This window comes from Microtus pennsylvanicus, chromosome 1 (genome assembly GCF_037038515.1).
Source record: "Microtus pennsylvanicus isolate mMicPen1 chromosome 1, mMicPen1.hap1, whole genome shotgun sequence".
NCBI classification, from domain to species: domain Eukaryota; kingdom Metazoa; phylum Chordata; class Mammalia; order Rodentia; family Cricetidae; genus Microtus; species Microtus pennsylvanicus.
Genome location: NC_134579.1, coordinates 151358781 through 151480676, shown reverse-complemented (window position 1 = coordinate 151480676; position 121896 = coordinate 151358781). Strand labels below are relative to the sequence as shown.

The window sequence follows — 121896 nt, the reverse complement described above, 5'->3', positions numbered from 1 at the left end:
GTCTCCCACTGGAACTAGTTAGCCCCTTCTTGTGCTGTACATAATAACCATAAGTAGTGAGTGCACTCTGTCGTTACTGCGGTGAGAGAGTGGACCAGTTGTAGACATGGAAACACAAGAGGATAATGGTGAGGAAATATGAACAAAGTACAATGGTATATATGTGAAAATGTCATAATAAAGCAGATTATTTTATATGCTAACTAAACACTTAGTAATAAAAAATAAAATGGACAAAAATCTTGATTTTATTTGTCTTCAAGAAGATATAAAATTCCTAGCAAGTATACAGAATGGTGTTTGGTAGCACTAACCATCTTATAAATACTAACCAAAGTCACCATGAGATATCACCTCACACGTATTAGGATGTCTATCACCAAAGAGAAGAGGTGACAAATGGTTGACAAGGGTATGAAAAATAGGAAATCTTTGTACACTGTTGAAAGGAATTTAGATTGGTGCAGCCTTTGGGGAAAGCAGTATAGGGGTTCTGAAATAAATTTGAAAAGACCTATCCACTGTGTTACACAAATCACCTCTTCTATGTGCACAAGTAAAATAATATCACCACCTCATAAAGATTCTTGAACTCCCATGCTTGCTTCAGTATTATTCACTGTGCCAAGTGATGGCAAGAGTTCTCTTTACTCTTTCCTTCTCCCTGGTGCCTGTAGGTCTCCTTAAGTAAACCTGAGTGCTTTTACCCACCTGGAAACCAAAAATTTCATTGAAAATGCTCTAGTGGGTGAATGCTTCCTCCTCACCTCCTCTATTAGTTACTTTTCTGGTGGCTGTGATAAAATGGAGTTGAAGGAGAGAGGGTGTCCTAGTTACTTTGCCTGTCTTGGTGATAAAAACACATTGACAAAAAGCAACCTGGGGGCGAGTCCAAGGTTACATTTTGGTGAAGAAGTCATGTCAGCAGGAACCTGAGGTACCTAACATATTACATCTACAATCAAAACGAAGAAAGTGATAAATACTTGTGTTCAAATTACTATTTCCTTTTTTTATATAGTCCAGAATCCCAACCCAGAAAATGCAGTGGGCAGGTTATCCACCCTCAGTTAACCTAATCAAAATAATCACTCACATGCATGTGAAGAGGTCTGTCTCCCAGGAAGCTCTATCTCCTCAAACTGACAATTGAGAGCAATCATTACCAAAGATTTATTTTGACTTAGTTTGACGGTGTAATCCATCATGGATGTGAGGATACAGTGAATGAAAGTCCCTCTAGGTATAGTGGCAGGAGCATGACACAGCTGGTAATTCTGCATCCATAGTCAGGGAGCAGAGAGAGATCAGTCAGTGAGTGGTGATGTTGCACTTAGGTTCTCCTTTCTATTCAATCTAAGACCTGGCCCTTAAAGCAGTATCGCCTATATTCTGAATATGTCTTTCCACTTCAGGTAAACATCTCTGGAACAGTTCTAAAAGACACACTTACAGGTATGTCTCCCAGGTGATTCTAAAACCCATCAACTTGACAGCCAAGATTAAGGATCTCACTGTTGAGGTGTTCTGCGACACTAAACACCAGGGGTCCAGACTGTACAGCTTGCCTCTTTCATTAGATGATGGAAACCATGTCTTACTAAGTGAACAGGTACATCAGTGAGTGAGCAAATCACAAGGAATCCGAAGTTTGCTGAGCACTGTTTACGAGCTCCAGAGTTCCTTCACAATTAAGCTTCTCCATGCTTGAGTTCGTTGGTACTCTGTGCTAATGGCTTGAGTTGAAAAACATGAGCAGCATCATTCATGGAGCCACCCTCTGCTAAAGAAACACCTGCACACCTAGGTCTGACTCTCCTGTTGGGATAACATGAGGCTGGCATACACACAGGTCTGTGTAGATGTGTCCTGAGTGGTACTGGAGGGAAGTGGATCCATGTTCTCTCTCAAGACCTCTTGGCATAGATGGGCGTAAGTCACCTCCTGTGTGTCTTCTGCTGCAGGCGCCTGCCATTGTGAGACACAAACTATGAAGAGAATCCCCAGGTGAGATTCTGGAGAAGGAGAGCAGGGCAGTGGGGAGGGCTCACCTGTGTGTCCACCTTCCTACAGTCCTCAGGCGGAATGCCCTCCAAGTCACCATCTGGAAGGAAAGGTGAGAAGGTGTGCCTGTGTCGCAAGAGCCCTTAAACAATACCATTTTGTGTTTTATATTTCACAGATGACCAACAGAACCCAGGGGTAAGACAGCAACATCACACAGCGAGGGGCCCTCCCACCTCTTCTGCTCTTCTCTGGAGGCCTCCTAAGCCCACAAGCCTCCTAAGACCACACGCAACCATTTTCACAACAAGGCTCCTTACATTTATGTTTTTCCTCCATGTCCATGGCTGGGCTGGCCCTGAGTGAAAAGAAATGGAAACATTAAAGTGTGCCTGAGAAATTACACATAAATAGAACTCTTAGGAGCTGGAGGTGTAGCTCAATGATAGAGTGCTTGTCGAGTATGTAGTGGTAGTGGCTTCAATCCCCAGTACTCAGACAAAAACCTTATGGAGATGCAGGGATGTATTTACTGGGAGAGTCCAAATTTACCCACCTCTTATATTTCACCTGCCTCCTGGTCTCACCATTAGTGGCCCCTACAGAAAGACAAAGATCAATCTTAGAATCCACCATGCCCCATACACCCCCTCCCAGATCAACCCACACACACACTGACTCCTGGAACATACTGTGTTTGGCACAAAGCCAGTAGAGGCAGATGAAGAGGAGGAAGAGGAGGAAACAGGCAGCAGCAACTGAGGCCCAAACCACAATATGGCTGGGTGGACCTGGAATTATAAAACAGTAGTGGTCTGTTATTAAACATCAGCTACATTAATTCACTCATTCAATCAATCAAACATTTATTGAGTGAAATAGGCATTTAGGAAACCTACACAAAAAATAATTAAAGCAATCAATCCATGTGTTCTTGATCACAGGTGGTGTCTCTTTTGAGTCTTTTAAACATAGTAAGACCTTATGTAGCCAGGATGACTTCAAACTTGAGACCTTCCTGCCTTCAGCTCCCAAAAGCTGGGATTATAGGCATGTATCTACATACCCAACTGATGAGACAAATTAAATACAATACCAAACAAAATTCATTTGGGGAGATGGTCCATAAAGGATAAGAAACACCCAGCCCTCTGAAGCTAAGAGAACCCTTCCCAGATAGTCTATGAAGAATATACACTAATCCTGACCTGAGTGAACCACATAAAGAAGGGACAATCAGGAGGTGGCAGGGGAGGGTGTTTTCTAATAAAAATTGGAGATCGAAAGTGACATGCAAGAGTCAGAAACTGAAAAGCATTGCAAGCTACAAAGATGAGCGCAAATGAAATAGCACCTACAATGTGATTGGCGTACGATGTGCCTTGTTTTAAAGGAACAGAGCCTCTTAACAAATGCTGGAAAGCTCCAAGTCAACACAGCAGAGACTTGTGCATCTGTGTGCACTACTGCACTGGTCACAGCAGCCAGGACATTGAACCAGACCAGCTTAGATGTCCATCCACAGATGAACGGATAAAGATAATGTAGTGCATAGCCAGAGTGGAACTTTATGCAACTGGAGAGAAAATGAAATCATGGCACACATAAGAAAATGGATAAAACTGGAAACCATTATATTACAACAAGTAAGCCAAACTCAGGGAGATAATAACACAGGATTTCACTCTTATATGAAACTTCCATTTAAAATGTGTGTGTGAGAGTGAGTGTGTGTGTGTTGAAATTAAGAAGGGGACCGTGAGAAAAGGAGAACTCGAGAGAGACAGGAAATTGAAAGTGTAATGAAATTATGAAATAAGAAAGCAGCAGTGGAGACTGTCTTGGGGGAGGAAAAGCAGCAGTAATAATAACGCATATGGCCTTAAAAAGAGATCTGAGTGCAGGGATTAAAGGTGTGTATGCACCATCACTTGTCCTGATATTTTAATTTAAAGTTAATTGAGCCAGTCAGTGGTGGTGCATGCCTTTAATGCCAGCACTTCAGAGGCAAAGGCAGGCAGATCACTGTGAGTTCGAGGCCAGGCTGGTCTGTAGAGTGAGCTCCAGGACAGCCATAGTTACACAGAGAATCCTGTCTTGAAAAACCAAAACAAATATCATTTGGTAAAAAAGAAAAGAAGAGGAAGAAAAAGAAGGAGAAGAAGAAGAAGAAGAAGAAGAAGAAGAAGAAGAAGAAGAAGAAGAAGAAGAAGAAGAAGAAGAAGAAGAAGAAGAAGAAGAAGAAGAAGAAGAAGAAGAAGACAAAAGGCTAGTGAGATGGCTCAGTGGATAAACACACTTGCTTTCTAAGCATGAGGATCTCAGTTCAAATCTCCAACCCCCACATAAACACAAGCACACGTAGAAACATAGTTATACATGCTTGTAACTCAATGCTGGGGAGTAGAAACAGCAAAATCTCGAGAGCTGAGTGGTCCAGACAAGCACTGGGCAGAGCTCTGGGAGTCATGCTACAGAAAGGGAGGAAGAATTCTATAAGCCAAGTGGGGGTGGGGTATCATGATCATGGGGAAGGAACTCACACAGACAGCCTACATGGGGCCAACCTAGGCCCTCTGCATGTGTGTGACAGTTATGTACCTTGGTTTCTTTGTTAAGGTTCCCAGCATTGAGATCAGGACCTGTCCTGGTGCTTAGTTGGCTTTTGAGAATCTGTTCCCCATGCTGGATTACCGCCCCCAGCCTTGATACAGGGGGTCAGGGAGAGGAGCTTGGTCCTGCCTCAACTTGATATGCCATACTTTGTTCAAGCCCATGGGAGGCCTGTCCTTTTCTAAATGGAGATGCAGGAGGAGTGGATAGGGAGAGGGTTAAATGGAGGCAGGGGCTGTGGGGACAGGAAGAGAGTAAGGAGGGGAAACTGTAGTCAGTAAGTAAAATAAATGATAAAAAAGATAATTAAAAAGAAAGAGTTCAGCAGTCAGCCAGCCTGACCAAAAGAGCAAGGAACAAGTCTGGTGATGGATCCTATCTCAAAGAAATGACGTAGAGGGTAGAAGAAGACAGCTGACACCTTGCTCTGGCTTCCGTGTGTATGTACACACAGCCTCATGTACGTGCACCACACACTGCTCACAAGTAAAAGAGAGAGAGAAACGCAAAAGTAGGCACCAACTACAGTGAAGAAAAGAAGTAGTTGGCAGCAAAGAAGGGACAATAGAGAGGGGTAACAATGAGACAAAGCTTAGTGGTACGTGTGTAAAGATGCTTGAGTAAAATCTATTACTTTGTGTGTCCTAATTGAAAACTCATTTTAGGAGAAGAAGAAGAAGAAGAAGAAGAAGAAGAAGAAGAAGAAGAAGAAGAAGAAGAAGAAGAAGAAGAAGAAGAAGAAGAAGAAGAAGAAGAAGAAGAAGAAGAAGAAGAAGAAGAAGAAGAAGAAGAACTCGTGTTGGTGATATTAATTAGGATCTACCCGGGAGACGAGGTTCTGAGCTTGTCCGTGAGGGGTAGCCTGGATTCAGCTAGTCTCTGGCCAGGCCTGTGAAAGTCCATACTGGTTAGACTAACTGAGGAGGGAGCAGCCACCCTAAAAGTGAGAAGCACCATTCCCAGGGCTTTGGTCACTGCATTTTAAAAGGAGAAAGGTAGCTGAGCTGAAGCAGTCATCACTCTCTGCTCCCTGCTTCCTAAATATTGATGCAATGTGACCAACCGCCTCAAGTTCCTTCCACCACGCCTTCCCCACCATGATGAATGTACTTCAAGCAGCTCAAATTGCCCAATAAGTCAACCGTGACTTGCCGAAGTTGTTTTTCTCGCATGTTTCATTGCAACAATGAAAAGGGGTAACTAGACCAACAGTGTATACACAGACTGGGAATTTACTCCATAGAAAGATGAACTAACTGATACAATGTGCCAGAACATGGATGAAAATGGGGTCCTCATGGTGAGCAAAATATTTCAGATTCAAGTAATATATGTTTTATTGCCTATGTGGAATGTAGATAGATAGATAGATAGATAGATAGATAGATAGATAGATAGATAGATAGATAGATAGATAATAGATAGATAGATAGATAATAGATAGATAGATAGATAGATAGATAGATAGATAGATAGATAGATAGATAGACAGACAGATAGATGTGTGTATGTATGTGTATACATCTATACAGTATACATATTTATGGCATAAAAGTAGAAAAGAGACTAGGTGAGAACAGAAGACTAGGGGGAATAACACAGACAAAAGAGAAATAGAGGTGAATATGGTCACAGTGTAGGAAATACCTGAAGAAAATATCACTGTGAGCCGATCACTTTGTGCAATGGATAGAAACGTATTCAAAAATGTTTAATGTGAATTTTCTGTGGAATGAATAGATAAAATATTGGGTAGAAAGAAGACAATAAGGTGACTGGGTGAAAGGTGACTTTGGTGTGACAAAGAAGACATAAAAAGAAGGAACAGGATTTGAAGAATGTTTTCAGGACACAAAAGATGGTTTAATGATGAGCCATGTGAGAAAGGACAGCAAAAGAAGATCCCTGAAGAATTACTCTTCAAAGAAAGAAATGGACTCTCTGCCCCATAAGGACAGATGTCGGGGGGTGAATGGATGCTTTCCAATTCGTGGCTCTGTTGAGATGTATACTAAATGTCTACAAAAGATAAATCTCAAATATCCCATTGGATATATAATTCTGAAGATCATAGATGATTTCTTGGCTGCAGCAGTAAAATTAAACTTCATCAGCAAATACTGCACAAAGTAGATGTCTAAGAATGTGCAGACCCCATCAAGACCACTGTACACCACCTGCTCACACAGAAACTCTTCATGCATCATTCCCTTATCTATTCTACATGGAATTTCTTCCTCCTGCCTCAACATGTCCATTTTTCCATCTTTAATTCATTCTCACTGGATATTTTCTACCCCAAGATTCAATCTCAAGTATGCTCCCAAATTGAACTTCCATGGCCCTGCCCACTTTATTCCCCATACCTGAAACATGTTCAATCTCTTAAAACCTGAAGACATCTCAAATGACTAGGAGTTCTAAGATATAAAGAAATAAGTCCCCTTTGTCAAGAAATGTGAGTTTTCTTCTGTTAATGTTTTCTACATTCTGCTAGACTTTGTTGACTCCCCATGAGAGCCCTTACCTGTTGGAAGGATTAGATGGGGTGGGATGGGAGGAAAATAAGAAGGAGTAGGAGGAGGGGTGGGAGGGAGAACTGTGGTTGGAATATAAAGTGAATTTTTTTAAATTAATTTTCAAAAAAGAAAAGCAAAATTAACATTTAAAAAATGTTTCCTCCATTCTCCACTGGACTGATGACTGTTCAGAGGTGGTACCATGATGACCAAAGAGTGGTGGGACAGTAAGTGTAGTATGTGTTCCTTATAGTGGGGGGCACTTGTTTGTTCCCAGCTGCCCAGACCATGAAATAGCCACACAGAAACTATATTATTTGCAATACTATTTGGCCAATAGCTTAAGCATTTTTCTGGCTTGCTCTTATATCTTAAATTAACCCATTTCTATTAATTTGTATATTGCCACAAGGTCATGGTCTACTGATAAAGTTTCAGTGGGCTCCAGCGCAGGTGTTTGACCCCGGTGGAGGCTACATGGCTTTTTGCAACTCCACCTTCCTTTATCTCAGCATTCAGTTTAGTTTCCTCCTCCCCACACCTAGCTCTACTCTACTCTGCCCTGTCACAGGCCAAGGCAGCTTCTTTATTCATTAACCAATAAAAGCAATACATATACAGAAGAATATCCCATACCAGTTCTTCATCAAAGTAACTTCCTTATGCAAGAAATGAAAACCAAAAAAAAATACATTACATATACCATAGCAAATACAACAAACCAAAATGCAGAGTTGTGGAGTTCAGTCACAATGGATACATTACAAAACAACTCATGCATAGTGAAAGAGGGGGAGGAAAGATTGTAGGAACCAATGGACGAGGGAGTTTGTTGTGAGATTGGGTCTCCTACTAATTCCAGAAGCAATATACATAAAGTTTCACCAACATAGCAACCTAAACAAGAGCTGGACAAGGACAACAAGATAGACATGCCATAGCTGATGGAGAAAGCCCATGAGGCCTCACTCTACATAAATGACTATAAGGAACTAGGGATTCTGAGAGTAAGGGAATAGTCGTCCCCAAGGAAGAGAACATGAATTGGTTATTCAATACAAATGCTCAGCTTTGCAAACATACATGTAATCACATTATACAGACTAAGCAGGTTATGCCAAAAATATATTCATGCATATACACTGATGTGTATATGATTAATATAAAAATAATCCACAGATTTGAAAGAGAACAAGGAGGGGTACATGGGAGGGTTTAAGGTAGAAGTAAAGGAGGGGAGAAAATGATGTATTATAACCAAAAAGGCAAAAGTAAAAACAAGATGAACTCTTGAAATCTAAAAAAACTGTCATTAATGGAGAAACTAGCAGATACTCTTTCAATTTTTCTGTCACCATCGGCTAGTGATGTACTTGTCACACATATAACTCAGAAAGGAACATTCTGAAAGATTATTCTCATTATGGATAGGTGAAGACGTCTATTCCCCAGACGAATATGTCCCCAAAATAATATAATCAACACATAATGCTCAGAGCCCATAACACAAATAGAGCAATTTCAGTCAGAAGAGCAGGGCAGTGTGCAGCATGTGGCACACAGGAGACATAAAGTGGAATTGATACATCCCACAAGGCATCCCTTGAGACCTCCAGTCTAAGAACAGAGATAAGAAACAAAAACCAGACATACTTACGTGGAATTGAAAACTCAAGCGGATCACTAGGCAGTGACAACAAGTAGGAACTGCGTTTGTGAGAGCCAAAGCATATGTAGGTCCTCCTGTGCCCTGGCCTCACAGGGGAGATGAGAAATGTGTTGTGGTTCTGACGTGAGCAGTTCTGGGGAAAGGAGGCATTTCCACCTCTGCAGAGGATGAAGACGTCAAAGGAAGAATGCGTGTGACAGAGGAGAGTCACATTTCTTTCTGAGATTTCCTGAGGTCCTGTATCAGCAGTAAGGAATGGCTTCTCATTGTAAATGCCTGGAAGTAAAAAGATTCTATTAGCTGGTCTTTGTAACATGGGCCTTTAATCCTAGCACTCAGGAGGCAGAAGCAGGTAGATCTTTTTAACTTTAAAAACAACCTGCTTGTCCCCAGCTAAGGCTCCTAGCAATAGTGAAAAGGGTACCTGCACTGGCCATATACTGTAATCAGATTGGTGACTACCCTAATTGTCATCAGAGAGCCTTCACCTAGTAACTGATGGAAGCAGATGCAGAGATCCACAGCCTAGCACTGTTCCCAGCTCTGGAAGTCCCTTGAAGAAATAGGGGAAGTATTGTATGATCCAGGGGGTCAGAGTCATGATGGGGGAGCCCACAGAGACAGCTGACCTGAGTTCATGTGAGACCATGGACCCTGGACCAAGAGTTAGGGAGCCTGCATGGGAGCAGCCTAGGCACTCTGCATGTTGTGTAGTTGCGTGGTTTGGTCTGTTTGTAAGGCTCCTAGCAGTGAGATCAGGAACTGTCCCTGGCACTTAGCTGACTTTTGGGAACCTGTTCCCATGCTGGATTACTTTACCCAGGCTTGATATAGGGGAGGAGCTCAGTCCTACCTCATTTTGATGTGCCAGACTTTGTTCAAGCCCATGGGAGGTCTGCCCCTTTCTGAATGGAGACAGGGGAAAGGTGGATGGCAATAGGGGTAGACGGGAGTTGGCCCATGGAACAGCCCAGGCACCCTCCAATTCCCTGGGCTTTTCTGGGCATTCAGCAGGGTGTGTTCCAGGCTGCTGGCTTTCTTTACCACATTTCACCCTACCCCCAAGCACTCCTTTTCATCTGCAAGGTCCTTGGATCCCCCAACTCAACCTGCCATAGGGCTGAGGGGTCCAGGAAGCCAGCAGGAAGCCACTGGGGCTTCTTCATATCCTCCCATCCTGCCTCCAAAGCCTGCCTTTTTGTCTGGAAGGTCCTTGGAACCCAGCAAAAGTCCCTGCATCAATGCTGAGAAGATCCATAGAGGAAGAGATGAGCAGGTGCCAATACAAGAATTCCTTCGATCAATAAAATACTGGCAAACCGAATCCAAGAACACATTAGAAAAATTATCCATTATGATCAAGTAGGCTTCATCCCAGAGATGCAGGGATGGTTCAACATACGCAAATCTATCAATGTAATCCACCATATAAATAAACTGAAAGAAAAAACCATATGATCATTTCATTAGATGCTGAAAAAGCATTTGACAAAATTCAACACCCCTTTATGATAAAAGTCTTGGAGAGATTAGGGATACAAGGGTCATACCTAAATATAATAAAAGCTATTTACAGCAAGCCGTCAGCTAACATTAAATTAAATGGAGAAAAACTCAAAGCCATCCCAATAAAATCAGGAACACGACAAGGCTGTCCACTCTCTCCATACCTCTTCAATATAGTGCTTGAAGTTCTAGCAATAGCAATAAGACAACATAAAGGGATCAAGGGGATTCGTATCGGAAAAGAAGAAATTAAGCTCTCGTTATTTGCAGATGATATGATAGTATACATAAGCGACCCCAAAAACTCTACCGAAGAACTCCTACAGCTGATAAACACCTTTAGTAATGTGGCAGGATACAAGATCAACTCCAAAAAATCAGTGACCTTCCTATACGCTAAGGATAAGGAAACAGAGAGGGAAATTAGAGAAGCATCACCTTTCACGATAGCCACAAATAGCATAAAATATCTTGGGGTAACTCTGACCAAGGATGTGAAAGATCTATTTGACAAGAACTTTAAGTCTTTGAAGAAAGAAATTGAAGAGAACACCAGAAAATGGAAAGATCTTCCTTGCTCCTGGATTGGGAGGATCAACATAGTAAAAATGGCAATTCTACCAAAAGCAATCTATAGATTCAATGCAATCCCCAGAAAATCCCATCAAAATTCTTCACAGATCTGGAAAAGACAATAATCAACTTTATATGGAAAAACAAAAAACCCAGGATAGCCAAAACAATCTTATACAACAAAGGAACATCTGGAGGCATTACCATCCCTGACTTCAAACTCTACTACAGAGCTACAGTATTGAAAACAGCTTGGTATTGGCATAAAAACATAGAAGTCGACCAATGGAATCGAATAGAAGACCCTGACATTAACCCACAAACCTATGAACACCTGATTTTCGATAAAGGAGCTAAAAGTATACAATGGAAAAAAGAGAGCATCTTCAACAAATTGTGCTGGCAAAACTGGATGTCAACCTGTAGAAGAATGAAAACAGATCCATATCTATCACCATGCACAAAACTCAAGTCCAAATGGATTAAAGACCTCAATATAGGTCTGAACACACTGAACCTGATAGAAGAGAAAGTGGGAAGTACTCTAGAACACATGGGCACAGGAGACCACTTCTTACGTATAACCCCAGCAGCACAGACATTAAGGACCTCATTGAATAAATGGGACCTCCTGAGACTGAGAAGTTTCTGTAAAGCAAAGGACACTGTCGCTAAGACACAAAGGCAACCCACTAACTGGGAGAAGATCTTCACCAACCCCACAACTGACAAAGGTCTGATCTCCAAAATATATAAAGAACTCAAGAAACTAGACCGTAAAAGGCTAATCAACCCAATTATAAAATGGGGCATTGAGCTGAACAGAGAATTCTCAACAGAAGAAGTTCAAATGGCCAAAAGACACTTAAGGTCATGCTCAACTTCCTTAGCGATCAGGGAAATGCAAATCAAGACAACTTTAAGATACCATCTTACACCTGTCAGAATGGCTAAAATAAAAAACACCAATGATAGCCTTTGTTGGAGAGGTTGTGGAGAAAGGGGTACACTCATCCATTGCTGGTGGGAATGCAAACTTGTGCAACCACTTTGGAAAGCAGTATGGTGGTTTCTCAGGAAATTCGGGATCAACTTACCCCTGGACCCAGCAATACCACTCTTGGGAATATACCCAAGAGAGGCCTTATCATACAACAAAAGTATATGCTCTACAATGTTCATAGCAGCATTGTTTGTGATAGCCAGAACCTGGAAACAACCTAGATGCCCTTCAATGGAAGAATGGATGAAGAAAGTATGGAATTTATACATATTAGAGTACTGCTCAGCAATAAAAAATAAGGACTTCTTGAATTTTGCATGCAAATGGATGGAAATAGAAAACACTATCCTGAGTGAGGTAAGCCAGACCCAAAAAGAGGAACATGGGATGTACTCACTCATATTTGGTTTCTAGCCATAAATAAAGGACATTGGGCTTATAATGCATGTTCCTAGAGAAGCTAAGTAAGAAGGTGAACCCAAAGACAAACACATAGGCATCCTCATGAATATTAACCTTCATCAGGCGATGAAAGGAGACAGAGACAGAGGAGCACGGGACAGAAATCTCAAGGTCCAAATCAGGAGCAGAAGGAGACGGAGCACGAGCAAGGAACTCAGGACCGCGAGGGGTGCACCCACTCACTGAGACAATGGGGATGTTCTATCGGGAACTCACCAAGGCCAGCTGGCCTGGGTCTGAAAAAACATGGGACAAATCCGGACTAGCTGAACATAGAGGACAATGAGGAATACTGAGAACTCAAGAACAATCGCAGTGGGTTTTTGATCCTACTGCACGTACTGGCTTTGGGGGAGCCTAGGCAGTCTGGATGCTCACCTTAGGAGACCTGGATAGAGGTGGGCGGTCCTTGGGCTTCCCACAGGTCAGGGAACCCTTATTGCTCTTAGAGCAGATGAGGGAGGGTGACTTGATTGGGGGAGGGGGAGGGAAATGGGAGGCGGTTTCGGGCAGGAGGCAGAAATCCTTAATAAATAAATAAATAAAAAAAATCAAAAAAAAAAAAAAACAAAAGTATATGCTCTACAATGTTCATAGCAGCATTGTTTGTGATAGCCAGAACCTGGAAACAACCTAGATGCCCTTCAATGGAAGAATGGATGAAGAAAGTATGGAATTTATACATATTAGAGTACTGCTCAGCAATAAAAAATAAGGACTTCTTGAATTTTGCATGCAAATGGATGGAAATAGAAAACACTATCCTGAGTGAGGTAAGCCAGACCCAAAAAGAGGAACATGGGATGTACTCACTCATATTTGGTTTCTAGCCATAAACCAAGGACATTGAGCTTATAATTAGTGATCCTAGAGAAGCTAAATAAGGAGAACCCAAAGAAAAACATATAGGCATCCTCCTGAATATTAACCTTCAGCAAGCAATGAAAGGAGACAGAGACAGAGACCCACATTGGAGCACAGGACTGAAATCTCAAGGTCCAAATCAGGAGCAGAAGGAGAGAGAGCACGAGCATGGAACTCAGGACCGCGAGGGGTGCACCCACACACTGAGACAATGGGGATGTTCTATTGGGAACTCACCAAGGCCAGCTGGCCTGGGTCTGGAAAATCCTGGGATAAAACCGGACTCTCTGAACATAGCAGACAATGAGGACTACTGGAACTCAAGAACAATGGCAATGGGTTTCTGATCCTACTGCACGCACTGGCTTTGTGGGAGCCTAGGCAGTTTGGATGCTCAACTTACTAGACCTGGAAGGAGGTGGGGGTTCCTTGGACTTCCCACAGGACAGGGAACCCTGATTGCTTTTCGGGCTGGGGGGGACTTAATTGGGGGAGGGGGAGGGAAATGGGAGGTGGTGGCGGGGAAGAGACAGAAATCTTTAATAAATAAATAAATTAAAAAAAAAAAAGAATTCCTTAGAAATCCTGAAAAGCAACATGATAACACCAGAATCCAGCGAACACACAACAAGAAGATTTGAACATCCTAACGCAAAAGTAGAAGAAATCTACTTTAAATGTAACTTTATGAAAATGATGGAGACCTTTAAACAGGAAGTGAAAAACTCCCTTAAAGAAATAGAAGAAAAGGCAAACAAAAAGCTAGAAAAAAACTAATAAATCCCTCAAAGATACCCCCCAAAAAAAACAGGTGAAGGAAACAGTTCAAGACTTGAAGAGCAAAATGGAGGTAATAAAGAAAATACAAACCAAGGATTGGCTGGATATGGAAAATTTGAGTAAACAAACAGGTACTATGAGACAAGTATAACCAACAGAATACAAGGGATAGAAGAGAGAATCTCAGGCGCTGAGGATACAATAAAGGAAATAGACTCATTGATCAAAGAAAACAGCAAATCCAACAAATTCTTAACACAAAACATCCAGGAAATATGGGACACCATGAAAAGACCAAACCTAACAATAGTAAGAGTAGAAGAAAGAGAAGAAAGCCAGCACAAAGGCACAGAAAATATATTAAACAAAATTATAGAAGAAAACTTTCCCAACTTAAAGAAGAATATTTATATGAAGGTTCAAGAAGCTTACAGAATGCCCAATATACTGGATCAAAAAAAATCCCCTCGCCAGTAATACTCAAAACACAAAACATACAGAATAAAGAAAGAATGTTAAGAGCTGCAAAGGAAAAAGGACAAGTAACATATAAGGTAAACCTATCGGAATTAAACCTGACTTATCAATGGAAACCATGAAAGCCAGAAGGTCTTGGATAGATGTGCTGCAGACACTAAAAGACCATGGATGCAAGCCCAGACTACTATACCCAGCAAAGCTTGCATTCACCATTGATGGAGAAAATAAGATATTCCAGGACAAAAACAGATTTAAACAAGACATAGCCTTTCAGAATGTACTAGAAGAAAAACCACAACCAAAGGAAGTCAAAAATACCCATAATAACACAGACATCTGACAACCCTCCACCAACACAACTCAAAGAAGGGAAACACACAAACACTACCACCAAAAAAATAACCGAAGTTAACAACCACTGGTCATTAATACCGCTTAATGTCAATGGACTCAATTCACCTATAAAAAGGCACAGTTTAAGAGAATGGATACGAAAACAGGATCCAACATTCTGCTGTTTAGAAGAAACACACCTCAACCTCAAAGACAGACACTACCTCAGAGTAAAGGGATGGGAAAAGGTTTTCCAAGCAAAGGGACCTAAGAAACAGGCAGGTGTGACTATCCAAAAACTTAACAAAATTGATTTCAATTAAAATCAATCTGAAGAGATGGAGAAGACATTTTATACTTATAACAGGAACAGTTCATCGGGACTGATGAAGTCTCAATCCTGAATATCTATGCCCCTAATGTAAAAGCACCCAAATATGTAAAAGAAACATTACTAGAACTAAAATCACACATCAAGCCCCACACATTAATAGTAGAATATTTCAACACTCTTCTCTCACCAATGGATAGATCAAACAGACAGAAACTTAACAGAGAAATAAGAGAACTAACAGATGTAATGAATCAAATGGACTTAACAGACATCTATAGAACATTCCACCCAAACAGGAAAGAATATACCTTCTACTCAGCATCTCATGGAACCTTTTTGAAAATTGATCACATACTCAGCAACAAAGCAAGCATCCACAGATACAAAAAAAAATTGGAGTAACCACCTGTGTCTTATTGGATTACCAAGGAGTAAAATTAGAATTTGACAACAATTCCAACCCCAGAAAGCCCACAAACTCATGGAAACTAAACAGTCAACTACCAATCCAGCACGGGATCAAGGAAGAAATTAAAGTCTTCCTTGAATTCAGCGAAAATGAAGACACAACATACCCAAACATTTGGGACACTATGAAATCAGTGCTAAGAGGAAAGTTCATAGCACTAAGAAAATGGAAAAAGCTCACATTAGAGACTTAACAGCATACCTAAAAGCTCTAGAAAAAAAGCAGACTCACCCAGGAGGAGTAGAAGACTGGAAATAATCAAACTGAGGGCTGAAATCAACAAAATAGAAACACAGAAAACAACACAAAGAATCAATGAAACAAAGAGCTGGTTCTTTGAGCTAATTAACAAGATTGACAAACCCTTATCCAAACTAATCAAAAGGCAGAGAGAGAACACTCAAATTAACAAGATCAGAAATGAAAAGGGGGACATAACCACAGACACAGAGGATATTCAGAGAATCATTAGATCTTACTACAAAAGCCTGTAGGCCACAAAAATAGAAAATGTGAAAGAAATGGACATTTTTTAGATAAATACCAGATACCAAAATTAAATCAAGACCAGGTGAACAATTTAAATACACCTATAAGTTGCGAGAAAATAGAAGCTGTCATCAGAAACCTCCCAATGAAAAAGAGCCCAGGACCAGATGGTTTTAATGCAGAATTCACCAGAACTTTCAAGAAGAGCTGATACCTATACTCCTTAATGTGTTCCACATAATACAAACAGAAGAATCATTGCCAACCTCTTTTTATGAAGCTACAGTTAGTCTGATACCAAAACCACATCAAGACTCAACCAAGAAAGAGAATTACAGACCAATCTCACTCATGAACATCGATGCAAAAATTCTCAATAAAATATTGGCAAACCAAATCCAAGAACACATCAAAAAAATCATCCATTATGATCAAGTAAGCTTTATCCCAGAGACGCAGGGCTGGTTCAACTTTTGAAAATCTATCAATGTAATCCATCAGATAAATAAACTGAAAGAAAAAAACCTATCTGATCATTTCATTAGATGCAGAAAAGGCATTTGACAAAATTCAACAAACCTTTATGATAAAGGTCTTGGAGATATTAGGGATACAACGATCATATCTAAATATAATAAAAGCAATATACAACCATCCGAGAGCCAATATCAAATTCAATGGAGAGAATCTCAAAGCCATTCCACTAAAATCAGGAACAAGACAAGGCTGTCTACTCTCTTCATATCTCTTCAAAATAGTACTTGAAGCTCTAGCAATAGCAATAAGACAACATAAGGAGATCAAGGGAATTCGAATTGGAAAGGAAGAAGTCAAATTTTTGTTATTTGCAGATTATATGATAGTGTACCTTAAGTGACCCCAAAAACTCTACCAGAGAACAACTACAGCTGATAGATACCTTCAGTTATGTGGCAGGATACAAGATTAACTCAAAAAAATCAGTAGCTCTTCTATACACAAAGGATAAAGAAGCAGAGAAGGAAATCAGAGAAACATCTCCTTTCACGATAGCCACATGTAGCATAAGTATCTTGAGGTATCACTAACCAAGGAAGTGAAAGATATATTTGAAAAAAACTTTAAGGCTTCAAAAAAAGAAATTGAAGAGAATACCAAAAAATGGAAGGATCTCTCATGCTCTTGGATTGAAAGGATCAACACAGTGAAAATGGCAATACTACCAAAGGCAATCTATAGATTCAATCCAATCCCCATCTAAATGCCAACAAAATTCTTCACAAACCTTGAGAAAACAATAATCAACTTTATTTTTTTAATTTATTTATTGATTAAAGATTTCTGTGTCTTCCCCACCACCACCTCCCACTTCCCTCCCCATCCCCCAATTAAGTCCCCCCCCAGACCAAAAAGCAATCAGGGTTCCCTGTCCTGTGGGAAGTCCAAGGAACCCCCACCTCCTTCCAGGTCTAGTAAGTTGAGCATCCAAACTGCCTAGGCTCCCACAAAGCCAGTGCGTGCAGTAGGATCAGAAACCCATTGCCATTGTTCTTGAGTTCCAGTAGTCCTCATTGTCTGCTATGTTCAGAGAGTCCGGTTTTATCCCAGGATTTTCCAGACCCAGGCCAGCTGGTCTTGGTGAGTTCCCAATAGAACATCCCCATTGTCTCAGTGTGTGGGTGCACCCCTCGCAGTCCTGAGTTCCTTGCTCGTGCTCTCTCTCCTTCTGCTCCTGATTTGGACCTTGAGATTTCAGTCCTGTGCTCCAATGTGGGTCTCTGTCTCTGTCTCCTTTCATCGCTTGTTGAAGGTTAATATTCAGGAGGATGCCTATATGTTTTTCTTTGGGTTCTCCTTATTTAGCTTCTCTAGGATCACTAATTATAAGCTCAATGTCCTTGGTTTATGGCTAGAAACCAAATATGAGTGAGTACATCCCATGTTCCTCTTTTTGGGTCTGGCTTACCTCACTCAGGATAGTGTTTTGTATTTCCATCCATTTGTATGCAAAATTCATGAAGTCCTTGTTTTTTATTGCTGAGTAGTACTCTAATATGTATAAATTCCATACTTTCTTCATCCATTCTTCCATTGAAGGGCATCTAGGTTGTTTCCAGGTTCTGGCTATCACAAACAATGCTGCTATGAACATTGTAGAGCATATAGAGCGAATAGAGCATATAGAGTGAATAGAGCATGTAGAGCATATAGAGCGAATAACGAAAGTTTAACTTCTACCTTTCCAATTCGAATCCCCTTGATCCCATTATGCTGTCTTATTGCTATTGCTAGAACTTCCAGCACTATATTGAAGAGGTATTGTGAAAGTGGGCAGCCTTGTCGTGTTCCTGAGTTAAGCGGGATGGCTTTGAGTTTCTCTCCGTTTAATTTGATGTTAGCTGACGGCTTGCTGTAAATAGCTTTTATTATATTTAGGCATGACCTTTGTATCCCTAATCTCTCCAAGACTTTTATCATAAAGGGGTGTTGAATTTTGTCAAATGCTTTTTCAGCATCTAATGAAATGATCATATGGTTTTTTTCTTTCAGTTTATTTATATGGTGGATTACATTGATAGATTTGCGTATGTTGAACCATCCCTGCATCTCTGGGATGAAGCCTACTTGATCATAATGGATAATTTTTCTAATGTGTTCTTGGATTCGGTTTGCCAGTATTTTATTGAAAATTTTTGCGTCGATATTCATGAGTGATATAGGCCTGTAATTTTCCTTCTTGGTTGGGTCTTTGTGTGGTTTTGGTATGAGGGTAACTGTAGCTTCATAAAAGGAATTTGGCAATGACTCTTCTGTTTCTATATTGTGAAATACATTAAGGAGTATAGCTATTAGCTCTTCTTGGAAGTTCTGGTAGAATTCTGCATTGAAACCATCTGGTCCTGGGCTTTTTTGGAAGGTAGATTTTTGATAACGGTTTCTAGCTCTTCGCGACTAACAGGTCTATTTAGATCGTTCACCTGGCTTTGGTTTAGCTTTGGTATGTGGCACTTATCTAAAAAAATGTCCATTTCTTTTGCATTTTCTAGTTTTGTGGCATACAGGCTTTTGTAGTAAGATCTAATGATTCTCTGAATTTCCTTTGTGTCTGTGGTTATGTCCCCCTTTTCATTTCTGATCTTATTTATTTGCGTGTTCTCTCTCTGTCATTTAATTAGTTTGGATAGGGGTTTGTCGATCTTGTTGATTTTCTCCAAGAACCAACTTTTTGTTTCATTGATTCTTTGGACTGTTTTCTGCGTTTCTATTTTGTTGATTACCGCCCTCAGTTTGATTATTTCCAGTCTTCTACTCCTCCTGGGCGCGTCTGCTTCTTTTTTTTCTAAAGCTTTCAGGTGTGCTGTTAAGTCTCCGATGTATGCTTTCTCTGTTTTCTTTAAATGGGCACATAGTGCTATGAACTTTACTCTTAGCACTGGTTTCATAGTGTCCCATAGGTATGGGTATGTTGTCCTTTTATTTTCATTAAATTCAAGGAAGACTTTAATTTCTTTCTTGATTTCTTCCTTGACCCAGGTGTGGTTCAGTAGTTGACTGTTCAGTTTCCATGAGTTTGTTGGCTTTCTGGAGGTAGGACTGTTGTTGAATTCTAACTTTAATCCGTGGTGATCTGATAAGACACAGGTGGACACTGATATTTTTTTGTATCTGTGGAGGTTTCCTTTGTTTCCGAGTATGTGGTCAATTTTCGAGAAGGTTCCATGGGCTGCAGAGAAGAAGGTATATTCTTTCCTATTTGGGTGGAATGTTCTATAGATGTCTGTTAAGTCCATTTGCTTCATTACCTCCAGTAGTTCTCTTACTTCTCTATTAGGTTTCTGTCTGATTGACCTGTCCCTTGGAGAGAGAGGTGTATTGAGGTCTCCTACTACTAGTGTGTGTGGTTTGATGTCTGCCTTGAGTTTTAGTAATATTTCTTTTACATACGTGGTTGCTTTTATATTAGGGGCGTAAATATTCAGGATTGAGATGTCATCCTGACAAACTGTTCCTGTTATGAGTATAAAGTGTCCATCTCGATCTCTTCTGATTGATTTTAGTTTGAAATCAGTTTTGTTAGAAATTGTGGATTTACATGAAGTAGAGTTGTCAGCATGGATGATTACAAAATCAAAATGTCAATCAAAAACTGAAAAACATTGAAGATGCTCTGTGTCCTGTAATATCAAATATTCAGCTAAGATTTGTTTGTCTAAAAAATAAACAGGCATATCCATTTTTATTAATAATTGAATTTGTTTTCTTTCATCAATAATAAAATTATACATACAATAAAAAAAAGAAATTAATATGGCCACCCCTGCTTTTTTCTTAGGACCATTTGCTTGAAAGGCCTTTTCCCAACCCTTTACTCTGAGTAGATGCCTATCTTTGTGGTTGAGATGTGTTTCTTGCAAACAGCAGAATGTTGGATCCTGTTTTCGTATCCAATCTCTTAGCCTGTGCCTTTTTATAGGTGAATTGAGACCATTAATATTAAGTGACATTAATGACCGGTGGTTGTTTACGCCGGATATTCTTATTGTTTTTGGAAGTAGAATTTGTGTGTCTCCCTTCTTTGAGTTGTGCTAGTGAAGGGTCGCTAGATGCCTGAGTTATTGTAGACAGTGTTGGCAATGTTGGATTCCTTGGGTTGCGGTTTTCCTTCTATTACTTTCTGTAGGGCTGGATTCGTGGCTACGTATTGTTTAAATTTGTTCTTATCCTGGAATGTCTTGATTTCTCCATTTATAGTGAACGAAAGCTTGGCTGGGTATAGTAGTCTGGGCTTGCATCCATGGTCTCTTAGCTTCTGCAGTACTTCTATCCAGGACCTTCTGGCTTTCATTGTTTCCATAGAGAAATCAGGTGTAAGTCTGATCGGTTTACCTTTATAAGTTACTTGCCCTTTTTCCTTTGCAGCTCTTAGTATTCTTTCTTTAACCTGTATATTTTGTGTTTTGATTATTATATGGCGAGGGGATGTTTTCCTTTGATCCAGTCTGTTTGGTGTTCTGTATGCTTCTTGAATATTCAAAGGAATATCTTTCTTTATGTTAGGAAAGTTTTCTTCCATAATTTTGTTCAAAATATTTTCTGGGCCTTTGAGCTGTGACTCTTCTCCTTCTTCTATTCCTATTATTCTTAGATTTGGTCTTTTTATTGTGTCCCATAATTCCTGAATGTTTTGTGATGAGAATTTGTTGGCTTTAATAATCAACTTTATATGGAGGAACAAAAAATCCAGGATAACCAAAACAATCCTACACAGTAAAGGAACTTCCGGAGGCATTACCGTCCCTGACATTAAACTCTATTACAGAGCCACAATAATGAAAACAGCTTGGTATTGGCATAAAAATAGAGATGTTGACAAGTGGAATAGAATTGAAGACCCGGATATTAATCCAAAAACCTATGAACTCCTGATTCTTGACAAAGGAGCTAAAATTATACAACGGAAGAAAGAAAGCATCTTTAACAAATGACTCTGGCATAACTGGATGTCAACCTGTAGAAGAATGAAAATAGATCCATATCTAACACCATGCACAAGACGCAAGTCCAAATGGATTAAAGACCTCAATATAAATCCTACCACACTGAACCTAATAGAAGAGAAAGAGGGAAATATTCTTCAATGCATGGGCACAGGAGACCACTTCCTACGTATAACCCCAGTAGCACAGACAATAAGAGCAACAATAAATAAATGGGGCCTCCTGAAACTGTGGAGCTTCTGTAAGCAAAGAACACTGTCATTAAGACAAAAAGGCAACCTACTGAATGGGAGAAGATCTTCACCAACCCTGCATCAAACAAAGGTCTGATCTCCAAAATATATAAAGAACTCAAGAAACTAAACATTAAACTTCTGAATAACCCAATTAAGAAATGGAGAATAGAAACAGAGAGATCATAAATTGAAGATTATGCTTGGTTACACAGTAAGTTCAAGGACAGTCTGAAATATGTGAGAACTTGTCTCAAAAAAAACTTAAAATCAAGTTTTCAGGAAAATCAAGTTGTCAAGAAAAATGGAAATTAAAAAGGAAAGGAGGAGAGGAGAGAAGAGGAGAGGGAAGAGATCACTATAATGGAACAGAGATGCAGAGTGAGCCTGGGATGGGGCATATGTGGTTAGTTAGGTTGGATCAGAGACTGAGCCTGAAGGACCATGTCCTTGGGCAGTTACTCACCTGTCACCACCAGCTCCAGACTGTCACTACTTCGTGACCATTCATATCCGCTAAGGTAGTCACAGTAGTAAGGCCCAGCATTACTCTGTGTTATATTCTTCAGACTGAATTCAAGAACCTCCTGGGCTCCCTGTGGGGTACCATCATAAAACACAGTATTGGGTTCAAGACAGGAGAGACGCACAATGGTCACTCCTGGAGGGATCCTGCAGAAGATGGTCACATCACTACCTTTGGAAACCACAGCTCCTGGAACTGCCCAGATGGAAGGCTGGGGTGGTGGCCCTGGAGAGACACAGGAAAAACTGGTAATAATCCGATATCAAGAGAGCCACATTCTCAAGGACTACAGAGTAACTCCCACAACAATTGTAATCAATAAAATGCCCCACAGACAAGCCCACGGGCATTGGTGGGGACAATTCCTCAGTTGATGTCCCTTCTTGCCAGAGGACTCTAGCTTGTTTCCTGTTGAAAGAAAACTAAACAGGGAGAAGTGTCATCATTTTCAGAATTGTGCTCTGGCCTAGTTCCAAAGGACTAATCATCTTTACTGTTCCCAAACAATGCCAGAATAACTCTCATAACTTAACGCTATCAGTGGCTTCTCTACTTGTGTCCTATCAGCCCAGGAATGAAGCCTGTGGGCTGACATTCTTATCACCAAATCGTCCCATTTCTCTGGGATATTCAACAGGAAATCCATTCAAATCAATGACCCATGTCTGACTTAGTCTCTTGTGTCCATGAAAAACCCAAACACTATTCCCACCTCCAAAATTACACAAAGCCTCAGAGCCTCTGAAAATAAATGAATCCCATCTATGCAACACACACACTAGACAGTATTTTATTCAACTCTGTCTCATGGATGACAAGCCTTAACAAGGGCAGACTCTGTAAGAGAACAAGGCAAAGCCAAGGAGGGAAGAGACAGGAGGAAAAGGGAAAACAAATTCAAAATCAAATATCTATATCCTCAGGAGGACACATGTGTGCAGTTGCCCCCTCGTCTGTGCCATTTATTCAATATCCTTCTGAGACACATATCATGCAGGCTTTGCTGGAGCACAGTCGAGAATCCCCACCCCAGAGATGGCTACAGTAGTAAGTACGGATCATTAAGTAAGTGTGCCAGTGAATGCCAGTGAAAAATTCCTTCTCAGGATCTGCAAAAATGCTTCAAGCTCCTCTCATGCTACTCCCAGCCAACTTAGTTCCCCAGGGTTAAAACAGAGAACAGACTCACCATACTGTGCCCAGGTCCTCTGCAACATTAAAAACACTGAAAATAGAGCAAAAGACTGATGAGGGAAATCTGTCCTGTTATAAACTGACCCAGATCCCAGAGTTCCAATCAAAAGACCAGGTCCCAATGGGCAAGCTGAAGTCAAGGGAGACTCCTCAAGCCACCAGACCAGGTCTTCATAGAGGAAGAGTTCTATGAGAGGAGCCCAGGTTATAAAACTGGAACTCTGTATTCACTACCATGATAGCTAAAAATGATGACCCCTGGCACACTTACCAAGTCCAGGAAGAGCAGCTCCAAGGACCATGGCAGTGTCTCATGCCCGATCTCCACAGAAACAGCACGCAGAACTGGTGATAGAGTCTGCACAGTGGAACACAGCTACGGGATAGAACAAACTGTAGCCCGGAATGCTGTCAGAATGAGGACACCCAGTACAAAACAGAAAGTGGATATGCTCTTTCTCAAGACTTGATGCTGACTCAACTCAACACCAAAGCTCAGGGCTAAGCAACAGTTCCTCTATATACTTCCTGTACCTTTTTTTAAATCTTTGGAGCATTTTTATTTTTTGTTGTTTTTTTCAGCTTTTTATTTATTTTATTACTTTAAAAAAATACCAATCCAAATTCCCACTCCCTCCCCACACCATTTCCCCCTCCCATTCCAATCCTAAATGAGAACAAGGCACCCTGCTCTGTGACAAGTCTAAGACCTTCCCTACTACATCTAGATTGAACCAGGCATACATCCAAAGAGAATGGGATCCCAAAAAAGCCAGTACATGCAGAAGAGACAAATCCCAGTGCCACTATCAGTGGCCCTTCAGTCTGCACAAACAGACAACCACATTCAGAGTGACTAGTTTGTCCCATGCTCATTCACTCCCAGTCCAGTTGGAGTTTGTGAACTCCCATTAGCTCAGGCAAACTGTCTCAGTAGGTAAACCCCTCATGGCCATGACCTCATTGCTCATACTCTCACTCCTTCCACTCTTCAACTGGACCTTGGGAGCTCAGACTAGTGCTCTGATGTGTGCCAATGTCTCTGTTTCCATCTGTTGTTGGACGAAAGTTCTATAGTGATATTTAAGATAATCATCAGTCTGACTAGAGCATAAGGCCAGTTCAGGCTGCCTCTTTTCTATTGCTTAGGGTTTTAGCTGGGGTCATCCTTGTAGATTCCTGAGCATTTTACTAGGGTCAGGTTTCGTGCTAACCCCATAATGGCTCCCTCAATCAAGACATCCTTTTCCTTGCTCTCCTATCCGTCCTTCCTGAATCTCGACTATCCCATTCCCTCATGTTCTCCTCAACCCTCCCCTTCTTTCCTTCCTTCTACCTCCCCCCATCCCTAAGCTCCCAATTTTGTCATGCAATCTTGTCGGTTTCCAATTCCAAGGAGCGTTTATATATGATTTTCTTTGGGTTCAACTTATTACTTAGCTTCACTAGGATCATGAATTACGGGCTAAATATCCTTTGTTTATGGCTAGTATCCACTTATGAGTAAGTACATACTATATTCATTTTTGAGATCTGGGTTACCTCACTCAGGATAAGATTTTCTATTTTCATCCATTTGCATGCAAAATTCAAGATGTACTTTTTTTATCACTGAGTAGTACTCTAATGTGTAAATGTGCCACACTTTCTTTATCCATTCTTCAGTTGAGGAGCATCTAGCTTATTTCCAGGTTCTAGCTATTACAAATAATGCTGCTATGAACATATCAAACAAATGCTTTTGTAGTATGATTAAGCAATACCAAGAGTGGTATTGCTGGATCCTGAGGTAGGTTAAGTCCCAATTTTCTGAGAAATCACCATACTGATTTCCAAAGTGGTTGTACAAATTTGCATTCCCACCAGCAATGGATGATTGCTCCCCTTACTCCACATCCTGTTCAGCATAGGCTATCATTGGTGTTTTTGATCTTAGACATTCTAACAGGTGAAAATAGGTATCTCAGAGTTGTTTTGAATTGCATTTCCCTGATAGGTAAAGAAGTTGAACACGTCCTTAAGTATCTCTTGGCCATTTGAAGTTCTTCTGTCGAGAATTCTCTGTTTAGTTCAATACACCATTTTTAATTGGGTTATTTAGAATTTTAATGTCTAATTTCTTGAGTTTTTTATATATGTTGGAGATCAGTTCTTTGTCTGATGAGGGGTTGGTGAAGATCTTTTCCCATTCAGTAGGCTGCGTTTTTGTCTTATTGAATGTGTCCTTTGCTTTACAGAAGCTTCTCGGTTTCATTGGGTCCCATTTATTTACTGTTGTTTTTAGTGTCTGTGTTATCAGGGTTATATTTAGGAAGTAGTCTCCTGTGCCCATGCATTGAAGGCTACTTCCAACTTTCTCTTCTATCAGGTTCAGTGTGGTTGGATTTATATTGAGGTCTTTAATCCATTTGGACTTGAGTTTTGTGCATGGTTATAGATATGGATCTATTTTCATTCTTGTGCATGTTGACATCCAGTTATGCCAGCACCATTTGTTGAAGATGCTTTCTTCTTTTTCCATTGTATAATTTTAGCTTTTTGTCAAAAATCAGTTTATAGGTATATGGATTAATATCCAGGTCTTCAATTCTATTCCATTGGTCAATATCTTGTTTTTATGCCAATACCAAGCGGTTTTCATGTAGCTCTGTAATAGAGTTTGAAGTCAGGGATGGTAATGCCTCTTGAAGTTACTTTATTGTATAGGATTTTTTTTGGCTATCCTGGGATTTTTGTTTTTCCATATAAAGTTGATTATTGTTCTTTCAAGGTCTGTGAAGAATTTTGTTGGGGATTGCATTGAATCTATAGATTGCTTTTGGTAGAATTGCCATTTTTACCATGTTGATCCTACCTATTCAAGAGAATGGGAGATCTTTCCATATTCTGGTGTCTTCTTCAATTTCTTTCTTCAAAAACTTAAAGTTCTTTTCAAATAGGTCTTTTACTTACATGGTCAGTGTTACCCCAAAATATTTTGTTATTTGTGGTGATTGTGAAAGACGATGTTTCTCTGATTTCCCTCTCAGCCCTTTTATCTTTTGTGTATAGGAGGGTGACTAATTTTTTTGAGTTGATCTTTTATTCTGCCACATCACTGAAAGTATTTATCACTGTAGGAGTTCTCTGGTAGAATTTTTGGGGTCGCTTATATACACTATCATATCATTGCAAATAATGAAATTTTGACTTCTTTCCTATTTGAATCCCCTTGATCTCCTTATGCTGTCTTATTGCTATTGCTAGACTTCAAGAACTATGTTGAAGAGATATGAAGAGAGTGGACAGCCTTGTCTTGTTCTTGATTTTAGTGGAATCTCTTTGAGTTTCTCTCCATTTGATTTGATGTTAGCTGTTGGCTTGCTGCATATTGCTCTTATTATATTTAGATATGATCTTTGTATCCCTAATCTCTCCAAGACCTTTTTTGTGAAGGGGTGTTGGATTTCGACAAATGCCTTTTCAGTATGTAATGAAATGATCATATGGTTTTTTCGTTCAGTTTATTTATATGTTGGATTACATTGATAGATTTTCATATGTTGTACCAGCTCTACATCTCTGGGATGAAGCCTACGTGATCATGATGGATCATTTTTTTGATGTCTTCTTGGATTTTATTTGCCAGTATTTTATTGAGGATTTTTGCATACATGTTCATGAGTGGGATTGATTTGTATTTCTCTTTCTTGGTTGAGTCTCATGTAGTTTTGGTATCAGGGTAACTATAGCCTCATAAACAAAGTTTGGCAATGACCCTTCTGTTTCTATTATGTGGAACACTTTGATGAGTATAGGTATTAGCGCTTCTTAAAAGTTCTGGTAGAATTCTGCAATAAAACCATGCGGCCCTGGCTTATTTTTGTTGGGAGGCTTTTGATGACAACTATATTATGTTGATTTCAGCCCTCAATTTGATTATTTCCTGTCTTCTACTCCTCCTGGGTTAGTCTGCTTCTTTTTTTCTAGAGCTTTCAGATGTGCTGTTAAGTTGCTAATGTGAGCTTTCTCTGTTTTCTTTGTGTGGGCACTTAGTGCTATTAACTTTTCTCACATTAGCAACTTTAAGCAAAATAGAAACACAGAAAACAATAAAAAGAGTCAATGAAACAAAGAGCTGGTTCTTTGAGAAAATCAACAAGATTGACAAACCCTTTTCCAAACTAACCAAAAAGCAGAGAGAGACATAACAACAGACACTGAGGAAATTCAGAGAATCATTAGGTCTTACTACGAAAGCCTGTACTCTTGTTGATTTTTTTAATTTAAGTTTATTTTCTTTTATTAGCTACACATTTTCCTCTAAACCCCTCCTTGCCTCTCTCCTCCCCTTCAACCCTCTCCCAAGGTCCCCATGCTCCAAATTTACTCAGGAGATCTTGTCTGTTTCTACTTCCCATGTACATTATATGCATGTAGATTATATCCTCTTAGGGTCTTCATTGTTGTCTAGGTTCTCTGGGATTGTAATTTGTAGGCTGGTTTCCATTTTTATGTTTAAAAACACTTATGAGTGTGTAAATGTGATAATTGTCTTTCTGGGTCTGGGTTACCTCACTCAATATGATGTTTTCTAGCTCCATCCATTTGCCTTCAAATTTCAATATGTCATTATCTTTTCTGCTGTGTAGTACTCCATTGTGTAAATGTATCACATTTTCTTTATCCATTCTTTGGTCAATGGGCATTTAAATTGTTTCCAAGTTCTGGCTGTAACAAACAATGCTGCTATGAGCATAGTTGAGCCCATGTCCTTATGACATGATTGAACATCATTTGTGGGAGGTTCTTCTGTCTATGTGTTGCTTTGGAGCCTGTCCTGGAACTAGCACTTATAGACTAGGCTGGCCTTGAACTCGCAGAGATCCACCTGCCTCTGCCTCCTGAGTGCTGGGATTAAAAAAGGGTAAAGTCTTTAAAGACAGAGTACAGACAGTCAGAGATTAAAAGGAGTAAAGAAAAATAAACCACAAAAGATGGAAAATTCATAGAGAGTCTGGATTATGTATATTATTGTGCTTTCTTTTAATTTTTTGTCTGTGTAGGAGCTAAATACAGACAGACATTTTATTGTGTGGGCTGCTAAGCTAAACCAGCATGTATATTATAAAGGTATCACAACTTCCAAATTTGGGTCTAAGGATATGATGCTGTAGAAAAGCAGTTCTTCTCTTGTTTCCACAGAGGATGAGAACCTGTGGATTGCTTCCATACTGGTGTGGTTTGATAGTGCATGACCCCCTAAAAGGTCACCATGAACACCCTCAAAAAATTATTTTGCCCAACTGCTGACTGAGATGAACCTAACACACAGGATAAACCATGAGAGACCTGATTAACAGTGCCCACAAACAGCAGGAAGCAGTTTGGAGAAATTATGCAAATATTCCCAAATATTAATTTTAAATGTTTCTTTATATATAAAGGGGGTATGATATAGATATGAATAATTTGCTTTGGTATAGATCTTGGTTTACTGATATAAATTTAAGGTAAATTTTATTATATGGTCTATGTATATTTCTGCCCTTGATTAAGGTGTTGTGATTGTGTAGTTCATTTTTAAAATGTACTGTATAATTAAGAAATATATGTTAATAGATAATCATCTATAATAGTCAAGCTTCTAATCATATTAGTTAGATTTACTAGATGTATAGAGATATATTTCAGTTAGACAGGTATTCTTCAAATCTTTCAGAGACCTTCAGAATATGGCATTTAAATATTTTAAAAACTTAGGACTTTTCATGACAATGAGACACATCTGCTCCTGGCTGCACCAAGCTACTTCAAGAGGAAGATGGGCATGGAAGAGGCTCCATATGGAGTTTGCTATCCATTTGGGAAAGAAACTGCTCTTTCCTGGACTGCTTAAATGGACATGCAGTACCCACAGAAAAACGACTGCTGAACTTGCTTAAAGGTGAGCTGGTCCTTCAGGGTTCCTGCTTCATGAAAAAGACTACCACACATTCTGCAGGACACAGAAGAAAATGACTGACAAACTGCCAATATAGGCAGAACTGTCTTTGAAAATTTCCTGCTTCAAGGAAAAGTCTGCTGGATACTATGGATCAGTCGGCTGAAAATGGATGCCCCAATGGTACAGAAAAATTTTGGGTGACTGTCCAGGCAGTGAGATGTCTATGTCAATTCTAGAGTTTTGAAAGTTGTTTAAAATGTATTTCCTGTTTATTTAGGTAATATCATAACCTTCTGGAGTCTTTGTTGGAGTTGAAGAATTTATAGTTATAGCTATAGTTTTCCTAGTTATGATAAAAGATAAAATAAATATAAATATTGTAACTGTAATTTATTTTTCTATATTTTTATTTTGCTTTTATTTTTAATTTCTTTCAAAATTTCTACCTCCTCTCCTCCTCCCATTTCCCTCCCACTTCCCCCACTCACCCTCCCTCTCCCCCTCCAGTCCTAAGAGAAGGCAGGGTACCCTGCCCTGTCAGAAGTCCAAGGCCGTCCCCCCTTCATCCAGGCCTAGGAAGGTGTGCATCCAAACAGACTAGGCTGCCAAAAAGCCAGTACATGCAGGAGAATCAAATCGCAGTGCCATTATCTTTGGCTTCCCAGTCATCCCCCATTGTCAGCTGCATCCTGAGAGTCCAGTAAATCACATGATCATTCAGTCCCAGTCAGGCTGGCTTTGGTGAGTTCCTATTAGATCAGTCACACCATCTCAGTGGGTGAACAAACCCCTTGCAACCCTGACATCTTTGCTCATCTTCTCCCTCCTTCTGCTCTTTATATGGACCTTAGAATCTCAGTCCAGTGCTCCAATGTGGGTCTCTGTATCTATCTCCATCCATCACTGAATGAAAGTTCTATGGTGATATTCAAGATATTCATCACTGTGGCTATGGGACAGGCCAGTTCAGGCACCCTCTCCTCTACTACACAAGAACATCCTCTTGGACATCTGGGAACCCCTCTAGAGCCAAGTCTCTTGCCAACCCTAAAATGGCTCCCTTAGTTAAGATATCTTCTTCCCTGCTCCCATATCTACCCTTCCTCCATCTCAACCATCCTAGTCCCCCAAGTTCTCCCCAATCCTCCCCTTTTCCCTTCTCTCTCCCCATCTCCCCATACTCCCACCCAACCCCCACCCACCTGCTCCCAACTTTTGCCTGGTTATCTTGTCTACTTCCAATATCCAGGCAGATAAATATATGTTTTTCTTTGGGTTCACCTTATTACTTAGCTTTTCTGGGATCGCAAACTGTAGGCTCAATGTCCTTTATTTATGGCTAGAATCCACTATGAGTGAGTATATACCATATTCATCTTTTGGGGTCTGGGTTACCTCACTCAGGATAGTGTTTTCTATTTAAATCCATTTGCATGCAAAATTTATGATGTCACTGTTTTTTACTGCTGAGTAGTACTCTAATGTGTATATGTGCTGCAATTTCTTTATCCATTCTTCCATTGAGGGGCACCTAGATTGTTTCCAGGTTCTTGCTATTACAAATAATGCTGCTATGAACATAGTTGAACAAGTGCTTTTGTAATATGATTGGGCATCTCATGGGCATATTGCATGAGTGAAATTGCTGGATCCTGAGGTAGATTGACTCCTAGTTTACTGAAAAACTGCCAATGACAACCCATCCTGGAGAAGATGTGAGGTAAGTGAAAGACTCATCCATTGCTGGTGGGAATGCAAACTTGTGCAACCACTTTTGAAATCAGTGTGGCAGTTTCTCAGAAAATTTGGAGTCAACCTACCTCAAGATCTAGCAATACCACCCTTGGGATTGAGATGCTCAATCATACTACAAAAACATTTGTTCAACTATGTTCATAGCAGCATTATTTGTAAATAGCCACAACCTGGAAACAACCTAGATGCCCCTCAATGAGAGAATGGACATCTTGAATTTTGCATGCAAATGGATGAAAATAAAAAACACTATCCTGAGTGAGATAACCCAAACCCAAAAAAAATGAATATGGTATGTACTCACTCATAAATGGATACTGGCCATAAACAAAGGATATTGAGCCTATAGTTTCTGATCCTAGAAAAGCTAAGTAATAAGGTGAATCAAAAGAAAAAATATATCTAGACTCACCTTGAAACTGGAAATAGACAAGATCACATAAAAAAATTGGGAGAATGTGGTGGGGGTAGAAAGAATGGGAGAAGGGGAGGGTTGAGGAGAACATGAGGGAATGTGATACTTAAAATGGAGGAAGGAAAGATATGAGAGCAAGGAAAGAGATATCATGATTGAGGAAGAAGATATTATGGGGTTAGCAAGAAGTCTAGCTCTAAGAAAATACTCAGGAATCCACAAGGATGACCCCAGATAAGACCCTAAGCAATAGAGGATAGGGTGCCTGAACTGGCCTTGCCCTGTAGTCAGACTGATGATTATCTTAAATATTACTATTGAACCTTCATCCAACAACAGATGGGAACAGAGAAAGAGTCCCACATCATAGCACTGGACTGAGCTCCCAAGGTCCAGTTGAAGAGTAGAAGGAATGAGAATATGAGCAAAGAGGTCAAGACTATGAAGGGTTCATCCACTGAAACAGTTTACCTGAGCTAATAGGAGCTCACCAACTCCAGCTGGACTGGGAAGGAATAAGTATAAGACAAAACTAGTCGCTCTGAATATGGCTGACAGTTGTGTGCCTGGGGTAGACTGAGGGGCCACTGGCAGTACCGGGCTCTATCTCTAATACATTTACTGGCTTCTTGGGAATCTATTCTCTTTTAATGTATACCTTGCTCAGCATAGATGTAGTAAGGGGGGCCTTGGACTGTCCACTAAGCAATGTGCCTTACCCTCTCTTAGGATTAGAGGGGGTTGGGGTGGGAAGGAGTGGGAATTTTTATTGGTTTTTAAAAAAAATAATAATAATAAAGAACTCAAGAAATAAGATACCAAAAATCTAAATAACCTAATTAACAAATGAAATACAGAACTAAACAGAGAATTCTCAACAGAAGAATTTCAAATGGGCAAAAGATACTTAAGGACGTGTTCAACTTCCTTAGCTATCAGGGAAATGCAAATCAAAACAACTCTGAGATACCTATTTTCACCTGACAGAATGTCTAAGATCAAAAACACCAATGATAGCCTACGCTGGAGAGGATGTGGAGTGAGGGGAACACTCATCCATTGCTGGTGGGAATGCAAACTTGTACAACCACTTTGGAAATCAGTGTGGTAATTTCTCAGAAAATTGGGAGTCAACCTACCTCAAGATCCAGTAATACCACTCTTTGGTACATACCCAAGAGATGCCCAATCATACTACAAAACCATTTGTTCAACTATGTTCATAGCAACGTTATTTGTAAATAGCCATAACCTGGAAACAACCTAAATGACCCTCAACTGAAGAATGGATAAAGAAAGTATGGAACATTTACACATTAGAGTACTAGCCAGATGTAAAAGAACAATGACATCTTGAATTTTGTATGCAAATTAATGGAATTAGAAAATACTGTCCTGAGTGACCCAAAAGATAAATATGGTATGTACTAACTCATAAGTGGACACTACCTATAAACAAGAAATACTGAGCCTATAGTTCTTGATCCTAGAGAAGCAAAGTAATAAGGTGAACCCTAAGAAACACATATATAGATCCACCTGGAAAGTCAAAACAGACAAGATCACCTGACAAGATTGGGAGTATTGGGGTCAGAAAAGAATAGAGGGTGAAAGGGGAAGAGAACAGGAGAAGGGGAGGGGTGAAGAGAACTTGAGGGAACAGAAAGGAAAGAAATGAGAGCGATGAGAGTAAGGAAAGCGATATCTTGATTGAGGGAGCTATTATCTGGTTAGCAAGAAACTTGGCTCTAGAGAAATTCCCAGAAATCTACAGGATGACCCCGCCTAAGACCCTAAGCTATAGAGGAGAGGGTGCCTGGACTGGCCTTGCCCTGTAGTCAGACTGATGATTATCTTAAATATCACTATTGAACCTTCATCCAACAACTGACAGGAACAGAGGCAGAGACCCAAAACAGAGCACTGGACTGAGCTGCCCAAGTCCAGTTAAAAGTGGGAGGAAAGAGAATATGAGCAAAGAGGTCAAGACCATGATGGGTTCACCCACTGATACGGTCTACCTGAGCTAATGGGAGCTCACAAACTCTAGCCAGACTGAGAAGTAACAAGCATAGGACCAAACTAGTCCTTCTGATTGTGGTTGATAGTTGCATGGCTGGGGAAGACTGAGGGGGCAATGGCAGTGATACCAGGACTTATCCCTACTGCATGTACTGGCTTTTAGGGAACCTGTTGTTTTTGAGTGGATACCTTGCTCAGCCTAGATATAGTAGGTAGGGCCTTGAACCTTCCCCAGAGCAATGCGCCTTACCCTCTCCAAGCATTGGATGGGGGTGGGGTAGGAGGTTATGTGGAGGGAATGGGAGGACAGAGGGAGTGGGAACTTGGATTGATATGTATGATAAAAAAAGATAGTTTTATTTTGGCATTTATGGCATGGATATGCCCATGTCAACAATGCAATTCACTCACATTCCAAAGTAGCATACCCACTGGATAACGGAGAATGAAGAGGATGATAATTATATGCAGAGAAATGAGAAATGAGGGATGAGCACACAAAGATGTCCCACAGGAGACCAAAGCAAGATATGGGAATCTGCTGCTTGGAAGATCTCTCTTACAAACACCACACAAAGAATTATGAAATTCCAGTCATATCACAGGTATTGTACCACATCTCCAGACACTGAATATTTAGCAGAGAAATTACAACTCCTTTTAGACTCTTTATTGTCAGCATTTTGATGTGATAAGGGATTCCCCTCTGTATACTGTGAATATAATTGGTTAATAAAGGAACTGCTCTGTGCCTATAGCAGAGCTATAGGGGAACAGAGGTAGGTGGGGAAAACTAAACAGAATGCTGGGAGAAAGAAGGGTTGAGTCTGAAAGATGCCATGTAGACCAACTGGAGATTGATGCCAGAACTTTAGCTGGTAAGCCACAGCCACATGGCCATACACTGATTAATAGAAATGGGTTCAATTAATATATAAGAGTTAGACAATAAGAAGCTAGAGCTAATGGGCCATGCAGTGATTTAATTAATACAGTTTCTGTGTGATTATTTTGGTACTAAGCGGCTGGGAACCAAAAAGCAGCTCCCTCCTCCCAACATTGCTGAGGTGTAGGAAGGGGTAGCTGGGCTCTCAGGTTAGGACTCTCTGAAGGCATCATGGGCTCTCTCTGCTGTTGCAAGCATCCAGCAGTAGAACCCCGAGACCTAACAGGATGACAATAGCCAGGATGAGCCGAATATGATTCTCTAATCTGCAATCTGATGTAGAATCTTCTGTGGAGAAAACAGAATTTAAAGTGTTATTTCAACAATATCAATTTATTTGTGGTTGTTTTTTCTCTAATAACCACTACATTTGGTCTTAGAATGAAATACATCCCTGCATAAATTATAGAAAGACCACTTCTGCCAACTACACAGAACTGTATGGAAGCTAAGTGTTTTGGTTGGACGAAGCAGGGGCAAATTAGATTACAAAATTTAGCCACTGCACTTTCTACAATGTCAGACTCAAAAAATTATCATATCTCTTCATGACAAGGAACAAAAGGAATTAGATGTTGAAGCTATACCAAAATCATCACAGACTATCTAGATTTGAATCAGTGCTATGATAATGTCAATCTGGCATTTCTAGTTCTAGTATATTCACTAGAACTAGAACCTGTGTTGCAACTTAAGCCATTAACTACTTAGGATCCAGTTTGTATTTGCAAAATGAAAGTTCATACTTGTGCTGATGTGTCTCTTAGCTTCAATTTCACAATGTAAATAGCAATAATCTAGTTGGTTTGATCAATACTAGATGTCTCTCTGTACTTCATGCTTGGACAATGTAGTCTGATTACTCTGGCTTCCTAAACTTTCCTATCTCCATCCTGTCTCTACACACCCTTATTTCCTCCATTTGTCCCTTTTCTATTGTGTTTGACCTTCTTTAGTTTTGATCCAATGTGTTTAACCAGAGCCATCTGTATGATCATGAGTGCACAACTCTCCATGGATGTCTAGTAGGCTTCCGGATGGTTACACAGCCATGCCAGTGATGCCTCAATTTCCAGAAGCTATCAGTGTGATGAGTTCATCAGGAGTGTGTCAACAACTCTTTAGTCTTTCTCTTTAGCTGATGAGCTCAATATGAGGCAGCCTCAGTGGCAAGTGCAGTTTCAAGGAGTTCGTAATGGATTGGGTATCTCATGTCCACAAGGGGCAGTATATACCCCCTTCTTACCATCTTTCAGCTTACTTTCTTTTCCTGACAGCCTTATCACACATGACAAGAACATAAGAGCATGGGTTAAATACAAGTCAAATTTCAGGATATGCTTAAATAAAAGCAGCACTTTGCACAATGAATATACACTAATAAATGTTTTATGTGCAGACTATGGACAACTACATGAAACAGAGAGCAAGACAGGTGGTATTTCAGAGGGAAGAGCACATCAGCTCACTGTCCAGAGTCAGAGATCAACAGTGAAAGCATATACAAGTAACATTATACAGAGTTAGTGCTTAAGTTTAGGCATATATATAAACAAAATAAAAATTGGTGAAGATATGGGCCATGAATTTGAAAAAGGGCAGATGTCGGAGGGTTTGGAGGGAAGAAAGGTAAGAAAGAATGTTGCAATTGTGTTATAATCCAGAAAAAGAATAAGTTTTGCCTGAACTTGTTGTGTGATAAATGGACATGAGAGGCAAGAAGAAAGTGGAGAGATAACTAGTGACCATGACAGTTGGAGAAAGGTGATGTTGGCAGGATGGGGGGAAAGGGAAGTGGTCTGAGGGGTGTTTTAAGAAAAGAAAATATGGGATGTGGTGAAGAACCATGTGGAAGCAATGCAAAAGAGAACCAATAAATAATGTATGTAAGAGGACACATGAAATCTCCTGCAATCAGAACCTGAGGTCAAGAGGATGATTGGATATTGGCCAACTAGGAGCTCTGTTGAGATGATACCAGACGTCTAAGCTGAATGATGTCAAATACTCCATTAGTTACACAACCCAGGCTCATGAAGGTGCTTTTGACTATACAAGTAAAATTAATGGCCCTCAGAAAATAATTTATTTGGGCAGATGTCTAATTATGTATATTGCTGTTTCTTTTTGATGCTGTAATAAAGTGCTTGATTTATCTTAGACTTGTAGGTCACACTCTGTCATTGAGGGAGACTGCTCAGAAACACAAGCAGGAACCTGAAGCTGAAACCATGTATGGATACTGTTTGCTGCCTCCCTAACACTGGGGTCTTCCTCAGCTAGTGTTAACAGAGGTATTGGCAGTCATATAGGAGACTGCTAAACTCATTCAATGACACAAACAAAAAAATGAATGACAGCCAGGAACAGTAATGCCTACACCTTTAATCCTAGCACTTAGGAAGCAGAGGCACATGCATCTCTGTAACTTTTAGGCCAGTCTAGTCTACTTACAAAGTTCAAGAAGAGCCAATACAACACAGTGAGGTCATGTCTCTAAAAAAAATGTTGGATAACAGAGAAAGACAGAAGATCAAGCCTCAGAGAAAAAGAAATTAACAGGCTTACACATTCTGGATAAGAGAAGTCTAATGCTGGAAGTCCCTTAAATGGACACTGACTTGAGTATTTTATAGAGCCCCTGCTTCCTCTCTTTGCCCTTCTATCCTGTTTGCCTACCCACATATGCATTCCCACCTTCTCTTTAGAGAATAAGAAGCAACCATGTCAGGGAGCCTCCCCTCATTTCCTTTTCTACCATTGTCCCTCTAACATACATGGACATTCTGTCACCTCCTAATAAATGGACTGAGGTGTTTGTTCCCAACTTCCCAAACCCAAAATAATCATGCAGAAACTATAGCATTTAAATCAGTGCTTGGCCTATTAACTCTAGCTTCTTATCAGCTAGCACTTACATCTTAGTTTAACCCATTTCTTTTAATCTGTATTTCACCACGTGGCTGTGGTTTACTGGCAAGGTTCCATCTGGCGTCTGTCTCTGGTGGGGCTACGTGGCTTCTTCTTACTCTGCCTTCTTTGTCCCAGCATTCACTTTAGTTCTCCCCGCTCTGCTCTACACTATCACAGGCCAAGGCAGATTCTTTATTCATTAACCAATAAAAGCAACACATATACAGAAGGACTTCCCACACCACTTAGGGCATTAGGCTGGGCTCTCACACATCAGCTAATTGTTTTTTTAAAAAAACTACCACACAAATATACCTACAAGCCAATCTAATCTAGACCATTCCTTACTCGGGTATTTCCTCTCAGATGACTCAAGACTATGTCAATTTGCACCAGCTAACTAGTGCAAACAGCAGCCACTCCTCCCCCTGATGACTGTTTACACACAATCTCACCACACACTTTCCCTTTCTTGGCTCTCTGGGACATTCATATTCAGTGTTCTGTTGCTGTATTTAGCTGCCTGACTTAGTGCAAGTAAAGTTATGTACTTGAGTAAAGGAAGCATGCTATCAGTTTTAGTTTGGCTTAAATATTTTATCCTTGGAAATTCCATATGTATATTTTTTTCAATCTGTTTTTGTTCTTTTCATATTTCATTTCTCATTCTCATCCCATGCCCAGCTGCACCAAACACCTTCTTTATCCAACAAATCCAATTCCATCTTTCATGTGTTATTTCTTTTTTCTGCCTCCTTGTGTCCACACTTTCATACTTTACCCATAGTTCTTTGGAAATATCTCTGTGCCCCTAGTCTCCATACTTACAAGATGTCAACTCCACTGAAACTCTGAAACATCCAAATAACTGGATGAGCTAAGGATACAGAACTGAATCTTATCTGTCATGGAGGCTGGATCTACCCTCTTCCTACATAACCTTACAAAGTCCTGATTCAAATTCCCTTTGTTCTCTTCCACAAATGTCTTTATACCTTCTTCTCTAGGGTGATGGCTATTCATGTGCAGCACTGTGCTCACAAAGTATGATATAAGACAAAGATTAAAGTCTTCCTGCATAAAGAAACTAGCATAAAACCTTTCAAATTCTCTATCACTATTAACTAGAAAGGGGTATATGTGTTTCTCTGTGTGCAAGTGTGTACACTACATTAGGGTACATGGCCAATAACTGTGAGGAATACAGTGTGGGAGGGAGAACTGTGGTTGGAATGTAAAATGATTTTTTAAATTAATTTTAAAAAGGAAAAGCAAAACTAACACACAAAAATTGTTTCCTACATTCTCCACTGGACTGATGACTGTTCAAAGGTGGCACCATGATATCCAAATGGTGGTGGGACAGTAAGTGTAGTACTCGTTCATTGTAGTAGGAGAATGCTTGTTTCTTCCCAGCTGCCCAGACCATGAAATAATCACACAGAAACTATATTATTTGCAATATAGTTTGGCCAATAGTTTAAGCGAATTTCTGGCTTACTCTTATATCTTAAATTAACCCATTTCTATTAATCTGTGTATCGCCACGAAGTCGGTGCCAACTGACAAAGTTTCAGTGTGCTCCAGCACAGAAGTTTGTCCCTGACAGAGGCTACATGGCTTTTTGTGACTCCACCATCTTTTCTCCCAGCATTCAGTTTAGTTCCCTCCTCCCCACACCTAGCTCTACTCTACTCTGCACTATCACAGGCCAAGGCAGCTTCTTTATTCATTAACCAATAAAAATGACACATATACAGAAGGACTTCCCATACCAGTTCCTCATCAAGGAAACTTCCTTATGTAAAAGATAAGACTATTAAAAAGTTACATTACATATAATATTACAAATACAACAAACCAAGATGCAGAGTTGTGGAGCTCAGTCACAGTGGCTACATCTACAAAACAACTAGTGAATTGTGAAAGAGGGGGAAGAAAGATTATAGGAGCCAATGGATCAGGGAGTTTGTTGTGAGATTGTGTCTCCTACTAATATCAAAAGCAATACCCATAAAGTTTCCCCAGCATGGCAACCTAAACATGAGCTGGACAAGGACAACAAGGTAGACATGCCATAGTGGATGGGAGAAAGCCCATGAGGCCTCAGTCTACATAAATGACTATAAAGAACCTGGAATTTTGAGAGTGGAGAAACGGACTCCCCAGGGAAGAGAACACGAATTGGTTATTCAATATCAAATGCTCATCTCTATAAACATACATATAATAACATTACACAGACTAAGCGGACTATGCAAAAATATATTCATGTATATGCATATACACTGATGTATATATAATTAGTGTAAAAATAAGCCATGGATTTGAAAGAGAACAAGGAAGGGTCCATGGGAAAGTTTAGGGAGAAGGAAGGGAGGGGAGAAAATGAAGTATTATAATCAAAAAAAATTATCAAAAAATTATCAAAAAAAATAATCAAAAAAAATTCATGATCTCTTGAGATCTAAAAAAAACTACCATCAGGCCAGGCGGTGGTGGCGCACGCTTTTAATCCCAACACTCGGGAGGCAGAGGCAGGTGAATCTCTGTGAGTTTGAGGCCAGCCTGGTCTAGAAGAGCTAGTTCCAGGACAGGAACCAAAAGCTACGGAGAAACCCTGTCTCAAAAATCAAAAAAAAAAAAAGAAAGAAAGAAAAAACTACCATCAATCTCATGGAGAAACTAGCAGATACTCTTTCAATTTTTCTGTCACCATCAGCTAGTGATGTACTTGTCACACATATAACTCAGAAAGGAACATTCTGAAAGATGATTCTCATTATGAACAGATGAGGACATCTATTTCCAAGACGAATATGTCCCCAAACAATATAATCAACACATAATGCTCAGAGCCCATAACACAAATAGAGCAATTTCAGTCAGAAGAGCAGTGCAGTGTGCAGCATGTGGCACACAGGGGACATAAAGTGGAATTGATACATTCCACAAGGAATCCCTTGAGACCTCCTGTCTAAGAACAGAGATAAGAAACAAAAACCAGACATACTTACGTGGAATTGAAAACTCAACTGGATCACTAGGCAGTGACCACAAGTAGGAAGTTTTTTTGTGAGAGCCAAAGCATCTGTAAGTCCTCTTGTTCCCAGGGCTCACAGGGGAGATGAGGAATGTGCTGTGGTCCTGACGTGAGCAGCTCTGGGGATAGGAAACATTTCCACCTCTGCAGAGGATGAAGATGTCAAAGGAAGAATGCGTGTGACAGAGGAGAGTCACATTTCTTTCTGAGATTTCCTGAGGTCCTGAATCAGCAATAAGGAATGGCTTCTCATTGTAAACACCTGGAAATGGAAAAATGATATTAGCTGGTCTTTGTGACATGGTCGTTTAATCCTAGCACTTAGGAGGCAGAAGCAGGTAGATCTTTCTGAGTTTAAAAACAACTTGCTTGTCTCCAGCTAAGGCTCCTAGTAATAGTGGAAAGGGTGCCTGAATGGGCCATCTACTGTAATCAGATTGGTGACTACCCTAATTGTCATCAGAGAGCCTTCACTCAGTAACAGATGGAGGCACAAGCAGAGATCCACAGCCAAGCTCTGAACTGAGCCCTGGGAGTCTTCCTGAAGAAAGGGAGGAGTGATTGTGTGAGCCATGGGGTCAGGGTCCTGATGGGGGAACCTATAGAGACAGTTGAACTGAGCTCATGGGAGCTCATGGACTCTGGAGCCTGAGTAGGACTGACCTAGGCCCTCTGCATGTGTGTACTTTGATCTATTGCAAGACTCTTAGCAGTGAGATCAGGACCTGTTCCTAGCACTTAGCTGGCTTTTGGAACCTGTTCCATGCTGGATTACCTAGTCCAGCCTTAATGCAGAGGGAGGAGCTTTGTCCTACCTCAACTTGATGTGCCATGCATACTTTGTTCAAGAACATGGGAGGCCTGTCCCTTTCTGAATAGAGATGGGGAAGTGGATGGAGGGGTGCATAAAGGGGAGCCTGTGGAAGGAAAAGGATGAGAGGAAGGAGGGAAAACTGTGGTTGGTATTTAAAAGAAACAAAAAAATGTTAAATAATAAAAAAATTAAAAAAAGAATGAGGGACCAGGCTCAATAAATAAATAAATAAAGACAATCTGCTCAATATTGAGGTTTCAAGAAGAGCCAGAATTACACGATGAGACCCTATGTCAAAAAATTTACAAAAAGACTCTTGTCCTAGTTATGGCTTATATTGCTGCTATGAAACAACATGACCAAAAGTTAGTTGGGGAGGGAAAGTTTTATTTGGCCTACACTCCAGCATTGCTGTTCTTCATTGAAAGAAGTGATGAGAGGAACTGAAACAGGGCAGGAGGCTAGGGACAGGAGTTGATACAGAGGTCATGAAGGGGTGTTTCTTACTGACTTGTTTCCATGTCTTGCTCAGCCTGCTTTCTTACAAAAGTCAGGGCTACCAGCCCAGTGATGGCACAACCCATCATGGGCTGGGCCCTCCCCTGTTGATCACTACTTGAGAAAATGCCTTAGAACTTGTTCTTATGGAGGCGTTACCTCAGTGAGTCTCCTTCCTCTCTGATGACTTAGCTTCTGTAAAGTTGATACAAAACTAGCCAGTACAATGCTGTTGTTTTAAACATGATGAAATATAAGCCTACAATTCAGAGTCTGACCAGAGGGAAGAAAAGATGAAGACAAAAGGGAACTCATCCAATGTTAATCAACAAGGATCACAAAATGTGTTTGTATTATTTTCCATAAACCAGGACCATAGAGAGGCTCTATGTATGTACAAAAGGCTGCTATCAGTTCCCATGAACTCCATCCTTTAGGGGCTATAGTTACCATTCTGAAGGAAGCCTAGAACATGGTCAGCACAGAGGGAGGGTCACAAACCAAAACAGAGGGTCTAGGGTCGAATCTTGATTGGTTGAGTTCTTGCCTAATATATACACTGTGCCCGGTGTTCTGTGACCATCACCACATGAATGGTGTCATTGTCAATGTCTCTAATGACAGTACTAAGAGAGTAGCAGCAAAGGGACCAGAAGATCAAAATGATGTTTGGACTCACAGCAAGTTTAAGGCCAGTCTGAGATATGTAAGAATCTGTTTCAAAAAATATTATTAGGAAAAATGGAAATTGAAAAGGAAAGGATGGAAAGAGGAGAGGAGAAAAGAGAGGAGAGGAGTAGCAAAGAGAAGAGAAGGAAGGGAGGGGAAGGGAAGGGAAGGGAAGGGAAGGGAAGGGAAGGGAAGGGAAGGGAAGGGAAGGGAAGGGAAGGGAAGGGAAGGGAAGGGAAGGGAAGAAAGAGATCATTATATGGAGCAGAGATTCAGGGCAGTGCTCATGATGGGGCATACGTGGTTCAGTGAGGTAGGCTTCCTGGACTAAGTCTGAAGAAGTGTCCTTGGGCAGTTACTCACCTGTTATCACCAGTTCCAGATTGTTACTATTTCGTGACCATTGACTTCCATTAAAGTATGCACAGAAGTAAACCCCAGCATTACTCTGTGTTATATTCTTCAGACTGAATTCAAACACCTCCTGGGCTCCCTGTGGGGTACCATCATACCACACAGTACTGGGTGCAAGACGGGCTAGACGCACAGTGGTCACTCCTGGAAGGGTCCTGCAGAAGATGGTCACATCACTGCCTGTGGAAACCACAGCTCCTGGAACGACCCAGATGGAAGGCTGGGGTGGTGGCCCTGGAGAGACACAGGAACAAGCACCAGTCAACTGATGTCAGGAGGTCCAGCTTTCCAAGGAGCTATAGAGTGGCTCCCACAACAACAACTACTAATCAAGAAAATGCCCCACAGACATGCTTACACACCAGTATAGTGGAAGCAGTTCCTCAGTTGATGTTCCTTCTTTCCAGATGACTCTAGCTTACATCATGTTGAAAGAAAACTAACCAGCACACCTCCAAAGTGAAGTCTCATTATTTTCAGAAATGAGCATCTGGTATATTTCAAAAGGCCTAATTATCTTTTCTGTTCCCAAACAATGGAAGAGTAAATCTTATACCTTAGTGCTATCAGGGGCTTCTCTCCTTGTCTCCTACAAGCTCAGTAATGAACCCTGTGGGTTGTCATTCTAATCACCAAACCTTCCCACTTTCCAATGTAAAATCCCATTAAATCACTGACCTATGTCTTACTTTGTCTCTTGCCTCCACAGAAAACCCAACCTCTACACCGAACTCCAATATCACATGAAGCCTGGGAGCCTCTGAAAATAAATGAATCCTTGGATCCATGTTTACCACCCCAATTCTCAGAAGCAGTTGACTCACAAACCCCATTCAAGTGCTCCATAATAGGACCTTCTGAAAGAGGCAGAGCTATCTGTGCCACCAGCATGAACCAGGAAGCTCTTTCTTAAAGGAACAGTGCAGCTTTTCCTGCTAATGTTGAGTCAGGAAGCCTTCTCTTAAAGGTGCCACACCTCTGCTCACCACCAACAAACAGCCTATCTAAAAACATACAGCTGCCAAGAAGCCCCAAATGACTCCCACTTTTGTGTCTAGAAGCCCTTTTTTATTATTCAAACTTTCTTAGGCTCTGTGTGGATATTCTTGCCAAACGTTTGGGTGCCATTTGTAAACTGAGACTGCATTTTCATTTTCTGGCTGCCCAGAAACTATATTAATTACAATATTGTTTGACCAATGGTTTGGGCATATTACTAGCTAGTGCTTACATCTTAAATTAACCCATTTATATTGACCTATATATTACCATGAGGCTGTGGCTTACTGGTAAGATACCAGCATTTTCTCCTTCTGTAGCTACATAGTATCTGCCTGATTCCATCTTCTTTCCTCCTCTATCTCTGCTTGGATTTTCCAAATTTCTATATTCTGCCCTGCTGTATTGGGAAATAACCAGGCTAGCTAGAAGATAAAACAATTATATTTTCATTCATTATAAGGGGGAAACTCACAAAAACAGAATGAGAAGTCCAAGCTAAGCTGTACCACAAGGGAACCACACAGAGAGCACACTTGGGCCTGTACCATTTTTTCTCATGGTCTTAGCAAGCCACACCCTAAGTTGGTCCCAAATCTTAAAGATAATTGGTTAACCAAGCTTTCCCAACACCATGCCATAGGCCAAAGCAGCTTCTCATTAACCAATGGCAATAAAACATATTCACAGTATACAGAGGGGAATCCCACATCAGAATTCCATCTGTGCTATACACACATTAGACAGCATTCACTTCAACTCTGTCTTGTGGATGAGGCATCGTCCCAAGGGCAAAACTCAGTATGAGAGTCAGACACGGCCCCAGAGAGAGGAGGAAAAAGAAAAAATTCAAAATCAAATGTCTGCAGCTACAGGAGGAAACGTGTGTGCAGGTGTCCCCTTCTCTGTGCCATTTGTTCCAATATCCTTCCAAGACACATATCTTGCAGGCTTTACTGGAGCACAGTTGAGAATCCCCACCCCAAAGATGGCTCCAATAGTAAGGACTGATCATTAAGTAACTGTGCCTGTGACTTATCAGAGGCCTTGAGTGCCAGCCTCAGTACCCCCTCGGGGCTCAGAATTGATGTCTATGGCAGACAAGAATCTGAGGGTAAAAAATTAACTCAACTACATTACCTCCACATGTTCTTTATTTGTCATACAAGGGGAGAAAGTAAAGTGAAAGGGCATGGAGAAGAAGGAAGAGGAAACAGAGATAGAGGAGGAGGAGGAGGAGGAGGAGGAGGAGGAGGAGGAGGAGGAGGAGGAGGAGGAGGAGGAGGAGGAGGAGGAGATAGAGGAGGAGGAGGAGATAGAGGAGAAGGAGGAGGAGAAGCAGAGCAAGAGGAAGAAGTAGTGAAGAAAAAAGAAGAAAGAGAAGAATAAAAGCTGTTCTCTACTAGGTTTCTAGTTTTTATAGACATAGTTGAAAAATTCCATAGGCAAGGACAATGAAAATATGCATATCAAAATCATTTTTTTAAAAAAGGCATGTAGAACCAGACAAAGCAGTACTCCAAAACAGGTGACACCACCCAGGAAAAAGCCAGCACTCAAGGGGAAGTACCTGACATCCCAAACCATTAGATAAAGTTACTAAACAACCATGAATCCCGGCTTCACCCGTTCTCCTAATCTCTTTTGTGATAACTAGCTTTGGAGACACCCAAATTTGTTGGTTAGCAAAGGTGGGGCATGCCGCCTTCTTGCTCAGTGCCTGTCTTCTATGGAAATTTCTACATGGTCTATTAGCAGGTAACTTCGTGGGATTCACTCTATATAAATTTGACTGCTAGAACAAAGAGTGAATGCCATCCCTCCAAGGCCTCCTGGTGTGGGGGAATGGCATGCAGAGATTACACTGCTGATGTGTTCTAGGAATGAATCCCATTTCGAAGGGAAGAATCATGGGTTTACAAGGTTTGCACAGATATGCCAGCAACTTTTCCAAAAGACAAGTGTTCCCACAGCTCTGCAAAACGGGTTATTCCATGTGGACGTGTATATATACTCTTTCTGTGGATCTGCCTATTGGTCTGTCAGCTGTGCATTCACTGTAGAGTCTTGTGGGATCCAACAATGGCTGCCAATGAAAATTCCTTCTCAGGATCTGCAAAAGATGCTTCAAGATCCTCCCACGCTACTCTGAGCCAAACTCAGTTTCCCATGGCTAAAATAGAGAACAGACTCACCATGCTGTGCCCAGATCTTCTGAACCATTAAAAACACTGCAAATAGAACAAAAGACTTGATAAGACAAGTTTATCCTGGTATACAATGATCCCAACCCCAGAGCTCAGCTCAAAACTCCAAGGCCAGATGGACAGGTTGAGGCCAGGGAAGACTCCTCTGCAGTCACCAGGCCAAGTCTTCATAGAGAAAGTTCTATGAGAGGAGCCAAGGTTATAAATCTGGGATTCTGTACCCATTACCACTTTGGCTAAAAAGAATGATCCTTGTCACACTTACCAAGTCCAAGAAGAGCAGCTCCAAGGGCCATGGCAGTGTCTCATGCCAGATCTTCACAGAAACAGAATACAGAACTAGTGACATAGTTCACACTGTGGGACATACCCATGGAACAGGGCAGGCTAAAGGCCAGAATGATGACATCCAATGCAAAAGAGGAAGAGGATGTTCTTGCACAAGACCTGTCCCTGGCACCCTTCTACCCACAGCTCTAGGCTGGGAAACTGTTCCCCTATGCACTTACTATTCTGGCTTTAAATTTATTAAGATAGAATTTAAAGGGCTAGGGGCAATGCTGTTCTCTGGTATCCCCATATGTGATGTAGGAGACTTATGGCCAATGCTTCAGAAAACGGTGAGATGCAGCCAGAAATCAATGAGCACAAATTCATAATCTACAGAACAGTTAGACTCTTCTTGATGGGACACTAAATCTGACAATCTAGATGGGAGGGGATGCCAGTGAAGATGCTGGGGACCAATGCTTCTGTAGTATGTGGATGCTCTCAGTAAATTCCCCTAATTATCAAACTGCATAACCAAAAACCTACAAATGACCGACAATACAAAAAATCATTTAAAAGCAGGTTATAGAATAAACAGAGTTCTCAGAAGAAGAAATCCAAGTGGCTAACATCATTGGTTGCTTCCTTATTCTTTTGCTCTTTGGGGGCTCACCACCCAGCTTCCAAATACATCACAAGGAGGTTTATTCTTTTTTTGAATGAATACCCAGTCTTATCTTGACTTGTTTCTATCCAGCTTTTCTCTTTTATTATTTCATTTAAATAACTTTTTATTTATTTTATATACCAACTAGTTTCCCCTCCCGCCCTTCTTCCCAGTGTCTCCCACTTCCTATCTACCTCCTCCCCTTCCAAGCCTCCCCTGTCTTCATTCAGAAAGAGACAGGGCTCCCATGGGCTTGAACAAAGCATGGAATGTCAAGTTGAGGCAGGACCAAGATCCTCCCCTTATGTCACGGTGGGGCCAGACAATCCAGCACGGAAAAAGGGTCCCCAAAAGCCAGCTAAGTGCTAGGAAGAAGTTCTGGTCTCACTCCTAAGAATTTTACAAACAGACCAAACTACACAAGTGTCACACACATGCAGAGAGCTTACATCAGTCCCATGCAAGCTTCCTAACTGTTGATCCAGAGTCCATGAGCTCCCATGAGCTCAGGTCCAGTGTCTCTGTGGGTTCCCCTGTCATGACACCGCTGGTTCATACAATCACTCCTCTCTTTCTTCGGCAAGATTCCCTGAGCTCAATCCAATGCTTGACTGTAGATCTCTGCATCTGCTTCCATCAGTTACTGGATAGAGTATCTCTGATGACAGTATAGGGTGTTTACCAATCTAATTACAGGAAATGGCCTGTTAAGGCACCCTCGGCGCTATTTAGCTAGCTTTTTTTAACTTACATTATCCTGTCTGTCTTTTGCCTCTGGGCTTTTACCTTTCTCTATTTAGGTATACCTTGTCTTTCCTTCTTCCATGTATAGCTGGATGTCTGGCCCCTTCTTTCTTACTCTTCAATTTTCTTTTCTCTCTTATTCTCCTTCTATTTATTCTCTGTCGCCAGCCCCATGTATCCTTTCCCCTGCCTTGCTATTGGCTATTTAGCTTTTTATTAGCCCCATCAATTGTTTTAGACAAGCAAAGTAAGACAATTTCAGTGAGTTAAACAAATGCAGCATAAAAAAATGCAAAACATCTTGCATCATTAAACAAATGTTTATAGCATAAACAAAAGTAAAGCAACTTAAAATAATATTCTACTGTAGGATAAAAATATGTTCAACTTTAGGTATCACAGAAATTAAAGTTAAAATTACTTTGGAATTTCATCTGACTCTAGTCATAATGACTGATTGAGAAAACAAAACAATTCCCTGGAAACACATTGGGAATAACAGAACAAGGTAACAGCCACCAACTCTAGCAGACAGTGCCAAGTTAACCCACAGGCCATACCTGCCAGAAAATCAGGTAGGCTTCCAGTGTATATTCAATTCTCTCTCTATTCCCCATTTCCAGTCTCATCCCCAGCATTACAACAAAACACACTTGGCAGCCCCCTTCACATCTCTCATGGATCCCACAGATCTTGCCCCTTTTAACAATCCTCCTATCACTCATTGCTTTGTCCCAGACCCCAACTTAAAAGGTGCTACCTCCTACTAACCCAAATGCATCTCCTACAAGTGCAACAAGTAGTCTGGAGACAGACCCACACCACTCCCACTACCGCTGAGATCCTACCCCCACCCAAGTTTTACCCAAGCCCAGTCTCCCTTTTCTCTCTGACCTATGGGATCACAAAGACTTTGTCCATCATCTTTCCTTTCCCAACTTATTCCACTATTGCAGCCTTCAAGTATTCCCTGTGAAGATACCAGCTAAGCAGACTAGGAAAAGAGGCAACACATACCCATCACATTCTCAAAAAAATACAGAAGTATAATAGAAACCAAGAAACAATACACACACCCAATAAAGACAAACCCAGAAAATAACACATAGATCAAGAAGCATCCCAAACCCAGATGCCCACAGACCAGTGTAAAAACAACAGCCAGGGCAATATATCCCCCAGTAGATTCCATCGATCAGTAGGCCCTGAATATTCCAACAAGGCTGAAGCACAAGAAAAGATCTTTATGAAAACAACTTTATGAAGAAGATAGAAGTCTATAAAGAGGAAATGAAAAATCCATTAAAAGTGAGGAAGACACAAATATATAATGTATAGAGGTAACCAGGGTCATGGGTTCAAGCCCCAAATTGGGTGCCAGTCACGCTAGTTAGCCATAGAAGCTGGTGGTGCATACTTTTCATCCAAGCACAAAGAGGAATATAAGGTAGGATGAGATAGGAACTCACTCTCTTTCAGTCTGAAAATTTCATAGAAATAAGAACTCTCTAGTGTCTTGAGAGATTTTGTTGTCTAATCTTCAGGTTGAGCTCCAATATCTGTCTCTGGGTTTTAATCAATAGTGTGACAAGACACCAAAAAATATAGCTTCTCAGCACCTCATTGGACATTCTCAAAATATTAAGTACATATTCAGGCACAACACAAATTTCTTTTTTTTTACTTTTAAGCTGCTGAATTTTATTTTTTTATTTTTTATTTATTTATTAAAGATTTCTGACTCCTCCCCGCCACCGCCTCCCATTTTCCTCCCGCTCCCCCAATCAAGTCCCCTTCCCTCGTCAGCCCAAAGAACAATCAGTGTTCCCTGCCCTGTGGGAAGTCCAAGGACCACCCACCTCCATCCAGGTCTAGTAAGGTGAGCATCCAAACTGCCTAGGCTCCCACAAAGCCAGTACGTGCAGTAGGATCAAAATCCCATTGCCATTGTTCTTAAGTTCTCAGTAGTCCTCATTGTCCACTATGTTCTGCGAGTCCGGTTTTATCCCATGATATTTCAGACCCAGGCCAGCTGGTCTTGGTGAGTTCCCAATTGAACATCCCCATTGTATCAGTGTGTGGGTGCACCCCTCGCGGTCCTGAGTTCCTTGCTCGTGCTCTCTCTCCTTCTGCTCCTGATTTGGACCTTGAGATTTCAGTCCAGTGCTCCAATGTGAGTCTCAGTCTCTGTCTCTTTTCATTGCCTGATGAAGGTTATTATTCAGAATGATGCCTATACGTTTTTCTTTGGGTTCTCCTTCTTATTTAGCTTCTCTAGGATCATGAATTATAGGCTTAATGTCCTTTATTTATGGCTAGAAACCAAATATGGGTGAGTACATCCATGTCCCTCTTTTGGGGTCTGGCTTACCTCACTCAGGATAGTGTTTTCTATTTCCGTCCATTTGCATGCAAAATTCAAGATGTCATTGATTTTTACTGCTGAGTAGTACGCTAATATGTGTATATATTCCATACTTTCTTCATCCATTCTTCCATTGAAGGACATCTAGCTTGTTTCCAGATTCTGGCTATTACAAACAATGCTGCTATGAACATAGTTGAACAAATGCTTTTGTTGTATGATAGGGCATCTCTTGGCTATATTCCCAAGAGTGGTATTGCTGGGTCCAGGAGTTGGTTGATCCCTAATTTCCTGAGAAAACACCACACTGCTTTCCAAAGTGGTTGAACAAGTTTGCATTTCCACCAGCAATGGATGAGTGTACCCCTTTCTCCACAACCTCTCCAGCAAAGGCTATCATTGGCGTTTTTTATTTTACCATTCTGACAGGTGTAAGATGGTATCTTAAAGTTGTCTTGATTTGCATTTCCCTGATCGCTAAGGAAGTTGAGCATGACCTTAAGTGTCTTTTGGCCATTTGAAGTTCTTCTGTTGAGAATTCTCTGTTCAGTTCAGTGCCCCATTTTTTTAATTGGGTTGATTAGCCTTTTACAGTCTAGTTTCTTGAGTTCTTTATATATTTTGGAGATCAGAAATTTATCAGTTGTGGGGTTGGTGAAGATCTTCTCCCAGTCAGTGGGTTGCCTTTTTGTCTTAGTGACAGTGTCCTTTGCTTTACAGAAGCTTATCAGTCTTAGGAGTTCCCATTTATTCAATGATGCCTTTAATGTCTGTGCTGCTGGGGATATACATAGGAAGTGGTCTCCTTGCCCATGTGTTGTAGAGTACTTCCCACTTTCTCTTCTATCAGGTTCAGTGTGGTCAGACCTATATTGAGGTCTTTAACCCATTTGGACTTGAGTTTTGTGCACGGTGATAGATATGGATCTATTTTCATTCTTCTACAGGTTGACATCCAGTTTTGCCAGCATAACTTGTTGAAGATGCTCTCTTTTTCTAATTGTATACTTTTAGCTCCTTTATCGAAAATGAGGTGTTCATAGGATTGTGGGTTAAAGTCAGGGTCTTCTATTTGATTCCATTGGTCAACTTCTCTGTTTTTATGCCAATACCAAGCTGTTTTCAATACTGTAGCTCTGTAATAGAGTTTGAAGTCAGGAATGGTAATGCCTCCAGATGATCCTTTATTGTATAGGATTGTTTTGGCTATTGTTTTGGGTTTTTTGTTTTTCCATATAAAGTTGATTATTGTCTTCTCCAGATCTGTGAAGAATTTTGATGGGATTTTGATGGGGATTGCATTGAATCTATAGATTGCTTTTGGTAGAATTGCCATTTTTACTATGTTGATCCTCCCAATCCAAGAGCAAGGGAGATCCTTCCATTTTCTGGTGTCCTCTTCAATTTCTTTCTTCAAAGACTTAAAGTTCTTGTCAAATAGATCTTTCACGTCCTTGGTCAGAGTTACCCCAAGATATTGTATGCTATTTGTGGCTATCGTGAAAGGTGATGCTTCTCTGATTTCCCTCTCTGCTTCCTTATCCTTATTGTATAGGAAGGCAACTGATTTTTTTCGAGTTGATCTTGTATCCTGCCACATTACTAAAGGTGTTTATCAGATTTAGGAGTTCTTTGGTAGAGTTTTTGGGGTCACTTATGTATAATATCATATCATCTGCAAATAACGAAAGCTAAACTTTTTCCTTTCCAATACAAATTCCCTTGATCCCCTTATGTTGTCTTATTGCTATTGCTAGAACTTCAAGCACTATATTGAATAGGTATGGAGAGAATGGACATCCTTGTCATTTTCCTGATTTTAGTGGGATGGCTTTGAGTTTTTCTCCATTTAATTTAAAGTTAGCTGTTGGCTTACTGTAAATAGCTTTTATTATATTTAGGTATGACCCTTGTATCCTTAATCTCTCCAAGACCTTTATCATAAAAAGGTGTTGAATTTTGTCGAGGGCTTTTTCAGCATCTAATGAAATGATCATATGGTTTTTTTCTTTCAGTTTATTTATATGCTGGATTACATTGATAGATTTGCATATGTTGAACCAGCCCTGCATCTCAGGAATGAAGCCTACTTGATCATAGTGGATAATTTTTCTAATGTGTGCTTGGATTCAGTTTGCCAGTATTTTATTGAAAATTTATGCATCGATATTCATTAGTGAGATAGGAATGTAATTATCTTTTTTGGTTGGGTCTTTGTGGTTTTGGTGTCAGGGTAACTGTAGCTTCATAAAAGGAATTTGGCAATGACTATTCTGTTTCTATCTTGTGAAATACATTAAGGAGTATAGGTATTAGCTCTTCTTGGAAGTTTTGGTAGAATTCTGCATTGAAACCATCTGGTCCTGGGCTCTTTTGGAAGGGAGATTTGTAATGACAGTTTTCAATTCTTTGCGACTAACAGGTCTATTTAATCGTTCACCTGGTCTTGGTTTGGCTTTGATATATGGTACTTATCTAAAAAAATGTCCATTTCTTTTGCATTTTCCAGTTTTGTGGCATACAGGCTTTTGTAGTAAGATCTAATGATTCTCTGAATTTTCTCTGTGTCTGTTGTCATGTCCCCCTTTTCATTTCTGATCTTATTTATTTGCCTGTTCTCTCCCTGTCGTTTAATTAGTTTGGATAGGGGTTTGTTGATCTTGTTGATTTTCTCCAAGAACCAACTTTTTGTCTCATTGATTCTTTGTACTGTTTTCTGTGTTTCTATTTTGTTGATTTCAGCTTTCAGTTTGATTATTTCCAGTCTTCTACTCCTCCTGGGCGCGACTGCTTCCTTTTTTTTTCTAGAGCTTTCAGGTGTGCTGTTAAGTCCCCAATGTATGCATTCTCCGTTTTCTCTAAAGTGGGTACTTAGTGCTATGAACTTTCCTCTTAGCACTGCTTTCATCGTGTCCCATAGGTTTCAGTATGTTGTGTCTTTATTTTCATTGAATTCAAGGAAGACTTTAATTTCTTTCTTAATTTCTTCCTTGACCCAGGTGTGGTTCAGTAGTTGACTGTTCAGTTTCCATGAGTTTGTCGGCTTTCTGGGGGTAGCATTTTTGCTGCCTTCTACCTTTAATCCGTGGTGATCTGATAAGACACTGGTTTTTTTTGTATCTGTGGAGGTTTCCTTTGTTTCCGAGTATGTGGTCAATTTTCTAGAAAGTTCCATGAGCTGCAGAGAAGAAGGTATATTCTTTCCTATTTGGTGGAGTGTTCTATAGATGTCTATTAAGTCCATTTGCTTCATTACCTCCAATAATTCTCTTAATTCTCTATAAGGTTTCTGTCTGATTGACCTGTCCATTGGAGAGAGAGGTGTGTTGAAGTCTCCTACTACTAGTGTGTGTGGTTTGATGTCTGCCTTGAGTTCTAGTAATATTTCTTTTACATAAGTGGGTGCTTTTATATTAGGGGCATAGATATTCAGGATTGAGACGTCATCCTGATGAATTGTTCCTGTTATGAGTATAAAGTGTCCATCTCGATCTCTTCCAATTGATTTTAGTTTGATGTCAGTTTTGTTTGAAATTAGTATGGCCACACCTGCTTTTTTCTTAGGACCATTTGCTTGAAAAACCTTTTCCCAACCCTTTACTCTTACTAGAAGCCTGTCTTTGTGGTTGAGATGTGTTTCATACAAACAGCAGAATATTGGATCCTGTTTTTGTATCTAATCTCTTAGCCTGTGCCTTTTTATAGGTGAATTGAGCCCATTAATATTAAGTGATATTAATGACCAGTGGTTGTTTACTCCGGTTATTCTTATTGTTTTTGGTAGTAGAGTCTGTGTGTCTCCCTTCTTTGAGTTGTGCTGGTGAAGGGTCGCTAGATGCCTGAGTTATTGTGGGCATTGTTGGACTCCTTGGGTTGTTATTTTCCTTCTATTACTTTCTGTAGGGCTGGATTTGTGGCTACATATTGTTTAAATTTGTTCTTATCCTGGAATGTCTTGTTTTCTCAATTGATGGTGAACAATAGCTTGGCTGGGTATAGTAGTTTGGGTTTGCATCCATGTTCTCTCAGTTTCTGCAGTACCTATATCCAGGACCTTCTGGCTTTCTTGGTCTCCATAGAGAAGTCAGGTGTAAGTCTGATCGGTTTACCTTTATAAGTTACTTGCCCTTTTTCCTTTGCAGCTCTTCATATTCTTTCTTTAACCTGTTTATTTTGTGTTTTGATTATTATATGGTGAGGGGATTTTTTTTGATCCAGTCTATTTGATGTTCTGTATGCTTCTTCAATATTCAAAGGAATATCTTTCTTTATGTTGGGAAAGTTTTCTTCCATAATTTTGTTAAAAAATATTATCTGGGCCTTTGAGCTGTGACTCTTCTCCTTCTTCTATTCCTATTATTCTTAGGTTTGGTCTTTTTATTGTGTCCCATATTTCTTGAATGTTTTGTGGTGAGAATTTGTTGGCTTTGCTGTTTTCTTTGATCAGTGCGTTTATTTTCTCTATGGTGTCCTCAGAATCTGAGATTCTTTCTTCTATCTCTTGTATTCTATTGATTATGCTTGTTTCTGTAGACTCTGCTCGTTGACCTAGATTTTCCATATCCAGCTGGTCCTCAGTTTGTGCTTTCTTCTTTGCTTCCATTTCAGTTTTTAATTTTTGAACTTTTCCCATTACCTGTTTGATCATTTTTTCTTGGTTTCCCAGGATATCATGTACGTATTTACTCATTTCTTCAAACTTTTTGTTAGACTTCTCATCCATTCCTATAAGGGCGTTTTTTTACATGTTGTTGAAAGGACTCTATTGCTTTCATAAAGTCAATTTTTTCCACTTCTTCTGTGTTAGGGTGTTCAAATCATTCTGTTGTAAGATCAATGGGTTCTGGTGTTTTCATGTTGTTTTTCAGATTGTTGGGAGAATTCTTGCCTTGGCACCTGCCCATCTCCTCCGAACAATGCTATCTAATGGATCTTTTAAAACAGGATCAGGTTTCCCTGTTGGCCAGGGTCTTTGCTTACAAAATGCCCTTGCTCCGTTTCCTGGCTTTTGCCACAGGCCAAGATCCCTCTCACCACTCAGAAGGGTCTTCAGGAACAGGACCAGGCTCCCCGTTTGCCAGGGACCTCACCAATGAAAGGCCTATCTCTCTGTAGGCCAGCCACCAAAACAGAGAAACTCCTGCTACCCTCTGCCCTGAGCTCCCAAACCAGTGCCCAAACAGGCTAAACTGGGTGATCTCGTGGCCCGGCAGAAGGGAGGGAGAGTGAAGGAGGCCCCTGGGCGCAAGCTGGGATGGGCCAGAGAGAGAGAGGTCACAGCAGAGGAGGAGCAGCCCCAGCAGAGGGGACCAGCCCTTGCAGTCTAAACGAGGGGGGGTGTCAAGGGGTTGGAGAATGTCCTCGCTCTGTTTCTTGTGTCCTGCCGCTGGCCAAGAATACTCTCACCACTCAGGAGGATCTTCAGGAACAGGACCAGACTCCCTGTTCGCCAGTGGACCTCGCCAATAAAAGGCCTACCACACTCCAGGCCAGGCCCCCAAAAACCTACTTGATTTAATTGTAGTGGAGCGACCTGCTCTATATGTGGCGTGCCGGTCTCCGCCGCTTGCATCTGCCCACAAATTTCAACAGTTAAGAAAAAATAGAAATAAGCCCCTACATCCTATCAGACCACCAGAAATTAAAGCTGACAAACTCATGGAAACTGGAAAACCATCTATTGAAGGAAAAATGGCTCAAGACAGAAATAAATAAAGTCTTTCTAGAATTCAATTAAAATGAATACACATCAAACCCAAACTTATGATAAAATTAAAGCAATGCAATATCCTTCCAAGAAACATGAGGTTTTTGGACTACAGGAATGTTAATCTGAATATTCCATTGCTTCAATAAGTCATGACCCCATAAACATGTTGTATAGAAAAGCCACAATTTTTGAGCTGTAGGGATTTTAAGCTTAATAATAAGAGAGACCTAGAGAGGTGATATGCCCTGTGGCTCAGCCACTATGCCACAAGCTGCAGAGGCGAGCAAAAGGCTGGAATTGAAAACAGCTGCCTTGTGGATCTGACCAATCTTGTTGGCAGTAGTGTTGGCAGGGACAGTTTGAGGAAACTCCTTCCATTTGCCTGTTGCACTGACAGTAGTAAAAAAGCTCCCATAAAAAATGGAGCTGGCAGAACATCAGCAAAGTGAGGGTAGAGGCTGAAGAAGTAGGCCATTAAGGCCTGGGGTTTTTATATGGCCTCTAAAATGCATCCATCTCAGGGGGAATTGACATGGATGGCTTGCTACCCATAGCTGTAACCGTGAAAAAAAAACAGCAACACCACAAGGCCTATAATGGGACGTCTTCCCCTATAGGTGGGGTGTAAAGCAGCACAAACACCACAGGACCCATAGGAAAGCATCCTCTGCCCCCAGGTGGGGTACAACATCCTGACTGGATTTGGTCAGGGTGACTCAGAAGGCAGAGAGGACAGAAGCCCCTCCAAATAGCCATACACAGCGGGGGAGGGGAGGAGAAGGAGAGAAAAGAAAAAGAAAAAAAAAGAAAGAAAAATCTGAGGGATCCTGGGCCCCCAGTAGAATATACTTCACAGTGTATTCAGTACTAGCGGCTTGAGGACTGGCCCTGGGTCAGTCTGGTCACGATTTTAGCTAAGGAGAGCAATTCAGAGATGAATGTCAGCAAAGGGCTCAACCATTCATAGTTGGGGGCTGCCTCCCCGTTTCTAGAAACACCAGAATATTGCTGGAAGCTCACTGGTCAATTCCTCGGGTTTGAAGACATTGTTAAGTTGACCAGAATGGGGGAAACTCACCAACTAAAGCTGGTGGTGTGCATAGAAATCACACTGTAGAAATCATGCTCAGGCATATGGAACACGTGGCTGTTGTGGAAAAAATACCCAGTTCTAGATCCCAACTCCAGGAGTGGGGAAAGGGGTGGGAGAGCCATCTGAGTCCTGGAACCAATGTACTGAGTTAAATAAAATGCTATGGATTCCCCAAGTGGCTGCAGCAGCAGAAACGCTGCAGGACCCCAACCGGCGGCACTTTGCATTAGGTCCTGAGAGCAGCCAGTCCCAGACAGGGATGGTGCACAAGACCATGCCACAAGTCTTCTAAGGATGTCCTGGGCAGGGAACCACAAGGCAGGTGAGAGACAGACAGATAGGCACACCATGCAGGGTGAGGTTGTATATTTATTTAGGAGGTTGTGGAAGGGAAGGGGAGAAGATAGAAGAGCAGAGAGAGAGACAGAGAAGGGAGAGAATGGACAGACAGAAATTGCCTCTTCACGAGGGAGATGGAAAAGGAAGGGACTCAGGCCTCAGCAGATGGGGGAGGGAGTAGGCATGGCTTGTCTCTTAAAGAGACAGAACAGATCATTACATAACCCATGCTCAGAAAGACAAGCATGGTATGTACTCACTTATAAGTGGATAATGCTGGGCAGTGGTGGTGCACGCCTTTAATCCCAGTACTTGGGAGGCAAAGGCAGGCTTATCTCTGAGTCTGAGGCCTGCCTGGTCTAAAAAGTTAGTTCCAGAACAGGGAGGGCTACACAAAGAAATCCTGTCTCAAAAATAATGAATATTAGGTGTAAAGTAAAAGATAAGTTGGCTACAATCTACAGCCCAGGGAACCTAGGGAAAAAAGGAGGGGCAAATGGATTTTCCTGGGAAGGGGAAATAGACAGATCTTCTGGGTAAATTGGGGGGATGAGGAATGAGAGCAGTGGGTATGGGGAAGATGGGAACATGAGGGATTGGGGTGATCTAGTTGGGGGTGAGACGGAGGGGGAAAGTAATGAAAAAGATGTCATGATGTGGGAGGGGCATTTCAGGGTTAGGGAGAATGATGCCAGGGGAATTCCCAGGAATCCACAAGGATAACCCCAACTAATATGCCTAGCAATAATGGAGAGGGTGCCTGAACTGGGCATCTCCTCTGGTTAGACTGGTGACTACCCTAATTGTCATCAGAAAGCTTTTATCGAATATCTGATGGAATCAGATGCAGAGATCCATTGCCAAGAATTGGGCACAGCTCCTAGTGTTTTGTTGAAAAGAGGGAGAAGGATTGTACCAACTAGTGGTCTCAAGATCATGACAGAGTAACCCACACAGATGGCTGATCTGAGCTCATGGGAGTACAGGAACTCTAGACCAACAGCTAGGAAGCCAGCATGGGACCAACCTATGCCCTCTGTATATGTGTGACAGTTGTGTAGATTAGTCTATTCGTGAGGCTCCTACCTGTGGGACCAGGACATATCCCTGGAGCTTCAGCTGGTTTTTAGGATTCTATTCCCCATGCTGAGCTGCCTTTCCCAGTTTGATGCAGGGGGAAGAGCTTGATCCTCCCTCAAATCAATGTGCCATGCTTTGCTGACACCAAAGGGAGGCCTGCCTCTTTATGAATAGAGACTGAAGCAGAGTGTATGGGGGTGTAGTGGGAGGTGGAGAGGACTAGAGGAGAGTGATATGAGATTCCCCTCTGTGTGCCATGAATACCATTGCTTAATAAAGAAACCGCCTTGGCTTGTGAAAGGGTTGAGTACAGTCAGGTGGGGAAAACTAAACTCAATGCTGGGAGAAAGAAGGCAGAGCGAGTGAGACACCAGGTAGCCGAAAGAGGAGAAAGATGCGAGGTGCCAGTTTGAATTCTGGCAGTAGGCCACAAGCCTTGTGGTAAAATATAAAATCATGAAAATGAGTTAATTCTAAAGGTAAGAGCTAGCTAACAGTACATTTAAATAATTGGCCAATCAGTGATTTAAATAATATAGTTTCTATGTGATTATTTAGACTCTGGGCAGTTGGGAACAAACAAGCAATCTCCATACAATAAGGAGAGAGCAAGGGGAGACTTTGGTTGGGATGTAAAATAAATTAATAAAATTAGTTAATAATTGTTTTGAAGAGTCTGCAGTTTTAGACATTTTCAACCTTCAAAGCCTGCACAAAATTCTCCAAAGGCATAGGAACTCCCTAGCACACAGTGAGGAGCACTGACAATGAAGGGAAAGATGCTGGGGAGAGGTAATCACAGTATTGAGTCGTAGCAGTGAAAAGCAGCTGTGAGGCCATGTGCACAAAAGCAGCAGTAATGGCCATGTGCACAAAAGCAGCTGTGATGGCCATGTGCACAAACGCAGCAGTGATGGCCATGTGCACAAAAGCAGCAGTGATGGCCATGTGCACAAAAGCAGCTGTGATAGCCATGTGCACAAAAGCAGCAGTGATGGCCATGTGCACAAAAGCAGCTGTGATGGCCATGTGCACAAAAGCAGCAGTGATAGCTATGTGCACAAAAGCAGCAGTGATAGCTATGTGCACAAAAGCAGCAGTGATGGCCAGAGCACAAAAGCAACAGTTATGGCCATGTGCACAGAAGCAGCAGTGATGGCCATGTGCACAAAAGCAGCTGTGATGGCCATGTGCACAAAAGCAGCTGTGATGGCCAGGTGCACAAAAGCAGCTGTGATAGTCATGTGCACAGAAGAAGCTGTGATTGCCATGTGCACAAAAGCAGCTGTAATGGCCATGTGTATAAATGCCAAGTCAAGGGAATGAAGCATGCAGGTTTGAATAAGGATGGTCCCCATAGGCTCATAGGTTTGAAAGCTTGGTCACCAGGGAGGGACACTATCTGAAAGGATAAAGAACTATAGGGTAAGCTTTGAGATTTCAAAAGCCTATGCCAAGTCAAGAATCTCCCTCTCTGCACATGGATGAGGATGTAGTTCTCAGCTACTGCTCCAATGTCTCCCTGTGTACCACCATACTTCTATGCCATGAAGACAACGGACTAAACCTCTGAGACTCTAATTAAGCCCCAATTAAATATTTCCCTTCAAAAGAGTTCCTTTGGTCATGGGGTATCGTCACAGCAATAGAATAGTGACTAAGACAGATGTCTATACACATTGGGATTTTACTCAGCTGTAAAGAAAATTGCAATTTGTACGTATGCAGGCGGAGGTGGAAATCATTATACTGAGTGAATTAATTCAGACCTAAGAAGACAGATGTTGCATGTTCTCACTTATATGTGTATCTCAATGTGGTGTATTTACATGTGTTGCTGTGTTTAATTTGACGTCCCTGCTGAAGTATCCAGAAAAGTCTTTCAGGGCCTTCAGTAGGGTGAAGAAAGACAATCCTAAGTGAGGCAGCATAGCACAACACAGATGATGGTGAAGGGAAATATAAAAAAATGGGGAGGAGGAGTTAATCAGTAAGAGGATTGGGAACATAGGGCAGAAGGAGAGTACAGAATGCTTAGCTTTAAAAAAGATGTTTGAGCGAGGCAGTGGTGGCACATGCTTTTAATCCCAGCAGATCTCTGTGAGATCAAAGCCAACCTGATCTCCAGGATCTAGCTCCAGAAAAGGCCCCAGAGCTACAGAGAAACCCTGTCTTTAAAAAAAAGGATGTTTGAAAAAGCCATATGGAAATCCATAAATTGATAAGTTTCCTAAATATTTCATGTATATATAGATATATTTATCCATATAAAAATATGTGGATATATATATATCCATATAAAACTATGTAACTGGGGTTAGTCTCCTCTAGTAGGAATTATATGCAATCAAAAGTCATTGTATGATTCTCAAAGATCTTAGGAGAGGAAGAAAAAGAAATGATGACAGAGTGTAAAAACTAAGACATCAGTGTGGGTAGAAAGAAAAAGAGATAGAGGAGCGAGAAAGTACAGGAAAGCACTAGAAAAGTGATGAGTATAAAGTCTAATGCCACAAATGTAATAAAATATCTCAATTAATACAATTGCTGCTCAAAAGATAAATCTAAGAAAGAAGTGCTGTTCTTGACACGAAAACTCACACTGAAGGATGGATGCTGCTCACAGGGTCAGAGGTGAAGGAGCATAGTGAGAGAACAAGACAGGGTGGGGAACTCCTAGCATGAGCTGGGGTAGAGATGCAACATAAGCTGCTGGGTTTGATAATCTGGCTTGAGGGGAAAGACATCAAAAAACAAGTAAGGCTGGGGTCATGTGGACAGTAAGTACTCTCTCTTATGGAGATGTACAAGCAAATTGGGAACTCATTGAGCTGCTGATGTTATATATGTCAGGAATGGGGAGATAGGTTAGCTCCCGTCATAGGGCTTCTCCATAGGAGAACGTCTAAGGCTTCAGTCAGCATGGATGCAAAAGCTGCCAATGGCACTTACTACACTCACTATCAACATCTACATAAGGACCAGGGGAAGGATTTGGCATTCCCAAGTGTCTAGGGGCGGGGGGTTGGAATCCATGACATGGATATGCTCATGTCAACAGTGCAATTCACTCACATTCCAAAGTAGCATGTCCACAGGATAGCAGGGAACAAAGAAGAAGAAGTCAATCATATGAAGAGAAATAAGAAATGAGGGATGGGCACTACACAGATATGCTCCACAGGAAACAGAAGAGAGAAACAGGCATCTGACACTTGGGCCAGCTCTCCTACAAAAACCACACAAAGAATTCTGAAATCCCAGTCACATCACAAGATTTGTGCCACATCTCCAGACATTGAATACACAGCAGAGAGATCACAACTCCTCTTAGACTCTTTATTGCCAGCATTTTGATGAGGTGTAGGAAGGCGTAGCTAGGCTTTCAGGTTAGGACTCTCTGAAGACCTCATGGGCTCTCTCTGCTGCTCCAAGCATCCAGCAATAGAGACCCAAGACCTAACAGGATGATGATAGCCAGGATGAGCCGGATGTAATTCTCTAATCTGTAATTTGACTCTGTGGAGAAAAAAAATATTTAAAAATTTTATGTGGCCCCAGTCCTGGGGCGCCCGGGCGGGCTGCAGTCCCTTTGTTTCTGTGGCCTGCCTGCACCAAGGAGGGTAGGCGCTTTGTTTGCGAGCTGCCCAACCAGCACGGAGGCCTGATTTCTCAGCCCCAGAAGAACCAGCGTTGGGGTGAGTTTCTGGCCCGCGGCGCCAGCCAGGGACGGGGATCTCGGGGGTCCCTTGGCCTTCTGTCTTTCTTGGGCTCTCTGCAGGACCTTTATTCCCTGGTTACTGCCTCTCTCTTCCTGGCCCACCCAGCTTCCGTCCAGAGCCCTCCCCACTTGGGCCCCCCTCCCCCCCCCCGCCCTCTTTTGGCGCGTGGCATTGGGAGCTGGGTCCCAGTCCTCGGGGCGCCCGGGCGGGCTGCACTTCCTTTGTTTCTATGGCCTGCCTGCACCAAGGAGAGTAGGCGCTTTGTTTGCGAGCTGCCCAACCAGCACGGAGGCCTGATCTCTCGGCCCCAGGAGAACCAGCGTTGGGGTGAGTTTCTGGCCCGCGGCGCCAGCCAGGGACGGGGATCTCGGGGGTCCCTTGGCCTCCTGTCTTTCTTGGGCTCTCTGCAGGACCTCTATTCCCTGGTTACTGCCTCTTTCTTCCTGGCCCACCCAGCTTCCGTCCAGAGCCCTCCCCACTTGGGCCCCACCGCCCTCTCTCAGCGCGTGGCATTGGGCGCTGGGTCCCAGTCCTCGGGGCGTCCAGGCGGGCTGCAGTTCCTTTGTTTCTGTGGCCTGCCTGCACCCAGCAGGGTAGGCGCTTTGTTTGCAAGCTGCCCAACCAGCACGGAGGCCTAATCTCTCGGCCCCAGGAGAACCAGCATTGGGGAGAACCAGCGTTGGGACGAGCCAGGGTTGGGCACGGAGACCTGATCCCTTGGTGCCAGGAGAGCCAACATTGGGGAGGCCGCGTTGGGTAGGCAAGGAGACCTGACCTGGTAAAAGAAGACCCATAAGGGAGTATTTGGAAGAAGAGATGGGCAGACGCCAAGGCAAGAATTCGCCCAACAAACTGAAAAGCAACATGAAGCCACCAGAATCCAGCGACCTCACAACGGAAGGACATGAACACCTTAATCAAGAAGGAGAAAAGATTGACTTCATGAAAGTGATTGACGCCCTTAAACAGCATGTAAAAAAACGCCCTTATAGAAATGGATGAGAAATATAACAGAAACTTTGAAGAATTGAATAAATCAGTGAATGATACCCTAGAAAATCAAGGAAAAGCAATCAAACAGATAATGGAAACAGTTCAAGACTTGACAACTGAAATAGAGGCAAAGAAGAAAACACAAACAGAGGGCCGGCTGGACATGGAAGATCTAGGTAAACGAATAGAGACTACAGAAACAAGCATAACCAGCAGAATACAAGAGATAGAAGAAAGACTCTCAGATTCTGAAGATACCATAGAGAAAATAAACACTATGATCAAAGAAAACAGCAAGTCCAACAAACTCTCATCACAAAACATTCAGGAAATATGGGACACAATAAAAAGACCAAACCTAAGAATAATAGGAGTAGAAGAAGGAGAAGAAGTGCAGCTCAATGGTCCAGAAAATATATTTAATAAAATTATAGAAGAAAACTTTCCCAACATAAAGAAAGATATACCTATGAAGGTGCAAGAAGCATACAGAACACCGAATAGGCTGGATCAAAACAAAACATCCCCTCGCCATATAATTATCAAAACACAAAGCAGTCAGAATAAGGAAAAAATATTAAGAGCGGCAAAGGAAAAAGGCCAAATTACTTACAAAGGTAAACCTATCAGACTTACACCTGACTTTTCCATGGAAACCATGAAAGCCAGAAGGTCCTGGATAGATGTACTGCAGAAACTGAGAGACCATGGATGCAAGCCCAGATTACTATACCCAGCCAAGCTTTCGTTCACTATAAATGGAGAAAATAAAATTTTCCAGGATAAAAACAAATTCAAACAATATGCAGCCACAAATCCAGCCTTACAGAAAGTAATAGAAGGAAAATCACTAACCAAGGAATCCAATAATGACCACAATAACTCAGACATCTAGAGACCCTTCATCAACACAAACCAAAGAAGGGATACACACAAACTCTACGACTAAAAAAAAATGACCGGAGTTAACAACCACTGGTCATTAATATCACTTAATCTCAATGGTCTCAACTCACCTATAAAAAGGCACAGGCTAAGAGATTGGATAAGAAAACAGGATCCAACATTCTGCTGTTTACAAGAAACACACCTCAACCACAAAGACAGGCACCTACTCAGAGTAAAGGGTTGGGAAAAGGCCTATCAAGCAAATGGACCTAAGAAACAAGCAGGTGTGGCCATACTAAGCTCTAACAAAGTTGACTTCAAACTTAAATCAATCAGAAGAGATGGAGAGGGGCATTTTATATTCATAACAGGAACAGTTCATCAGGATGAAGTCTCAATCCTGAACATCTATGCCCCTAATATAAAAGCACCCACGTACATAAAAGAAACATTGCTAAAATTCAAGGCAGCCATCAAACCGCACACACTAATAGTAGGAACTTCAACACTCCTCTCTCACCAATGGACAGGTCAATCAGACAGAAACCTAACAGAGAAATAAGACAATTAATGGAGGTAATGAAACAAATGGACTTAACAGACATCTATAGAACATTCCACCCAAATAGGAAAGAATACACCTTCTTCTCTGCAGCTCATGGAACCTTCTCGAAAATCGACCACATAGTCGGTAACAAAGCAAACATCCACAGTTACAAAAAAGTATTACTAACCACCTGTGTCTTATCAGATCACCATGGATTAAAGTTAGAATTCAACAACAAGGCTACCCCCGGAAAGCCCACAAAGTCATGGAAACTGAACAGCCAACTACTGAACCATACCTGGATTAAGGAAGAAATAAAGAAAGAAATTAAAGTCTTCCTAGAATTCAATGAAAATAAAGAAACAACATACTCAAACTTATGGGACACTATGAAATCAGTCCTAAGAGGAAAGTTCATAGCACTAAGTGCCCACTTAAAGAAAACAGAGAAAGCTCATATTGGAGACTTAACAGCCCACCTGAAAGCTCTTGAAAAAAAAGAAGCAGACTCACCTAGGAGGAGTAGGAGACTGGAAATAATCAAACTGAGGGCTGAAATCAATAAAATAGAAACACAGAGAACAATCCAAAGAATCAATGAAACAAAAAGCTGGTTCCTGGAAAAAATCAACAAGATTGACAAACCCCTATCCAAACTAATCAAACGGCAGAGAGAGAATTTGGAAATTAATAAGATCAGAAATGAAAAGGGGGACATAACCACAGACACAGAGGAAATTCAGAGAATCATTAGATCTTACTACAAAAGCCTATATGCCACAAAACTGGAAAATGTAAAGGAAATGGATACTTTCTTAGATAAATATCATTTACCAAAGTTAAATCAGGACCAGGTGAACAATCTAAAAAGACCTGTTAGTCGCGAAGAATTAGAAGAGGTTATCAAAAACCTCCCTACCAAAAAAAGCCCAGGACCAGATGGTTTCAATGCGGAATTCTACCAGAACTTCCAAGAAGACCTAATACCTATACTCCTTAATGTATTTCACAATATAGAAACAGAAGGGTCATTACCAAATTCCTTTTATGAAGCTACAGTTACTCTGATACCAAAACCACACAAAGACTCAACCAGGAAAGAGAATTACAGGCTGATCTCATTCATGAATATCGACGCAAAAATCCTCAACAAAATACTGGCAAACCGAATCCAAGAACACATCCGAAAAATTATCCATTATGATCAAGTAGGCTTCATTCCTGAGATGCAGGGCTGGTTCAACATACGAAAATCTATCAATGTAATCCAGCATATAAATAAACTGAAAGAAAAAAACCATATGATCATTTCATTAGATGCTGAAAAAGCATTCGACAAAATTCAACATCCATTTATGTTAAAAGTCTTGGAGAGATTAGGGATACAAGGGTCATACCTAAATATAATAAAAACTATATACAGCAAGCCTACAGCTAACATCAAATTAAACGGAGAGAAACTCAAAGCCATCCCGCTTAACTCAGGAACACGACAAGGCTGCCCACTTTCGCCATACCTCTTCAATATAGTGCTGGAAGTTCTAGCAATAGCAATAAGACAACATAATGGGATCAAGGGGATTCGAATTGGAAAGGAAGAAGTTAAACTTTCGTTATTCACAGATGATATGATAGTGTACATAAGCGACCCCCAAAACTCCACCAAAGAACTTTTACAGCTGATAAACAGCTTTAGTAATGTGGCAGGATACAAGATCAACTCCAAAAAAATCAGTCGCCCTCTTATACACAAAGGATATGGAAGCAGAGAGGGAAATCAGAGAAGCTTCTCCATTCACGATAGCCACAAACAGCATAAAATATCTTGGGGTAAATCTAACCAAGGAAGTGAAAGATCTATTTGACAAGAACTTTAAGGCATTGAAGAAAGAAATTGAAGAGGATACCAAAAAATGGATGGACATCACTTGCTCTTGGATTGGGAGGATCAACATAGTAAAAATGGCAATTCTACCAAAGGCAATTTATAGATTCAATGCAATCCCCATCAAGATCCCATCAAAATTCTTTATAGATCTGGAGAGGACAATAATCAACTTTATATGGAAAAACAAAAAACCCAGGATAGCCAAAACAATCCTATACAATAAAGGATCTTCTGGAGGCATTACCATCCCTGACTTCAAACTCTATTACAGAGCTACAGTAATGAAAACAGGGTGGTACTGGCATAAAAACAGAGAAGTCGACCAATGGAATCGTATAGAAGACCCGGATTTTACCCCACAAACCTATGAACACCTCATTTTCGATAAAGGAGCTAAAAGTATACAATGGAAGAAAGAAAGCATCTTCAACAAATGGTGCTGGCACAACTGGATGTCAACCTGTAGAAGAATGAAAATAGACCCATATCTATCACCGTGCACAAAACTCAAGTCCAAATGGATTAAAGACCTCATTATCAGCCCGAAAACACTGAACCTGATAGAAGAGAAAGTGGGAAATACCTAACAGATGGGCACAGGTGATCGCTTCTTAGGTATAACCCCAGAAGCACAGGCATTAAGGGCAACATTGAATAAATGGGACCTACTAAAACTGAGAAGCTTCTGTAAAGCAAAGGACACTGTCACTAAGACACAAAGGGAACCTACTGACTGGGAGAAGATCTTCACCGACCCCGCAACAGACAAAGGTCTGATCTCCAAAATATATAGAGAACTCAAGAAACTAGACTTTAAAAATAAAATAAAAAAAAAGATTTTAAGCCATCAATATGAAATCTGAAAATGAATAAATTTAGTAGGCCTCTAAAAAAAATTAATTAATTAATTAATTAATTACAAAAAATGCTAATTAACCCAATTAAAAAATGGGGCACTGAACTGAACAGAGAATTCTCAACAGAAGACTTCAAATGGCCAAAAGATACTTAAGGTCGTGCTCAACTTCCTTAGCAATCAGGGAAATGCAAATCAAAACAACTTTGAGATACCATCTTACACCTGTCAGAATGGCTAAAGTCAAAAACACCAAGGAAAGCCTTTGCTGGAGAGGCTGTGGAGGAAGGGGTACCCTCATCCATTGCTGGTGGGAATGCAATCTTGTGCAACCACTGTGGAAGTCAGTGTTTCGGTTTCTCAGGAAATTCGGGATCAACCTACCCCTGGACCCAGCAATACCACTCTTGGGATTTTACCCAAGAGATGCTCTATCACATGTCAAAAGCATTTGTTCAACTATGTTCATAGCAGTATTATTTGTAATAGCCAGAACCTGGAAACAACCTAGATGCCCTTCAATGGAAGAATGGATGAAGAAAATATGGAATATATGCACACTAGAGTACTACGCTGCGGTAAAAAACAATGACTCCTCGAATTTTGCATGCAAATGGATGGAAATAGAAAACACTATCCTGAGTGAGGTATCCCAGACCCAAAAAGAAGAAGATGGGATGTACTCACTCATAATTGGTTTCTAGCCATAAATAGGGGTCACGGAGTCTACAATTGGCGAACCTAAAGAAGCTAAGTAAGAAGGTGAACACAAGGAAAAACATATCGTTATCCTCTTGGATAAGGGAAGTAGACAAAATTGCCGGGGAGAAAAGTGGGATCTTGGGGGTGGGGTGGGAAGGGGGTAAGGGGAAATGGGGAGAGAAAAGGTAGAAGGGAAGGAGGGGGGACTTGGGGAAACAGGAGGATCGGGATAAAGGAAGGTTGGATAGGGGAGCACGGAACCACAATTCTTAGTTAAGGGACTCACTTTAGGGTGGGCAGGAGACTTGACCCTAGAGGGGCTCCCAGGTGCCCAAGCTGAGGTCCCCAGTTAGTTCCTTGGGCAGCTGAGGATAGGGAACCTGAAATGACCCCATCCTAGCGCAATACTGACGAATATCTTGCATATCATCTTAGAACTTTCATCTGGCGAGGGATGGAGATAGAGACAGAGACCCACACTGGAGCACTGGACTGAGCTCCCAAGGTCCCAATGAGGAGCAGAAAGAGGGAGAACATGAGCAAAGAAGTCGGGACCACGAGGGGTGCACCCACCCACTGAGACAGTGGAGCTGATCTACTGGGAGCTCACCAAGGCCAGCTGGACTATTACCAAAAAAACCATGGGATAAAACTGAACTCTCTGATCATGACGAACAATGAGGGCTGATGAGACGCCAAGGACAATGGCACACACTTTTGATCCTATGCAATCTGCTGGCTTGGTGGGAGCCTAGCCAGTTTGGATGTTCACCTTCCTAGATATGGACGGAGGGGGGAGGACCTAGGACTTACCACAGGGTAGGGAACCCTGACTGCTCTTTGGACTGGAGAGGGAGGGGGAGAGGAGTGGGGGGAAGGGGAGAGGGGTGGGAGGAAGGGGAGAAGAGTGGGAGGAGGGGGAGAAGAGTGGGAGGAGGGGGAGGGAAAGGGGAGGCTGGGAGGAGGTGGAAATTTGTTTTTTTTTTCTTTATTCTTCTTTTATCAATAAAAAAAAATGAAAAAAAAAACTCAAGTCCAAATGGATTAAAGACCTCATTATCAGCCCGAAAACACTGAACCTGATAGAAGAGAAAGTGGGAAATACCCTACATCAGATGGGCACAGGTAATCGCTTCTTAAGTATAACCCCAGAAGCACAGGCATTAAGGGCAACATTGAATAAATGGGACCTACTAAAACTGAGAAGCTTCTGTAAAGCAAAGGACACTGTCACTAAGACACAAAGGCAACCTACTGACTGGGAGAAGATCTTCACCAACCCCACAACAGACAAAGGTCTGATCTCCAAAATATATAGAGAACTCAAGAAACTAGACTTTAAAATGCTAATTAACCCAATTAAAAAATGGGGCACTGAACTGAACAGAGAATTCTCAACAGAAGAACTTCAAATGGCCAAAAGATACTTAAGGTCATGCTCAACTTCCTTAGCAATCAGGGAAATGCAAATCAAAACAACTTTGAGATACCATCTTACACCTGTCAGAATGGCTAAAGTCAAAAACACCAAGGAAAGCCTTTGCTGGAGAGGCTGTGGAGGAAGGGGTACCCTCATCCATTGCTGGTGGGAATGCAATCTTGTGCAACCACTGTGGAAGTCAGTGTTTCGGTTTCTCAGGAAATTCGGGATCAACCTACCCCTGGACCCAGCAATACCACTCTTGGGAATTTACCCAAGAGATGTTCTATCACATGTCAAAAGCATTTGTTCAACTATGTTCATAGCAGTATTATTTGTAATAGCCAGAACCTGGAGACAACCTAGATGCCCTTCAATGGAAGAATGGATGAAGAAAGTATGGAATATATACACACTAGAGTACTACGCTGCGGTTAAAAACAATGACTTCTCGAATTTTGCATGCAAATGGATGGAAATAGAAAACACTATCCTGAGTGAGGTATCCCAGACCCAAAAAGAAGAAGATGGGATGTACTCACTCATAATTGGTTTCTAGCCATAAATAGGGGTCACGGAGTCTACAATTGGCGAACCTAAAGAAGCTAAGTAAGAAGGTGAACACAAGGAAAAACATACCGTTATCCTCTTGGATAAGGGAAGTAGACAAAATTGCCGGGGAGAAAAGTGGGATCTTGGGGGTGGGGTGGGAAGGGGGTAAGGGGAGATGGGGAGAGAAAAGGTAGAAAGGAAGGAGGGGGGACTTGGGGAAATAGGAGGATCGGGATAAAGGAAGGTTGGATAGGGGAGCACGGAACCACAATCCTTAGTTAAGGGACCCACTTTAGGGTGGGCAGGAGAATTGACCCTAGAGGGGCTCCCAGGTGCCCAAGCTGAGGTCCCCAGTTAGTTCCTTGGGCAGCTGAGGATAGGGAACCTGAAATGACCCCATCCTAGCGCAATACTGACGAATATCTTGCATATCATCTTAGAACTTTCATCTGGCGAGGGATGGAGATAGAGACAGAGACCCACACTGGAGCACTGGACTGAGCTCCCAAGGTCCCAATGAGGAGCAGAAGGAGGGAGAACATGAGCAAAGAAGTCGGGACCACGAGGGGTGCACCCACCCACTGAGACAGTGGAGCTGATCTACTGGGAGCTCACCAAGGCCAGCTGGACTATTACCAAAAAAACCATGGGATAAAACTGAACTCTCTGATCATGACGAACAATGAGGGCTGATGAGACGCCAAGGACAATGGCACGCACTTTTGATCCTACGCAATCTGCTGGCTTGGTGGGAGCCTAGCCAGTTTGGATGTTCACCTTCCTAGATATGGACGGAGGGGGGAGGACCTAGGACTTACCACAGGGCAGGGAACCCTGACTGCTCTTTGGACTGGAGAGAGAGGGGGAGAGGAGTGGGGGGAAGGGGAGAGGGGTGGGAGGAGGGGGAGAAGAGTGGGAGGAGAGGGAGAAGAGTGGGAGGAGGGGGAGGGAAAGGGGAGGCTGGGAGGAGGTGGAAATTTGTTTTTTTTTTCTTTATTCTTCTTTTATCAATAAAAAAATGTTAAAAAAAAAACAATGACTTCTCGAATTTTGCATGCAAATGGATGGAAATAGAAAACACTATCCTGAGTGAGGTATCCCAGACCCAAAAAGAAGAACATGGTATGTACTCACTCATAATTGGTTTCTAGCCATAAATTGGGGTCACGGAGTCTACAATTGGCGAACCTAAAGAAGCTAAGTAAGAAGGTGAACACAAGGAAAAACATATAGTTATCCTCTTGAATAAGGGAAGTAGACAAAATTGCCGGGGAGAAAAGTGGGATCTTGGGGGTGGGGTGGGATTGGGGTAAGGGGAGATGGGGAGAGAAAAGGTAGAAGGGAAGGAGGGGGGACTTGGGGAAACAGGAGGATCGGGATAAAGGAAGGTTGGATAGGGGAGCACGGAACCACAATTCTTAGTTAAGGGACTCACTTTAGGGTGGGCAGGAGACTTGACCCTAGAGGGGCTCCCAGGTGCCCAAGCTGAGGTCCCCAGTTAGTTCCTTGGGCAGCTGAGGATAGGGAACCTGAAATGACCCTATCCTAGCGCAATACTGATGAATATCTTGCATATCATCTTAGAACTTTCATCTGGCGAGGGATGGAGATAGAGACAGAGACCCACACTGGAGCAATGGTCTGAGCTCCCAAGGTCCCAATGAGGAGCAGAAGGAGGGAGAACATGAGCAAAGAAGTCGGGGCCACGAGGGGTGCACCCACCCACTGAGACAGTGGAGCTGATCTACTGGGAGCTCACCAAGGCCAGCTGGACTATTACCAAAAAAGCATGGTATAAAACTGGACGATCTGAACATGACGAACAATGAGGGCTGATGAGATGCCAAGGACAATGGCACGCAGTTTTGATCCTATGCATTCTGCTGGCTTGGTGGGAGCCTAGCCAGTTTGGATGTTCACCTTCCTAGATATGGACGGAGGGGGGAGGACCTAGGACTTACCACAGGGCAGGGAACCCTGACTGCTCTTTGGACTGGAGAGAGAGGGGGAGAGGAGTGGGGGGAAGGGGAGAGGGGTGGGAGGAGGGGGAGAAGAGTGGGAGGAGGGAGAGAAGAGTGGGAGGAGGGGGAGGGAAAGGGGAGGCTGGGAGGAGGTGGAAATTTATTTTTTTTTCTTTATTCTTCTTTTATCAATAAAAAAAAGAATGAAAAAAAGAAAGAAAAAAATTTTATGTCAATTGTATCAATTTATTTGTTCATGTTTTTTCTCTAATGACCACTACATTTGGTCTTAGAATACATCTCTACATGAGTTAGAAAGACCACTTCTGCCAAATACACAGACAACTAAGGAGGCTTTTTGGTTGGGTGATCTTGAGGCAGTTAGATTACAAAACTCAGCTACTGCAATTTCTACAATGTCAGAATCAGGCAAGGATCATATTTCTTCGGAGCAAAGCACTAAAAGAGATACATGTTGAACCTGTACCAAAATCATTACAGTGTATCTAAAGAGGATTGGTGCTGATTGCTAGGATACTGTTGCCATGGCTTTTTGGTTCTGCTATATTCACTAGAATCTGTGATACAGCTCTTCTCATTAACTACTTAGGACACAGATTGTGTTTGCAAAGTGAAAATTCATACTTGCACTACAGTTCTTAGTGAACACATCTGTGCCCCTAGTCTCCATACCCAAATGTCCCCTTCACTGAAACTCTGAAACATACCAACTCACTGGATAAGCTAAGGATACAGAGCTGAATCTTATCCATCATGGAGTCTGGATCTCTTCTCTCCCTATATAACCCTACAATTCCTGATTAAAATTCCTCTTGTTCTCTTCAGCAAATATCTTTATACCTTCTCCGCTACTGTGATGGCTATTCATATGTAACACTGAGCTCATAAAATGTGATATAAGACAAAGATTCAAGTCTTCTAGAATGAGTAAATAACATAGGCACTCTCAAATTCTCTATCACTATTAGCTAGCAAGAGGTGTGTGTGTTTCTGTGTGTTCAAGTGTACACACACTACAGTAGGTTACACAGTCAGGAACTGGGTAGAATACTACACATCATGATGTGTAATGATATCTCTTCTACAAAAGGACACACCTGCATATGTCCTAATTTCACATAATTAACAGATAACCTTCAGATTCCAGAATACAGATGACATGATTTTAGACAGGACAGTGGTGCACTGTGCAACATTCAACACACTGAAACACAGTGGAATTGCTGCATCCCACTTGACTGACATATCTTGAGACCTCTCTGAGTGCAGATATAAAAGGTTACTGTATGGCATGAGAATCTCAACCGCTGAAGATACAATAGAAGAAATAGACTCTTCAGTCAAAGGAAACATTAAATCTAACAAAAGCTTAACCAAAATATACAAGAAATATGGGACACCAAGAAAAGACCAAACCTAAGACTAATAGGTATAGAAGAAGGAGAAGGAGTTCAACTCAAAAGCACAGAAAATATATTTAATAAAATCATAGAAGAAAACTTTCCCAATCTAAAGAAAGATATGTCTATGAAGATACAAGAAATAAGCTGGGGTAGTGATCCTAATATCTAACAAAATAGACTTCAACCTAAAGCCAATCAAAAGAGACAAAGAAGGACATTTCATATTAGTCACAGGAAAAATTCATCAGGAGGAAATCTCAATACTGAACATCTATGCCCCAAATACAAGGGCACCATCATATAAAAGGAAACACTTCTAAAGCTTAAATCATACATTAAACCCCACACACTAATAGTGGGATACTTCAACACTCCACTCTCACCAATGGACAGGTCTGTCAGACAAAAAAAAAATGAACAGAGAAATAAGGGAACTAACAGATATTATGATTCAAATGGACAACAGATATCTATAGAATATTCCATCCAAACAGAAAAGAATATACCTTCTTCTCAGCACCTTATCAAAAAACAACCACATACTTGGTAACGAAACAAACCTCAACAGATACAAAAAAAATTGGAATAACCCCATGGCTTAAAACTAGAATTCAACAGCAACACTAATTCCAGAAAACCCACAAATATATGAAAATTAAACAATTCTCACCTGAATCAGCAATGACTCGAGGAAGAAATAAAGGGAGAAATTAAAGATTTCCTGAAATTCAATGAAAATGACCACACAACATACCCAAATTTATGGGGCACAATGAAAGCAGTGTTAAAAGGAAACTTCATAGCACTAAACACTTACATAAAGAAGCTGGAAAAATCCCACACTAGTAAATTAACAGAACATTTGAAAACTTTAGAACAAAAGAAGAAAACTCACCCAAGAGAACTATACAGCAGGAAATAAACAAATTGAAAGCTGAAATCAACAAAATAGAAACATAGAAAACAATACAAAGGATCAATGAGACAGAGTTGGTTCTTCAAGAAAATAAAAAAAAATAGACAAACCTTTATCCAAACTAACCAAAAGACAGAGACAGAATATCCAAATTAACAAAATCAGAAATGAAAGGGGAGACATAACAACAGACATGGAGGAAATCCAGAGAATTATCAAATCCAAAGAACCATCATCTACCATGATCAAGTCGACTTTATCCCAGAGATGTAGGGATGGTTCAACATATAAAAATCTGTCAATGTGATCCACCATATAAACAAACTGAATAACACCCACAGCCTCATGTACATACACCATATACCACTCACATTAAAAAAAAAGAAGAGAAACACAAAAGATGGTTGAATGATGAGCCATGTGAGAACTGACAGCAAAGAAGATCCCTGAAGAATTACTGCTCAAAAGAAACAGATGGGCTCTCTGTCTCACAAGAATAGATGTGAGGGGGATGAATGGATGCTTTCCAATTTGTAGCTCTGTTGAGATGTATGCTAAGGGTCTACAAAATATAAATCTCAAAAATCCCATTGTATATATAATTCTAAATATCACAGAAGATTTGTTGGATGCACCAGCAAAATTAAGCTTCATCAGCAAATACTACACCAAAGTAGATGTCTAAGAATGTGCAGACCCCAAAAAGACCACTGTACACCACCTGCTCACACAGAAACTCTTCATGCATCATTCCCTTCTATATCCCACATGGAATTTCTCACTTGATATTTTCTATCCCAAGATTCTATCTCAAGTATGTTCCCAAGTTGAACTTCCATGGCCCTGCCCACTTTATTCCCCATACCTGAAACATGTTCAGTCTCTTAAAACCCCAAGACATCCCAAAGGACCAGGAGTTCTAAGATATAAAGAAATAAGTCCCCTCTATCGAGAAATGTAAGTTTTCTTCTGTTAATGTTTCCTACATTCTGCCAGACTTTGTTGACTCCCCGTGGGAGCCCTTACCATTTGGAAGGATTAGATGGGGTGGAATAGGAGGAAAATGAGGACGGGTAGGAAGAGGGGTGGAAGGGAGAACTGTGATTGGAATGTAAATAAAATTTTTTAAAAATTATTTTAAAATAAGAAAAGCAAAATTAACACTCAAAAAATGTTTTCTCCATTCTCCACTGGACTGATGACTGTTCAGAGGTGGTACCATGATAACCAAAGGGTGGTGGGACAGTAAGTGTAGTACGTGTTCCTTATAGTGGGGGACACTTGTTTGTTCCCAGCTGCCCAGACCATGAAATAGTCACACAGAAACTATATAATTTGCAATACTGTTCAGCCAATAGCCTAAGCATATTTCTGGCTTACTATTATATCTTAAATTGATCAATTTCTATTAATATGTATATTACCATAAGGTCGTGGCCTACTGACAAAGTTTCAGTGTGCTCCAGCACAGGTGTTTGTCCCCGATAGAGGCTACATGGCTTTTTGTGACTCCACCTTCTTTTCTCCCAGCATTCAGTTTAGTACCCTCCTTCCCCCACCTAGCTCTACTCTGACCTACCACAGGCCAAGGCAGCTTCTTTATTCATTAACCAATAAAAGCAACACATATACAGAAATATTTCCTACACCAGTCCCTCATCAAGAAAATTTCCTTATGCAAGAGATGAAGACCATTAAAAAGTTACATTACATATACAATTACAAATACAACAAACCAAAATGCAGAGTTGTGGAGCTCAGTCACAATAGATACATCTACAAAACAAGTCGTGCATTGTGAAAGAGGGGAAGAAAGATTGTTGGAGCCAATGGATCAGGGAGTTTGTTTTGAGATTGTGTCTCCTACTAATGTCAGAAGCAATATATATAAAGTTTCACCAACACAGCAACCTAAACTTGAGCTGGACAAGGACAACAAGATAGACATGCCATAGTGAATGGGAGAAAGCCCATGAGGCCTCAACTCTACATAAATGACTATAAGGAACTAGGGATTCTGAGAGTGGGGGAATAGTCTTCCCCAAGGAAGAAAACATGAATTGATTATTCAATACCAATGCTCAGCTCTACAAACATACATATAATCACATTATACAGAATAAGCAGGTTATGCCAAAAATATATTCATGCATATACACTGATGTATATATAATTAATGTAAAAATAAGCCATGGATTTGAAAGAGAACAAGGAGGGGTACATGGGAGGGTTTAGGGAAAGGGAAAGAAGGGGAGAAAATGAAATATTATAACCAAAAAGGTTAATGAAAAAAAACAAGATGATCTCTTGAGATCTAAAAAACTGTCATCAATGGAAAAATTAGCAGATACTCTTTCAATTTTTCTGTCACCATCGGCTAGTGATGTACTTGTCACATATGTAGCTCAGAAAGGAACATTCTGAAAGATGATTCTCATTATGAACAGATGAAGACAACTATTTCCCAGACGAATACGTCCCCAAAATAATATAATCAACACATAATGCTCAGAGCCCATAACACAAATAGAGCAATTTCAGTCAGAAGAGCATGTGGCACACAGGGGACATAAAGTGGAATTGATATATACCACAGGAATCCCTTGAGACCTCCTGTCCAAGATAAGAAACAAGAACCAGACATACTTACGTGGAATTGAAAACTCAAGCGGATCACTAGGCAGTGACCACAAGTAGGAACTGTGTTTGAGAGAGCCAAAGCATCTGTAGGTCCTCCTGTGCCCTGGCCTCATGGGGGAGATGAGGAATGTGCTGTGGTCCTGATGTGAGCAGTTCTGGGGAAAGGAGGCATTTCCACCTCTGCAGAGGATGAAGGTGTCAAAGGAAGACTGTGTGTCACAGAGGAGAGTTACATTTCTTTCTGAGATTTCCTGAGGTCCTGCATCAGCAGAAAGGAATGGCTTCTCATTGTAAATGCCTAGAAGTAACAAGATTCTATTAGCTGGTCTTTGTGACATGGGCCTTTAATCCTAGCACTCAGGAGGCAGAAGCAGGTAGATCTTTTTGAGTTTAAAAACAACCTGCTTGTCCCCAGATAAGGCTCCTAGCAATAGTGAAAAGGGTACCTGCACTGGCCATATACTGTAATCAGATTGGTGACCACCCTAACTGTCATCAGAGAGCCTTCACCTAGTAACTGATGGAAGCAGATGCAGAGATCCACAGCCTAGCACTGTTCCCAGCTCTGGAAGTCCCCTGAGAAAGAGGGGAAGTATTGTATGATCCAGGGGGTCAGGGTCATGATGGGGGAGCCCACAGAGATAGCTGACCTGAGTTCATGTGAGACCATGGACCCTGGACGAACAGTTAGGGAGCCTGCATGGGAGCAGCCTAGGCACTCTGCATGTTGTGTAGTTGTGTAGTTTGGTCTGTTTGTAAGGCTCCTAGCAGTGAGATCATGACCTGTCCCTGGCACTTAGCTGACTTTTGGGAAACTGTTCCCATGCTGGATTACTATTGCTAATCTATAAGGATCACAAAACATGTTGGTATTATTTTTCATGAACCAGGACCACAGAAAGGCTCTACTTAGACAGAAAGCCCCTGTCAGTTCCTGTGAATTCCATCCCTTAGGCAATATAATCACCACTCAGAAGGGAGGCTGCAATATGGTCAGGACAGACTGAGGGTCACACACCAAAGCAGAAGGTCAGAATCTTAGTTGGTCAAGTTCTTGCCTAATACGCCTAATATACACAGTGCCCTGTGTTCTATCTCTGTCAGCGTATTTATGGTGTCATTCTTCAGGTCAACAGCACTATGAGTAGAAGGATAGAAGAGAGATCATAAATTCAAGATTATGCTTGGTTACACAGTAAATTCAAGGTTAATCTGAGATATGTGAGAACTTGTCTCAAGAAAACTAAAAATCAAGTTTTCAAGAAAATCAAGTTGTCAAGAAAAATGGAAATTGAAAAGGAAATGAGGAAAGGAGAGAAGAGTAGAGAGAAGAGATCACTATAATGGAGCAGCGATGCAAAGCAGGGCCTGGGATGGGGCATATATGGTTAGTTAGGTTGGATCAGAGACTGAGCCTGAAGGACAGTGTTCTTGGGCAGTTACTCACCTGTCACCACCAGCTCCAGAATGTCACTACTTCGTGATAATTCACCTCTCCTAATGTATTCACAGTAGTAAAACCCAGCGTTACTCTGTATTATATTCTTCAGAGTGAATTCAAACACCTCCTGGGCTCCCTGTGGGGTACCATAATACCACACAGTACTGGGTACAAGACGGACTAGACGCACAATGGTCACTCCTGGGGGGATCCTGCAGAAGATGGTCACATCACTGCCTCTGGAAACCACAGCTCCTGGAACAGCCCAGATGGAAGGCTGGGGTGGTGGCCCTGGAGGGACACAGGAAAAAGTGCTAATAAACCGCTATCAGGAGTGCCAAGGACTACAGAGTAACTCCCACAACCATTGTAATCAACAAAATGCCCCACAGACAAGCCCACAGGCCAGTATGGTGAGGACAATTCCTCAGTTGATGTCCCTTCTTGCCAGAGGACTCTAGCTTGTGTCCTGTTGAAAGAAAACTAAAGGGGAAAAAGTGTCATCATTTTCAGAATTGAGCTTCCGGCCTAGTTCCAAAGGACTAATCTCATTACTATTCCCAAACAATGCCAGAATAACCCTCGTACCTTAACGCTATCAGTGGCGTCTCTCCTTGTGTCCTATCAGCCCAGGAATGAACCCTATGGGCTGCCATTCTTACCACCAAATCATCCCATTTCTCTGGGTTATTCAATAGGAAATCCATTCAAATCAATGACCTATGTCTGACTTTGTCTCTTGTGTCCATGAAAAACCCAAACACTATTCCCACCTCCAAAGTCACACAAAGCCTGGGAGCCTCTGAAAATAAATGAATCCCATCTATGCAACACACACACTAGACAGTATTTTATTCAACTCTGTCTCATGGATGGCAAGCCTTAGCAAGGGCAGAATCAGTAAGAGAGCAAGGCGAAGCCCAAATGAGAAGAGATAGGAGGAAAAGGGAAACAAATTCAAAATCAAATATCTATATCCTCAGGAGGACACATGTGTGCAGTTGCCCCCTCCTCTGTGCCATTTATTCAATATCCTTCTGAGACACATATCATGCAGGCTTTACTGGAGCACAGTCGAGAATCCCCACCCCAGAGATGGCTACAGTCGTAAGTACGGATCATTAAGTAAGTGTGCCAGTGGCTGCCAGTGAAAAGTCCCATCTCAGGATCTGCATAAGATGCTTCAAGCTCCTCCCATGCTACGCCCAAGCCAACTTAGTTCCCCAGGGCAAAAACAGAGAACAGACTCACCATACTGTGCCCAGGTCCTCTGCAACATTAAAAACACTGAAAATAGAGCAAAAGACTGATGAGGGAAATCTGTCCTGTTATAAACTGACCCAGATCCCAGAGCTCCGATCAAAAGACCAGGTCCCGATGGGCAGGCTGAAGTCAAGGGAGACTCCTCAAGCCACCAGACCAGGTCTTCATAGAGGAAGAGTTTTATGAGAGGAGCCCAGGTTATAAAACTGGGACTCTGTATTCACTACCACGATAGTTAAAAATGATGACCCCTGGCACACTTACCAAGTCCAGAAAGAGCAGCTCCAAGGACCATGGCAGTGTCTCATGCCAGATTTCCACAGAAACAGCACGTGAACTGGTGATAGAGTCTGCACAGTGGGACACAACTACGGGATAGAACAAACTGTAGCCCGGAATGCTGTCAGGATGAGGACACCTAGTACAAACAGAAAGTGGATATGCTCTTTCTCAAGACTTGATGCTGACACAATTCAAAACCAAAGCTCAGAGCTAAGCAACAGTTCCTCTATATACTTCCTTTACTGTTTTTTTTATCTTTGGTGCATATTTATTTTTGTTGGTTTTTTCATTTAAGTTTATTTTTTATTGAATTATACTTTTTTGACTTCCCTCCCTGCCTCTTCCTTCCCCTTCAACCCTCTCCCAAGGTCCTCATGCACCCAATTTACTCATGAGATCTTGTCCTTTTATACTTCCCATGTAGATTAGATCCATGTATGTCTCTCTTAGGGTCCTCATTGTTGTCTATGTTCTCTGGGATTGTGATTTGTAGGCTGGTTTTCTTTGTTTTATGTTTAAAAACCACTTTTGCGGGATTACATATGATAATTATCGTTCTGGGTCTGGGTTACCTCACTCAATATGATGTTTTCTAGCTCTATCCATTTTCCTGCAAATTTCAAGATGTCATTATATTTTCTGCTGTGTAGTATTCCATTGTGTAAATGTACCACATTTTCCTTATCCATTCTTCAGTCAAGGGGCATTTAGGTTGTTTCCAGGTTCCGGGTATGACAAACAATGCTGCTATGAGCATAGTTAAGCACATGTCCTTGTGACACAATTGAGCATCTGGTGTGGGAGGTCCTTCTGTCTATGCGTTGTTTTGGAGCCTGTCCTGGAACTAGCTCTTGTAGATTAGGCAGGCCTCAAACTCACAGAGTTCTACCTGCTTCTGCCTCCTGAGTGCTAGGATTAAAAAGGGTAAAGTCTTCAAAGACACAGAGTACAGTTCTGGCCATCCAGCTGGGTGTCCCCCCAGCTACTGGCTTTCTCTATTTACCCCATCCCATCTTGCCCCGAAGCACTCCTCTCCGTCTGCGGGGGCCTTGGATCCCCCAACTCTGGGGAGACAGTGGTGAGTACTCGTGCCTCAAGGGCTTCTTTGTTCCACATGACCCTGCCTGCCCCGAGACTGCCCTTTTGTCTGTGAGGACCTTGGCCCATCAAGAGGCCCTGCTTCTGTACTGAGGAAACCCATCTGGAGTGGTGAGTGTGTGGCTGCCTGGCCAGAGTCCCCAGAATGGAGTACAGGCCCCCTCCAATTACCTAAATATTTCTGGCCATACAGTGGGGCATCTCTTCAGCTACTGGCTTTCTTTATTTATCTCACCCCATCTTGCCCCCAAGCACTCCTTTTCATCTGTGGGGTCCTTAGATTCACCAGCACAGCCTACTTCAGGGAAGAGGGGATCTAAGAGCCAGCCCTAGTGCTGAGGGGACCTAAGAGAGGGCAGACAAAAAAATCCCAAGTACACAGTCAGCCACAGCAAAGATTGGACCAAGATGCCAAGACTCTCCTGGCTACATTTGAAGGAAGAGATGGGGAGGTGTCAATGCAAGAACATTCCTCCAACAACCTGAAAAAACAACATGATAACACCAAAATCCAGAGATCATGCAACCAGAAGACTAGAACACCATAACCAAAAAGAAGTAGAAGAAATCGACTTTAAACGTAACCTTATGAAAATGATGGAGGCTCTTAAACAGGATGTGAAAAGCTTCCTTAAAGAAATGGAAGAGAAGACAAACAAAAAGTTAGAAGAAATTAATAAATCCCTCAAAGATACCCAAGAAGACCAAGAAAAAGCAATCAAACAGGTAAAGGAAATAGTTAAAGACTTCAATACTGAAATGGAGGTGTAAAGAAAACACAAACCGAGGGATGGCTGGATATGGAAAATCTGGCTAAATGAACAGGAACTACAGAGACAAGTATAACCAACAGAATATAAAAGATAGAAAAAAGAATCTCAGGCACTGAAGATACTATAGAGGAAATAAACTCACTGATCAAAGAAAACAGTAAATCCAACAAATTCCAGGAAATCTGGGACACCATGAAAAGACCAAACCTAAAAATAATAGGGGTAGAAGAAGGAGAAGAACTCCAGCTAAAAAGTACAGAAAATACATTCAACAAAATTATAGAAGAAAACTTTCCCAACATAAAGAAGGAAATTCCTATGGATGTACAAGAAGTTTATAGAACACAAATTAGACTGGATCAAAAAATCCCTTTCCATATAATAATCAAAACACACAAAAAAATACAGAATAAAGAAAGAATATTAAGAGCCGCAAAGGAAAAGGGTCAGGTAACACATAAAGGTAAACCTATCAGAATGACACCGGACTTCTCTATGGAAAGCATAAAAGCCAGAAGGTCTTGGATAGATGTGCTGCAGACATTAAGAGACCATGGATAAAAGCCCAGATTACTATACCCAGCAAAACTTTCTTTCACCACCAAGGAAGAAAACAAGATATTCCAGGATAAAAACAGATTTAAACAATATGTAGCCACAAACCCAGTCTTACAGAAAGTACTAGAAGGAAAACCACAAACCAAGGAAGCCAACAACACCCATAATAACACAGACATCTGACAACCCTCCACCAGCACAACTCAAAGAAGGGAAACACATAAAAACAACTGTAGTAATAAGGGCGGCGGCGGGGCTGCATCCCCAGCTGCCTGCTCGGCTAGCTTATGCCCCGAAATAATTACACAGACACTGTATTCATTTAATCACTGCTTGGCTCATTTCTTTCTACCTGGCCTCTTCTAGGCTAACTCTCGCACCTGGACTAGCCCATTTCTTATCATCTGTGTAGCACCGGTCTTACCGGGAAGATTCTAGCCTAAGTCCATCCTGGGTCGGAGCTTCAGAGCTTCATCGCGTGTGTCTGCCCAGGAGCCAGGAGCATGGCGTCTCTCTGAGGCGTCTGCTCCCGAGAGGAGAGCTGTCGAGTCTGCCCTCACTTCCTCTTCCTCCCAGCGTTTTGTTCTGTTTACTCTTCCCACCTATCTCCTAACCAATGAGAGCCAAGCAGTTTCTTTTTATTTAACCAATGACCTTCCTCCATCAAACAACTACCAAAAAATAGCCAGAGTTAACAACCACTGGTCATTAATATCACTTAACATCAATGAACTCAATTCACCTATAAAAAGGCACAGACTAAGAGATTGGATACAAAAACAGGATCCAACATTCTGCTGTTTACAAGAAACACACCTCAACTTCAAAGACAGACACTACCTCAGAGTAAAGGGTTTGGAAAAGGTTTTCCAAGCAAATGGATCTAAGAAACAAGCAGGTGTGGCTATACAAATATCTAACAAAATTGATTTCAAACTAAAATCAATCAGAAGAGATGGAGATGGACACTTTATACTCATAACAGGAACAATTCATCAGGATGAAGTCTCAATCCTGAATATCTATGCTCCTAATACAAAAGTACCAACATATGTAAAAGAAATATTACTAGAACTCAAAGCACACACCAAACCCCACACACTAATAGTAGGAGATTTCAACACTCCTCTCTCACCAATGGACAGGTCAACCAGACAGAAACTTAATAGAGAAATAAGAAAACTAACAAATATAATGAATCAAATGAACTTAACAGACATCTATAGAACATCCTACTCAAATAAAAAAGACTATACCTTCTTCTCAGCATTTCATAGAACCTTCTTGAAAATTGATCACATACTCGGTAACAAAGCAAACATCCACAGACACAAAAAAAAATTGTACTGTGTACTATTGGATCACCATGGAATAAAGTTAGAATTCAACAACAATGCTACCCCCAGAAAGCCTACAAACTCATGGAAACTGAAAAGCCAACTACTGAACCACCCCTGGGTCAAGGAAGAAATAAAGAAAGAAATTAAAGTCTTCCTTGAATTCAATGAAAATAAAGACACAACATACCCAAACCCATGGGACACAACGAAAGTAGTGCTAAGAGGAAAGTTCATAGCACTAAGAAAATGGAGAAAGCTCTAGAAAAAAAAGAAGTAGACTCACCCAAGAGAAGTAGAAGATGGGAAATAATCAAACTGAGGGCTGAAATCAACAAAATAGAAACACAGAATACAATCCAAAGAATCAATGAAACAAAGAGCTGGTTCTTTGAAAAAAATCAACAAGATTGACAAACCCCTATCCAAACAAAACAAATGGCAGAGAGAGAACACACTAATATACAAGATCAGAAATGAAAGGGGGGACATAACCACAGACACTGAGGAAATTCAGAAAATCATATGTCTTACTACAATAGCCTGTATGCCACAAAATTGGAAAATGTAAAAGAAATGGACTGTTTTTAGATAAATACCATATACCAAAATTAAATCAAGACAAGGTGAACAATTTAAATAGACCTATAAGTCATGAAGAAATAGAGCAGTCATCAAAAACTTCCCAACCTAAAAAAAACCCAGGATCAGATGATTTTTTTTTGTCATTTAAAAAGTTTATTAAGTAGAACAACATGTAGGGCTGGAGAAATGGCTCAGTGGCTAAGAGTACATATTGTTTATGCTGAGGATCTGAGATCACAACCACCTGTGTGGTGTCCCCTACAGGTCTCCGTAGGTGCTGTAAGCATGTGCACATACCCACAAACAGACACAGACACAGATATACAAAATCTAAACTAATCGTTTAAGAGAACAACATGGTGTGATGTGTTTAAAATTCTGTTTGAAATGCAATGGGGTATGGTTACTGTTTTTAATATTTTTTTTAAATCTTTTTTTTATTGAGAAAATGAGAAAGAAAAAACAAGTTTCCACCTCCTCCCAGCCTCCCATTTCCCTCATCCTCCTCCCACCCTTCTCCCCCTCCTCCCACCCTTCTCTCCCTCCCCCCACTCCTTTCCCCCTCCCTCTCCAGTCCAAAGAGCAGTCAGGGTTCCCTGCCCTGTGGTAAGTCCTAAGGACCAGATGGTTTTAATGCAGAATTCTACCAGAACTTCCAAGAAGAGCTAATGTGTTTCACATAATAGAAACAGAAGAGTCATTGTCAAACTCTTTTTATGAAGCTACAGTTACCCTGATACCAAAGCCACACAAAGACTCAACCAAGAAAGAGAATTACAGATCCATCTCACTTATGAACATCAGAGCAAAAATTCTCAATAAAATCATGGCAAACTGAATCCAAGAACACATCAAAAAATATCCATTATGATCAAGTAGGCTTCATACCAGAGATACAGGGCTGGTTCAACATATAAAAATCTATCAATGTGGGAGCTGGAGAGATGGCTCAGAGGTTAAGAGCACTGCCTGCTCTTCCAAAGGTCCTGAGTTCAATTCCCAGCAACCACATGGTGGCTCACAACCATCTGTAATGAGGTCTGGTGCCCTCTTCTGGGCTGCAGGCATACACACAGACATAATATTGTATACATAATAAATAAATATAAAAAAAATCTATCAATGTAATCCACCATATAAATAAATTGAAAGAAAAAAAACATGTGATTGTTTCATTAGATGCTGAAAAAAACATTTGACAAAATTCAACACCCCTTTATGATAAAGGTCTTGGAGAGATTAGTGATACAAGGTTCATACCTAAATATAATAAAAGCAATATACAGCAAGGCGAAAGCTAGCATCAAATTAAATGGAGAGAAACTTAAAGCCATTCCACTAAAATCAGGAACAAGACAAGGCTGTCCACTCTCTCCATACCTCTTCAATATAGTACCTGAAGTTCTAGCAATAACAATAAAACAACATAAGGAGATCAAGGGGATTCGAATTGGAAAGAAGGCACACTTTCGTTATTTGCAGATGATATGATAGCGTACATAAGCGACCCCAAAAACTCTACCAAAAAACTCCTACAGTTGATAAACACATTCAGTAATGTGGCAGGATACGAGATCAACTCAAAAAAAATCAGTAGCCCTCTTATACTCAAAGAATAAAGAAGCAGAGAGAAAAATCAGAGAAACTTCACCTTTCAAGATAGCCACAAATAGCATAAAGTATCTTGGGGCGACACTAACCAAGGAAGTGAAAGATCTATTTTACATGAACTTTATGTCTTTGAAGAAAGAAATTGAAGAGGATACCAGAAAATGGAAGGATCTCCCATGCTCTTAGATTAGTAGGATCAACTTAGTAAAAATGGCAATTCTACCAAAGGCAATCTATAGGTTGAATGCAATCTCCATCAAAATCCCGACAAAATTCTTTACAGACCTAGAGAGAACAATAATCAACTTTATATGGAAAAACAAAAAAACCCAGATAGCCAAAACAATCCTATACAATAAAAGTACTTCTGGAGGCATTATCATCCCTGACTTTAAACTCTATTACAGAGCTATAGTATTGAAAACAGCTTGGTATTGGCATAAAAACAGAGACATTGACCAATGAAATCGAATCAAAGACATAGATATTAATTCACAAACCTATGAACACCCGATTTTCTACAAAGGAGCTAAAAGTATACAATGGAAGAAACAAAGCAGCTTCACCAAATGGTGCTGGCATAACTGGATGTCAACCTGTAGAAGAATGAAAATAGATCCATATCTATCACCATGCACAAAACTCAAATCCAAATGGATTAAAGACCACAATATAAATCTGTCCACACTGAACCTGATAGAAGAGAAACTGGGAAGTAGTCTGCAACATATGGGCACAGGAGACCACTTCCTACATATAACCCCAGTAGCACAGACAATAAGAGCAACAATGAATAAATGGGACCTCCTGAAACTGAGAAGCTTCTGTAAGCAAAGGACACTCTCACTAAGACAAAAAGGCATCCTACTGAATGGGAGAAGATCTTCACCAACCCCGCAACGCAACAGACAAAGGCAAAGGTCTGATCTCCAAAATATATAAAGAACTCAAGAAACTAGACATTAAACTTCTGAATAACCCAATTAAAAAATGGGGTACTGAACTTAACAGAGAACTTCAAATTGCCAAAAGATACTTAAGGTCATGTTCAACTTCCTTAGCAATCAGGGAAATGCAAATCAAAACAACTTTGAGATACCATCTTACACCTGTCAGAATGGCTAAAATCAAAAACACCAATGATAAGCTATGCTGGAGAGGATGTGGAGTAAGAGGAACACTCATCCATTGCTGGTGGGAATGCAAACTTGTGCAACCACTTTGGAAATCATGTGGTGGTTACTCAGAAAATTGGGAGTCAACCTACCTCAAGATCCAGCAATACCACTCTTGGAAATATACCCAAGAGATGCCCAATCACACTACAAAAGCATTTGTTCAACATAGCAGCATTCCAGAACCTGGAAACAACCTAGATGCCCCTGAACTGGAGAATGGATAAAGAGAGTGTGGCACATTTACACATTAGATTATTATTCAGCAGTGGAAAACAATGACATCGAACAAATTCCGCAGGAGTGGCTCTGAAGGAGCTACTTAGGACAGAGAGGGCCTGAGGAAACAAGCTCCACCAGGAGCAGAAGCCAGGAGCAAATCCAGTCCTGGAAGCCAACCCAGTCCTGGGACACTGGCGGATCAGTATTGAGTCAGTGACCAGATCCAGAGTCAGCAATCTTCACCAGAACAGATACAGGGGAGTAACCACTGAATGAGTGAGCCAGCGCCACAGACAGCTGAGGGTCAGGATGCAAATCTGGGACCTTCAAGGAGTAGACCTAAGCCAGAACCCGAATGGGTCTGGGTGTGAGTCTAGGACCTCCCAGAGACTAGGCCTGAGCCAGGACTTCTGCCAGCCTGAGAATGTGTGAACCTGGGACCTCCAAGGGAATAGGCAGGAACCAGAGATCTCGGCAGGGCCAGGCATGAGTCTGGGTCCTCAGAGGGAGTAGGCCTGAGCCAGGACCTCTTTGGGGCCGGGCATTGGTCTGGGACATCAAAGGAAATAGGCAGGAACCTGGAACTTCTGAGGGTCCAAGTGTGAGTCTGGGACCTCTGAGGGAGTAAGCAAGTCCTCTGTGGGTCTGGGAGCACCCAAGCCTGGGACTTCCAAGGCAGTAAACCAGAGCCAGAAACCTTTCCAGGTCCAACTCCAAGCCAGGGACTTCTATAGGAGGGGTTCCAGACCAGGATTTACAGAAACAAAGCAAAGCCAGCAACCTAGGCTAAAGTAAGCTTGAGGCAGCAAACTCCAAGGGAGCAGAGCAAAGCACAGGAGCATTGAGCTATCTCTAGGAACACAGAGTAACCCACAGGGTAACTAGACCTGTGACACTGACTGTACCATGAGGAACAACCATCTGAGCTTTGGATTCACTGACACCTAGAAGATTATTCAACAGAATCTCAGACAGCCCCAACCACACCTATTAGAGGAAAAGATGAGTAGAAAAGGTAAGATCACATGCTACACTGTAAAGAGTGACACAACCTCAAGACCCTACAACAGCAAGACCTGAACAACCAAATATGGATGGAGCAGAAGAAAATGACTTTAAAAATAACTTCAAGAGAATGTTTGAATTCTTAAAGAGGAAATGAGAAATTTCCTTAAAGAAATGGAGGAAAAGGCAAAAAAAATGGAAGACATTAGCAAATCAATTAAAGAAAACCAAGAAGAAAAAGAAATCAAACATATGAAAGAAACTATTCCAGCCTTGAAAACTGAAATAAAGACAATAAAGAAAACAGAAGTCAAGGAAATTATAGAAACAGAAATCATAAGAAAACAATCAGGAGCCACAAACACAAGCATGAACAGTAGAATACAAGAGATGGAAGAGAGAACCTCAAGCACTGAAGATACAATAGAGGAAATAGACTATTAGTTAAAGAAAACATTAAATCTAATAAGAACTTAACCCAAAATATCCAGGAAATATAGGACACCATGAAAAGGCCAAATCTAAGAATAATATAGAAAAAGGAGAAGTTCAACTCAAAAGCACAGAAAATATATTTAACAAAATCATAGAAGAAAACTTTCCCTACCTAAAAAAAGATATGCCTATGAAGATACAAGAAGCTTACAGAACACCAAATAGACTGGATCCAAATAAAAACTCCTCTCGCCACATAATAATCAAAATACTAAACACAGAGTAAAGAAAGAATATTAAGAGCTACAAAGGAAAAAGGCCAAGTAACATATAAAGGGAGACCTATCAGAATTAAGCCTGACTTCTCATTGGAGACAATGAAAGCCAGAAGTTCATGGTCAAGCATTTTGCAGACATTAAGAGACCACAGATGCCAGACCAGACTATTATACCCAGCAAAACTGTCAATCACCATAGAAGGACAAAACAAGATATTCCATGAAAAATCTAGATTTCACCAATACCTAGCCATAAACCCAGTCCTACACAAAATACTAAAAAGAAAACTCCAACCCAAAGAAATTGGCTACACCAACAAAAACATAGACAGTTGATGGTTTCATAGCAGGAAATCCAAAAGGAGAGAAAAATGCACAAATCAACATCACCAACAATGAAAACTAACTAACAGGAGATAGCAATCACTGGTTATTAATATCCCTTAATGTAAATGGACTCAACTCACCTATAGAAAGGCACAGGCTAACAGAATGGAATCCATCCTTCTTCTGCATGCAAGAAACACATCTCAACCTTAAAGACAGACATCATCTCAGAGTAAAGGGTTGGAAAAAAATATACCAGTCAAATGGAGCTAAGAAACAAACAGGTGTACCTATCCTAATATCTAACAAAATAGACTTCAAACTAAAATCAGTCAAAAGAGACAAAGAAGGATATTTCATATTAGTCACAGGAAAAAAATCCATCAAGAGGAAATTTCAATACTCAACATCTATGCCCCAGATACAAGGGCACCCTCACATGTCAAAGAAATACTTATAAAGCTTAAATCATACCTTAAACCCCACACACTAATAGAGGGAGACTTCAACACTCCCCTCTCACCCCTGGACAGCTCAGTCAGACAGAAAATTAACAGAGAAATAAGGAAACTAACGGATGTTATGACTCAAATGAACTTAACAGACTTCTATAGAATATTCCATCTAAACAGAAAAGAATATATCTTCTTCTCAGCACCTCATGGGACCTCCTCAAAAATTGACCCCACGTTCAGTAAAAAAACAAACCTCAACAAATACAAAAAAAATGGAATAACCCAGTGTACCTTATCAGATCACCATGGTTTAAAGCTAGAAGTCAACAGCAATACTAATTCCAGAAAACCCACAAACACATGGAAAATAAACAACGCTCAGCTGAATCATCAATGAGTCAAGGAAGAAATAAAGGGAGAAATTAAAGACTTCCTAAAATTCAATGAAAATGAACACACAGTATAACCAAATTTATGGGACACAATGAAAGCAGTGTTAAGAGAAAAGTTCATAGCACTAAACGCCTACATAAAGAAGCTATAAAAATCCCACACTAGTGAATTAACAGAACATTTGAAAACTTTAGAACAAAAAGAAGCAAACTCACCTAAGAGAACTAAAAGCAGGAAATAATCAGATTGAGAGCTGAAATCAACAAAATAAAAACAAAAAAAACAATACAAAGAATCAATGAGACAAAGAGTTGGTTTTGTGAGAAAAATCAACAAAATAGACAAACCTTTATTCAAACTAACCAAAAGGCAGAGAGAGAATATCCAAATTAACAAAATCAGAAATGAAAGGGGGACATAACAACAGACACAGAGGAAATACAGAGAATCATCAGGTCATATTTCAAAAACCTGTACTCCACAAAATTGGAAAACTTAAAGGAAATGGACAACTTTCTGGATAAATATCACTTACCAAAATTAAATCAAGACCAGATAAGCAGAGTCTCGTCCGTCCGGAGACTGGCGGCGGCCAGAGCTCAAGCCCATCCGCGGAGGGCAGGCGGCGCGGGAGGGCGGGGCCACTCTGCGCTGCTGCGGACCGCGCTTCTCCTCTGAGCGGCGGCGCGCGCAGCTGTGGGGCGCCGGGGTCTAGCCCGTCCATGACCATGGGCGACAAGAAGAGCCTGACCAGGCCAAAAAGACAAGCGAAACCTGCCGCAGACGAAGGCTTTGGGGATTGTAGCGTCTGCACCTTCAGGAACAGCACCGAAGCCTTTAAACGCAGCATCTGCGATGTGCGGAAAGGCACCTCCACCAGGAAACCTTGCATCAATATAAAAAAATCTGCTGTGCACAATTTTCCATGTACATTTAAAAAAAGACCAGATAAGCAAATTAAACAGACATATAACTGCTGAAGAAATAGAAACAGTCATCAAAAGTCTCCCAACCAAAAAAAGCCCAGGACCAGGCGGTTTCAGCTCAGAATTATACAAGACTTTCTAAGAAGAACTAATACCAATACTCCTCAAATTATTCCATACAATAAATACAGAAGGAACATTGCCAAACTCTTTTTATAAGGCTACAATTACACTGATACCCAAACCACAGGAAGACATTACTAAGAAAGAGAATTACAGACCAATCTTACTCATGAACACTGATGCAAAAATACTAAATGAAATACTGGCAAATCAAATCCAAGAACACATCAAAACCATCATCCACCATGATCAAGCCAGTTTTATCCCAGAGATGCAGGGATGGTACACATATGAAAATCTGTCAACATAATTCACCATATAAACAAACTGAAAAATAAAAACCACATAAGCATCTCATTAAATGCCAAAAAAGCTTTTGACAAAACACAACATCCCTTCATGATAAAGGTCTTGAAGAGAACAGGGATACGAGGAACATATCTAAATATAATAAAGGCAATATACAGCAAGACAACAGCCAACATCAAACTAAATGGAGAGAAACTCCCAACGATTCCACTGAAATCAGAAACAAAACAAGGTTGAGCACTCTCTCCATATCTATTCAATACAGTTCTTGAGGTCCTAGGTAGAGCAATAAGACACCAAAGGGAGATCAAGGGGATACAAATTGGAAAAGAAGAAGTCAAACTCTCACTGTTTGCTGATGATATGATATTTTACATAAGTGATCTCAAAAATTCTACCAAGGAACTTCTACAATTCATAAACACTTTCAGCTATGTAGCAGAATACAAGATTAATTCAAAAAAATCAGTAGCCCTCCTGTACAGATAAAAGGGCTGGGGAAGAAATCAGAGAATCAACATCCTTCACAATAGCCACAAATAGCATAAAATATCTCGGAGTAACTCTAACCAAACAAGTGGAAGACTTGTATGACAAGAAAAATCTCTGAAGAAAGAAATTGAAGAAGACACCAAAAAGTGGAAAGACATCCCATGCTCTTGGGTAGGCAGAATTAACATAGTAAAAATGGCAATCTTACCAAAAGCAATCTACAAATTCAATGTAATGTCCATCAAAATCCCAGCAAAATTCTTCAAAGACCTCGAAAGAATGGTACTCAACTTCATATGGAAAAGCAAAAACCCAGGATAGCCAAAACAATCCTATACAATACCAGGCTGTTTTCAGTGCTGTAGCTGAATTCAAATTCTACTACAGAGCTACAGCACTGAAAACAGCCTGGTATTGGCATAAGAACAGACAGAAGGACCAATGGAACCAAACAGAAGACCCGGATATCAATTCACACATCTTTGAACACCTAATTTTTGATAAAGAAGCAAAAAATATCAAATGGAAAAGAGAAAGCATATTTAACAAGTGGTGCTGGCATAACTGAATATCGACATGTAGAAGAATGAAAATAGACCCACATCTATCACCATACACAAAACTTAAGTCCAAATGGATCAAAGACCTCAACATAAAGCCAGCCACATTGAACCTTATGGAAGAGAAAGTGGAAAGTACACTTGAACACATTGGCACATGATACCACTTCCTAAATAGAACCCCAGCAGCACAGACACTAAGAGAAACAATTAATAAATGAGATCTCCTGAAACTGAAAAGCTTCTGTAAAGCAAAGGACACAGTCAACAAGACAAAATGACAGCCTACAGAATGGGAAAAGATCTTCACTAACCCCATATCAGACAGAGTTCTGATCTCCAAAATATACAAAGAACTCAAGAAATTGGACACCAAAAGATCACATAATCCAATAAAAAAAAATGGAGTACAGACCTAAACAAAAAACTCTCAACAGAGGAATCTAAAATGGCTGAGAGACACTTAAAGAAATGTTCAACATCCTTGGTCATCAGAGAAATGCAAATCAAAACATCTCTGAGATTCCATCTTACAACTGTAAGAATGGCCAAGATCAAACACACTGATGACAACTTATGCTAGAGAGGTTGTGGGAAAAGGGAACACTTCTGCATTGCTGGTGGGAATGCAAGCTGATACGACCCCTTTGGATGTCAGTGTGGTGATTTCTCAGAAAATTAGAAAACAACCTTCTTCAAGACCCAATACTACTTTGGGGTATATATCCAAAGAATGCTCAATCGTGCCACAAGGACATGTGCTCAACTATGTTCATAGCAGCTTTGTTTGTCGTAGTCAGAACCTGGAAACAATCTAAATGTCCCTCGATAGAAGAATGGATAAGAAAAATGTGGTACATTTACACAATGGAGTATTACATAGCAGAAAAATAAAGACAGCTTAAATTTTGCAGGAAAATGGATGGAGCTGAAAAACATTATTTTGAGTGAGGTAACCCAGACACAGAAAGACAATTATCACATGTACTCACTCATAGGTGGTTTTTAAACATAAAGCAAAGAAAACCAGCCTACAAACCACAATCCCAGAGAACTTAGACAACAATGCGGACACTAAGAGAGACTTACATAGATATAATCTACATGGGAAGTAGAAAGTAGAAAAAGACAAGATCTCCTGAGTAAATTGGGAGCATGGGGACCTTGGAGGAGGGTTGAAGGGGGGGGAGGCAGGGAGTGAAGCAGAGAAAAGTGTAGAGCTCAATAAATATCAATTAGGGGCTAGAGAGATGGCTCAGAGGTTAAGAGCATTGCCTGCTCTTCCAAAGGTCCTGAGTTCAATTCCCAGCAACCACATGGTGGCTCACAACCATCTGTAATGCAGTCTGGCAATTTAAAAAGGAATGAAGTAAACATTTACATAGAAGCATATTTTCTAGTTAACTGTAGATTATTCACTAATGTAAAATAAAAACATGTTAATTCTCACATATGCAATAGAAAAAAAAGAAAAGGTAAGAAGTCACTGGTGGATATTCTGCTGCTTCTTTGATCTTTCAGGTTCTTACCCCAATATCTGACTTCCAATTTTTAATTGATTAAAAAATAATTAGTTAAGCCTTCATCTGAGCATTGTGGATCACATCTGTAAACACAGCATTCAGATGTCTGAGACATAATAATGCAAGTCCAATGCCAGCCTAGACTATTTAGCAGAATCCTATCTTGAAAACAAGGCTTCGGGGTAGGATAGTAGATTAGATAATTCTGCTTGTAAGCCAGTGAGCAAGATAGTCAGAACTAGAGGAAAATAGACTGATCCAAAAGAAAAAAGAGAGAAAGGACTTTGATAATCCACAAAGTAAATGAAATATATGAAAAAATGTAGAACAAAGATGAGCTACACAGGTTCAGTGGTCAAATACTGCTTCAGTTGGGCAGGACAGCTCCCTAGTAGCAGAATAGTAAGCAAAAGCCGCTTCCAAATGATAAAACAGATGAAAGATAAGAAGTTCTGTTTTCAAGATAGACCCACAGCTAACACAAACCTCAAATCCAGTTTTGGGGTTTGGACAGACCTGCAGCTACTCAGGTGACCCAGAGACCCAGAGTCCTGTCAGCTGCCTAATTGGGACCCTCCAGTTGCTCTGTCTAATCTTAAAATATGGGACTTATCCATAAAACCAAAGGAAACTTGTTCCAAGCTCTTTAACCAAACCTCTGAGTGTACCATCCATCAGCAGAATAAGAGAAGTTGTGGGTGGAATCTGTGTCCTCAAATACCAGAAAAACAGAAGAAATCAAGATCACAACCCCACTATGGATTAACCACATTCTGAACATGTAAACACCTCTACAGAAAGAAGACTTGAACCACGAAGGAAGGGAGGGAGGGAAGGAGGGAGGGAGGGAGAGAGGGAGGGAGGGAGGGAGGGAGGGAGGGAGGGAGGGAGGGAGGGAGGGAGGGAGGGCGGGCATTCAACCAATGAATTAATTTCAGGTGTACAAATCCCAATGAAGAAATATAAACAACCAGAAAAATCAAACTAACATTTCACCTCCAAAAAATATAAGTCCCATAGTAATGCCACCTAGCTAGAATGACCTGGGAAAATTCTCAGACAAAGAATTCAAAAGAAGGTTATAAATATGCCCAAACAACTCAAAAAGGATGAAGGAATAAATGAAATAGGGAAGTCAATCCAAAACATGAAAATAAGAGTTGCGCTTTCGAGAAAATCTAAATTACAACTATACTGGGAAAGAAAAACTCAATGAGCTCTTAAAAACCTCAGTGGAGGGCTTGGAGAGATGACTCAGCTGTTAATGTTATGGAGTCTCTGACCATAGACTCAACTCAATTATAATTAAAGGATTTATTGATTAGCTGCTAGCAAGATGACAGCCTTAAAGCCAAATCTCAGGCAAGTTGTGAAGGAGGGGTATGATGAAGGGTTTTTAAAGAAGAAAACCACAAGAAGACCTTCAATATCTATGCAAAGAAGTAAAAACTTACCTTTCTGCCAAGTTAAGGGGTTAAAAAAAACTCAAAAGAATCTTTAGGTATCTATGTAATCAAGTTACAGAAGCCAAAAAAAGCAGTTAGACATATCATAACAAGTAGATGGTCACATATGAACATTTCTGGCTGGGGGGTCATTGAGTCGGGGTTATTGAGAACTTATATTCCAGGTACTGGAGTCAGAGACCAATGTTAGTGAGTACCAAGATGGATGCCTATCATAAAATGGAGTTTCTTTAGCCATCACAGTTAAGAGCACTGACTGCTCTTCCAGAGGACTCAGGTTCAATTCCCAGCACCAATAAGGTGGCTCACAACTGTCTGTAACTCCAGTTCCAGAGGAACCAGTACCTTTCTTATGGCCTCCATGGGTACCAGGAGTACAAGAGATATAGAACATATATGCAGGCAAGACATCTATACAAATAAAATTTATAGAAAAGAAAAAGCTCAACGTGAAACCTAACCAGCAGAATGGATCAGATCAAAATCAGAGGATCAGAAGCTGAAGAAAAATAGAAACTGGATCATCCAGTACAGATCAATGCAATTTTCTTAATTTTTTAGATTTATTTATCTTATTTTCTATATGTGAATGTTTTGCCTGCATGTGTGGATGTGTACCAGATGAATGCCTAATGCCCATACAAGACAGAAGAGGGTGTCAGATCCTCTGGAACTGGAATAACATCTGATTTTTTGACAGAAAAGTTTAAAACCCAAGAGGTGTGGTAGTGCACACTTTCATTCTCAGCTCTTGAGAGGCAAAGGCAGAGCCATCTCTTTGAGGCCAACTTAGTCTACATAGAGAGTTCCAGGACAGCCAGGACTACATAGTGAGACATGGTCTCACAAAAACAAAATTGATAATAGGAATAATAATAAACTAAAGGAGAAATAAAATATTTCTAGGATATCAACATTAAATATGATCACTGTAAAATATTACTTTGTGTAAAGGTGTAAAGATGTGTATTTAACTATGGAACAACACTAGAGAAATTCCTAGGAATCCACAAGGATGACCCCAGCTAAGTCCCTAAGCAACAGAGGAGAGGGTGCCCGAGCTGGCCTTGCCCTGTAGTCATACTGGTGAATATCTTAAATATCACCACAGAACCTTCATCTAGCAACTGATGGATACAGAGGCAGAGACCTGAATTGGAGCACTGGACTGAGCTCCCAAGGTTCAGTTGAAGAGTGGAAGGAATGAGAATATGAACAAAGAGGTCCAGACCATGATGGAGACACCCACTGAAACAATCTACCTGAGCTAATGGGAGCTCCCCAACACCAGTCAGACAGGGAAGGATCCAGCATATGACCAAACTAGTCTCTCTGGATGTGGGTGGCTTGGGCAGACTGCAGGGCCACTGGCATTGGCACCAGTATTTATCCCTGCTGCTTACACTGATTTTTTAGGAACTTTTTCTCTTTGGATGTATACCTTGCTCAGCCTAGATATAGTAGGGAGGGCCTTGGACCTTCCCCAAAGCAATGTGCCTTACCCTCTCCGAGGAGTGGATGGGAGGGTAGGTGAAGAGAATGGGAGGGGGAGTGGAAACTGGAATTGGTATGAAATAAAAGAAAAAAATAGTTTGTTATTTTTTTAAATAATAATAAAGTGGGAAAAAGCTGTAGGTCCTAACTGGCAGACAGGTCCTAGAGTAGAGCTTGAAGTTTTTATCTTGACCCATGAATGAGTCACAGTAATTCTCTCCCACCATGAAGGACTTATATTCCCTGATATTCCCTCATTTTGTACTTCTTTCTCTGTCCCCAGAGAAGCTGGGTCACCCCTTCATCACCAGAGACACTGATGGACATAGACAATGGGTGGAGTCTAAGATCCTACAGAGGACGTCTTCACTTCTCGCCTTTTCCTTGTACTGTCGGGGGTTCTCTGGGGTCCAACCATGGGAAAGGAAAGCTTAGGGACCACAGCATGTGTAGGTGTTCCTGCAGGCCTTTCCACCAGAGCCATGGGAAGGGTGGCCTGAATGAGCCTGTGTCTTTTCTGAGATTTCCAACAACAGGTAAAGTTCGTGTTGCCCTCCTGGGACAGAGAAACACATCACACCCTATCTCTGACGGACACTGCAGGAGGGTCTTCCTCTGAACGTTACATAGCTGCTGATCAGAACTGAAAGCTGTGACTTTTTGTACACTCCTCGAGAGGGAGAAAGCCAATGGAAGTGAAAAGGATACAACCTCTCACTACACTTAACCCCTACGTACTCTCTGGAAAGGAGTTCTCCAGGTGGCCACCGTGAGACCGCCATTCCTCTGCTGTGATATCTACCACATGCACACTCTGCTCCACCCACACTTCCATTCTTGTTCTCTGCTGAAGACAGCAAGCATGTCTACGTTCCAGACATTTGCATGCTCTGTTCCCACATCGTGGTGTGCTTCCCCCCAGCCAACACACCCCATAGCTCGGTGACTGTGCCCTCAAGTAGAGGGTTTCCTTCCCATTGCATCAGTGACGGATCACCATGCCTCTCTACTTCAGAACCTTGCCCTGTTTTCCTTCAGCAACACTGGCCATGTGACACAAACCCTCTATTCTATATTTGGTTCAGTTTGTTCTCTCCTTCTCCAGTAGAATAAGCATTTATTAAAATCTCTATGTTGATGTGTATGACAGCTGTGTAGCTTGGTCCTTTGTGGGGCCCCTAGCAGTAGAACCAAGACCTGTCCCTGATGTATGAGCTGGCTCTTTGGAACCTATTCCCTATAGTGGAATGCCTTGCCCAGCCTTAATGTAAGGAGAAGGAGCTTGGCCTTGCCTCAACTTGATATGACTCCCTCAGGAGGCCTTACCCCTTCTGAATAGAGATGGAGGAGGAGTGGATGGGGGGTGGGGGGACAGAAGGGACATAAGGGAAGAGAACAGGAGGAGATGAGGAAGGGGAAACTGTGGTTGGTATGTAAAATAGATATTTTTTTAATCTTTATGTTGAAAAAGAAGAGATGGCTCAGTTCATATGCATATCCACATACATCATATGCGTATACATGAAAACATATATATACACATACAATGAAAGTTAATCATTCGGTCAAGACAAATCTTGCCAATATAATACGATATGAATCATTAAACTCTCTATGTTGAGAATAAGAAGATGACTCAGTTCTTATGCATATCAATATATCATATGCATATATGTGCAAACATACATATACATACAATGAAGATTAACTAATCATTCAGTCAAGACATATCTTGTCAATATAATATGATATAAAAACAGTAAGATACAGATGGCAATGACCCACAAGATAACCCGCTTATGACACCATGGGCACCCAAAACTATGTGTTGAGAGCCAAGCCAATCCAAGGTTTTTCAGTGGCCCTGATGAAAGTACAAAAGGAACCTAGTTCTGTGTCCTTGCCCAGGGATGGACTTGGAAAGGCCAGTCTGGGCTGGGAACAGGGCTTCAAAGGAACTAAGGTTTTGGTTCCTGGGAACTTGGCTTTTCCTCCTGAATAGAAGTTATCAGGCATGGAGTTATTCGTCATGAGGCCATGTGACAAATAATATGTGCTCAGTCTATAATGTGTAATATGTAATATGTGCTCAGTCTGTAACGCTCTTGAAGTATTCTGTCTTCCTTTAGTAGAACACGGCTTGATTAACCTCCTGCTGACTTCATCCCATTGTTTAATAGTTTCTTCTGACTCTGTCCAATTTCTCCCCTGAAATATAAGGTGCTGTAGAATAATATTAGAATCGTAATAAGCTTGCTTGGCATAAGACCTAGCTTGTGCAAGAACTTCTGATCCCAAACTTTCTTGTCTGCTCTTACTTCTACCCTCTTTATCTCCTGATCTCCTGGTCCCCACTCTCAGGACCCTGTCACTGAAGAATAACCCAGTGGTCTGGGTCAACTATGTGCAACAGAGTCCCTGCAGATGTTATAAAATGACATAAAGGGGAAAACGTGTGAGTGGAGAACATAGCTTGCAGTATGGGCTCCCTCTTGGGCTCCACGGAGAAGCGAGCTGCTACACCGCTACGCTCATGGATGCTCATCCCAATGGTAAAGATGTGTGCAAGGAAAGCTCATTGTGAAGCATGCTTTAAAATCCTACCTGATGTCTATTAAAAATATCAAACAAGACCGTGAGGACCAGACCATTATCCTGTGCCTTTTACAATGCTGGCAGTGTCCTGGGACTTCACCCTCTGTGTGAGCAGTTACACTACTCCCTAGTCATGACAACCAACATGTCCCTAACTAGTGGCATCTGACCTCTGTGCAGCAAACCACCACCCCCCACACCGAGCTGAAAAACTACAAACATACTTTACCTAAGAGGAAGTTCCAAACTTCAGACTTTAATGCCCGTCCAATGGCAGACACCTGACAACTTCCTGATGCTGTTATCTTGCACCCCAGCAGCCATACTCCCGCCTGACAGCTGCCTAAACTGATGGCCAGCAGCTTCCGGACCCAGCTAAATTCGCTCCACAAAGCCCTCCCACTTCCCATTTCTTCCCTAAGCCCAGCAATGTGGTTGCTCAGCTACTGTTAACATTCCTGCCGGCCTTCTCTTTGTTTGCTGTTTCTGTAGTGTGGATCCTGAAGATGCCTCATTCTCCCCACTAGCCACATACTTCTACCCATCCTTCAAACCTCACCCCACCTAGGAAACCAGCTAGGATGATCCCGAGCTGCACATTCTGTGAGGGTATAAACTCAAGAGCCTGTTCTCCCTCTCAAGTTCTCTGGGGCCCCTGGGTGTCCCTTCTGTGGCCCCAGGAATTGACTGTTTTCTTTTTTTTTATGTCCCTGATATTCAGAAATCTTGAAGCCTCACTGGCCCTCTGAGAATTCCCCTCTGGGAGCTAGCTGACTCAGAGCAACCAACCCAGAGCCTACACTCTCACACTTGCCTGACATTCCATTCCAGGTCTCACTGGATGACCTCAGGATCAAGCTACAAAGAACTAAGACGGCCCATGCATGCCAGAGATGCTAAAACTATTCAGATGAATCTATCTGATCCCTGTTTATCCTGCCTTTTCCATGAAACCATTATAAAGGATGCTAACCTGCCTCCCTCTCCTCTCCCCTCTCTCCTCTTTTTCTCCTCTCCCCTCTCTCCTTTTCTTCCCTTCCTTCTCTTCTCTCCCTTTCTCCCCACTCCTGCAGCACTGCAGACAGCCCAACTTCTCCAAGTAGCTCTGCATGGTGTGGCATGGCTCCCTCCCTAATAACTGTCTCTCCTTGTCAATCATCCCCAATCCTTTGGCCTCAACACAGCAAAACACTAGCAAAACCTGCACCCAACACACCTCAGCATTGCCCAGCAAATAGTCACGTGGAGTCCTCAAGTTGAAAAGGACCACAGCTTCCTCACCTGTAACAATCCCATCCAGGAGGTCATCAGGATCTGACCACTTGTAGAGGGAGAGCTTGGCAGAACCAAAGCATCTGTAGGTCCCCACATGAGCCTGGGAGACAAAAGGTATACTGAAGCCTTTCTGGCCTTCTTGGACAAAGTTTGGAAATAAGTTTTATGTTTTCTTTTTTAGACAGAAGAAATGCGTCATAGGTGTTTGGCAATTGACAATGAAAGGTTACATTTTCTCCTAAAGGGAACATAGCACTTGGCTGGGCAGAGAAAATGGTTTTGTCCTTGTAGACACCTGGAAAAACAAAGAAACATAATGTCACAACAAGGCCATGGGCAGGACAGGTAAGGAGTAATGTGACAAGAAGGGCATTCTTCTTACCCACATGAAAGAGAGCAGAGACTTCCCTCTCCAGTCCAGGCTGAGGAGCTCTGAAGGGGTCCTGCTAAATTACAAATGTCGGGGGATGCTCCCAGAGTCTACTCTAGTCTGGAGGGATAAGATCATTGTATTTTTCTTTTGTTTCTAAAGAGTTATTACTTATTCTCTCTCTCTCCCTCCCTCTCTCTCTCTCTCTCTCTCTCTCTCTCTCTCTGTGTGTGTGTGTGTGTGTGTGTGTGTGTGTGTGTGTGTGTGTGTGTTATTGTGTGGGATTGTGGTCATGAGTGCAGTGCCTGTGAAGGACAAAAGGTGTTGGATACCCTGGACCTAGAGTTATAGGCAGCTATGAGCTGTCTTTTGTGGATGTTGGGAACTAAACTTGGCTTTCTAGAAAAGCACCAATCACTCTTAACTCACTACTCTTTTCTTTCTCTAGGTGAAATTCCAAGAGCATAAGATTAACCATTTAGCAGAAGTGGTCGCAAGGCCTCATCCCTCCCTAAGAAACTATTGTCATAGTGTAAGACTTTAAGACAATCCTGAAGCCATTTCTGACAATTCTGAATCCTCTCAGCCTCTGTGCCATAGTGCTTCCCCTCCTCCCCTGGGAACCAAGGACCTAACAGCTACACATGCACATACTCAGTTCCTGAACAATTACCCATATACGTATCTTTTGATTCAGTCCCCTGGGAAACAGGGTCAAAATGACCTCTTACCTCATCTGATCTGGCAACAGCTCTCCAGCCAATTATTGGTAATAGCCCTTTCGAATAAGCCAATCAGAATAGTCAAAGAAGGGGCTTCTGTGGCCCCTTTAAAAGTAGACTGTACCAGCTATTCAAGGTCTCTCGGCTTCCCGAATGCTGGGGGACCCTGTCATGACAGAATTAATAAAATCCTCATGCTTTTGCATCGGCTGTGGTGTGTAGTGGTCTCTGGGAGCGACTCCTCCTCAGTGTTTGGACGCTAGAGTCCAACAATAGTTTATATGACAACTAGTGTATAGCCACTGGCAAGTTGCCCGTGTGCCAATAAATAATGCCTCCAAGCTATATCCATTCAAGCAGTCCTGTTTAACTCAATGGGATGGACACACACACACATCACCATCATTATTATTATCATCATCAATTTGGAAATAAAAGTTTAGCCTGGTGTGGTGAATACCTTTAATCCCAGCACTCGGGAAGCAGAGGCAGGTGGATCTCTGTGAGTGTAAGGCCATTCTGGTCTACAGAGGGAGTTCCAGGACAGCCAAGGCTGTGTACAGAGAAACCCTGCCTCAAAAAAATAAAATAAAATTATAGAAATTTTAGTTGTTGTTGTTGAAGTTTTATATCCCCAGAACTATGACAGCAAAATACTAATAGTCATTTTAACATCAGGCACTGTTGGCACACACCTCCAGACTCAGCACTTACAGGGCTGAGTCAAAAATTTTGTGCGTTTAAGGCCAGATTGAGCTCTAGAGACTCTGTCTCTGAAATAAAGAGAAAAGGATGGGGGGGGTAAAAAAATTAAAGGTGAGGAGAGAAGAAGCAAAGGGGGAAATTAAAAATGTGAAGGAAACAGTCCCGTAGTGTTTACTACAGCCATGACAGTCGGCAAGCACCACCCTCTGCAGTCTAAATATTCCCATCAACCAAAGAGGAAACCCTGAGCCCGCGAAGTGATCACCGCCGGTCACTAACCCACTTTCTGTCTCTGAGATGTGTCTGCTCTGGGTGTCCTATGAATGGACTCACGTGTGTCATCTTGAGTCTGCTTTCCTTCACTTCAAGGGTCAGTCACATCTGGGTACGTGTCAATACTTCACTCCTCTTATGGCCATAAAGCGGATCATCATCCAGACATGTTTGTCCATTTATTCAATGATGGTCATGGAAATTGTTTCTACCTCTTCGAATCTTGCTTTGATGTCCACGTGTGTATGTGCATTTGAGTGACTGAGTGAGAGTCTGCTTCCAATTCTTTGGGGCTTATAAAAAGCATTCTCATATATGACAATGATGATAATGATGAATGTGATGGTGTTGGTATCCATGTTGGCGGGAGTCATAGTGATTATGGTAGAAACGGTGTGAGGGCTGTGGTGATGGTGGTGGCAATGATGGTAACGATGATGATCATGGTGCTAATGATGATGGTGGTGGTGATGGTCATGATGATACTGACAGTGATGATGCTATGGTGATCATACTCCAGGAACCACTTTCCAAAAAGGCTAAAGTGGTACAGGAAACTCCCCTGCTTGTCTTCGTTTACTCAAGACCCAGATTCTTGTCCCATCTCCAAGAAGCTGAAACTCAAGTGATCGTGGAGACCCAGAGAAGTACACACAGTTCCTCAGAGTCTTCATGGCCAGGTATCAAAGACTATGTCACAATAAACATCAATAAAAAGAGCAGTGGAGAAGAGTTAGAGGGTACAGCTCAGTCTGTGAGTGTTTGCCTAGCATCCACAAAGCCCTGGGTTCAACCCTCAACACTGCCTTAATCTGACATAGTGATGTACATCTGTATTTCTAGCACTCAGGAGGTAGAGGTAGATCAGAAATTCAAGGGCAAGCCTCAGTTACATAGGAAGCTCAAGTCCAGCCTGGGCTACCTGAAAGCCTGTCTCAATAGTGTAAAGCAAGTGAATCAGTGACAGAGGACAGAGAGGTGATATGCCCTGTCCGAAACAGAGTCCCAGAGACAAGAACAGTATTGTGGGCACTTTAGTGACACTCTTGGCTCCAGAGTGTCACTCCTCTCTGACAAGTTGGAATGCCTCTTGTAATTATTCAGCCACAGATAAGGCTGCGCTTCAGGGTTCTAAAGGCAGGCACATGCAGACAGACCCTCAGGCACAAAGTGCCCCGTGTGACCCACGTGCATGCATGCATGGTTATTCACGTATGACTCAACTAAACTCTTGTGCACATGCATGAGTTGCCCATTATCTGCATCAGCAGGGTGACATGGTCACGCCAACCCCCTGTGCTCATGAGCTAGGAAGCTTTTAAAAGCTAGGCACACCATTTCTCTCTCTCTCTCTCTCTCTCTCTCTCTCTCTCTCTCTCTCTCTCTCTCTCTCTCTCTCTCTCTCTCTCTGCACATCCCCAGGCCTGTACACACCCCTTTTAATAAACTCCTAAGCGGGTTTGTTGCGTGTTTTGTGTTTCTTCCTCACTCGCGCCAGGTAATTTCACCTCTCATACCAACAGATGTAAGATCCTGTGTGGCTAGAGGTAACATTTCTGAAGAAGAATTCAGTCTCATCCTGGAAGCCCCATGAGGTTTTATTCTGCCATAACTAAGAACTGAGTTGTCCATGGAGGTTCTCCACAGAAAATGAACAGGGAACTTCCCGAGGCAACCAAGGTATCCAGCACTGCCCAGATGCATGGCCGAGGTTGAGTCCCTAGAAGAGAGAAAGATAACAGTCACAGAAGTGATAGACAGGCTAGGACCGGGGCTCAGCCGGTAATGTGTTTGCTTAGCATGCATGAGCCCTTTTTCCCCAGAGCCGCATAAGGCATGGCGTCCTTCTAGAGGAAAGATGATCAGAAGTTTAAGGTTATCTTAGGCCTTTTGGTCCCACGTGTGCCATAGCATACACATATAAATAAATGTAATTTTTTAATTTTTAAGAAGTTCAAGCCGGACGGTGGTGGCGCACGCCTTTAATTCCAGCACTTGGGAGGCAGAGGCAGGCGGATCTCTGTGAGTTCGAGGCCAGCTGGTCTACAAGAGCTAGTTCCAGGACAGGCTCCAAAACCACAGAGAAACCCTATCTCAAAAAACAAAAAAAAAAAAAAAGAAGTTCAAGACCACCTCTGGCTACACAGTGAGTTTGAAACCAACCTGAGATGCATGAAATCCTGTCTCAGTGAAGACAGTGATTAAAAATAAACGAAAATATGGGCCTGGAGATATGGCTCAGCCATTCAGAACACTTTCTGTTCTTCAAGAGGGTCCAAGTAGATAGGCCATAATGGCATATATCTTTAATCCCAGCATTCAGAAGGCAGAAGTAGGTAGATCTCTATGAGGTCAAGTGCTTATTGCTATTTGTAATTAGAGCAGAGAGGTGCTGATAAAAGGAACTTAGGACAGCATAGGTGCAATTGATCTCTTGAAGGACAACCACAGAACAAGGACAGACACTGTAATACTGCCCTAATTTGTCGTGTATCGTTGAAGGACATAGATCTAGCAAGGTCAGCTACCCGCAGTTCCACTCTGTGAAAGTTCCCCTTGTGATCACTCCCCCAAGGACTTCTGTCTGGCCAAATCACACTATCAGGGAGTTAAATATAGAGGCCAGGTTTCTAAGCTTTTTATTGTAGTGTGGAGCAAAAGTTTTAACTGTTTTATTTTATTTGGCAGAATTACACACTTTTGGGAAAAAGTCATCCTGCTAACAGAACACAAGAAAACTGTACCCAACATATGAGCAATACACTGCTTAAGAGTGCCAAATCTGAGTGAAAAGGAGAGCATATTATCATCCAGGAGAGTTTGCAGTTAGAAACAGCCAACTATTCAGAAGACAGTGTTTATTATGGGCTGTGCCTATGTGAATTCAACCTCCATCAGCTGTATAAATATTTGCTGGATTGGTCTTCTAAACATCAGCTAATCTACTGCATAACCTTGTAGATGATATGTACATGTATAAAATTCTCAAAAATAAGTTCAATTGCATATATAATTTGAATAGAGCTACTCTACACTTGGGATAGTGTTCCTTCCAGCTTGTCAACAAACAGCCTGTTGCTAGATGTGAAATATATTCCATTGAGTTGTTATTCAGAAGATACCAATGATTTCCAAGGCAATACAGATTTCTGCAACATCTTTTGAATTGTCACAAGAACGCAATAGTAAGATGTGTTAGAAACTTTTCTATTGCTGCAATAAAACACCATGACCAAGGTAATTCATAAAATAGAGCATTTAATTAGGAGTTTGCGGTTCCAGGATTACAGTCCATGACCATCTTGGCAGGTAGCATAGTAGTCATATGATTTACAGTAGTGATCAAGCTGGTGGGATATGCACATTGATTCAATAGTGATGTGAATCAGTAACTAACTGATTTCTGATTGGATTAAGGCCAGCTCCACAGGAGGCAATTCATGTCTAGTACTATAAATGTGGACAAGAATTCATAACTTTTGGGCTTATTGGCTTTGTGGAAGGAATCTATTACTGTTACCTTAGTAAATGAACATACCATCAAACTTACTTCTGAATATTCCTCTCTGTCTCCATATGTCAGTACAGATCCTAGGCCTTCATTTTCAACTTGGTAACAGTTTTAGAGAATCACAACTTGTCAATGTTCAGAGAGTATGTGACTGTGGAGTACTCACCTAATAAAAGGGACATCTGTGTCTTGTTGTTATTACTTTTTTTGAGACAGGGACTCATGAAGCCCAATTAGTCATTCGATCTTCTTTATCATTATTATGTGCTCTTGGATTATAGCGATCTGTTTTTAGGTGTATACTAAGAATTTATGGTGCTTAAAGATGATCTTACAAGTATTCACTGTTCAGTTGCAACATTGAAGATGTACAAATGGTTTGAGAAGCAAAAGTACTAGTTTTGTGGAATAATTGCCCAGGATGTATCTGCTTGGGTCTGGTGCTCTGTGAGCTAAGAAGCCAGATTCATGGTACTCCAGAGGTGCTCTTAATGGGTTTTGAATTCCATAGATATTAAAACTTCATCTTAAAATACTCGAGGCACTGGATAATTTGACTGAATTCTCCCTGGGAAGGTGCAGTGATCTAACAAATATATTACATCATATTGGACCAGGTCTGCCAGGACCTGAGAAGGGAACAATGAGAGAGATGAGTATGATAATCAACCAGGAACGCAAATGCATTGGATATGTGTGTTTGAGCACTGGGGAGGGGTGTGGGCTATAAGACCTAATTTCCCATCCATCCTTTCGTTTCTTTGGGTTTTTTTTAATAGAAGATGTATTGAATAGAAAATAGATAGATGGTCTTTGGAAAGGGTACAAAAATATTTTCCCCCAATATCAGAGTAAATCAAGGACATAACTCAGATTTTTGTCTGCCCTTTTCACTAAATCCAATGAATTTCTCTCTATATCCCTCAGACACTACTGTTTCTCACAGACTAATGTAACTTTCTCTCTTATTGGCCATCTACTTCAGTAATATTGTAATCTCTTTGCAACTAAAGCACAGATTTGGGTGGTTGATTACTTAAAGGAAAAGGCATAGTTCTCAGAGTCTATCATGCTTACTAGAAGCCCGAAATTGATGTAAGGAATTGTATTCTGAACTATAGACTAATGATAGTAACTGAGTCTCATGGAACCATGCTGTCCCTTCATTTTAGTCTTAATTTTATTTTATTATTATCTATGTGTGTTTCTGTGTGCATGTGCTTGTTACATATGCTCAGGTATTAAATAGTCATGAGATTTTAGAGCTCATAGAATGATATCAGATCTCCTGGATCTCAAGTTGCAGGAGGTTGTGATCTTAACATGAGTGTTAGGAAAATAAGTTTGTTCCCATGGGAAAGAAGGATCACACCAGAGGAAATGGGTTGGCAAGGGATTAGCACATTGTCTTCACTTGCAACCACTTTGCAGGTGGCAGGTCTTTTGCCAGGGTAAGCCCAGTTAGAGTATACAGTGGGCACGGCATGTATAATATATATTTGAGTAAGTTGACTACTCATTTTTAGTGAACACAGCAAATAGACGCATAAATGGATCTAGACAGCTAACTTTAAAATACTTTTTTTCCAAGCACTGTTATCTATTTCTTTACCAAGTTGAACATGGGCTGAGCATGACTTCTAGCAGTTATTACAGTATTTATGGGTGCTCTGTGGGATAAACTTGGGTAGATAGTGTAAACATGTCAGATCAATGACGGTATAGTTAGAGGACCTGTATGCTGTTGCAAAATCAGCTTTAGGTTTAAAGAAGGCTACCAAAGATTTGACTAGTGAAGACATGATCAAAAAAATAGATTCATATTTCTTCTAAGAACTAAGGCTGACAGAAAAGGTTCCTGAGAGGAACGTGTTTCTTCTGTTTGCAGCACAGCACACAAAAGCTGATCACTGTTGATAAGTGAGCAGAATGTGGTCACTGTGGCCCCAGTGCACAGTTTTGAAATTTCAATGCTTGCTGACCACACAGATTCTGCTCATCACAATGTGGTAATCACAGGTTTCATGGAAAACTCTGAGGTGACACCCAGAGAGGTTTTTTGTTGTTGTTGTTGTTTGAGATAGGGTTTCTCTGCATAGCTCTGGCTGCCCTGGAAATCATTATGTATATCAGTCTGACCTCAAACTGACAGGGATCCCCTTGCTTAACTCCCTGAATGCTAGGATTAAAGGCATGTGCTACCACCATCTGACTGAGACCCAGAATTTAACATAGCCCCAAAAAAGGTCCCCAATGAACCCCACAACTCATCATTTCAAAAATTCTATGAACTAAAATCACCATGGTGCCTATATCTATCATAGCTACACTATGTGGTCCGTGGACATCATCTCTCCATTTTCCCACCCACTTTTGGATTGCTGCAGATAACAATTCTTCACTGTGCAATTGAAACCTGATGGGAAGGTTGTATTTGTTACATTTATATTGCTGCTATTACTACCATGACCAAGGTAACTTAGAAAAGAAAGTGATAACTGAACTTAGAATTTCAGATGGTTATAGTTCATGATGGCATTATGAAAAAATGGTCACAGGGACAGCAGAGTTCTCACTTCAACAAGCAGGAAGCAGGGGAAACACTGGTGATGGTGGATGTCTTTTGAAACTTCAACACTTGTCCTCAGTGATACACCTCCTTCAAATAAGGCCATACTTCCTAATCATTCTCAAAGAGTTCTACCAACAGGGGACTAAGCATGTAAACTTATAAACTATTATTATCCAAATCACACCAGATTTTATTTATTAATATTTAAAATTTTAGACTTTATGTTATGCAAAATAGTGAAACATTTCCTGACAACTCTGACTTCAAATTTCTGGAAGTTTTGAGCCTGGGTTTTATTTTGTTTATTTTTATTGCTGTTTACTAGTTTCATTGTTGTTACTGTCTTGGGACCTTTTCTTTCTTCCTATGGTTTGAAGTATGGTTCTTTTTAAATGCCTAGAAACTATGAGAAAGTGTAAATTATTCCCAGTTTTTAAAAGGGCAGGCATTTTCTCCTGTCAAATAAAAGAGAATAATCATACATTTAGGATATCTCATAAAATAGAAGAGGACCATAAGCAGAAAAGGACATTTTCCTCATTTAAATCATCATCCACTCAAAAGTGTTTCAAACTGTTAAAGATATGTATTTTAACTGTAGGTCTAGGATAACTCAAGGGGGAAGAAGAACTTTTAAGAACAATTGTTTTACTGAGTGATTGTGTGTCATAAAAAATCCTTATCTTTTTGACTCAGAATTAGTGTGGAAGCCTTAAAGGAAGAAAGAAAACATTGTATTCTAGTAACTTTTTAATGCGTGTTTCCAAATTTATTTGTTAATAAAACTAACTCTACTCTGCCTCTTTAGTAGAGGGACAATAACCTAAAACATTATTCTAAAAAATGGTTAAATTACACCAGGTGGTGGTGGCACATGCCTTTAATTCCAGCACTCAGGAGGCAACGTCAGGGGGATCTCTGTGAGTTTGAAGCCAGACTGGTCTACAAGAGCTAGTTCCAGGAAACTTTCTAAAGCTACAGAGAGACCCTGTCTCAGAAAAACATAAAAAGGCCTGTCCTGAGTGAGGAGATCCATCCGGAGGGGTTAGTGTGTGCCTGTCCTGCTGGCCAGACGCCCCGGGAACAGACTACAGGCACCCTCCAATTCCCTAAACTTTCTGGACATTCAGCGGGGCTTCTCCCTGGCTACTCACTTTCTCTATTTATCCCATCCCTGCTTGCCCCCAAGCACCCCTTTCCATCTGCGGGGTCCTAGGATCCCCCAACACAGCCTGCTTTGGGGAGGGTCTGGGGACACAGTGGTGAGTGCAACTGCTGCAGGGGTTTCTTTGTCCACACACCCCTGTACCTACCAAGCCCGCCCTTTTGTCTGCAAGGTCCTTGGTCACAAGAGGCTCTGCTCCTGTAGCAGGAGATCCATCCGGAGGGGTAAGTGTGTTCCCACCAGCCAGCCAGATACACAGGGAATAGAGTACAGGCCCCCTCCAGTTCCCTGAGTAACTCTGACCAAACATAGGGCCATAGGGTCATACATAGGGTAATAGGGCCATAGGACCATACATAGGGCCATACATAGGGCCATAGGGCCATACATAGGGCCATACATAGGGTAATAGGACCATAGGACCATACATAGGGCCATACATAGGGCCATAGGGCCATACATAGGGCCATACATAGGGTAATAGGACCATAGGGCCATAGGGCCATACATAGGGCCATATATAGGGCCATACATAGGGCCATAGGGCCAAGAGCCATAGGGCTATAGGGCCATACATAGGGCCATACATAGGGCCATAGGGCCATAGGGCCATACATAGGGTAATAGGACCATAGGGCCAAAGGGCCATACATAGGGCCATACATAGGGCTATAGGGCCATACATAGGGCCATACATAGGGCCATATATAGGGCCACACATAGGGCCATAGGGCCATACATAGGGCTATAGGGCCATACATAGGGCTATAGGGCCAAGGGCCATAGGGCTATAGGGCCATACATAGGGCTATACATAGGGCCATAGGGCCATACATAGGGCTATAGGGCCAAGGGCCATAGGGCTATAGGGCCATACATAGGGCCATACATAGGGCCATAGGGCCATACATAGGGCCATAGGGCCATACATAGGGCTATAGGGCCATACATAGGGCCATACATAGGGCCATAGGGCCATGCATAGGGCTATAGGGCCATACATAGGGCCATAGGGCCAAGGGCCATAGGGCTATAGGGCCATACATAGGGCCATAGGGCCATAGGGCCATACATAGGGCCATAGGGCCATACATAGGGCCATACATAGGGCTATAGGGCCATACATAGGGCCATAGGACCATAAGGCCATACATAGGGCCATAGGGTCATAGGGCCATACATAGGGCCATAGGGCCATACATAGGGACATAGGGCCATACATAGGGACATAGGGCCATACATAGGGACATAGGGCCATACATAGGGCCATAGGGCTATAGGGCCATACATAGGGCCATAGGGCCATACATAGGGCCATAGGGCCATACATAGGGCCATCATAGGCCCATAGGGCCATACATAGGGCCCATAGGGCCATACATAGGGCCATAGGGCCATCATAGGCCCATAGGGCCATAGGGCCATACATAGGGCCCATAGGGCCATACATAGGGCCATACATAGGGCCCATAGGGCCATACATAGGGCCATAGGGCCATACATAGGGCCATAGGACCATACATAGGGCCATAGGGACATAGGAATGTGGAAGGAATGTTTGTAAATTCAAGATCATCGTCAGCTACATAGTAAGTTCAAAGCCAGACTATAGTGCATGTAACTATTTCCAAGCAAATAAAACTATATAAAGAACCTGTGAGAAAGGCTTGTGGTATAGCTCAGTGTTAGAGCATTGGCCTAGCATACATAAGGCCCTACCCTACAAAGCCAGGAAGAATACTGGCAAGAGTGAGGTGTGGGGCTGGGAAGATGGCTCCATGGTTAAAGCACTTATCACACAAGTGTCAGAGCTGCTCTTTGAACCTTAGAACACATACAGATATTGGGTGGGTATGCTTGTAAAGAAGCAAGGCTGCCAAGTGTACTTGGTTTATATACAAGGTGTGTGTAACCCAAACTTCACTTAGTCCTAGGTTACTCTCTCTGAGGCTTAGCTGCCTCCAGGATACACTACATCCATGTTGCCTCAAGGAGGCACCATATCTCTATTTTGTTACAGCTTCCTCGTGAATAAACATTTCAGTTGGAGGGAGGTTCCTCAATACATGGGATATTTTAAAACTGTTGTAAGGAGCGGCGGGCTATGTTCCTGGCACCCGGCCACCCGCATGGCTAGCTTTATACCCGAAATAATTACATGGAAACTGTATCTTTTAAACACTGCCTGGCCCATTAGTTCCAGCCTCTTATTGGCTAGCTCTTACATATTGATCTAACCCATTTCTAATATTCTATGTAGCACCACGAGCTGGCTTACCGGGAAAAATCTTAACCTTTGTCTGTCTGGAGTGCGAGAATCATGGCGACTGCCTGACTCGGCTTCTTTCTCCCAGCATTCTGTTCTGTCTACTCTGCCTACCTAATTTTCTGTCCTATCAGGCCAAGCAGTTTTCTTTATTAGTTAACCAATGAAAGCAACAGATAAGATACAAGACCCACCTCCATCATAAAACAGTGATTGTCAGCCTTCCTACTGCTGCAATCCCTCATGTTGGGTCACCCCAACCACAAAATTCCCTTCGTTGCCACTTCATAACTGTAATTTTGCCACTGTTATGAATCATAATGTAAACATCTGTTTTCTGATGGTCTTAGGCGACCCCTGTGAAAGGGTTGTTACTCTCCCAGACAAAGGGGTCAGGACCCACAGGATGAGAGTGAAACATTCCATACTGCAGGTAAGCTCCTTAAGCTCAGGAAGTAACCAACTCAAAACCTGCAGGAAGTTCACCTGCAGATCAGATTCACCAGACTTCTTCCCTCCCCAAGTGTATATAAGCAGTAAGGACTGAGAGACATTCTCAGACCTGTCAAGTTGAGGCTCAGTCCAACTGAACTACTTAGAAGAGACACTCTCCAAACTGTCCAGCTGCCTGCATTCCCAGTTCCAGCTTTCATGAGCTGTCACTCGTGATGGGGTGGGCTTTTGATGATGCAGCTGCCTTTGAGTCATTTCTGTTCCTGTAGTGCATAGTAGATGCTGACCTTGAACTTCTCATCCTTATGCCTGTGCCTTCTACGTGCTGATTACAGATGAGCCACAAGACACCCGACTCCCTGTAGTGGTTTGAAGGAGAAAATGTCCCCTGTGGTCTTGGACATTTGAATGGTTGGTCCCTAGTTGATGATGCTGTGTGGAGTGGGTTAGAGGGTATGGCCTTGTGTGAGGAAGTGAGTCAATGAGTAGGGCTTTGAGGTTTAAAAGCTTTGTGCCAGTCCCACTTAGCTCTCTCTGCCTCGTGCTTTAAGATGTGAACTCTCAGCCTGATGCTCCAGCTGTCCCACCTGCCACCATAATTTCCACTTCCCCATGAGGGACTTCCTAACTCTCTGGAACCATAGCCCAAATAAACTCTTTCTTCTCTAATTTGTTTTGGTCAGGTCGTGGTGCTTCGTCACAGCACCAGAAAGGTAAGCAGTACAACTCCCAATCTTGGCTTTGAAAAGCATCCCCTCCTTCAGATAAATGCCATCTCCCAAAAAAGACACCCTGTGATGGTAAATACTGTCAACCTGATAGTATGTAGTGTTACCTAGGACCAAGCTCTGAACAGGTCTGTAAGGAAGTTTCTAGGCTGAAGTAATTGCAATATGAAGAGCCACAGTGAGTGTGAGCAGCACTACACTAAGGGCTTGAGCTGCAGACAGAATAAAAGGAACACAGAAGTTGGCGAGACAGCCCAGCAGGGAGAGGCACTTGCTACAAACGCCTGGCAACCTGACCTCAACCCCCAGAACCCATGTAACGGTGGCAGGAAGGAACTGACTCCCTGAAAGGTGTTCTCTTGAGGCCACACACATGGTGTGGCATTCGCCCTCACCACCACCACCCACTGATAATAATGATGAGGGGAACCAGCAAGGGGGCTTATTGAGGAAGAAGGGCACTTGTCACCAAAACCCCCACAGGTTACCATCTGGCTTGCACAAGCACACCGTGATGCATGCACAACTGGTGGAGGAAGGTCATTGGTTAAATAAAAAGAAACTGAATAAAATTATAGAAGAAAACTTTCCCAACCTGAAGAAGGATGTACCTATGAAGGTTCAAGAAGCATACAGAACACCAAATGGGCTGGATCAAAAAAAAAAAAACATCCCCTCGCCATATAATAATCAAAACACAAAATATACAGAATAAAGAAAGAATATTAAGAGCCGCAAAGGAAAAAGGCCAACTTACTTATAAAGGTAAACCTATCAGACTTACACCTGACTTCTCTATGGAAACCATGAAAGCCAGAAGGTCCTGGATAGATGTACTGCAAAAACTAAGAGACCATGGATGCAAGCCCAGACTACTATATCCAGCCAAGCTTTCGTTCACCATAAATGGAGAAAACAAAATTTTCCAGGATAAAAACAAATTTAAGCAATACGTAGCCACAAATCCAGCCTTACAGAAAATAATAGAAGGAAAATCACTAACCAAGGAGTCCAACAATGACCACAATAACTCAGACATCTAGAGACCCTTCACCAGCGCAACTCAAAGAAGAGAAACACACAAACCTACTACTAAAAAAGTGACCGGAGTTAACAACCACTGATCATTAATATCACTTAATGTCAATGGGTTCAACTCACCTATAAAAAGGCACAGGCTAAGAGATTGGATACGAAAACAGGATCCAACATTCTGCTGTCTACAAGAAACACACCTCAACCACAAAGACAGGCACCTAATCAGAGTAAAGGGCTGGGAAAAGGCTTATCAAGCAAATGGACCTAAGAAACAAGCAGGTGTGGCCATACTAATTTCTAACAAAGTTGACTTCAAACTTAAATCAATCAGAAGAGATGGAGAGGGACATTTTATACTCATAACAGGAACAATTCATCAGTTTCAATCCTGAATATCTATGCTCCTAATATAAAAGCACCCACGTACATAAAAGAAACATTGCTAAAATTCAAGGCAGCCATCAAACCGCACACACTAACAGTAGGAGACTTCAACACTCCTCTCTCACCAATGGACAGGTCAATCAGACAGAAACCTAACAGAGAAATTAGAGAATTAATGGAGGTAATGAAGCAAATGGACTTAACAGACATCTATAGATTATTCCACCCAAAGAGGAAAGAATATACCTTCTTCTCTGCAGCTCATGGAACCTTCTCGAAAATTGACCACATACTCGGTAACAAAGCTAACTTACACAGCTACAAAAAAATATTACTAACCACCTGTGTCTTATCAGACCACCATGGATTAAAGTTAGAATTCAACAACAATGCTACCCCCAGAAAGCCTACAAACTCATGGAAACTGAACAGTCAACTACTGAACCATACATGGATTAAGGAAGAAATAAAGAAAAAAATTAAAGTCTTCCTTGAATTCAATGAAAATAAAGAAACAACATACTCGGACTTATGGGACACAATGAAAGCAGTCCTAAGAGGAAAGTTCATAGCACTAAGTGCCCACTTAAAGAAAACAGAGAAAGCACATATTGGGGACTCACCAGCCCACCTGAAAGCTCTTGAAAAAAAAAGAAGCAGACTCACCTAGGAGGAGTAGAAGACTGGAAATAATCAAACTGAGGGCTGAAATCAACAAAATAGAAACACAGAAAACAATCCAAAGAATCAATGAATCAAAAAGCTGGTTCCTGGAGAAAATCAACAAGATTGACAAACCCCAATCCAAACTAGTCAAACGGCAGAGAGATAATTTGCAAATTAATAAGATCAGAAATGAAAAGGGGGACATAACCACAAACACAGAGGAAATTCAGAGAGTCATTAGATCTTACTACAAAAGCCTGTATGCCACTAAACTGGAAAATGTAAAAGAAATGGACACTTTTTTAGATAAATACCATTTACCAAAATTAAACCAGGACCAGGTGAACAATCTAAACAGACCTGTCAGTCGCGAAGAATTAGAAGCTGTTATCAAAAACCTCCCTACCAAAAAAAGCCCAGGGCCAGATGGTTTCAATGCAGAATTCTACCAGAACTTCCAAGAAGACCTAATACCTATACTCCTCAATGTATTCCACAATATAGAAACAGAAGGGTCATTACCAAATTCCTTTTATGAAGCTACAGTTACTCTGATACCAAAACCACACAAAGACTCAACCAGGAAAGAGAATTACAGGCCGATCTCACTCATGAATATCGACGCAAAAATCCTCAACAAAATACTGGCAAACCGAAGCCAAGAACACATTAGAAAAATTATCCATTATGATCAAGTAGGCTTCATCCCAGGGATGCAGGGCTGGTTCAACATACGAAAATCTATCAATGTAATCCAGCATATAAATAAACTGAAAGAAAAAAACCATATGATCATTTCATTAGATGCTGAAAAAGCATTTGACAAAATTCAAAATCCATTTATGTTAAAAGTCTTGGAGAGATTAGGGATACAAGGGTCATACCTAAATATAATAAAAGCTATATACAGCAAGCCGACAGCTAACATCAAATTAAACGGAGAGAAACTCAAAGCCATCCCACTAAACTCAGGAACACGACAAGGCTGTCCACTCTCTCCATACCTCTTCAATATAGTGCTTGAAGTTCTAGCAATAGCAATAAGACAACATAATGGGATCAAGAGGATTCGAATTGGAAAGGAAGAAGTTAAACTTTCGTTATTTACAGATGATATGATAGTGTGCATAAGCGACCCCCAAAACTCCACCAAAGAACTTTTACAGCTGATAAACAGCTTTAGTAATGTGGCAGGATACAAGATCAACTCCAAAAAATCAGTCGCCCTCTTATACACAAAGGATATGGAAGCAGAGAGGGAAATCAGAGAAGCTTCTCCATTCACGATAGCCACAAACAGCATAAAATATCTTGGGGTAAATCTAACCAAGGAAGTGAAAGATCTGTTTGACAAGAACTTTAAGGCATTGAAGAAAGAAATTGAAGAGGATACCAAAAAATGGATGGACATCCCTTGCTCTTGGATTGGGAGGATCAACACAGTAAAAATGGCAATTCTACCAAAGGCAATTTATAGATTCAATGCAATCCCCATCAAGATCCCATCAAAATTCTTCACAGATCTGGAGAGGACAATAATCAACTTTATATGGAAAAACAAAAAACCCAGGATAGCCAAAACAATCCTATACAATAAAGGATCTTCTGGAGGCATTACCATCCCTGACTTCAAACTCTATTACAGAGCTACAGTAATGAAAACAGGGTGGTACTGGCATAAAAACAGAGAAGTCGACCAATGGAATCGTATAGAAGACCCGGATTTAATCCCACAAACCTATGAACACCTCATTTTCGATAAAGGAGCTAAAAGTATACAATGGAAGAAAGAAAGCATCTTCAACAAATGTTGCTGGCACAACTGGATGTCAACCTGTAGAAGAATGAAAATAGACCCATATCTATCACCGTGCACAAAACTCAAGTCCAAATGGATTAAAGACCTTAATATCAGCCCGAAAACACTGAACCTAATAGAAGAGAAAGTGGGAAATACCCTACAAAAGATGGGCACAGGTGATCACTTCTTAGGTATAACCCCAGAAGCACAGACATTAAGGGCAACATTGAATAAATGGGACCTACTAAAATTGAGAAGCTTCTGTAAAGCAAAGGACACTGTCACTAAGACACAAAGACAACCTACTGACTGGGAGAAGATCTTCACCAACCCCGCAACAGACAAAGGTCTGATCTCCAAAATATATAGAGAACTCAAGAAACTAGACTTTAAAATGCTAATTAACCCAATTAAAAAATGGGGCACTGAACTGAACAGAGAATTCTCAACAAAAGAAGTTAAATGGCCAAAAGACACTTAAGGTCGTGCTCAATTTCCTTAGGAATCAGGGAAATGCAAATCAAAACAACTTTGAGATATCATCTTACACCTGTCAAAATGGCTAAAGTCAAAAACACCAAGGATAGCCTTTGCTGGAGAGGCTGTGGAGGAAGGGGTACCCTCATCCATTGCTGGTGGGAATGCAATCTTGTGCAACCACTCTGGAAAGCAGTGTTTCGGTTTCTCAGGAAATTCGGGATCAACCTACCCCTGGACCCAGCAATACCACTCTTGGGAATTTACCCAAGAGATGCTCTATCACATGACAAAAGCATTTGTTCAACTATGTTCATAGCAGTATTATTTGTAATAGCCAGAACCTGGAGACAACCTAGATGCCCTTCAATGGAAGAATGGATGAAGAAAGTATGGAATATATACACACTAGAGTACTACGCTGCGGTAAAAAACAATGACTTCTCGAATTTTGCATGCAAATGGATGGAAATAGAAAACACTATCCTGAGTGAGGTATCCCAGACCCAAAAAGATGAACATGGGATGTACTCACTCATAATTGGTTTCTAGCCATAAATAGGGGTCACGGAGTCTACAATAGGTGAACCTAAAGAAGCTAAGTAAGAAGGTGAACCCAAGGAAAAACATATAGTTATCCTCTTGGATAAGGGAAGTAGACAAAATTGCCGGGGAGAAAATTGGGATCTTGGGGGTGGGGTGGGGTGGGGGTAAGGGGAGATGGGGAGAGAAAAGGTAGAAGGGAAGGAGGGGGGACTTGGGGAAACAGGAGGATCGGGATAAAGGAAGGTTGGATAGGGGAGCACGGAACCACAATTCTTAGTTAAGGGACCCACTTTAGGGTGGGCAGGAGACTTGACCCTAGAGGGGCTCCCAGGTGCCCAAGCTGAGGTCCCCAGTTAGTTCCTTGGGCAGCTGAGGATAGGGAACCTGAAATGACCCTATCCTAGAGCAATACTGACGAATATCTTGCATATCATCCTAGAACCTTCATCTGGTGATGGATGGAGATAGAGACAGAGACCCACACTGGAGCACTGGACTGAGCTCCCAAGGTCCCAATGAGGAGCAGAAGGAGGGAGAACATGAGCAAAGAAGTCGGGACCACGAGGGGTGCACCCACCCACTGAGACAGTGGAGCTGATCTACTGGGAGCTCACCAAGGCCAGCTGGACTGTTACCGATAAAGCATGGGATAAAACTGGACTCTCTGAACATGGCGAACAATGAGGGCTGATGAGACGCCAAGGACAATGGCACGGGGTTTTGATCCTACTTAATGTGCTGGCTTTGTGGGAGCCTAGCCAGTTTGGATGTTCACCTTCCTAGATATGGATGGAGGGGGGAGGACCTAGGACTTACCACAGGGCAGGGAACCCTGACTGCTCTTTGGACTGTAGAGGGAGGGGGAGAGGAGTGGGGGGAAGGGGAGAGGGGTGGGAGGAGGGGGAGAAGAGTGGGAGGAGGGGGAGAAGAGTGGGAGGAGGGGGAGGGAAATGGGAGGCTGGGAGGAGGTGGAAATTTGTTTTTTTTTACTCTCCTTTAATCAATAAAAAAATAAGTAAAAATAAAATAAAATAAAAAGAAACTGCTTGGTCCTCATTGGTTAGAAGATAGGTGGGAGGAGTAAACAGAACAGAACGCTGGGAGGAAGAGGAAGTGAGGTCAGACTCCACAGCTCTCCTCTCCGGAGCAGACGCCTCAGAGAGAGACGCCATGCCCTGCTCCCGGGCAGACACGCGCAATGAAGCTCCGACCTAGAATCTTCCCGGTAAGACCGGTGCTCACAGATTATTAGAGATGGGTTGATCGGTATATCAGAATTAGCCAGTAAGGGCTAGAGCCAAAAGGACCAAGCAGTGTTTAAAAGAATACAGTGTCCGTGTAATTATTTCGGGGCAAAAGCTAGCCGAGCAGGCGGCTGGGGTGTTGGGGACGCAGCCCCGCCGCCGCTCTTATTACTACACACAACACACACATAAACAATGTACAAAAAAAATCGAAGCCACAGGGGAGCTAAGCAGCAGCATTCCTTCCTCTGCCTCCTGTCTGAAAACGCAGGGTGGACAAGCTGTCCCAAGCCCCTGCCAATCATCACATCTTCCACGCCATAATGGATCATACCCTGGAGCTGCCACCCAGACTGAAGCCTTTTTCCCTTCAGTGGCTTTTGTCAGGAAGTTTTTCCCAGCAAGAGATCATACGTCAAATAAAAGAGGACAAGCCAGGGCATGGTGGTGCACGCCTTTAATCCAGCACCAGGGGAGGCAGAGACAGTGAGTTCGAGGTCTGCCTGGTCTACAAAGGAAATTTTAGGATAGCCTGGACTGTTACAAAGAGAAACCCTTTTTTTCTTTTGTGTCTTTAAAAACAAAAACGAAACAAAACAAAAGAAAACAGAAAGACAATGACGAATTAATAACAGGAATGTATGTTTCTGTTTATTTGGTTGTAAACATTGCAAATTGGCACCGTGTGGTCGGCCTGTAATCTCTGGGCTCTAGAAGCTGAGATGAGAAGATCTAGAATTCAAGTTCAGTCTGAACTACACAGTGAAACTGTCTCAAAAGAAAAAAATAAAGTGGAGTTGAGCCAGCCGAATTTAAGCAGACCAGAATGGATGAGAAGTAAGTGGGAGTTGTTGGAAAACCTTAAGAGCCAGGCTTTATGAAGGGGAGTATACAGTCAGCAGAGCAACAGCCTTACCCAGGGTAGCTAGATCCCATCACCAGAACCCGGGACACAGGAACAAAGGACTATGTTACTTTACCTGGCGAACAGGACCAGATAAGAAGATAAGATAGCATTAAGTCTGCTCTATTGATTTTAAAAACAGTAAAGCATTGTCTTGGATTATCCTGATGGGCTTATATGACCAAGGGGATCATTAAACATGGAAGACGGAGGCAGGAGAATCTAACAGTTGTAATGGCTCAGTGGTTAAGAGCACTGGCTTGCTCTTCCAGAGGACCTGGGTTCAATTCCCAGCACCCACATGGAGACTTACAACTGTAAACTCCAGTTCCAGATTTGGAGTCCTCCTCTACCCTTCTCAGGCCCTGCATGCACATGACAAACAGATATACATGAAAGATAGATAGATAGATAGATAGATAGATAGATAGATAGATAGATAGATAGATGCTATCAATATTGTACATCCAAGAGTACCTTTCTATATATGATTTGGTTGCAACTTCTCAGGCACTGCATAGGATAAACAGATATACATGATCTATAAATAAATAGATATATAAGTATATTGTACATCCAAGGGCATCTTTCTACATATGACTTGGTTGCAAAATATACCCTACTAGGAACACTGCTATTAAGACTGAACTTGGGCAGCTTTAGAGCGGATGCCAAAGAGCTTTCAATTCTGACCTCTAGCGGCTTCGAAATATTCTGTAGCACTTGAGGTGCTTTTTGGTGTCACTGTGCCAGCAGAGCAGGTGCTACGTGGTTGGCTGGGCTCTGCAGTCACCTGGCAAGTGACAATTCTAGGCCAGTCCTGCTCTAAGTACCCAGGGGTCTACTGAGCTTTGGGGGTGGGAGGGAGTTGGTTTTTCAAGACAGGGTTTCCTTGTGTAGCCTTGGCTGTTCTGCAACTAGCTCTGTAGACCAGGCTGACCTCAAACTCAAGAGATTTGCCTGCCTCCGTCTCCCAAGTGCTGGGATCAAAGGTGTGTGCTTCCCAGCTCTCTACTGACCTTTTTGATGCTCCGGAAATTCTACATCCCAGCTGAGTGTCCCATTTCTGAAGCAGAAGTTCCCTAAGACAGCCCGACCTCAGTGATCACTGCCATATGGTGAGCTGCGCCTTCCACCACTACAG

General features: G+C 41.6%; 2 protein-coding genes across 4 annotated transcripts in view; both read right to left on the bottom strand.

The window, feature by feature from the left end:
* Positions 1-1159: 1159 nt before the first annotated feature.
* Positions 1160-80063, bottom strand: LOC142831853 (leukocyte immunoglobulin-like receptor subfamily A member 3). 3 transcript variants are annotated; one of them, XM_075942272.1, is made up of 12 exons: positions 79895-80063; positions 79619-79654; positions 78374-78658; positions 76937-77224; positions 46138-46173; positions 42893-43177; positions 40523-40810; positions 2697-2795; positions 2561-2603; positions 2325-2362; positions 2052-2104; positions 1160-1968 (listed from the first exon to the last, which is right to left on the bottom strand). In XM_075942272.1, the coding sequence occupies exons 1-12, from the start codon at positions 79923-79925 to the stop codon at positions 1804-1806; spliced, it is 1647 nt and encodes a 548-aa protein (XP_075798387.1). In that variant the 5' UTR covers positions 79926-80063; the 3' UTR covers positions 1160-1803. The 3 variants fall into 3 exon arrangements, with proteins under 3 accessions (XP_075798387.1, XP_075798394.1, XP_075798400.1); XM_075942279.1 differs by having other exon boundaries at positions 78374-78579; XM_075942285.1 differs by lacking the exons at positions 1160-1968; positions 2052-2104; positions 2325-2362; positions 2561-2603; positions 2697-2795 and adding an exon at positions 34295-34880.
* Positions 80064-120477: 40414 nt separating this feature from the next.
* Positions 120478-121896, bottom strand: part of Rdh13 (retinol dehydrogenase 13) — a 22267-nt gene continuing 20848 nt past the window's right edge. The window contains exon 7 of the mRNA XM_075942076.1: positions 120478-121896. This exon is cut by the window's right edge and continues 2010 nt beyond it. The gene's annotated coding sequence lies outside the window, so the exon portion shown is untranslated.

Bases quoted from the DNA above. Each gene is read 5' to 3' on its own strand.
- LOC142831853 (XM_075942272.1), bottom strand. From the start codon at position 79,925: ATGGTCCTTGGAGCTGCTCTTTCTGGACTTG. The intron at 78,659-79,618 runs GTGAGTCTGTTC...GTGTCCCTCCAG, and splicing joins GAGGACCTGGGCACAGTATG to GGCCACCACCCCAGCCTTCC. The intron at 2,105-2,324 runs GTAAGGAGCCTT...CTTTCCTTCCAG, and splicing joins CATGGAGGAAAAACATAAAT to ATGGTGACTTGGAGGGCATT.